Source organism: Erinaceus europaeus, chromosome 13 (genome assembly GCF_950295315.1).
Source record: "Erinaceus europaeus chromosome 13, mEriEur2.1, whole genome shotgun sequence".
Lineage (NCBI taxonomy): Eukaryota > Metazoa > Chordata > Mammalia > Eulipotyphla > Erinaceidae > Erinaceus > Erinaceus europaeus.
Window position 1 is genome coordinate 66,229,600 of NC_080174.1, and position 113,690 is coordinate 66,343,289.

General features: G+C 44.3%; 2 protein-coding genes, 2 non-coding genes and 1 pseudogene across 6 annotated transcripts; 3 read left to right on the forward strand and 2 right to left on the reverse strand.

The window, feature by feature from the left end:
- Positions 1-2,555: 2,555 nt before the first annotated feature.
- LOC132542380 (putative PRAME family member 26) lies at positions 2,556-3,407 on the reverse strand. Its single transcript, XM_060204954.1, has one exon. It carries the CDS (start codon positions 3,405-3,407, stop codon positions 2,556-2,558), a length of 852 nt encoding a protein of 283 aa, XP_060060937.1.
- Positions 3,408-4,444: 1,037 nt separating this feature from the next.
- On the forward strand, positions 4,445-4,946 carry LOC107523330 (NADH dehydrogenase [ubiquinone] iron-sulfur protein 5-like; annotated as a pseudogene).
- A 7,829-nt stretch (positions 4,947-12,775) lies between these two features.
- On the forward strand, positions 12,776-76,964 carry RIMS3 (regulating synaptic membrane exocytosis 3). 3 transcript variants are annotated; one of them, XM_060206141.1, is made up of 9 exons: positions 12,776-13,086; positions 33,288-33,345; positions 34,577-34,736; positions 40,011-40,258; positions 55,613-55,754; positions 65,178-65,290; positions 67,796-67,897; positions 68,473-68,612; positions 71,153-76,964. In XM_060206141.1, the coding sequence occupies exons 4-9, from the start codon at positions 40,042-40,044 to the stop codon at positions 71,363-71,365; spliced, it is 927 nt and encodes a 308-aa protein (XP_060062124.1). In that variant the 5' UTR covers positions 12,776-13,086; positions 33,288-33,345; positions 34,577-34,736; positions 40,011-40,041; the 3' UTR covers positions 71,366-76,964. The 3 variants fall into 3 exon arrangements, with proteins under 3 accessions (XP_060062124.1, XP_007536153.1, XP_060062125.1); XM_007536091.3 differs by lacking the exon at positions 33,288-33,345; XM_060206142.1 differs by lacking the exons at positions 33,288-33,345; positions 34,577-34,736.
- LOC132532470 (5S ribosomal RNA) lies at positions 45,966-46,084 on the reverse strand. The gene has a single exon (XR_009544425.1). It is a non-coding gene; the product is annotated as a 5S ribosomal RNA (ribosomal RNA).
- A 23,139-nt stretch (positions 76,965-100,103) lies between the features above and the next one.
- Positions 100,104-100,205, forward strand: LOC132532513 (U6 spliceosomal RNA). The gene has a single exon (XR_009544467.1). It is a non-coding gene; the product is annotated as a U6 spliceosomal RNA (small nuclear RNA).
- The last annotated feature ends 13,485 nt before the right edge of the window (positions 100,206-113,690 follow it).

The following is a 113,690-nucleotide window of genomic DNA, read 5'->3' on the forward strand; positions in this document are numbered from 1 at the left end:
CTTCTTCCCACTTGTCCCTGTCCCAAGTAGCTTGTGGTCTAGCTAAGATAAAGATAGAAGAAAAGAATAGAATGTATGAGTGCTTTAAAAGTCTAAACAAAGGAGCTGGGCGGTGGTGCAGTGCGTTAAGCACACATGGCGGAAAGCACATGGACCAGCATCAGGATCCCGGTTTGAGCTCCCAGCTTCCTACCTGCAGGGGATTCACTTCACAGGCGGTAAAGCAGGTCTGCAGGTGCCTGTCTTTCTCCCCCCTCTCTGTCTACCCCTCCTCTCTCCATCTCTCTCTGTCCTATCCAACAACAACAACAGCAGTAACAAAAATAAACAACAAGGGCAACAAAAGGGAAAATTTTTAAAAGAATTTATTTATTTATTTATGAGAAAGGTAGGAGGAGAGAAAGAACCAGCCATCACTCTGGTACATGTGCTGCTGGGGACTGAACTCAGGACCTCATGCTTGAGAGTCTATGTCTTAGCCACTGTGCCACCTCCTGGACCACAACAAAAGGGAAATTAATTTTTTTTTAAATCTAAACAAAGTAATAGCAACCAGCATTGATTGGGTGCTCTGCAGTCAAATGCTCTACCACTGAGCTATCCCCCTGACTGGATATTCTGTACCAGTCACTGTTGACCATTTCCTATAGATTTTCCTTTTCTTTCTTTCTTTTTTTTTTTTGCCTCCAAGTTTTTTTGCTGGGGCTTGATGCCAGCACTAAGAATCCACCACTCCTGGTGGCCATTCTTTTTCTATTTTTATTTTTTTTACTAGATATGACAGAGAGAAACTGAGAGAGCAGGGGAGATAGAGAGAGGTAGAGAAAGAGACATACCTGCAAACCTGCTTTACCACTTGTGGGTGGGGAGTGGGGGCTTGAACCCAGGTCCTTGTGCTTGGTAGTATGTGTGCTTAATTGGGTGTGCCACCACCTAACCCCTACCATACATTTTCCCATTTGACCTTTACAGCTTCCCCTGTGAACGTAACACTGAAGCTGACATATGTGGAAATAGGCTCAGAGACTGGCTCACAGTTAGTCAGCAGCACAGCTGTCTGATCTGGCTAACCACTGTGCTTTACTGTGCTGTTACAACACAAACCACCTTGGCCTGGGGAGGAGGCAGGGGTAGCTGGGAGAGTGGTAGACTTCCAAGAGGAGATGACAGTTATGCTGAGTCTTAGGGTAGGTGGGCTTTTACCAATGTGTGTGTACACGGCCAATGGAAGGATTAATTTCCTTTTTTTAATATATATTTTTTCCTTTTTAAAGATTTTATTTATTTTATTAATGAGAAAGATAGGAGAGAGAGAAAGGGCCAGACATCACTCTGGTACATGTGCTGCCAGGGATTGAACTCAGGCCCTCATGCTTGAGAGTCTAGTTCCTTGGAGCCAGAGACGACCCGAACTGCCCCTGCGGCTCCAGACAGACTATGACCCACATAGTCAACGACTGCCACCTCTCCAGATTCAAAGGAGGTCTCGAAACTTTACATCAGGCTCAACCTGACGCTGTTGACTGGCTACGGAAGAAGGGCAAACGCTAGAAGAAGAAGACCACTGAGCCACCTCCCGGACCAGCCCTCTTTTTTTTTTTTTTTTTTTATCAGATTTTGTTTTCTTTTTTAAAAATTTTTTTAAATTTTTAATTTTTTTTTTTTTGCATTAAGATCCATTTTATTTTTCAACATTTCAAAAAGGAAACATTCACAAAGGAAAATCTCCCACAAGGACTGCAACACAAACTACAGCTCCAAATTCTGATTGAGTTACTTACAAAATTCATAATTCTCTTTAGACTAGAAAAATTCCTCTAGAAATGGACCTACCCTATGACCCTGCAATTCCTCTCCTGGGGATATATCCCAAGGAACCCAACACATCCATCTAAAAAGATCTGCGTACACATATGTTCCTGGCAGCACAACTTGAGATCGCCAAAACCTGGAAGCAACCCAGGTGTCCAACAACAGATGAGTGGCTGAGCAAGCCGTGGTCTATATACACAATGGAATACTACAAGCTATTAAAAATAGTAACTTCACCGTTTTCAGCCGATTTTGGATGGACCTTGAAAAATTCATGTTAAGTGAAATAAGTCAGAAACAGAAGGATAAATATGGGCTGATCTCACTCTCAGGCAGAAGTTTAAAAACAAAATCAGAAAAGAAAACACAAGTAGAACCTGAAATGGAATTGGCATATCACTCCAATGTAAAAGACTCTGGGTTGGGTGGGTGGGGAGAATACAGGTCCATGAAGGATGATAGAGGACCTAGTGGGGGTTGCATTATTACATGGGAAACTGGGGAATGTTATGCATGTACAAACTATTGTTTACTGTTGAATGTAAAACATTAATTCCCCAATAAAGAAATAAAAATAAAAAAAGAAAAATTCCCTAAAGACCCTTTCAAATTCCAAAGTGAAATCCATTTACTACAGTCTAGCACTGATGCTGGGTCTGTTTGTTTCCCGTCACATGGACCTGGTGTCAGAAGCAGGGTTGAGTGCACAGTGAGAAACAAAATTGATAAGATGTCAGTTCTTGTCAGTCTATTGACAGCTTCTTAAATTTCCTGACACAAGACTTACAGGGTAGAATGATGGGCTCCCCATTTCTGAACATCTTCTCAGCACATGAAGAACATTGACCAGTGCTCACCACAATGGACCTGGAGTGTCTAAGGTCCTTGAGAATCTTTATGATATGAGTACAATGCAACCTAAATGTTGCAGGCTGCAAAACTCCCTGTGGGCTGAAACTCTCCAGAGGGGCTGGATAGAGCTCTAGTTTTAACCTGCTGAGGCCCGAGGTACAGCTCAGCAGCTTCTCCAGGGTGGCCATGGACAGGCGGTTCCCATGCAGGCTGAAGGATCTGAGCTGGGAGCAGCTGCTCAGGGCAGGGAGCAGGACCTCAAGCTGGGGGTCCTGGAGGCCACACAGACCCAGGTCCAGGTGCTGGAGGGTGGATGCATTTACCTCCAGCAGAGATCGCAGGCACTTACTGACAGAGGTTAAGGGGACTCCCTTCAGACACAGGTCCTTCAGTTGACTGATACATGGGCTTTGGAACACGTGAGTCAATATTTTTTTTCTAAATCTGCAGTTAGTGAGTGAGAAGACCTCCAAGGAGGTATTAAAACACCTGAACAGACAGTGCAGATGATCCTTGAGGAAGGAGGGAGATTCCAGGTACAGCTCTTGAAGATGAAGTAGCTGGGAGCATTCAGATGTGAAATTGTTGATAGACAGCAACCTCCATTCTGCCTTTTCTGGGGTGGTTGCAGTAGGAATCTTGATGCAGACCACCAGTCTCTTGAGGTTACTCAGCATGCCCAGCAGGTTAGCAAGCATGCGCAGGGTGGAGAATGGCAAGGTACAATGGATTCCCAGCTCCATGATGTCACAGCATGACACGGCATACAGAAACCTGAAATACTTTCTGGTCAGGTAATGTATCCTTACTGTCTTATAGGAAAGGTGCACTCCCTTTCTTTTTTTTGGTCCAGTTCAGCAAGTAGGTGGAAAACCTATCAACTTGTTCTTCACCAAGGTAGAGGTCTACACACACCTCCAAGTAGGGTGTGGCCTTCTCTTTCTTTGAAGTTCCCTCAGGCATCAGTTCTCTCTTTTGTGAGTATGCTTGGAGGTGGGATCCAGTCCATGTGTTCCAGAACTTTTGCCCAGTGAACTGTAAGTCCAGCACCTGTAATCTGCACCTGCTGGGGGAAACTTTCTGCTTGATCAGGACATCAATTCCATCCATCACAGCTTTGAAACTTGGATTCTCAGGAGCCCTGTCATGAACCAGGGATCCCAGAGGGAGTCTTTCAAAGGGCCAGGACAGCACTATGGCCTTCAGGGTCTTGTAGCATCCTTGAATATGTGCTTTCAGAAACAGACTGGGTAAGAGTGCATCAGGTATGTCCTTCAGGGAAGAGATAGCCAAGTTGTCATCCTTCATCAGGCTCTGAATGGTCAGTTGTATGAGACTGGATGGATTGTCGTAGTTCATATTTGGTTTCCACAGTTAGTTACGAGAGTTCACAGTCAGAGATCAGTTCAAGGAACCAAAGAGTCACCAACCAGCGGTGATGAACTTGGTCATATGCTCAGAACTCAGGTCTCTGGAGAACCAACACAAAGACTGTCTAATTTTTAATTTTTTTTTTAATTGGGGAATTAATGTTTTACATTCAACAGTAAGTACAATAGTTTGTACATACACAACATTCCCCAGTTTCCCATATAACAATACAATCCCCACTAGGTCCTATGAATCCTTCCTGGACCTGTATTCTCCCCACAGATTTTGTTTTCTTTTAAAAATATTTTATTGGGGGGACTGACGGCAACAGGAAGGAAGCTGCCGGGTGTCGTGCCACAAGTGTCGTGCTTCGGGCGTCCTTTGCGGCAGGCCTGCACGTCGTTCGCACATAGTCCAGTTCCGGCGCATCCAGCAAGCAGACAAGGGCACATCTCTGTACGGTGGATCGCCATGCCTTTCTTAGATATACAGAAAAGGCTGGGCATTAACCTCCACACTGGGTTGACAATCCAAAGTGCTGAACAGCCTTTCAAGATCCCAGCTCGATGCCATGCTTTTGAGAAAGAGTGGATAGAATGTGCACATGGAATCGGTCGTACTCAAGCAAAGAAGGAGTGCAAGTTAGAACTGGAAGATCTCTCAGAATGTTTGTGTCGGACAAAAAACGATTCATCGTCTGAATGCCATTAGGAAACAACGGAATAAGCTGATGAAGGAAGGGAAGTACACACCTCCACCTCACCACCTGGGCCAGGAAGAACCTCGGCCTTGAGCAGAGTAGCTGCAGATGCCTGGAGGCTGATTTTCACGTTCTCTTCTTCACTGGAAAGTTTATTTACTGAAAACCTATTTGTGAAAGTGTCTAAAAATAAAGGGTTCCTCTATCCTAATATATATATATTTATTTTATTGAAATAAAGGTGGAGATAGAAAGTTCGAACAAAAATTACTAAAGTCCTGAACTCCAAGGAAATACTCAAAATAGAAGTCTAGCTTCTTTCCACGCTAGTGTCCCTGCGCTCATTGGCTCTGTTCCTACTCCTTGGTCCCTGTTTATTACACATTTTCCCCTGTTTTATATCTTACTGCCTTTCATCCACCAAGTTCCAGATGTTACTACAATCCCATCCTGACCTCCCTGGCCAGACGACCTTGTCTGGTGGCTGAAAAAGAGTTAACATATAAAGCCATACGAATTGTTGATTAATCATGAATCTAAAGGCTGGAATATTGCAGATGAAGATTTAGGGTCTCTGTTTTGGAAATAGCTAGTAGGTCTATTTTAGGTATATTCAAAAGGATCCATGACTTTATTAGTTTTTTTTTTTTCTTTAAGATTTTATTTACTTATTAATGAGGAAGATAAAAGGAGAGAGAAAGAACTAGACATCACTGGCACATGTGCTGCGGGAGATCAAACTCAGGACCTCACGCTTGAGAGTCCAAAGCTTTATCACTGCGCCACCTCTGGGATCATGACTTTATTAGTTTTTTCCTGATCCTGACATCGGATATGCAGGTAGACCCAGGTTATTGTCTGGAGAGATGATGTCATGGCTGGATAAAGGGCTAGAAAGCTGGGTCATGGAAGAGAGTAGCTCCCAAATATGGGAAAAGTGTGTAAATATTGTTGACTATAAACCCCATCGATTTGATCTGGGGCCCATATTTAACATAGGAGCCTATGTGACCTCTACATCCCTGTAGGTCCAAACTTGCACTCTGTGGTCATCAGTAAGAACATTCCGAGTTGCACCAATTTCAGGACCCATCTTCTTCAGGTGGTAGATAGAGTATGTTATCCAACCACCCTTCGGAGGATGGAACATTCTCTACCGTTGTTGATCAGGACCCAGAACTTTTATGGAAGCTTTGTTTTTACACCATCACTGAGAGGGAAGAGATTCTGGAGTACACCTGAGGAAGTCAGGTACTGTTTCTCTTACCTCAGAGGGAAAATGGAGAAGGAAGGACAACTATGGGATTATTTCACTCACAAATGGAATATATAGAATTGAAACGTAAGAGTTTGAAAAAGAAAAAAAATATATAGTCAACCCATAACTATGATCTTAGGAGAACTATGACGATTACTGTTGGGGGGATAGTGGTGTGGAATTACATCCCTATTATAACCTTGTAAATAAGCATTAAATCACTATATAGAACAGAGGACCTAGTGGGGGTTGTATTGTCATATGGAAAACTGGGAAATGCTATGCATGTACAAACTATTGTATTTATTGTTGAATGAAAACATTAATTCCCAATAAAGAAATTAAAAAAAAATCACCATTTAGATGAGAGACTAGAGTACTGCTCAGCTCTGGTTTATGGTGGTGCTGGGAAGTGAACCAACAGACCTCAGAGCCTCAGGCATGAAAGTCTTTTACAGAACCATTATGCTGTCTCCACAGCCCAACCAATTTTCTTTTCTTTTTCTTATTTATTTATTTATTTATTTACTTACTTACTTATGAGAAAGACAGGCAGAGAGAGAGAGAGAGAAAGAACCAGATATCATTCTTGTACATGTGCTGCCAGGGATTGAACTCAGGACCTCATGATTGAGAATCCAATGCTTTACCCACTGCACCACCTCCGGGACCACTTTATTTTCTTTATTTCATGAGACTGATATAAGGAGAGGCCAGGGTAGCACTCTGGCATATGCAGTGCCAGGGACTGAACCTGGGACCTCAGACTTGGAAGTCCGTATTTCTACAACTTTGTTACCTCCTAGGCTGCCCTGCCCTTTGACTGGTTTCTGTCACTCTGATGGGCATTATGTTGCCTTTCACCCATTATTGTGTTCCCAGTACTGGGCATATGCCTATACTTGTTCTATATTTGTTGCTGGATCTTTGTTGAGTAAATCAACAAGAAAGATTTTCAGTAGGAAAGGGAAATGTGACCAATTTTACTTCAGAAGGATTTCTTTTGTGTGAAAAGTATGGAGGTGGTGAGAACAACTCACAGATGCTTTCAGGAGTGAGAGGAAGGCAGTCTGGACAAGGGCAGTGGCTGTGGGTGAGGAGAGCAATGTGTGAACCAAGAATTACTTAGGAGGTAGACTGAGTAGGACCTGATAATTAACGAGGTGGAGATGAGGATGAGGGAGAAATCAAAAATGACTCCCAGACTTGAGTAATGGTACCCTGAACTCAGGTTCAAAGCATCTGAGCGGAGAGCATGGTTGGCAGAGTTGGTGACTGCTAGGCCAAGTCAAGTGAAATGTAGAAAAGTTTTCAAAGACTTGCTGTGTCCAGACTCCTTGGTCCTGGTGTGCCATTCAGCCTTCTCTGCATTGCTCACGAAGGCCCATGCTTCCTCCCCCAAAGCCTCTAGCTGCTGCCCCCCTCTTGTCCCTCACCCTCCTCTGGGCCCCTTTTCACCTTCACCTCCTTTCTGTGGCCAACTCACCGTCAGCTGGCTTCGTGGCTCACTTTATCAGCAATGTTTTTCTCTAGCCCAAACAGCTATTTTTCTCAATTCTGAAACCTAGTACTAGGACAAGACCTGGATTAAGGTTCACTTTTACAACTTTTTGTTTATTTAACTTCTTCAATGACTTGGATTAATTTTTCACTTTTTCTTTCTAATTTTTTAAAAGATTTTATTTATTTATTAGTGAAAAACATAGGAGGAGAGAGAAAGAATCAGACATCACTCTGATACATGTGCTGCAGGGGACTGGACTCAGGACTTCATGCTTGAGAGTCTGATGATTTATCCACTGTGCCACATCCTGGACCACCTTCTTTCTAAATTTTAATGGTTTATTTACTTACTTATTTTAAAGAAAAAAAAAAAGATCAGTGCACTGCTCAGCTCTGGCATATGGACGTGCAAGGGAGGGGGTTGAACCTGGAACCAAGCTCTGAAGCCTCTAGCACTAGTTTGGCTTTATTTTTAATTTTTTCATTGTTTTTTATTTATTCCCTTTTGTTGCCCTTGTTGTTTTATTGTTGTAGTTATTATTGTTATTGATGTCATTGTTGTTGGATAGGACAGAGAGAAATAGAGTGAGGAGGGGAAGACAGAGAGGGGGGAGAAAGACAGACACCTGAAGACCTGCTTCACCGCTTGTGAAGTGACTCCCCTGCAGGTGGGGAGCCAGGGGCTCGAACCAGGATCCTTATGCCAGTCCTTGCTTCACACCATGTGCGCTTAACCTGCTGTTAGTTTGGCTTTCTTATAATTAAGAGAGGAGTTGCAAGGTGGACACTAAAGTTAGATGCTAGTGCTAAGAGACTGGAGAAGTCACTTTTCCCAAAGCCTCCATTTTCTCCTCTGTCAAATAGAGATAACAATATAGTGGGACTACTTAGAAGAACAGTTCTGGGGATCAAATTAAAATCCTATGCTTAGTATTTCAGTACACTATTTGAAACATGGTGTTTGCTTTCTCAAAAGTTTAGTTGTCACCTTTTTGAATTTTTTTATATTCATTTATTGATTAGATAGAGACAGAGAAATTTCGAGGGGAGGGGGCGATAGAGACGAGACAGAGAGACACCTGCAGCCCTGCTTTACCACTTGTGAAGCTTCCCCTGCAGGTGGGGACCAGGGGCTTGAACACAGGTCCTTACACAGTGTAATGTGTATGCTTAACCAGGTGCTCCCCACCTGGCCCCTGCTTTTTTTTAATTTATTATTGGATAGAGACAGAGAGAAATTGAGAGTGAAGGGAGAGATAGAGAGTGAGAGAGACAAAGAGACACCTGCAGCATTGCTTCACCACCCATGAAGCTTTCCCTCTGCATGTGGGGACCAGGGGCTTGAACCTACGTCCTTTCGCATTGTAATGTGTGCGCTTAACCAAGTGCGCCACCGCCTGGCCCCTAGTTGTTACTTTTCTTAAGGAGAAAAAAAAAAGTGCCCTAATCGCTGCATGAATTGGAAACGAAGAGTGTAGTTCTCAGAATGACCACCCGAGGGAAGTGGCGAGCAGGCTCTGGGAGGATTCTGGCGTGGTGGTGATAAGGCACCTGCTGTGGACCCAGATGGCAGGGCTGGGATTTCCGTGGTTTTCCTGCCGCAGACCAGGTGGGCGCTGACCAGGACGTCTTGGAAAGAGCTTCAGCGATGTACCTGGTCTTGATTCTCACAGCCGCAACTTCATCGCCTCCTCGACTTGGGGAAGGGCTGGGAATGAGGGGGGGGGAGAGTCGGGGATGGTCTGAAGGAGCTAGAGTGGAGCATAACTGAGACTTACCCCATCTATTTTGTCACTTGTCTTTTGGAATCTTTCGGAACTGAGAGTATGATCGCTCATCAGTAGAAGTTTCTTTCTTTCTTTCTTAAGATTTTATTTATTTTATTAATGAGAAAGATAGGATGAGAGAGAGAAAGGGCCAGACATCACTCTGGTACATGTGCTGCCGGGATTGAACTCAGGCCCTCATGCTTGAGAGTCTAGTCCCTTAACCACTGCGCCACCTCCCGGACCACAGTAGAAGTTTCTTTCTTTCATTCGTTCTTATTTATTTATTTATTTCCAACGTTGTCGCTGGGGCTCAGTGCCTTTACTACGAATCCACTGCTCCTGAAGGCCATTCCCCCCCCCCCCCCGTTTTATTGGATATGACAGAGAGAAATTGAGAGAGGAGGGGTAGATAGGGAAAGCAACCTGCTTTGCCGCTTTCTAATGGAGCCCCCCCTGCAGGTGGGGAGCTGGGGACTCGAACCCAGATCCTTGTGTGGGTCCTTGCACTTCCTACTATGTGTGCTTAGCCTGATGCTCTTACCATCCTGCCCCTTTGATAATTTTTTTTAATGTTTTCCCTTCGACTTTTAGATTTCATTATGCTTAGAAAGCCTTTTTTGTTTCCAAGATAATTAAACATTCATTCATCATTTTATCTGGTACATTGTAGTGTTATTTAAATATGTGTTCCAACTGACATTTGTTTTGGTATTAAGTTAAGGACATAATTTTCTTCTGTTTTCGTAAATGACCCTCCAATTGTATTACCCATTTGTTGAAAAAATCTGTATCTCTGGGGGCTGGGCGATAGCGCAACGGGTTAAGCACAAAGACTGGCATAAGGATATGGGTTCGAGCCCCTGGCTCCCCACCTGCAGGAGGGTGTTGCTTCACAAATGGTGAAGCATGTCTGCAAGTGTCTGTCTTTCTCTCCCCTTCTCTGTCTTTCCCTCTTCTCTTAATTTATCTGTGTACTATCCAACAACAAGGGCAACAAAAATGGGAAAAATGACCTCCAGAAGCAGTGGATTCATAGTGCAGGCACCGAGCCCCAGTGATAACCTTGGAGGGAAAAAAATCTGTATCTCATCTGTATCTCCCTCACTACCATCAACATTCATTAGTGAGAATGAGAGAGAGTGAATAAGGAAGAGAAGGCTAGTGTACCTGTTACATGCAGTGCGGGGCACTGAACTCAGCACCTCATGCTTGAAAGTGCAATGTTTTATACACTGTGCCACCTCCCACAGCATATGATGCTATCTTTATTATACACTGAATTCCTTGCATGGCCAGATCCTTTTCTGCACTCCACTTTATATCATTTATTCATCGAACTTTGTTTTATTACTATACTGTTTCAAATACATTGACATCATGCTTTCATATGAAATAAGGCAATCCTCCCCCTCCCAGCTCCTGCCTGCTAGTTGTTTCAGGCTCCTCCTCCCACCCCCCAAGATAATTTTACTTTTGAATATTTATTATTATTGTTATTATTATTATTTTGCCTCCAGGGTTATCTCTGGGGCTTGGTCTGATATTACAAATCCACTATGACTGACAGCCATTCCCCCCCTTTTTTCTTTTCTTTTTTTTAAATTCATTCAATAGGACAGAGAGAAATTGAGAAAGGAGGGGAGACCGAGAGGGAGAAAGACAGACACCTGCAAACTTGCTTTAACACTCATGAAGTGTTCCCCCTCAGGTGGGGAGCCGGGACTTGAACCTGGGTTCTTGTGCACACCCTTTGCATAGCACTAGGTGCACTTAACTAGGTATGCCACCACCTGCACCCTGAATATTTATTCTTCAGTGTGCACTGAGAAATAAACTCCCACCTCACCCATATCCAATTCTTCTGAAAGCCACTGTGGAGCTTTGGAATCCCTGAAATTATAAACAAAGTACATATTTGTAAATTTTTCCAGGAGAGGTCCCAAATTTACATCAGCTATGTGAAGGAATCATAATTCCAAAGGGACTTCTGGTTTCCATGTCTCTGTGATGGGTTACATGTGATGTGCACAAGGGAATTTTGATTCTTCTTTTTCCCATTTCATCTTCATAGAGGCTCTGCTCTTCCCATCCACTGTTAGTCCAGTAACATCCCTGGTTTCATCTTTTGTCCCCTAGTCTAATTCTATCTGCTGTTCTAGTACAACTGTTTTACAATACAGGTCCTACATTCTAGACCTGATGGAAAATAGATAATAATAAAAGTTGAATATGTGAATGATATTATGAGTCCCAGTCCTCTTTGGCCAACTGTGAGATTCAATTTCAGGCTTTCCAAATTGCTGGGTCTCGGTTTACCCTTTCACAATGTAGGAGTCCCTAAGTGTCCCTAAAATGGACACTGAATCACAATAATGTCCTTTTCCATTCACAAGTTTTTAATGCAGTGCCTTCCACTGAGCAGCTCCCTAGTTTAATTTTCTTTTTTAAAAAAAATTTTTATATTTCCTTTTGTTGCCCTTGTTGGGTCGCTGTTGGATAGGACAGAGAGAAATGGAGAGAGGAGGGGAAGACAAGAGAGGGGAAGAGAAAAACAGACACCTGCAGACCAGCTTCACTGTTCGTGAAGTGATGCCCCTACAGGTGGGGAGCCAGGGGCACGAACTGGGATCCTTACGTGGGTCCTTGCGCTTTGTGCCACATGCGCTACCGCCCAACTCCCCCTAGTTTAATTTTTTTAGAAAGAGAGGGTGAAAGAGATACAGAGAAAGAGGAGACATCAAAGCATCACACCACCATCTATGGAGCGCTCCCCAGTGCAATACACAGTGCTCCTGTGTGGTACTGGGGCTTGAACCCAGAGCCTCATGCACAGTAGGGTGTGTGCTATGGGGCGAGTTATCTCCTGCCCTCCTCCATTTATAGTTAATCCATACCCTCGTCAGTGAGACTACTTATTTTACCAGCCGTTAACAAACAATGTGGAAGACAAAGGACAGAATTACCTCAATTTGAAAACCAGAACTCGAGAAAGGAAAGGGCAAGGCGGGGATATGCAGATAAATTTCCGGGAAGGACACTCTATTGGTTTACTTTGCGTCATTAAGTCTTTTACTTCAGTAGTCAATATTTGACCAAGTCTAGCAAATCTTTTCTCCTCTCAGGACTTCAGTTTTTCCATCTGTAAATTGAATTCGATTTTCTTTTTTTAAAGTCATCTTCCTCTTCTCTTACTAGTTGAGGTACTTGGATCAGGTCTAACCATACTGTGGTGCCATTGAGGTCCTGAGAGGTGGTCCAAAGAGAAGGGTGAGAAACAGATAAAGGTGAAGGTGCAGAGGGGGCAGAGCTCCAGACAAGAGCTTTTTCCAGGCACCTGGAGAGACGCGGGGCATCCTTTAAACTCAGCCGCCCCTTCGAAGATTTATTAGCATAGGCGCCCCCCAAGGTAAGCCTAGACTCACCCTATCCTCTAGGCCACGCCCACAACGGGAGGTGCTGCCTCATTGGACCCTCCCCTCTAGCGGCCCCGCCTCCTTCTTCGCCTCCCGCCAGCCAGGGCTTGGGCTTTGCACCCGGCGGCGGCTGAGAACGGTGGCTGCTGCGGAGACGGCAGCAGCGCAGGCGGGCAGAGCGGAGCTGCCCAGCCCGGTGGCGGGCGATGCCCCCATGAGCCTCTCTCGCCGCCCCTCCCCGCCCCGCGCCCCTACCCCTGGGAGTCCATCGCCACCGGCTTAGGACCGGGCCGCGCCTACCGCGGGTCCGCGGGGCGGGGTCCCGGGGCTGCACCTGCCCCGCCTTGCCGAGTCGCCTCGCTCAGGGGCACCCCTCCCTGTCTGGACCCCAGCCCCATCCCCGGGAAGGTAGGCCTTGCTCGCCTGGGAGTGGACGTGGGCAAGGGGCTGCAGAGGTCTGGGGGGGCAGGGAGGGAGGGGGCTCCAAGCCGGAAGGCGTCATGTAGGAATCTGAATATGCAGGGAGGGTCTGGAGAGGGGTTGGGGTGGGGGGGCGTCAGGAGATGAACCCAGGGTGTGGGATGGCTCTGGGTGGGAGCTAAGGTGTGAGAGGGAGACTTGGCATGTTTGAGGGAAGCCTAGAAAATGGGGTTGGGGGCTCCAGTGTCTTGAGTTCTTTGCTGATGCTCAGAGCACCTGGGGCCCTGGGCTTCAACAGATTTGTCTTGCATGGCATTTTTGGAAAGTGCTTAAAATCCCTCCTGGAAAGGGAGCTGGAAAGCAGCCCGCTTTCCTCCCGCTGCCTGTGCCCTGGTTGAGAAGCAGCCACTCTTTTCTCCCAACGTGACACCATTGTGGTGCCCAGAGGACCCCCGCCCCATGATGAAAAAGAGGCGGTGCTCACTCCAGCCCTCTGGGCAAAGAGAGGGCTTTTAGGGAAAGGTAGCCGGGCAGTCCACGGGGAGGAAGGAATTGAGGGTTCCGGAAGGCTTGACAAGACCCTCAGTGGGCACCTTTTCATTCAGGCAGAGGGCGTCTTCCCTGGCTGATCTCATACTGCCTGAAGCCATGCCCCCATCACTTTCTCTGAACACCAGCCCTAAGAGGTGGGCATCATCACCTCAGTCTCCTGTGCCTGGGGACTGAGGGAAGGCCCCTAGCTCCTGTGGTCCTTCATGGAGGTCTGCTATGCTATACTCAAGGCCCAAGAACAAGGAGTGCTAGCTGGTACGGCCACTCAGGGACTGTTCCCATGTGACCCTTTGGGACTATGGAACTGCCCCTTTGACCCTGTCCTTTCACTGTGATGACTTAATTTTTTAATTATATATTTATTTATGAGAAGGAAGAGAAAGAGAGAGAGGACAACAGAGCATCACTTTTATCACTCTGTCACATGCGAGGCTGGGGCCTGGGGATTGAACTCAGACTCTCATGCTTGAGAGTCTAACACTTTATACTTTAACCACTGTGCCACCTCTAGAGCTGGTTTCCTTTTTTTTTTTTTTTTTTCCCCCCACCAGAGCACTGGTTAGCTCTGGCTATTGGTGGTTGGGACCTTTCTCATACAAATCCTCTATACAGCTTCTTCTTCTTCTAGCGTTTGCCCTCTATACAGCTGATAGGCTCTTGCTTGTGGTGACTTCCTAAGTCTAGGATATTTGGATTTGGGGCCTAAGGTGGTATGAGAGGATAATTCTAGGCTCAACCTGACCACCAAGGGGTTAATAGCCAGCCCCACAGTTGCTGACAGCCACCAATTAGTCTGTAATCTGGCAGCTGTCAACTATCCCTGGGGACATTCTCTGAGGAGGGGGGCTTTGGGGAAGAGGTCCTTGAAACTTATGCTTGAACTGAGCACTGTGCCTTTCAGAACCTGCCTGGCTTAGGAACCTCTAGCCTGAGGTTCCACAGTGACCTAAGCATCTGCAAGGTATGAAGCTCAGAGTCCAGCCAAGTTGGCTTCCCACCTATGTCCTTACACTTTCTGATTGTGTGGTATTGTAGAAGTAACTTTGCCTCTCAAAGCCGACTTGAATAAAATAGACCCACCTGCCAGGTCTGCTGGGAGGAGTAAATGAAATGGTGGATTTGAGCTGCTTAGCACAGGGCCTGGCACTCAGGGGAACTGAGTAGATAACTGCTGAACACATGAGCAACCTCTGTGCCAAGGACTTGATGAGCCAGGCGGGCAGGAGTCAGGCTGAGGACCCAGCAGGGACCAAGGTCCCTTCCCTCGGGGCATGTGGTCTCTGTGGGTCAGGCAGGCACTGTCTGCCTTAGATATTGTATCTTCTTCCCTCCTTGTTCACAGACACTTCTGGTCTCTGGACAGTAATTGGATTTTACTCTATGGAACCCAGGGCTGAGTTATGACCCTCTGGACTCCCTACATACGTAATCAGATACTAACCTCTATGGGGTCTGTCAGGGGTCTGGCTGCTGTTTGTCACTGCAACAACAGCTGGCCCTTTAAAGAGGGAAGAAAACAATTATCTGGCCTGGGCATTGCATCAGCTGGAGCCTGGAGGGTCCCTGGGGGGGGGGGGGATGTGCAGGCTGGTGGTTGATTTCATTAGTGCCATGTGAGAACTCTGACCCAAGTCTGCCCCACTCTCCAGCCGCAGTCTTCCCTCCCAGGCAGCACCAGCAACCTTAGTACTCCCTTGCCCCACCCGCCCCACCCTGGGAGCCCCACCTTGGAAGACTGTGCATCCTAGTCCATGTCATAGTCCTGACAGAGGGGGTGATAAGGAAATGTCCCTTACACTGGCCTTTTGCTGAGTTGAGATATGGGGTGTACCTCCTATTCTTCCACATTAGTGTTCGGTTGACCAGGGGGAGAACTTATGCTCCCCACCCTGGGGTTTTGTTGGGGGGGGGGCTGGGCGGAAGGAGTAACTCCTACATTGACCTTTTGCTGACAGTGGAGCTGTTTCCTACACTGCTGTTTTGCTGACCTGACAAGGGAGCTATCTGCCTGAGGTGTGTGTAAATGGGGGCACGGATTAGAAACCAGTGAGCTATCTGGGAACAGTGAGTCACAAGGGCAGAGAGGACACCAGGTACTTGGGCATCAGCTCTTGCCTCTTCCACTTCTAGACCGCTACTACTTCAGGCTGGTGACTTCAACTCCCTTTCCTTAAACTGCTCGGGAAGACAGAGATGCTATATGTTCTGACTACTGCACTCCCTTTTGGAAGATACTTGTAGGGGGTTAAATGTAGCAACTAGAGGTACAGTACCCAGCCTGGGGCTTGCAGGTAGAGGGCACATCCTGTGTGATGATTCCATTTTCCTCCAGGGCTGCTCCTACCTGGGGTTCAAAATACCTGGATAAGAATAGGAAGGTTGAACAGGAGTGGAGAGGAGGAGGTGGAGGACAAGTGTAGGGCCCTTGTTTTGTAGTAGGAGACACATTCAGTTTTCTGGTCTACCAAGCTCTGTGAACCAGGCATCTACTACCCTTATGGAGCCTACTCTCTAGCAGAGAGAAGAGTCAAAGCAAGTACGTACATTGTATAGGATGGAGGGATCCAGCAATTGCAGGGTGACAAAGAATTGGTGGAGCAAAGAAAAAGGAAAGAGTGTGTCCTAAAGCTTTGGTGATGGCAAGTACAGACCAGTGTGGGATGGACAGGTGGTAGGTAACCTCTTCTGCCTTCCTGGTCTAGCAGGATACTAAACTTTTGGGAGTTATTCTGAGGCCAATGGCAGCCCCTAGAGGATTTTAAACAGAGGAGGCAGGGTCAGATTTCCAGAAACTGTCAAGTAGGGTCTATGGGTCTCATGTAAAATCTCCTCAGGAGAGAGTCGGGCGGTAGCGCAGCGGGTTAAGCACAGGTGGCACAAAACGCAAGGACTGGCATAAGGAACCTGGTTCGAGTCCCCGGATCCCCACCTGCAGGGGAATTCTGAAGCAGATCTGCAGGTGTCTGTCTTTCTCTCCCCCTCTCTGTCTTCCCCTCCTCTCTCCATTTCTCTCTGTCCTATCCAACAACGACGACATCAATAACAACAACAGTAATAACTGTAACAATAAAACAACAAGGGCAACAAAAGGGATAAATAAATATAAAAATATAAAAAAATTAAAAAAACCTGATCTCCTCAGGAGTGACCTTTTGTCCTCTTGTACCCCCTTCCCTGTGCAGCAGCCCTGATGCCCTGGGAATGCTTGTTTATGTGGCTTGCCCCAGTGGGAGGGGCCAGTCCCAGTCACTGCTGCTCCCTCTCCCTGGACTGTGCCTTGTTGATGAAGCTTGTCACTTGGGACCAAGTTCTCCCAGCCTCCCTAGGGAGCCAGAGGGCAAGAGGCAGAGCTTTGGCACCAGGTTGGCCTGAATTCACATCCCAGCTCTGCAGTTCCTGCGCTGGGTGACTCTGGCATGCCACACCCTGTCTCTGCACCTCTGTGTCCTCTTCTAGAAAATAAGGTTGATATTATCACCCTGTGGAAAGGCTACAATGAAGTTCCAGGTGGGAATCACAAATCTCAGTGTGAGTTGACATCTCTGTCTTGTGTAAACTGACACTTATAAGGATCTCACCCTTGTTTGAATGTCCTGCCATCACCCTCTGGGATTTTTTTTTCTTTTAAAAGATTTATTTATTAACATGAGAAAGAGAAAGGGGCAGGGGGCAGGGATAACCTGAACATTCTGTTGGCACTTGTGATGGTAGGGATTGAACTTGGGACTTCACACTTTTAAGATTTATATATTGCAGGAGAGAGAGAGAGAGAGAGAGAGATGGAGAGAGGGAGAGAGAGAGAGAGATATGTATGGGTCCAAAGCATTACTCTGGCACAGGCAATGCTGGGGATCAAACCTGGGATCTCTTGCTTGACAGCCCAGTAATTTATCTAGTGTGTCACCTCCTAGACCCAAGGTCTTAAAAGCCATTAGGCTTTTAAGCCTAATGGTCTAGCCACTATACCACCTCCATGATCACATCATCTAGAATTCTTAATGATTTTGAGCAGGAGGTCCTGTGTTTTCCTGTAGTACTGACCTTCCATGCTATATAGTCTCACAAATTGGGCCAGGGTAGAAAGAGACAGGAAAGACACAGACCTGCAAATAGTTCCCAAGAGGAGGAGGTACAAGGTGTAGGGCATGACTAACTGTCTTAAGGTGGGTGGGGTGTTAATAATAGTGACCATTATTTGATACTTACGGTGTGCTACCACTTTCCATACTCATATTTTCTTTTTTTCTTTTTTAAATTTAATTTATTTATTAATGATAAAGATAGGAGAAGAGAAAGAAAGAACCAGATATCACTCGGGTACATGTGCTGCTGGGGATTGAACTCAGGACCTCATGCTTGAGAATCCAGTGCTTTATTCAGTGCACCACCTTCCAGTCCACTGTACTCATCTTCAGATAGCCCTATGAGTCAGGCACTAGTATTCTTTCCATTGTGTAGGTGAAGAAACTGTGGTTACATTGCTTCGCCAAAGTCATATGACTGTTGAGAGGCAGAGCTGGGTTTGACACCCAGTTGCTGAACTGCAGAGAACATGCCCTCCCACACTAGAGAGGTCTCTGCTAGACCCCTGAGTTAGCCTGAAGGTGAACTTGGAGTTTGTGAGGAGGAAGAAGGCATTGTGGAGTATGGAAGGCCCTCTCAGGTAGAGAGTGCTGTGCAGTCGTGCTTGGTTTTGGGAGGCACAGCCAAAGCCAGACGCTTCCTATCCTATGAGCAGTAACCTCTGGATTTCAAAGTTCTGCTTTTCAAGCTCATTCCCTACCCCTACCTATTCTACTCCCAGGCCTTGCTGCCACCAGGTTCCTCCGTGCTAAACAGCTCCTCTGTCCCATTCCCAAGCAATCTCAGTTACTCTCTGGACTTTATGATTTCTAGGTTCAAGGCTGCAAGTCACAGTGCGTTCTGGGCCACATTTATTTTGTTTTGTTTTTCTGAGCCAGGGCCTTAAAGATGCATGATTTCACCCTTCCCAGGCCGCTTGTTCATTCAGATGGAGAGAGGGAGAGGTGCCACAGCACTCCCATACTCCCACGTGGTTTCAGGCCTTGAACCGGGGCTGTGTGCATGGCAAGGCATGAGCCCTACGAGGTGTGTTATCTCTCCGGCTCTGGGCTACATTTAGATGTCTCATATCAGTCTTGGGTCAGATCCGCAGCTCTGCCTGCCTGCACCTGCCTCCAGTGTCCCCGGCTCATCTCTACCACCAGCCACCCACTTGCTCCAGCTGGAAAGCTGGAAGTTCTCCTGGACACCTCCCACTCCCTCACCCCCACACCCCACACCCTACAGCCAGTCCTCAGCAGGTCCTGTGGGCGCTCATGAATCTCTTTCCCTGCCCACTGCCCCACCCCAGGCCACCATCCCCTCTCTTCAGACCCACCACCACTGCCTCCTCATCTTGTCTCCTTCACATGTCTGTTCTTGCCCCCACTTCATGTCGTGTTTCACACTGTCGCCAGAGTGAGCTTATAAAGATAGAAGTGGGATTGTGTCATTTCCCTACATAAGAGCCTTTCACAGACTTGAGATAAAATCTGGACACTGGTGCAGTCTGCAAGGCCCTGCATGGTCTGGTCCTTCCCTTCCTTTCTCTGTCTCTCAGCTCATGCCAGTCGCCCTTTACCTCCACTGCAGGACATTCACACATCTGTTCCTTCATCGTGCAGTGCACTCCTTCTCCAGATGCTCTCTTAACTCCTACTGATTCTCCACGTAGATTCCAGCTCAAGCATCATTTCAGCAGCCCTGAGCAGCAGAAACTAGATGCTGTGCCCCTCTCTGGAACCCTCTGCTTAAGGATGTGTGATATACCTGCATTGTTTTTCTCCTTCATCTTTCTTTTTCTTTTTTTTTTTTAATTTATTTCTTTATTGGGGAATTAATGTTTTACATTCTCCTTCATCTTTCTTGCTCAATGGTAAACTCTGTGGGTTTTGCTCAACCCTGCACATAGTAGGGGCATAGTGAGCTGTCTGGTGAATGAAAGTACTGGAGAGACGTGTAATGGTTTATGCAAAAGGCTTTCATGCCTGGGGTTCCAAAGTCCCAGGTTCAATCCCCAGCACCATCATAGGCCAGAGCAGAGCAGTGCTCTGGTAGCTCTCTGTGTATGTATCTTTCTGTGTCTCTCTTTCATTAAAAATAAGTAAATAAGATATTTAAAGAAAAATAAAAGTACTAGGCAGACCATTGCTTCAGTGTCCATAAGGGTTTCTCTCCATGCCTCCTGGTCTGTTCTCTCCAGTCCTTTCTCTGTTTAGTGATCTTTCTAAAAGACAGAACTGACCCTGTCACCCCCTGCTACTTAAAATACTTCAATAGCTTCCCATTGCTGACAGGAAAAGGCCGTAGCTTCTTAGCATGATTTTCAAAGCCCTTTATGATCTGTGCCTGACTGCCTCTCAAGCCCCATCTCCCCACTATCCCCACCCTCTTCCCCCAACACTTTGAACTCATGGCAGTTCCTCTGACACATCAGGCTGTTTTATGCCTTTGTGCCTCTGCACTTGCTGTTCCCTCTGCCTGCATTGTCTCCCCACCCCTGCTTTTTCTTCCGGGAGAATGTCCTTCATTCTTCAAGCCCAGCTCAGTAGCCACCTTTGCTGTGCACAACCCACCTGGCCCTCCCTGTACAGAGTTAGTCGTGTGCCGCCCCCCCCCCCCCAACCCCTCGGCCACATCTGTACAGAGTCCTCCTCTTCCTCTTTGCCTCCCATTAAACTGAGTTACTCCAGGGCAGGTACAGCAGATATTTCTTGAGGCTTGTGCATCTTTGCGTTTCTAGCACCCATCATCTCCCCTTTCTAAATTAGGTCTTCACTTGTATACAGAAATCCACTCAAGACAGCTTAAGTAATAAAGAAGGGCTTATTATAGGGATGCAGGAGATTCCTAAAAAAACTGAGAGGGAGAAAAGCCATTCAATTCTAGAGGTGGGACCTGGAAGGCCAGGAGAAATAGAAGGAGTGGTTCCCTGTGTCTTTTGATATCTTCAGGCTGGGTTTTTCCTCCGCATTTCCAGGCACCGAGTCTCTTGTTGCTCGACATTGTGTTCCAGCCACATTCAGAGACAGAACACAGGGCATGGCAGAGCTGAGGCTAAAGTCCCAGGAGAGGCTCTGATTGGCTCTGAGTGGGTCAGGTGCCCACCCTGGTGCAGTCAAGTGCAATGTGCCGGGAGGATCACAGAGGCAGCTGTGCAGACGTGGCTCTTTGGCTCTTGACTCCTTCAGAGAAAGGATGTCTTTGGTCTCTGGACAGTTGCTACAAAAGGCATCTATTAGAATCCCTAGAGTGCTGGGTGGGGGTAGACAGCATAATAGTTATGCAAAGAGCCTCTCATATTTGAGGCTCCACAGTCCCAGGTTCAGTCCCCTGCACCATCATAAGCCAGAGCTGAGCAGTGTTCCAGTGGGGGGGGGAAATCCCTAGAGTGCTAGGGGGAGGGGGAGGGATAAGGAGGTTGGCCCCCAACCTTTTGTTTGGACAGCACCTGGAGGAAATGCACCTGGCACTGTGACTTCCAGTGCCCAAAGCAGGTTCTGGAGAACCTGTCAAATGTCAGTTAGAGGCTCAGGCAACAATATAGAGATGAAGCCCCAAATTGCCTTACCTCTCTTACCTCTCAGAGGAGTGCCAAAGAGAAGCTAAGAGTGTGAGCAGCCAAGCCAAAAGGCAAGTCTTATTCACTCTTTAAGATTTAACTAATTTTGTGGTCTGGGAGGTAGCGCAGTGGTAGAGCTTTGGGCTCTCAAGCATGAGGTCCCAAGTTCGATCCCCAGCGCACATGTGCCAGAGTGATGTATGTCTGGTTCTTTCTCTCTCCTATCTTTCTTGTAAATAAATAAAATATTTAAAAAAAAAAAGCAATCTTCACTTAAAAAAAAAAAAGACTTAACTAGTTTATCTTCCTCAGTGAAGAACCATACCATGCTTTCCCTCCATTCCATCTGTCTCTGAGAAAATTATTATTTTTATTTATTGAATAAAGACAGTGAGAGATCAAAAGAACAGGGGGAGATAGGGAGAGAGAAAGAGAGAGACACCTGCAGCACTGCTTCACCATTCTCAAAGCTTTCCCCTGCAGATGGGGACTAAGGGCTTGAACTCAAGTTCTCGTGCATTGTAACATGTGCTTTCAGCTAGGTGTGCCCCATCACCTGACCCCTGTCATTTTTTTTTCTAAATTGATTCTGTTCTTTGTACTTCCATAGTAGTAAGCATTTTTGAGCATTTATTCTGTCAGACACATGCATTTTTCAATTTAATGTATACACCTCATATTTTATAGACAAGGAAACTGAGGTTCAGGGGGGTGCCACTTATAGACTAGGGATGCACAACAGTGTGGTGCTAGAGTAAAAGGTGTTAGCTTCCTTCTGCCTATTTACTTCTGGGATTGAGAAGGTCTCATGGGCAGATGTTAGGTTACCACTGTCCAGAGCAAGGGCTCCTAATTATGGGATGAGTAATTAAGGTAGAGTAGAAAGGTATGTAAATGGGGATTGAAGGTCTCTTGCTCATGAACCAACCTTATATATTTGTGTGACTCTGGACTAGACTCTTAACCTTTCAGAGAATCTATTTCCTCACTCAGAAATGGGAATGATAATTTTTTTTTTCTGTGAGATTTGCATTTGATGGTAGGTTTAAGGACAAGATATAAATTGTAAAGAACAGAACTTTCTAAGGATTGTTATTACCGGAATGGACTATGGTCATAGGGTGCCAGCTGGCCACTGTGTCCAAGCTCCTGTAGGAGACAGGCAAGCGTGGAACATCCCAGTATTTGGAATGGGATCAAGATGACTTTTAGTGGCTTGTGGACCTTCCATTTCTATTTCTGTATTTATTTTGGTTAGAGACAGAGAAATTGAGAGGGTAGGTGAGACAGAGGGGGAGACAGAAAGAGAGACACCTACAGCATTACTTCACTGTTTGTGAAACTTTCCCCCCTGCATGTGGGGAATAGGGGCTTCAGTCCAGGTCCTTGGTATTGTAACATTTATGTTCTACTAGCTACACCATGGCCCTGCTCCTGAACCTGTCTTTTCATAGTGTTGGCTCACCTGGCAAGAAAGTGGGTTCTTTTTCCACTTTATTGAGTCCAGGTTTGGCTCAGAGAAAAAGCATCAATATGGTGATAGTGCCTTTAACAACTTTTCCAACATGTGCAATACTTCCCCATTTATTTATTTAAGTTATTAGTCTAGGAAATGAACTCCTAGGTTTTCTTGCATATGTGTGATACTGGTGAGCAGTTTCCCTTGTCCAATTTTTATTCTATATTTTTAGTGTGAAAGAGGCAGAAAGATAGCAAAGTGCTACTCTGCCATCTATGGAAATACCTTTGATGTTGTCCATGGAGTTCCCTTGTGGTGCTGGGGATTGAACCCAGGGACTAATGTATGGTAAGTTATGTCTTTTACCCACTGAGCTATGAACTCTCAGACCCTCCTCCCCCCCTTTAAAAAATTATTTTATATTTATTTTACTTTTTGTTGCCCTTTTTTTTTTATTGTTGTAGTTATTGTTGGTGTTACTGATGTCATCGTTGTTAGATAGGACAGAGAGAAATGGGGAATCAGGGGCCTGAACCGGGATCCTTATGCTGGTTCTTGCCCTTTGCGCCACATGCGCTTAACCCGCTGCGCTACCGCTTGACTCCCCCTCCTCCCCTTTTTAAGAAAGATATTTGGCTGGAAGCTTCATGTAGCTAAAATGTAATAATGCAGGCATACTTCAGAGATATTGTAGATTCAGATCCAGGCATCTGCAATGAAAGAAATATAGCAATAGAGTGAGTCACATGGTTTCCCAGTTGCACGCAAATGATGTTCATACTAAAGTGTAGTCTGTTCAGTGTGAGATAGCACTATGTCTACAGAAAGAATGTACATGCCTTAATTAAGATACTTTATTGCTAAAAAAACCACTAATCAATCATCTGAGTTTTAACTGACTCCATTTTTTCCTACAATTAAATTTTATTTAATTTTCAAAGCCCAGTAAAGCAAAATATGATAAGGTATATGTGCACATCTTTTTTTTTAAATAAAGATTTATTTGTGGGTGTGTGTGTGAGAGAGAGAGGGAGAGAGAGAGACAGACAGACAGACGTCAGAGTACTGCTCAGCTCAGGTATATGGAGGTGCTAGGGACTGGACTTGGGACCTCTGGATCGAAAGCATGTTAAATCTTGTGCTTTAACATGGGATTATCCCTCTGGCCCGATGCAGTTTTGCTTTTACTTATCTATTACTTATTGAAAGTGGTCTTTCCTTTTTGCGTACAGTGGTAACGGAGTTTTTGTTTAAAATAAATGCATTTAAATTAAACATGTCCATTTAAACAAAATAAATGATGAGCAGTTCAGGAGTGTGGATAATGCAAAACTGGAAAGTGGTCTGGAGACATCAGAAATGTGAGCTACTGGCCTAGGTAACCGTGAAGGTGCTTTCTGCCTACTTGGAAAATTAACGTCTCTCTCTGATGTGCTGGTCTGCCCTCCCCCCACCTTGTACTCTAATGGGGGTTCTTTCAGAGAATCTTGCCATGATTGTCCTGCAGAAAAGATAATCTGTATCCCTATTCCTCCCACTTGCTTGAGGGACTTGGATTGAGGTATCTATATGGAGGCAAGATGCCTCCTCATCTCTGAGGCTGGGCTTGGGAACCTTTAGGGAAAGTCGAAGCCACAGGCTGCATTGCTTTCTAGGTTCCTGTGCACAGCATGGACTAGCCTCAGAGAGAGCTCCTATGGGAGCCCCAGGTGAGGGTAAAACTGTCTCCAGAGCCTCATGCCCCAGAGCTCAGGGCTCAGGAAGGATGAAGCCAGGAGGTTCTTAAGGACCCCTTTTCTTCTGCCTTCCCCACTCCCATCTCTCTGTGCTGCTGACTGTCTGCCCCTGAGATCTGGCAGCAAACCTAGGAGACTTAAGAGAACACATTGATATATCCACAGGGTTCAAGCCTAGGATCAGGAGGGAGGAAAAGTCCTGTCAGCCTCCTCCCCAGTTCCTCATCTCTACTAGGGGAGGTCATGTCTGGGGACAGGAAGGGCGGGGGACCTGGGTGTGTGCCTGTATATCCTGGGTGACTGTCTGAGGGTATCTGTGGAGACATATTGTCTGTGAGCAGAAAGATGTATGCGTGCATGCAGGGTGTGTGTGTGTGTGTGTGTTGCAATAAATGTAATTCTTACAGGTCTGAGGATGTGTGTGAGCATATTGTACGTATGATGAAGAGATCCTCATGTCATATCCCTCTGGTTCTCTGTGAGGGAGTTTCTGTGCAGCCTGTGAGTTTATGTGCATGTGACAGAGTGTCTTGTGTGTCTTTGTGTGATGTGCTTGTGGGTCTTTGGTGACCACATCGCCTTGGAACACGCATCTGGGAAGCACTTGGTATGTGCTGTGTGTATGTGTGGTGTGTCTAAGTAGCTTGCCTGGGTGTGGTTTGTATGGTGCTTTGTGTATGTAGTTGTCTTTGTACAAGGCGTATCTGTCAGTGTGAGGTGAACGTGATAACCACTACACTATGGAAACCTGGCGTATCTGTCAGTGTGGTGTGTTTGAGTAGCCATGTGAAGACATGCAGTATGCACTGGGGTCTTTGTGACCTGGAAAGATTGGGGTGGGGGAGCAATGAGCGGAGGGGTGAGGGGTGTGCTGGGAGTGTGGTGTGCCTGAGGGCAGTGTGTCTGGGCTGGGGTCGCTGGTATGCTGTGTTTCCGATGAGAGGGGGAGGGGAGCTGCGGGCCCTGGCGGCGCCTACTGACTTGGCGCGGGCCTAGTAACTGGAGCCCCTTCCCCCATCAATTATTGATCCAGTCCCATGGGCTGGAGCTAGCGCCAAGTGCTGTCTGTGGTGCTGCAGGCAAGGGCATGGGCGCTCTTGTTGGCGTGGGGCTGAGAGGTGGGGAAATGTCCCTACCCACCAACACTCTTAGTGGGATCCCTACCTGTCCCTATTTCCCATCTGCCATCCATATAGAAAGGGGGTAGTGGTGGAGACAGAGGCCAAGTGAGTATTTTATTGGCACCAAGTATACACCAGGGCTAAGGTTACCACAGGGCTGGGACCGTCCTAATTTACACCTGTGCTCCTGGTGTGATTGCTGGTAACATCCCTGCTCATTCTCAAAAGGGGTCCTGTTAGATGATAACTTGTCTGCTCAGCAGCAATTCAACTTTCATTCAAAAGCCTCTTCTCTTACCTCTTCACTTCCCCTCTAATACGCCCCCCCATCCTGCCTACAGATTCTGTAGAGTGTGCAAGTGCCAGATGTTTGTCTGTGTGTGTGTGGTGGGGGTGGGGTGGGGTGGGGTGGGGTGGTGTTGGTGTGTGAGCTGTCCTTCCTGTATCATGACTGAACTGCAATAAGTGCTTGGAAGCCCTGGGATCCTGCATCCCAGCCCACCACCAAGGGATTCAGTCCTTTTCTCCATAACTCCAAATTCTTCTCTCCAAACTGTGCTTTTTCAAGCCTGAATGTTACTTTTTTTTTTTTTTTTTTCCTGCTCCAGGGTTATTGCTGGGCTCGGTGCCTGCACCATGAATCCACCGCTCCTGGAGGCCATTTTTTTTTTTCTTCCCCCTTTTGTTGCCCTTGTTGTAGCTTCGTTGTGGTTATTATTATTGCCCTTGTTGACACAATTCGTTGTTGGATAGGACAGAGAGAAATGGAGAGAGGAGGGGAAGACAGAGAAGGGGAGAGAAAGATAGACACCTGCAGACCTGCTTCACCGCCTGTGAAGCGACTCCCCTGCAGGTGGGGAGCCGGGGCCTTGAACCGGGATCCTTACGCCGGTCCCTGCGCTTTGCGCCACATGCGCTTAACCTACTGCGCCACCGCCCGACCCCCCTGAATGTTACTTTTGCCCTTGGAGGGAGTCAGAGTGCCCCCCACAAACCCCATGCCCTCAGGTGGGCAAGTCTTCCTGGTCTCCCTGTCAAGGTGGGGTAAAGACTCCAGGCTGGTCATCTGCATACTTATATCCTCTCTGATTTCTGCTTTTGATCCTCCTTCTTTAAATGGATTCCATTCCCTCCTACCCCTAGCCTGGGGTATTATCTCTCAATTTTTTTTTATTACCCTTTCCCCACTCTGTCCTTATCTCTGGGTTTTCTCTTTGCTTTCTATACCCCACTTTTCTCTCTGGGGAATATACCCGGATCTTGGTCACTCATAGTGCTCTGCTTACCTGACCAATGTCTCTAAGTTGAAATTGTAGTGTTAAATTCAAGTTGTTATGCCTACAATAGGGATTCAATTTTCCCTCAGTTTTTCTTCTGAGACTTCAGGCTTGGATAATGGCACCTCTCTGTCCACACTCTTCCATTAAATAATCTTGGATTCTTCTCTCTCTCTCTCTCCCTCTCTCTCTCTCCTCTTTCCTTCTTTTCTTACTTTCTTCCCTCCAACTTTGTCCTATCACCAACCTTAAGCAAACCCCATTGCATTCCCTCAAGCCCTCCCATACTGCTGGCCTCCCCTCTCCTCTTCACATCTGCACTGTCTGAAGCAGTGTCTGGCCCCTAACTGCCCTTCCTGCTGTCAAGCTTTCTTCTGATTCTGCAGTCACTGTCAGACTGGTCTCTGTAAAGTGTTACAGATTTCACTTCCTACAGGATTAAATTCAAGCATTTTAGCCTTGCATTCAGAGCCTTTCAATCGTTATTCCCAGACTACCTCTATAGCTTTCTCTTCCTCACTTCTTTTTTTTTTTTTTAACTTTATTTTATTTGATAGAGACAGAGAGAAATTGAGAAGGAAAGGAGAGGTTGAGAGGGAGAGAGAGACAGAGAGACACCTGCAGCCCTGCTTCACCACTTATGAAGCTTCTCCCTGCAGGAAAGCCCTGTGGACCAAGGGCTTGAACCTGGGCCCTTATGCATTGTAATGTGCACACTTAACCAGGTGTGCCACCACCCGGCCCCTTTTAAAAATTTCTTTATTGGGGGATTAATGGTTTATAATTGACAGTAAATACAATAGTTTGCACATGCATAGCATTTCCCAGTTTTCCACTTAACAGTTCAACCCCCACTAGGTCCTCCTCTGCCATCATGTTCCAGGACCTGAGCCTTCTGCACAGAATCTTTTTTTTTTTTTTTTGGAAAGTCTCCCCCCCCCCCCCTTATTGGAGGATTACTGTTTTACATTCGACAGTAAATACAATAGTTTGTACATGCATAACATTTCTCAGTTTTCCACATAACAATACACCCCCCCACTAGGTCCCCTGTCATCCTTTTCCAGGACCTGTACTCCCCCACCCACCCCAGAGTCTTTTACTTTGATGCAATAAACCAACTCCAGTCCAAGTTCTGCTTTGTGTTTTCCCTTGTTGTTTTTCATTGTTGTTCTAGTTATTATTGTTGTTACTGATGTCATATTTGTTAGATAGGACAGAGAGAAATGGAGAGAAGAGGGGAAGACAGAGAGGGGGAAAGAAAGATAGACACTTGCAGACTTGCTTCACCACCTGTGAAGTGACTCCCCTGCAGGTGAGGAGCTGGGGCTCAAACCGGTATCCTTAAGCCGGCCCTCGTGCTTTGCGCCACGTGCGCTTAACCCGCTGCGCTACCACCTGATTCCCTGTTGTTTTTTGTTTGTTTGTTTGTTTTGTTTTGGTCTTCTTTGTAATTGGATTTATATCATTGAAGATGCCTTTAAAATTTAGACAGAAAAGAGTTCTGCCAGTATTTTCCTCTAAGTATTTGATAGTTTCTGGTCTAACATCCAAGTCCTTGATCCATTTGAAATTTACTTTTGTGTTTGGTGAAATACAGTTGTTCAATTTCATTCTTCTGCATGTTTCAACCCAAAATTTCCAACACCGTTTGTTGAAGAGACTCTGCTTTCCCCATTTAATAGTCTGGGCACCTTTGTCAAAGATTAGATGTCTATAGGTGTGGGGGCCTCACTTGTTCTTAACCTCCTGCTCCAGCTGCACTGCTCCATTTACCATCTGCTGAACATCACATTTTCTTTCCAAACCTTCTCAAGTAGTTCCCTCTTTTCATGCCCCTGCAACCTCACTCCTCTCTCTCTCTCTCTCTCAGTACTCTGCAGTGTACTTCTCCGTGATGCCTTCTCTGGTCTCCCCATCTTGAAGAGCTTATTCCTTCTGCAGAATAACCAGAGTACTTTATTTTACTTTAAAAAGCAAAGCAACACCTAGACTTGCATACATGAGGTCCAGAGGTCTTCCTGTACCCCTCCTTCCTTGAATGTATGTCCACAAAGGTCTCCAGAGCTCAAGCTCTATAAATCTAACTCCGGAAAGCACTCTAGCCATGTAAGGCAGAATCAATTAATCAATAAAAAAGCAGTTATGAACATATAGGAGAACTTTTCCATCCTCTCAAAACACACATTAGTGGAAACATCTGGTATTTTAATGTGCATTTGGATAGTAAAAAAAAAAGTCTTTTCTATCATAACATTAATGTAGTCTCTAAAGTGGTGACTTTAGAAAACACAGCGTGTCACACAAAGAAAATAAAAAATGACTCACAGTTCTAGTACCCAGTTATAAATAGTAGAACTGAATTTTTTTTTTTAGATCTTTGTTCATTCATCTTTATTCACCCACAGATATCTACAGAGCCCTACTTCATGCCAGATGCCATGGACATGAGGTGAAGAAGCTGGCATGGTTCCTTCTTTATTATCAGCTCACAGTGGGGCTGAAGTGTAGGAACAGCAATGCATTCCTTTTCTAACTCAGCTGTAGCAAAGTGTCACAAGCTGGGTGGACCAAGACAGCAGAAATTAATTTTCACAAGGTTCTGGAAGCAAAAAATCTCAAGTCATTGTGTCAGTAGGGTTGGCTCTTCCAGAGGAACAGCACAACCTTCAGACAGTCTTTTGAGGGGACATTCTCACAAGTTATGTTCTGTGAGTTTCTCCTGGTGCCTGATAACTGCTGGCACTCCTTGGCTTGTTGCTGCATCACCCAACTTCTGCCCTATCATCACAGGATCTTCTCCCCATCTCACGTTCTCTCTGTCTCTCTCTTGCTTTTTGTCATTACTGGGATTCACTGCTCTGAGCCAACTTCTTCAGCTAGAGGTAGATAGAGTTAGAGATAGAGAGAGAGAGGGAAATAGAGAGAGAGAGAAAAAAAAAAAAGAGAGGCAAGGAGAGAGACCACAGCACCGAAGTTTCCCCTAGTACATTCCCACGTAATGTACTGTGGGTTCAGACCTGGATTGCAAGTGTGGTAAAGCTGACTCCTTCAGGTGAGCTATCTTGCCTGTCTCTCTTTCTGCACAAGATTTTTTTTTTTTTTAAATAATGGCACCAACCATTGCTTTAGGGACTTATCCCAAACCAGTATAAACTCAACTAATCACATCCACAATGATGCTATGGCCACACGAGGTTGTATTATAAGGTACCAGAGGGGTTAGGATCTCAATGTATCTTTAAGGGAAGGGGGAATAATCCAACCTGTAACTGGCAGCATATACAGTAGAATCTAGGGGAGCACACTGCAGGGGGTGGGGGGGGGGAAACTAAACACATCTGGGGAGATGCTCCTAGGAAGTAACATTCAAGTTATGACTAAGCACTGGCCAGCAATTCTCCAGGCAAAAGTGCCTCTGAATATGAAGGTGAATGGGCTGGACTGGGCTGGAGGAAATTATGCCAGGCAGACAGCAGACATAGTGGACTTTTGAGGAACACAGAGATGGCAAGTGCGCTGGAATACAGAGGAGGGGTGAGAGCGTGGGAAACATTGGGTTACTTGGCTTTAGGCCTTAGCGAGGGGTTTTTACTTTCTTCTGAAGGAAATAGGGAGACATGGTAGACTGTCACACAGAAGTGATTCATTCTGCTTTGTGAGCTGTCTCCTCACAAGACTATCTTAGGGCTGTGTTGTTCCTCTGTGTCCCTAGTTCTGGGGGAAGATGCATGGCCATGTCCCCAGGAGGCCCCTAGCTGAGAAGAGACCCATAGCAGAACGTCCAAGGAAGCAAGGCATGGCCATGCTCCTAGACCAAGTGGGAGCACCAGCCCTGCCCTCAGCAGCCTTGCTCTGCATATAAGAGAGTGGCTCATACAGCACTGGGTGAGTCTCTCCTCTCCCACCTCCCCTTTGTTCTTACCAGAGCACTGCTCAGCTCTGGCTTATGGTGGTGCTGGGGATAGAACCTGGAATCTTTGGTGCCTCAGGCATGAAATACTTTTTGTATAACCATTATGCTGTCTCTCCAGCCTAGGTCCCTCCTCTCTTTCTTAGTTTCTTAATATTTCATTTATTGGATAGACACAGAGAGAAATTGAGAAAGAAGGAGAGAGAAATCTGCATCTGTGCTTTCCCACTTGTGAAGCTTGTCTCCCCACCCTTCAGTCTCTGCAAGTAGGGATGATCAAGGGCTTGAACCTGGGGTCCTTGAGCATGGTAACATGTGTGCTTACCTGGTGTGCCACTGCCTAATCCTAAATTGTATTTATTTTACTAGAACACTGCTGAACTCTGGTTTATGGTAATTCTGGGGATTGAATTTAGAAGCTCAGAGCTTCAGATATGAAATTCCTTTGCATAACCATTATGCTGTCTCCCAGCCCTTATATTCACATTCTTAGAAGTGCAGTAGGATTGTAATAGCCCATGGATTTTTTTTTTTTTTCCCAAGAGCACTGCTCAGCTGTAGTTTATGGTGATTCTGGGGATTGAATTTGGGAGTTCAGAGTTTCAGGCATGAAAATCCTTTGCATAACCATTATGCTCTCTCCCAGACCTACACACATTCTTAGAAGTGCAATAGGATTGTAATAGCCCATGGGCATATTTTTTCCTAGAGCACTGCTCAGCTCTGGTTTAAGGTGGTGTAGGGGGTTAAAGCTGGGACTTCAGAGCCTTAGGCAGGAGAGTCTTTTTGCATAACAATTTTGCTATCTCCCCACCAAGAGAGAAACAAGAGCATCACTCTGGCACATGGGATGCCTCGAATCAATCTTGGGACCTCATGCCTGCAAGTCCAGTGCCGTAGCCATTGCATAACCTCCCAGGCCATATTTGAGTGTTCTGGTTCCTGAGGAACACAGACTTGGACCTGGTCACCTTTACTCTCTTCCTAATGTGAGAACTGTGTCCAGGGAAAGTGTGTTACCCATCTGAGTCTCAGAGACCCTAGTACTGGGAAGATCAAGTCTGACAGGGGCCATGTCCTCAGCTTCCAGTTTCCTTCAAGTAATGCTTAGATGTCACCTTCCTTTGCAGCCAATCTGGTGCTGAGCTCACACTGACCACACTCTCACAGGGTCACTTCTTTAGACCCTGTATGGTGGGAGAGGGTCTTCCATGCCCAGAGCTATCTGCCCCCTTTGCCTGGTTTGGGTGGCCCATGCTCGGTGGAGAAATGGGTCAGCTTGGTAGCCATGGTGACAGCAGCTGCTCCCTGCCAGTCCTCTCATCTCCCCACAAACCTCACCGATGAGATCCTTTGTCCTTTGCAGGGATGGGGACCAGGAAGGGGGGGAGACTGGAGACTGGGGCGTGCATGAGTATGAGTGTGTGTGTGTTCAAGCTCACACAAGCACCTCTTCAGAGCTGGTATACTTGGGAACCCACAGATCTGGTAAGACCTTCCACTTCCCTGCCTGCTAGAGGGATGGAGCTCCTGCTTCTCCTGTCTGAGCAGGGGCCACAGCAGAGAAGGTTTTATGAGTGTGTACACACATGTGATTCTGTTCTAGTCAGTGGGGCTGTTTCTCTGTGTCTTTATGTAGATGGGTATTGGGTTTGTGTGTGTGTGTGTGCGTGTGAGTGTGTCCTGAAGTATTTATCATTTGTGCAGGCCTACATCGTGTGCGATCACACACTGGAAATTCCATCCCTTGTGTCTCTCCCTATGTGGGGTGGAGGGGTGTGCTTGCAAGCCTGTTTTGGGGGAGACAGAGTTCAAATGACCAGGAGAGGATCGGTACAGTTCTCCCCACCTGGGCTGGGTGTGCTCCTTCAGCCCCTCAGAATCATATGAGTCCTATTTCCCACCCACCACCTCTCCCTTAGTGGGAAAGGAAGAGCTGGCACTGAGGGAGATTTTTTCTCCTTCTGCTGTGGACAGCCCTGGTATGAACAGGGTTTAGGGGAGGGCGTCTCAAGTCCCAGACCCAGAAGCTGAGGTGCTAGCAGGGAAAAGCAAGCACAACCTCAGTGAGGTTCAGAGATCCAGATCTCACGTGGAACCTGGGGTCTGGGTGTCACTAGCCCAAAGTGAGGGAGTGGGAGAAAATGCTGCTTGCCTTAGCCTCCCCCTGAAGTGGTCACATGATGTGTACTCCAGACCCCCAGGCACAAGCATCTGGACAGCTCTGGACTGTTTACAAGGGCATCCTTCTGAGTAGGAGCCACGTAATTGACTCACTGAGCATTTAGCACACACTAACTAGTCCTTATCTTGTAACATTTCATCTGAAAATCCTGAGGCAGATGTTTTTATCCCCACTTTAGAGATGAGGGGCTGCAGGCTCAGGGGGTTCGTTAAGGAAATTGCCCTGCGTCATAGGGCTTAGAAGTGCCGGATCCAGGCATTTGAGCAAAGTCTGTCTGCCTCCAAAGACTGTGCTGTTAAACATTGCTTTCCTGCCCCCTCAGGATCCCATCTGATGCCAGTGTAGTCTGGAGAGCCAGGCTGGGCCCAGTTGATGAGCAGGTACATTTTACGGAAAGGGGGGCTGAAATAACCAGCTGAGGATCACATGCTGGGTATGGAGCTACAAGTGTCTCCCCCTCCACACCCCTGACCACTTGGTACATCACAGATATAGTGCTAGTGGGGTGGGGGGCATGGGCCCTTTTAGTCAAAGGGTGGACAATGAAAGGAAGAATCAGGTCAAGAGCCCCTTAGCAGTCAAACTGACCTGAGCTCATCCTGCCTGACAAGTCTTGAAGATGTGGATGGGAAGGGACATTTGCCTTAGCAGTTTGACAGTAAAGATGAATTATGGGAACAAAGAGCTTGGACAGTTTTACAGAGAAAACAGAAACTTAGAGGATTTAGATGATTTGCTCAAGGTCACACAGCTGTCAGTAATTTTTTTTTTTCTAGTATGGTAGAAGGGAATGAACACAGGGCCACCTTCCTGGCCCATTCTTTGTTTATTTTTTTTATGGGTTGGGCAAAGATATCAAAACACTGTTCCACTGTGGAGTTTCTTTTCTTTTCTTTTCTTTTCTTTCTTTCTTTTTTTTTTTTTTTTTGCCTCCAAGGTTGTCGCTGGGGCTCTGTGCCGGAACTATGAATCCACTGCTCTTGGTGGCCATTTTTTCCTTTTTATTTGATATTACAGAGATAAATTGAGAGGGAAGGGGGAGAGAAAGATAGCCACCTGCAGACCTGCTTTGCTGCTTGTGAAGCTTCCCCCCTATAGGTGGAGAACCAGGGGCTCAAAGCCGGATCTTTTCACAGATCCTTGCGCTTATTACTATGTGTACCACTGCCTGCCCCCCCCCCCCAGTTGCATCTGTCTCTGCCCTGATACTCCCATGTGAGACCAGTAATTGAACCCAGGGCCTCATATATGAAAGGCATGTGCTATATCCAGAGTCACCTCCCTAGCCCCCTCCCCCCAATTTGTTGTTTTTAATCTATTTTTCTTTTGTCTTTATTTGATGGGAGAGAGAGAAATTGAGAGGGGAGAAGAGAGGGAGAGAGACACCTGCAGCATCACTTCACTGCTCGTGAAGCTTTCCCCCTGCAGGTGAGGGCTAGGGGCTTGAACCTGGGTCCTCTTGCATTGTGATGTGTGTGTGTGCTTATGTGCTTAGCTAGGTGCATCACTGCCTTGCCCTTGTCTTTTTTTGTTTTCTCTCCATAAACTACTGGAAACTCAGGTGGAAGAGTCTTTTCTGGTCCTTCTTTTAAGCTCTCTTTTTCCTTCCAGATTCTTTGCCACATCACCTCCTGGGAGCTACCCTGATTGCCTTTGCCTCCTTTCTTGAGCAGAAGTCAACTGAAGCCTTGAGTCAGTTCCATAGGGGTGTGCTGTAGAGAGGGGCAAGCCCCTTGTGATGCGGAACACCACGCTCAGACTCATCAGTTTGGTGAGTTTGGGTTTTCTTTGAGGTGAAAGACCTAAAGGGAGCAACTGACAGGTAGTGTGGAATCTAAAAGTTAGAGGCTTGGGTGGAAACTATGGTTTTGTCACCAGACTGTCTGACCCTGGGTCTTTCCCATCCTGGGCATTCATTTTTCTACTCTGAAAAGTGTAAGGTCTGGGCTAGAGAAGAGATGGCAAATTGATTTTAACTCATGAGCTGGTTCTCCTCAGTTGTTTCTGGGGGCTCTATGTTGAAAAGGATTCTGAAGTCATATCTAAGCTCAGTGCTAGAGAAAGATGGATTAGTGATGTCTGCTGTGGATAGAGCCTAGGGAGAAGTTGTAAGAGCTTCAGGTACTTGTCATTTCTTCTAGCCTAGTGGTCTGTCACCCTGTAATAGATTCCTTGTTCCTTCCTTTTGCAAAGATGAGTACTAGGTTCATGTTGACCTTTTGAATGATCTCACTGAACCCAAAAGGGCACACTATCTAGTTAGACACATGGCCAATGAGGCTGAGGCATGTGGAGTAGTTTGGCAAAGCTGAGAGTCTGTTGTTTCAAGGATTCAGGAGAGAATTTGGGCAACCCTTAAGTACTGGGCATTGTGGCCACAAGTTAGAGGCCCAACATGGAGAACTAGGAAGAAAAAGAAAGCTCCCCTTATTTCCTGGTGAGCTTGATGCAGCTCTGGGATTGGTGAGGCACTCCCCCTCTTCCCTGGTAGAAAATCTGAGCTGTAGTTGCAGATGGCAGTCAGCAAGGAGGACCCTGGAGCCAGCTCTCTTGTGGCCCAGTGACACCATAGCCGGGCTCCCTCTTCCTGGGGTACTGTGAACTGACCTGAGAAAGGGACAGTCCTGCTCAGAGGCAAGGAGCTGTGATTTTCATGTGTTTTATGGAAACAACGTAGTTTGTTTTGTGATATTTTATAACCACCAGGATGTGAGCGACAATGTTTTATGTCCTGCTGTCCCCTCAACCCTCTATCCCACTGCTGCCCACTACCTCTCTCCATATCCCTGTGGTCTGATGACGTGTTTACTGTGCAATAGGATTCCTCTTCTCTTAGGGAACAGGTGGCTGACTCATGTCTCTCTGTCTTGCCCTTCCTGAACTAGAGTGGCCACCAGAGAAGCAGCTAGATCCCCAATTCCAAGCCTTACTCTCCAAGTCAAATTAGGTGATTCTAGCACTCTGCATTTTGCCCAGACATGAGGAAGTTAAGGCCCCGAGGATCCCCATTCTGAATTCTCTCTAGCTGCCTTCCCTGGGACTCTTGTGTCCTCAGGACAGGCCCTAAGGCCTGGGGTCTGGTGCTTCTGATCTGGCTCTTCCTGTCTCCAGGGGAGTGGTCTGTCTGGCCAGGCCCAGGTGGCTGGAGATGAGACAGTGGCTGTGTATGATGCCACTGTCAAGTCAGGTTCTCTTCATTATTCATAAGGAAATATGAGTCCCTGGACTGGCAGGGCTAGGAATTCTGTCCCTTACACTGTTGTCAGTCTGTCAGGAATGGCGTTCTTAAGCTTCCTGTAGGTTATACTAGGGAAGTGGGGAAAGGCTGGCTTTTCCAGCTGTGGACAGGGGGTGGGGAGTGGGGAGGAGGCTCAGCTGCACCTCAGATTCTCATGCTGGTGGTGGGCAGCTGGGCCAGGTCGGGGTTTCTCATTGTAGGAACTACCCTTTGGAAGATTTTCTCAGAAAGCCCCCAGGGACAAACTAGCTCACCTGAGCATGTTCTTTTGTCCTGAACATGACCCAGGTTCAAGGTAGGTCCACACCATCTTGGGGAATTTTTTAGTGCTGTGATAGTGCTTCCCCCAATCTCTGTCTCTCCGTTCCTATCTGAAAAGATCTGCTTGAAATGGTGTAGCCCCAGTGACTAAAAATTAAAAATAAGGAAAGAAAAGAAAGGAGAAGAAAAGAAAATAAGAAAAGAGTCCTGAGACTCAGTGCAAAGTCTAAAGAGGAGGGATGGGCCCACACCCTTGCAGGTGGGGGGCTCTAGGTTGAAGGGGTAGGGGCTGCTGAGGGTGTCTGTTGCTGTGGACGCAGGCAGGAGATCAGGGCTGGAGTTCAGGCCTGGCCACTTGTTCTTATCCCAGTCTGATGGTCAAGGCCTTAACTTCTTTTGAGACTTATTTTGTCATCAGTGACACACAGACACTACGTATTCAACAGGAATACTTAAAAGAGTAAGTTGGGCTCATCTAATAGCTGACTCAACTATCAGATAAAGCCTCTCCCATCATCCACCAAGTGGCCATGCCAATATACCTACCCCCCACCCTCACCCCCCCACTCAAAGCAACAACAACAACTAAACTCACACACAAACTGGCACTAGAATTGGAAACTGAAGAGAAGAGATCGTCGCAGGCTCAAGTCCAGGGGGACTTTCCATTAAGCTGCAAGGTGGATGGGGGATGGATGGAGAAATACAATCCGGGGCCATGCATACGTCCCAGGGTGAGCAAGAGCAATCCAGGCAGCCACTGAGAAAGCAGAACACAGCTTTGACTCATCCCCACTGTCAGCCCTTATTATCCAGACCAGCGGAAGCTGTGCTGACCCAGCGACCAGGCGGTCATCCTCAGTTGTCTGGGGACAGTCTTCTTCATCAGCTGGAGAGGGTACCTTTCCTTTCCCACTCTTGGTTCACTCCCCCTTTCACTGTTATCTTGAAAAGTCAGGTTTCCTGAGGATGAGAAACAGTCCAGCCCCTTAGGATGGGAAAAGCACTGTGGGCCTGGTCAGAGCCAGACAGGGCTGGGCACAGAGCCTGTAGTGGAATGACCATCTCTCCTATATTTTATGTTCAGCCTTAGCAGAGACAAACTGTAACATTGGTTCATCCCCATGATTTAGCAGGAGAACACTTCTGTACAAAACAGTCATCAATGCTCACTGTCTCACTCCCTGAGAGTGACTCCCAACACCCTGTCTTCTTCCCTAGACTCACTGGAACCGTCATTAAATATTAATTGCACAATTAGTTATTTACTGTCTGTCTCTCCTCCTGAACTGGAGGCTCTGGGAGGGCAGAACCATGGTAGCCTGGCTCACTGCTGTATCCTGTATTCTCAATATGGGCCTTGGAATTTTTTTTTCTTTCTTTCTTTCTCTCTCTCTCTGCTTTTGTTTTCCTTTTTCTTTTTTGGCCATTGATGGAGCTTTACTACCCTATATCAACTTTTTCAGTTAAAAAAAGAAAGAAGACAGAAGATGAGAGGGAACCATCACAGCACTGGAGTTTCTCCCAGTGTGGTAGAGGCTGGGATCAAACCTGAGGCATTCACACAGCAAAAGCAAGCACCCTCCCAGCTGTGTGATCCACTGGCCCAGATCTTAGGGGTGGTCAAATATTTATTGAATATAGCTTTGGAAATAATTTGACAGTTTGTTTCAAGAATTTTAAAAAAAGTATATGCCCTCAGTAACAGGTAGGATGCTTTGGATGTAACAGGACCCTGGCACAAACTGGCTTCAGCAATGGGAAACCCATTATCTCACGTGACTGTAAAGCCAGAGAAAGGCAGGTTCATGATACAGCCGGAGGTTCTTCCTGTCTCTGCCCTCAGCAAACTGGCTTTATCCCCAGATTATTCTTGAGGGAGAAGAGACAGAGGGAGAGAGACACCCAGCTCTCTCCTACACATGGAATCTAAAACTTCCCCTTAAGTTGAAAAGGGCCAACTTAGGCATGAACCTACCCTTAGACCAATACTGTGATTGGCACTCATTGATGAGCTTAAACCACTCAGCATCTACCTCTAAACAAGGTATGGCTAGTACCTGGACAAAACTATCCCTCTGTCAGAATGCGGGGAGGGAGAATGGACACTGGGGGAAACCAACTGAAGTGTCCACGCCACCATCCAGTCTCTCCATTGCTGGGACTTAATTCTAAGAAAATAGCAGATGAAAATCAATGTAGCAAGATGTTGACTTCAGTGTGTTTAAAAAACAGTGGGGAGTGAGAGGAGGGGGAAATGAAACCTGATATTACAGGTAACCGTATTGAAATAGTGAAGTCAGTTATACTAACTCCATACAGTGGAATATGATGGTGGCATTAAAATATTTATACCAGGTATAACATTGGGCAATGTTTGTGATCAATGAAATAAAAGAACACTGGGATATAGAATTGTGTTTGCAGCATGAGTTCAATTGTTATTCCTTTTTTAATTTATAGGAAAGAGGCTGGGAAGAAATGGGTTAATATGGCTGTAGTGGCTGGCTGCCTCTCAGTGATGTAATTAGGGTGATATTTGCCTGCCTCATTGTGCTTTTCTGCACCGTTCCTTCAAGCAGGAGGGCCCCTTCCACAGGCCTCACAGGCTGGAGCCAGTTTTTGTTTTCCCTGTTTTTATTATTGACTGTGAAAAGAACAGTCACACTGACTATTTACTCTGTGCCAGACACTGTTGTAGGTCCTTTCACATGTGCCTTCTGATTTGATCCTTGCAACAATTCCATGAGATGAGGGTTGATTTTTTAAAAAAAAAAACTTATTTATTTATTTATTGTATAGAGACAGAGAGGTAGAGAGGCATAGAGAGAGTGAAGAAGGGTCTGGGAGGTGATGCAACCAGTCCAGCACACATATTACAATGCACAGGGACCTGGTTTGAGTCCCCAGTCCCCACCTGCAGGGGAAAAGCTTCACAAGCAGTGAAGCAGTGCTGCAGGTGTCTTGCTTTCTCTCTATCTGTCTCTCCTTCCCCTATCAAGTTCTCTGTCTCTCTCCAATAAATAAATAAGATATGAGAGAGGGGGCACATCACTGAAGCTCCCTTTAATGCGGTGGGGCCAGGCTTGAACCTGGGTCATGCACATGATAGAGCAACACACTATCCAAGTGAGCTATTTCAAGGAGAGTGGTTTTTATCTCTCGTTTCACTAAAGTGATTACTGCAATCTCAGCGTGTCCAGCCACAAAATGATTGCCAGCTGTGTGTGTGAAGGCCTTTGGGATTTGAGAGTGAGCCAGATGACTCTCCAGCCTCTGACTTATCGCCAAACTATCCATTTGTCTGGCCATCTGCCAATCTGCCATCTTTCAATCACAACTAGCTTTCTGTCTATCACAACAGACCCATGTATTGACACAGGGTCCACACACACCCTTGACAGGTAACTGTTCATTTAATCTTCGCCACTTCAGAGAACATGAGGGACTGTCCAAGATCAAACAGCTGCAAAATGGTTGATATTTGTGAAGTGTACCCTTCCTCCTCTGATATGAGGCCTCTTTCTCTCCTTCCCTTCCATACAGAATTGCCTACAGCCTGACTACCCCACAGACCATGTTTAACGGGGAGCCGGGGCCGGCCTCGGCCGCAGCATCTAGGAACGTGGTCCGGAGCTCCAGCATCAGCGGCGAAATCTGTGGCGCTCAGCAGAGTGGGGGCGGGACTGGAACCACCACCTCCAAGAAGCGACGCAGCAGCCTCGGGGCCAAGATGGTGGCCATCGTGGGCCTGACACACTGGAGCAAGAGCACACTACAGCTCCCACAGCCCGGTGAGGGGGTGCAGGCCATGGGGAGTGGGCGTGGAGGGAGCACCTTGCACTGATAGGTCACTCAGGACAGTTCTTGTGGTACTCCCACAGTCACATTTATGAAGGGGGGCCAGGCATTGACACACTTGGTTAAATGCACACATTACTGTGCACAAGGACCCAGGTTCAAGGCCCTGCCACCCACCTGCAGGGGGAAAGCTTCAGGACTGGTGAAGTAGGGGTGCATGCAGTATCTCTTTGTCTCTTTCCCTCTCTGTCTTCCTATCACTTCTCAATTTCTCTGTCTCTATCCAATAGCAAAGAAATAAATAAATTAAGTAATTAAAAAAAGAAATGAAGTATTTAGCATAGACTGGGCACTGTTCTGAGCTCAGCGCACCTTCTGAGTCACAGAATCCTCATGTAACTCCATGAGGCTGGCCAGCAGCTTAGAGTAAAGGTTAAGGTTCACCTATCTACACAGCTAGGAGTTCGTGGAGCCTGGACTCAAACCCCAGAACTTTTTTAGTTCATGTTCCTAATCTTTACACTCCACTATCTCCTTGCACAAATTTATACAGTCATCAGCAGTTATTTTTTTAACAGCCCACTGTGTTTCTGGCACTATGCTAAGTAACACCACAACTCCACAGGCACATAAGCTCACCTGTAATCCTTGAGTTTCCCAAGAACAAGTAGCTACACAAATGTAATTACTCAATCTCACATGTATCTTACAATCACAAGGGAGATATAGATACACAAAGACATTGGTCTTATGCAATCATGTAAATGGCTTGCTCTGTTTCTTCAGGAAGCCATCCCTACTGCCAGGAAAACAGGATGCAGCCATTCAGTCTGTCCATGGCCACAAAGAGGGTCAGTGGTGCAAACCCCTCAAATCTAGTCCCTCTGTGTCTAGGTACACAGACCAGGCCACAGAAACATGTGCCCATACACACATTGACTCAAGGTCACTGAAATGCATATGTACACACACACCTTGGAAACTGCATTCACAATACTCTTTAACAGTTCCATCCTGGGTTGAGGAGACAGCAGAAAGTTGAGGTTATGCAAAACGTTCTCATGCCTGAGGTTCTGAGGCCCCAGGTTCAATCCCTAACACTACTTATGCCAGAGCTGAGCAGTGCTCTGGCAAAAAACAAACAAACAAACAAACAAGAAGCAAAACAAAAAGATCAGTTACATCCTGATAAATACACTGTACTTTCTCAGACACCTAGTTATGAAATTCCAGTCAGACTGGCAGGTGAACAATCTACTTACACAGTCACACCCAGACCCCACATCACAGAGGAGCCAGCCCTCCCCACCAAAATCTCCTCCCTTTCTGGCATCAGCCCAGACACCAGCTGGTTTTGTTTTAAGATCTCTTCCTGCTTATTTTGCTCAGAGTAACAACTTCCCCAAGAAACCTTCAAATAGGCAGCTGGATGAGGGTGGTGAGGGGGCAGGGGCACCGGAGGATCCAGGAGAATGCTCATCAAGACTCCCAGTTGGGGCTGGGGGTGGGGGACTTTTCCAGGCCTTAAAATAGATCTTTTACAAAGCCCTCCACAGGAACATGTGGGATGGTCTTTTCTAGCAGCCAATCTAGGATGTGGTTCCTGGCTCAGGCAAATGCTGTCTGAGGAGGGGGCTTGAGATGAGCAGTGCCCTCAGGGAGGGCATGGCCTTTGTGATATGTGCAAGGTAGGCCCAGTATGAGGGAGTCAGGGATTTGGACCTCTGGGGATCCCCAGGTCTGCAGGCTGGGACAGGATCAAGGAGGTGAAGCACAGAGGATTAAGATGAGTAGGTTGAGGACCCATGAGTCTGGCTTCAGGAGGCTAAGCAAGGATTTTCTGTTCCCAGTGTGATAGTCTTCCAAGGCCATGGCAGGGGCCCGAGTTACTAGCACACATTGCAGTGATGAGCCCAAAATGATCCACCTACTTAGACTCTGCAGGTAGAGGTTGAGCAGATACTAGGAAGATCTTCCATTCAAAGAGCGAAGAGTGGTGCTGGGCTTCTGGATCCCTCATCCCTGTGCTGTACAAGGGTGCAGCTGAAGGCCTGATGTCTGATCAAGGGCCATTTCCCAGATGCCTTTCTAACTGGAGGTCTCTGAATTGTTGAATTGCCACAGGAAGAACCCCTTGAGGTCATCTGATGGACTCATTTTATTGGTAAGACATCTGGAGCCTAGAGAGGAGAAGACACTTTTCTGGAGAACAACTTCAAGTTCTCCTTGAGCGCTGCACCCTGTTATTTCTCAGCTGAGTGACTTCGAGTCAGTTATTTCACCTCTGAGCTTCTTCCTGGTTTGTACTAACAGCACATACCTTGCAGAGTTGCCCAAGTCCAGGGGAGTAAATGAGATAAGTTATGCACAGACGGGCATCCAGTCTTATAGCTAGCACATGGTAAACACTGAGTGAACTGGTGCTATTATTTGGTGCACAGTAGAGCCAAATAATAGTGAATTCTCTAGCCTTTATAACTCTTTCCTTGCTTTTAGCAGCACCTCCTATCTATAATTCCTTCTCTTCATTTTTTTTGTCCTTGAGAATCTCATTCATGAATAGGAGAGTCTAACCCAGAGGGCACTGGGTTTTGGCCCTGGAAATTTTGTTTTGGAAAAAGACCCTAGCAGAGTGCCCCCTACTATTCCCAGGTGGTGTGCCTTAGTTCCCTGCAAGAATGAGCCCTGTGAAGTGGGGCGGAACTCCTGCTGGATCAGTTCTTCTGTGCTCTGAGTCTACCCTTCCCAAGTGTCCCCTTCCTCCTAATTTATCTGTATTTTGTATTAGCACAAGCCTACCCCTCCTCTCCTTTTTGTTTCAAAGCTACTGTCCTAGTTCAGACCCCATAATACATAGCCTGGACATTGAACCAGCTTCTCTAGGCTGACCTCCTGCCGTATTTTTTTTTTTTAATTCTTTATTGAGGAATTAATGTTTTACATTCAACAGTAAATACAATAGTTTGTACATAACATTCCCCAGTTTCCCATTTAACAATACAACCCCCACTATGTCATTTATCATCCTTCATGGACCTGTATTCTCCCCACCTACCCACCCCAGAGTCTTTTACTTGGGTGCAATATGCCAATTCCATTTCAGGTTCTACTTGTGTTTTCTTTCTGATCTTGTTTTTCAACTTCTGCCTGAGAGTGAGAGAATCCCATATTCATCCTTCTGTTTCTGACTTAGTTCACTCAACATGATTTTTTCAAGGTCCATCCAAGATCGGCTGAAAACAGTGAAGTCACCATTTTTTACAGCTGAGTAGTATTCCATTGTGTATATATACCACAACTTGCTCAGCCACTCATCTGTTGTTGGATACCTGGGTTGCTTCCAGGTTTTGGCTATTACAAATTGTGCTGCCAAGAACATATGTGTACACAGATCTTTTTGGATGGATGTGTTGGGTTCCTTAGGATATATCCCCAGGAGAGGAATTGCAGGGTCATAGGGTAGATCCATTTCTAGCCTTCTGAGAGTTCTCCAGACTGTTCTCCACAGAGGTTGGACCACTTGACATTCCCACCAGCAGTGTAGGAGGGTTCCTTTGACCCCACACCCTCTCCAGCATTTGCTGCTGTTACCTTTTCTGATGTATGACATTCTCACAGGAGTGAAGTGGTATCTCATTGTTATCTTTATTTGCATTTCTCTGACAATCAGAGACTTGGAGCATTTTTTCATGTGTTTCTCGGTCTTTTGGATCTCTTCTGTGGTAAATATTCTGTCCAAGTCCTCCCCCCATTTTTGGATGGGGTTATTTGTTGTCTGACCTCCTGCCTTCTGTCCCCCCTTTGAGTTTATTCTTCACATTTTCCTGGAGCAGCCTTCCAAAACCTCACACTGAAACTTAGAGAACTAGTCCTGGCTCTGTAACTCCCCCTGGACCTTGGCAAAACCACTTTCCTATGACCTCAGTTTCCTTTTCTGTAAAATGGAACCAAAGAGTCTTTTTCCTAGATCTAACATTCTCTAAATTATGAGAAGTGAGGAGAGTAGTATTAGTTTTGGAATTCCAGGGACCAGGTGGATTGGTCCATGCAGAGCCATCCTGTACCAGTCCAGATTCTGCTCAAATAGAGCTTCTCTTTTTCAGTACCAGGGACAGCAGCTTTCCCCTCATGGGCTTTGATTCTGAGTTTGGGTGGGGAAAGACTCAGAATCATTCCAGAAGATGACATGGGAAATACTGGAGACTGTGACTGCCTCTCCCATGTATGTAGTGGGACAGATGAGATATTTTCTGGAGTCTTTCAGTTTCTAGGGACCATAAAGTTATTGTGAACAACTGGGAGTGGTTCTCTAGAGAGAGATTACATAAAGTTACTACCTAGATCAACAGAGTTCAGAGATTGAACAGATACTAAATTAGTAGAGGAATTTTCTCTGAGAGTACAAGACCTCCACTCCCCCCCACCACCACTGAAAAGACATGAAATTTGATCTCCATTGAATGACATTTCAAACCAATGTGGAGTTGAGGGTAAGGAACGAGAAGTAGCATGTTAGTGGACTGGAAATCTGGGTCCTGCACTCTAGCCCTAGTACTATGAGCATCTAGGTCTCAGGTTCCTCATCTGAGAAATGGAAAGAGTTGGGGGTGGGGGTGGATGGGTGGGGAGACTAGAAAAGGTCCTTCTAACATTCTAGGACTCTGTGACTTTCCTACCTAGAGACTCAGTGGAATGGGTAGGTATCATAGAAGGTAAATTTTCTCCCAAATGAGTAAAAGCTTTCAGAAGCTGGGGTGTGTGTGTGTGTGATTTCAACTCAGTGTGTGTTGGGGAAACTTGAGGGGATGGAGGGTAAAGTATAACATCCCCCCCACACACACACGCACAGACACAGACCCATCTGTCTTCTAATTGGGTTAAAATGAATGTGACAATTCGCAGCCAGGGACAGAATGAGTCCCACTAACACCTCCACCATAGTGGCATTGTCCCATTGCTGGCTTTGCATCTATGTGTGTGATTGAGGCAATGGGCTCAATGTCACATGTTATGGTGTGAAGACCACATATACGTGACAGAGCATGTAATGTACATGTATCACTAAGACCTAGTAGGACCATATGTGATTGTCACCATTTGTGTGTGCCTGCTTATGCCTGTCTGTGTGAAATAATATATATGAGAGAAAGCTGACTGTATGTGCCAGTCCCTGTTCGGGTGCCATTTGCCGGGCTGGGCTGGCTTCACGGGCGGTAGAGAGAGACGACCAGGGACTCATGGCTGAGTGGTACGCAGTTCAGTCTTTATTCATGTGGAACGCAGCACAATCTAAGCTATCTCTAATCACAATCCTGTCCTTATATATCCTGAGGCGGAAGTGTCAGGATGTACATAGGATAGGGGGTGGGGAGAAGGAAAAAGTGTGCAAAACAGTGAGGATTAAATCAATGCCCTGGAGGCAGGGCGGTGCTTAGTTAACAGTGGTTATGTAAATAGAATACAGTGTTAAGCAGGGGGGACTAAACCAATGAAACAGGGGTCTTAGAAGCAGAATTTAGAAGCAGACCAACATGTATGTATGAGAAAGAGAGAATGCAGACATATCTATGGTCTCACTGATTCTTAGACAACTAGCTATTTCAGTATCCCAGAAGGTGAGATGGTTTCAAATAAGACATTCCTTCCCACTGACTCCCCATCTCCCTGTCCTGGGCATTGTGCTGCACTGGCAGCATCAGAAGCCTACAGCACCCGGTATTCCCAGGTGGTCTCCCATCCAAATACTAACCAGGTCCAACCCTGCTTAGCTTCCGAGATCAGACGAGATCGGGCGTGTTCAGGGTGGTATGGCCATAGACCCATCTCCCTGTCCTATCCACTAGTGAAGTTAGCCCACTTAGTCTTCCTACTTCTGGTGGGCCTTCCTGAAAAATAATCAGGGTGAAGAAGGAGAGGTAAAGTCCCCCTCTCTCCAGGTTGAGGTCTTAAACATCTTCTCTTGGCTCCACTGTTGGAGGCTGTGTTACATCCTCATCTCTTTTTTTAAATATTTATTTATTTATTCCCTTTTGTTGCCCTTGTTTTATTGTTGTAGTTATTATTATTATTTTAATTATTTCTTTATTGGGGAATTAATGTTTTACATTCAACAGTAAATACAATAGTTTGTACATGCATAACATTCCCAAGTTTCCCATTTAACAATACAACCCCCACTAGGTCCTCTGTCATCCTTCATGGACCTGTATTCTCCCCACCCACGCACCCCAGAGTCTTTTACTTGGGTGCAATATGCCAATTCCATTTCAGGTTCTACTTGTGTTTTCTTTCTGATCTTGTTTTTCAACTTCTGCCTGAGAGTGAGAGAATCCCATATTCATCCTTCTGTTTCTGACTTAGTTCACTCAACACGATTTTTTCAAGGTCCATCCAAGATCGGCTGAAAACGGTGAAGTCACCATTTTTTACAGCTGAGTAGTATTCCATTGTGTATATATACCCCAAATTGCTCAGCCACTCATCTGTTGTTGGACACCTGGGTTGCTTCCAGGTTTTGGCTATTACAAATTGTGCTGCCAAGAACATATGTGTACACAGATCTTTTTGGATGGATGTGTTGGGTTCCTTAGGATATATCCCCAGGAGAGGAATTGCAGGGTCATAGGGTAGATCCATTTCTAGCCTTCTGAGAGTTCTCCAGACTGTTCTCCACAGAGGTTGGACCACTTGACATTCCCACCAGCAGTGTAGGAGGGTTCCTTTGACCCCACAACCTTCCAGCATTTGCTGCTATTACCTTTTCTGATGTATGACATTCTCACAGGAGTAAAGTGGTATCTCATTGTTGCCTTTATTTGCATTTCTCTGACAATCAGAGACTTGGAGCATTTTTTCATGTGTTTCTCGGCCTTTTGGATCTCTTCTGTGGTGAATATTCTGTCCAAGTCCTCCCCCCATTTTTGGATGGGGTTATTTATTGTCTTGTTGAGTCTGGCAAGCTCTTTATATATGTTGGTTATTAAACTCTTATCTGATGTATGGCATGTAAAGATCTTCTCCCATTCTGTGAGGGGTCTCTTGGTTTGGGTAGTGGTTTCTTTTGCTGTGAAGAAGCTTTTTAATTTGATGTAGTCCCATAGGTTTATACTTGCCTTAGTCTTAGTTGAAATTGGATTCGTTTCATTGAAAATGTTTTTAAAATTTATGCGGAAAAGAGTTCTGCCAATATTTTCCTCTAAGTATTTGATAGTTTGTGGTCTAACATCCAAGTCCCTGATCCACTTGGAATTTACTTTTGTATTCGGTGAAATACAGTGATTCAGTTTCATTCTTCTGCATGTTTCAACCCATTGTTTCCAACACCATTTGTTGAAGAGACTCTGCTTTCCCCATTTAATAGTCTGGGCCCCTTTGTCAAAGATTAGATGTCCATAGGTGTGGGGCCTCATTTCTGGGCTCTCAGTTCTATTCCACTGGTCAGTGTGTCTGTTCATGTTCCAGTACCAAGCAGTTTTGATGACAATGGCCCTATAATACAGTTTGAGATCTGGGAGTGTGATGCCTCCAGTTCTGTTCTCTTTTCTCAAGATTGTTTTGGCAATTGTAGGTCTTTTCTGTTTCCAGATAAACATTTGTAGCATTTTTTCTATTCTCCTAAAAAATGTGGTTGGGATCTTGATGGGGATAGCATTAAATTTGTAGATGGCTCTGGGTAATATGTTCATTTTGATGATGTTAATTCTTCCTTTTTTTTTAAATAATTTATTTCTTTATTGGGGAATTAATGCTTTACATTCAACAGTAAATACAATAGTTTGAACATGCATAACATTCCCCAGATTCCCATTTAACAATACAACCCCCACTATTTCATTCATCATTTTTCATAGACCTGTATTCTCCCCATCTACCCACCCACCCCAGAATCTTTTACTTTGGTGTAATACTCCAATTCCATTTCAGGTTTGACTTGTGTTTTCTTTTCTGGTCTTGTTTTTCAACTTCGGCCTGAGAGTGAGATCATCCCATATTCATCCTTCTGTTTCTGACTTATTTCACTCAACATGATTTTTTCAAGGTCCATCCAAGATCGGCTGAAAACGGTGAAGTCACCATTTTTTACAGTTGAGTAGTATTCCATTGTGTATATATACCACAACTTGCTCAGCCACTCATCTGTTGTTGGACACCTGGGTTGCTTCCAGGTTTTGGCTATTACAAATTGTGCCGCCAATAACATATGTGTACACAGATCTTTTTGGATGGATGTGTTGGGTTCCTTAGGATATATCCCCAGGAGGGGTATTGCAGGGTCATAGGGTAGGTCCATTTCTAGCCTTCTGAGAGTTCTCCAGACTGTTCTCCACAGAGGTTGGACCAATTTACATTCCCACCAGCAGTGCAGGAGGGTTCCTTTGACCCCACACCCTCTCCAGCATTTGCTGCTGTTACCTTTTCTGATGTATGACATTCTCACAGGAGTGAAGTGATATCTCATTGTTGTCTTGATTTGCATTTCTCTGACAATCAGAGACCTGGAGCATTTTTTCATGTGTTTCTCTGCCTTTTGGATCTCTTCTGTGGTGAATATTCTGTCCAAGTCCTCTCCCCATTTTTGGATGGGGTTATTTGTTGTCTTGTTGTTGAGTCTGGCAAGTTCTTTATATATATTGATTATTAAACTCTTATCTGATGTATGGCATGTAAAGATCTTCTCCCATTCTGTGAGGGGTCTCTTGGTTTGGGTAGTGGTTTCTTTTGCTGTGAAGAAGCTTTTTAATTTGATGTAGTCCCATAGGTTTATACTTGCCTTAGTCTTCGTTGAAATTGGATTCGTTTCATTGAAAATGTCTTTAAAATTTATGCAGAAAAAAGTTCTGCCAATATTTTCCTCTAAGTATCTGATAGTTTGTGGTCTAACATCCAAGTCCTTGATCCACTTGGAATTTACTTTTGTATTTGGTGAAATACAGTGATTCAGTTTCATTCTTCTGCATGTTTCAACCCATTGTTTCCAACACCATTTGTTGAAGAGACTCTGCTTTCCCCATTTAATAGTCTGGGCCCCTTTGTCAAAGATTAGATGTCCATAGGTGTGGGGCCTCATTTCTGGGCTCTCAATTCTATTCCACTGGTCAGTGTGTCTGTTCATGTTCCAGTACCAAGCAGTTTTGATGACAATGGCCCTATAATACAGTTTGAGATATGGGAGTGTGATGCCTCCGGTTCTGTTCTCTTTTCTCAAGATTGTTTTGGCAATTGTCGGTCTTTTCTGTTTCCAGATAAACATTTGTAGCATTTTTTCTATTCTCCTGAAAAATGTGGTTGGGATCTTGATGGGGATAGCATTAAATTTGTAGATGGCTCTGGGTAATATATTCATTTTGATGATGTTAATTTTTCTAACCCATGAACATGGAATATCTTTCCACTTCTTTGTGTCTTTTTCAATTTCTTTGAGTAGTGACTCATAATTTTCAGTATACAAGTCTTTCACTTCTTTGTTTAGGTTTACTCCTAGATATTTTATTGTTTTTGTTGCTATAGTAAAAGGAACTCATTTCTGGATTTCAATTTCTTCTAACTTAGTGTTTGCATAGAGGAATGCCACTGACTTTTGAATGTTAATTTTTTAGCCTGACACCTTACTGTATTGCCTGATGATTTCCAAAAGCTTCTTGCTGGATTCCTTAGGTTTTTCTATGTATACTATCATGTCATCTGCAAATAAGGAGATTTTGACTTCTTCTCTTCCAATCTGTATGCCTTTAATTCCTTGCTCCTGCCTAATTGCTATGGCAAGAACTTCCAACACTGTGTTGAGTAGTAATGGTGATAGTGGGCAGCCCTGTCTAGTACCTGATCTGAGTGGAAATGCTTCCAGTTTTTCACCATTGAGTATGATGTTGGCTGTAGGTTTGCTATATATAGACCCCACTATATTCAGGAATTTTCCATCTATTCCCATTTTTTTGTAGTGTTTTGATCATAAAGGGATGTTGTATTTTGTCAAAGGCTTTCTTTGCATCTATTGATATGACCATGTGGTTTTTGCTCTTGCTTTTGTTGATGTGGTGGATCACATTGATTGATTTACGTATATTAAACCAACCTTGCATGCCTGGGATAAACCCCACTTGCTCATGATGAAGAATCTTTATGATATACTGCTGTATCCGGTTGGCTAGAATTTTGTTCAATATTTTCGCATCTATGTTCATCAGAGATATTGGTCTGTAGTTTTCTTTTTTGGTTGTGTCCCTGTCTGCTTTTGGTATCAGGGTGATGTTGGCAGGGAGTATTCCAGTGTCTTCAATCTTCTGGAAGACTTTTAAAAGTAGAGGTAATAGTTCTTCTTTGAAGGTTTTGTAGAATTCATTTGTAAAACCATCTGGTCCAGGACTTTTATTTTTGGGAAGATTTTTGATAACTGTTTCAATTTCATTAGCTGTGATGGGCCTGTTCATGTTATCCACTTCCTCTTGACTTAGTTTTGGAAGTTGGTAGGTATCTAGGAAATCATCCATTTCTTCCAGGTTTCTAGCTTGGTGGCATATAGTTGTTCATAGAAGCCTCACATGATATGTTGAATTTCTGTGGTGTCTGTTGTGATATCTCCTCTTTCATTTACTATCCGATTTATTTGGGTCTTCTCCCTTTTTTGTTTTGTGAGTCTGGCTAAAGGCTTGTCGATTTTGTTTACTCTTTCGAAGAACCAACATTTACTTTCGTTGATCTTTTGTATGGTTTTCCTATTCTCAATGTTATTTATTTCTGCCCTAACTTTAGTGATTTCTGTCCTTCTTGTTGCTTTAGGGTTCCTTTGTTGTTCTTCTTCTAGGTCTTTAAGATGTGCAATCAGGCTGTTTATTTGTGCTTTCTCTTGTTTCCTAATGTGTGCTTGTATAGCTATGAACTTCCCTCTTAGGACTGCTTTAGCTGTGTCCCAAATATTTTGATAGCTTGTGTCTTCATTTTCATTGAACTCTCGAAACATTTTGATTTCTTCCTTGATTTCCTCTTTGACCCAGAAGTTGTTAAGAAGTGTACTGTTGAGCTTCCACATTTTGGGACTGTTACTAATCTTTTGTTGATTGTTAAGTGTTAGTTTAATTCCACTGTGGTCTGAGAAGATGCTTGGGATGATTTCAATGCTCTTGAATTGGCTGATGCTGTCTTTGTGGCCTAACATATGGTCTATCCTTGAGAATGACCCATGTGGATTTGAGTAAAATGTGTATTCCAGTTTCTTGGGATGAATGACTCTGAACATGTCCAGTAGTTCTAGTTTATCTATTTCTTCATTTAGCTCCCTTATGTCTTTATTGATTTTCTGCCTGGATGATCTGTCAAGTTGAGAGAGTTGGGTGTTGAAGTACCCTACTTTGATTGTGTTACTGTTAATATATTGCTGTAGCTCTTTCAGTAGAAGTTTGATGTATTTAGATGGCTTCTCATGGGGTGCATAGATGTTAATAATTGTTAAGTCCTCTTGATTGACTGATCCTCTGAGCATTAAGTAGTGTCCATTCCTATCTTTTTTAATCTTATCTATTTTAATGTCTATCATGTCAGATATGAGAATAGCTGCTCCTGCCCTTTTTTGTGGGCCATTGGCTTGTATGATAGTTTTCCATCCTTTCACTTTAAGTCTGTGTTTGTCTTGTTGAGTTAGGTGGGTTTCCTGTAGACAGCATATTGTTGGGTTGTGTTTTCTGATCCAGCTTCCTACTCTGTGTTTTTTAATAGGTGAATTCAGGCCATTGACATTTATTGATATCAAAGATTGAAGATATTTTAATGCCATTCTTGTAGAGTTGTAGAGTGTTTTGATATATGTCCTATTTGTGGTGGTCTGGTTGTTTATAGGAGACCTTTCAGAACTTCTTTCAGGGCAGGCTTGGTGATGGTTGCTTCCCTCAACTGTTGCTTGTCTGAGAAGGTTTTGATGCCTCCATCTAGTCTGAATGACAGTCCAGTAGGATATAGTATTCTTGGTTGAAAGCCTTTCTCATTGAGCACTCGATAGATATCTTGCCATTCTCTTTCTGGCCTGTAGTGTTTGTATGGAGAAGTCTGCTGCTAATCTTATAGGTTTTCCTTTGTAGGTGACTCTTTGTTTTTCTCTTGCAGCCTTGAGGATCCTTTCTTTATCCTTATTCCTTTCCATTCTAAGTATGATATGTCTTGATGTCTTTAGGTCTGGGTTAATTCTGTTTGGGACCCTCTGGACTTCTTGAATCTTTATGTTGTGATGTTGTCTAGACTATAGAAGTTTTCAGCTATTATGGCATGGAAAATTCTTTCTTCCTCTCCTTCTCTTTCTTCCTCTGTTATGCCAATAATGCGTATATTGTTTCTTTTGAAGTCATTCCATAGGACTCTGTTGTTGTTTTCAGCATCTCTTAATCTCTTTTTGAGATCTCTTACTTCTTTTTTGGTTGTCTCTAATTCATCCTCAATCTTGCTTATTCTGTCTTCAGCCTCATAGATTCTATTCTCTCTGCCCTCTACTGTTTTCTGGAGTTCATCTATTTTGTTTCCCTGTTCTGATACTGTTTTAGCTTGTTCAGCTAGTTGCATTCTTAGCTCAGCGATTTCAGCTTTCAGCTCTCTAATAACCATGAGATAATTAGCATTTTTCTTCCATATTCTCATTTGTTGTTCCTGCATTTCTGGTTCAATTTTTTTCAAATTCTTTACTCACTCCTGTTATTATTTCCTTAGCTAATGTTTGGATGTTGAACTCATTTTGTGCTTCACCCTCTGGAGGACTTTTAGCTGGACTCTTGTTCTGGTTCGATTCTCCAATATTTTTTCTTGTTGTCTTAACCATTTTATATATTATGTTCTGAGTTCCCTTTATCAGTACTTTTCAAATTATTGATCACTATTGCCTGAATTGACTTGTGTCTAAGTAAGTTAATTAAAGGGTTCACAGTGGTGGAAGTTAACAGTTGTTTCAATCCCTGAGTTGGAGCTCAGTGGTTTAAAAGCCTCTCTTTTTTTTTTTCCTTCCCTGTAGGCTATGGGAGCCTGAGGGCTTTTAAACTATCAATAGGCTTCTTAGCTTAATCACTGACTCCTGACCAAGAGATAAAGCAGGGTGTGGCAGAGATAATCCAGTGGTTATGCAAAGAGACTTTCACAGCCCCTCAGCTATGCCACCGAGGTATAGGTCTTCTCCTGAGTTTCCTGGTTAGATCTCTGTCCCCTGGTGTCCCTTCCTGTCACTGATCCAGATTCTGAGGGTAGTAGCAATGGAGACTCAGAGTTGCACTTGGTGAGTCTCTGGGGAGTCTTCTCCTCCCTTAAGCTGTCCCCTTGTTGGTGGAACAGACTGGAGGTGGTGTCTCAACTGATAAACTGCTGAACTGTTAGCAGTCACTTAATCTCTTTAGGCCCCTCTCTCCTCTCTGTCACCAGCCACACGTGTTTGTACTCATCGGTGATTTACTGGGTTCCTGTGTTAGATTGTGGTCCTGTATTGTTTTGGTCCCGGGTGGTCTCCTTTGGTATTCCTAGTTGATCCGGGAGAGGAGAGGAGAGGATGTTGTAGTTATTATTGTTGTTATTGATGTTATCATTGTTGCATAGGACAGACAGAAATGGAGACAGGTTAGGAAGACAGAGAGGGGGAGAGATAGACACCTGCAGAACTGCTTCACTGCTTGTGAAGCGACCCCCCTGCAGGTGGGGAGCTGAGGGCTGGAACCGGGATCCTGATGCTGGTCCTTGAGCTTTGTGCCACCTGCACTTAACCCGCTGCACTGCCACCCAACTCTCACATCCCCATCTTCTCCCCATCTCTATAGGCAACTCTTTTCTTACTGTCCCTAAACTACCAACTAGAAACAGCAAATGGCTCCTTTGGTATAGTCCTTATAGGGGCACCATCTTTCCACTCATGAAGCTCCACAGGTGGCCAGGATTCAGCAGGGGACGTTCCAGTCAACCTTCAACCTATATTCATCTCTCCTTCACCCCACCACCAGCCCAGCAGGAGAGGGTGTCTACAGGGACCACAGTGCACTGCTGAGGAGGTTGCCATGGAAACCCAGGCAGGCTAATGCACTGCTAGGAGAGGGAAAAGTGCCCCCATGTTCCCTACAAGACTTGGGAGTATAGGAAGGCTAAAGGGGCCTCTGAACAGGTCAAGAGACTCAAGATGAGTGATCACAGTATGGTTTCCAGGCTTTTTCTGCAGACTTTGCTGTCAAAGCTAAAGTCACTTTAGGTCAGCCTAGCAGTCCTGATCTTGGGCTTGCTTCTCCAGTGGTCTCCCTACACATTTCCCTCCCCATATTCAAACCCACCTTGAGAATGCATGCTAGTTTGAGAGTGACCAGGACTTACTAACTCTTCTTCTTATTTTAAAACAGCACTGGGCGGGGGGAGGTGGGTGGTGGCATACCCTGTTGAGAACACACTTTACCATGCGCAAGGACCAGAGTCAAAGCCCCTACTCCCTATCTGCAGGGGGAAATTTTCATGAACAGTGAAGCAGATCCTCAAGTGTCTACCTTTCTCTCTCCCTCCCTAACTCCTCCTCCTCTCTCAATTTCTCTCTGTACTATCAAATAAAATAGAAAGGGGAAAAAATGGCCACAAAGAATGGTGGATTCATAGTGCCAACACTGAGTCCCAGAAATAACCCTGTTGGCAATTAAAATAAACAAATAAATAAACTAACACAGTATCAGGGATGAAGCAAGGACAATATCACCATGTGGTCTCTCTGCTCCATTATTTAAATTCTATATGGAGAGAGAAAGAGAGAGAAAACAACAAAGCACCACTCCACCATCTATGGGTTCCCTTTGATGGTGTCCATGTTCCTTTATGTGGTGTTGGGGATCAAACCCAGAGCTTCAGGCATGTTAAGGTGTTCACTGGACCTACTGAGCTATCTCTCAGCCTCTGCATGGGGTTTCTCATTAAAAGGTCTCACAGAGACAGGATATGAAGTCTGGGTGTGTTTGTGAGGGTAGCTGAGAGTAAAAGCAAAGTGAGGAATACTCACCAGAAAAGAGGAGGGGACTTACTTAACCCTTTGGGGCCAGGGCTTAAATTAAGAGTGGAGGTGGTCAACAGGGGCCTAGAAGAAGGGTGAGGACCAGGGGGCTATTGTGTTGAAGCTCTGCCTGCGCACTACCCCCTCCATCCCTGCCACCCTGACTGTACCATCAGGCGTCTTCCTAGCCTGCTTTGTCTGCGGGAATCAGAATGTGGACCAGCTCCAGAGGTCATCTCAGCAGTGCCCCTGCCTCTGGTCAGAGCCCTGTTTGTTCAGCTTCCTTCCAGGCATCTGACTCTGGCAGCGTTCTCCAAGCAGCCTCCCTCGGGATCTGACCTTGTACCCTCTCTGTGTTTCTGGTGTGTCACAGAAGGAGCCACCAAGAAGCTGCGCAGCAACATCCGGCGGAGCACGGAGACGGGCATTGCAGTGGAGATGCGGAGTCGGGTCACTCGCCAGGGCAGCCGAGAGTCCACTGATGGGAGCACCAACAGCAACAGCTCCGAGGGCACGTGCGTGCATTCCCACCCTTACCTCTCCATGCTACCAGCTCTTCTCTGGGGTCTTCTAGTCATGGAGCCAGGGGCAGGGTGGGGCAGTCTCCCCACTGATTTCCAGCCCAGATGTCTGGGTTCCTCGGGTCTCTGCTTTCGTATGCTCCCTCCCCTGGACACTGGGAGCCTGGCCTCAACTTCCTGTTGTTCCAGGATGCTGCTTCCCATCTGAATCCCCCCTGTGGTCCAGGAACACTTCATCCCTTTCTGTGGGTGTCCTGCCTGGGGCCTCCCAGCACCTTCACACTGCTGCCCTGGGCTAACACCACAGTGATGGTCCAGATGAATGGAGCTCTCACAAATGGCCTTGCTTGGAGCTTTGGGAAGGAGGTTGGACTAGATTGGTCTCTTTAAAACCATGGATGGTGACTTGTAGGCCAGCAGCAGTTTAAAGTCAGTTTAGTGGGTCAAAACCAATATTAGACAAAGAAATAGAAAATGCACAAGTCTGTCTTCATTTTCATGTGGGTTGCAGCAAAAAGATGTTTTTCTTTCTTCTTTTTTTTTCTAGAGACAAATTGAGAGGAAAGGGGGAAAGAGAGAGGGAGAGAGATGAAACACGGTTTGTGAAGCTTCCTCCCTTAAGGTGGGAGCCAGGGGCTGAGCCTGGATCTTTGCACATGGCATCTTGTGTACTCTACTATGTGTCCTGCTGCCTAGTCCCCTGCAGCCAAAAATGTGAAAGTCACTAGGTTAGATATTCCCTTGGATCTCTTCTCAGTCTATGAAACTATATATGAGTCAGTGTCCTCAAGGATTAATCACTTCAGAATTCTGGCATTTATTTATTGTTTTTTTTATTTGCTCCACACCTTTTCTTTTTTTCTTTTTTTAAAATTTATTTATTTATTTATGTTCCCTTTTGTTGCCCTTGTTGTTTTTTATTGTTGTTGTTGTGGTTGATGTCGTCATTGTTGGATAGGACAGAGAGAAATGGAAACAGGAAGATAAGACAGAGAGGGGGAGAGAAAGACACCTACAAACCTGCTTCACCGCCTGTGAAGGGACCCCCCTGCAAGTGGGGAGCCGGGGGCCTCGAACCGGGATCCTTACACCAGTCCTTGCACTTGGCACGAAGTGCACTTAACCCGCTGCGCTACCGCCCGACTCCTCCACACCTTTTCTTTTCTTTTCTTTTGCCTTCAGTGTTATTGCTGGGGCTTGGTGCCTGCACCACGAATCCACTGCTCCTGGAGGCTTCCCCCATACACTTTTGTTGTCCTTGTTGTTTTATATCGTTGTTGTGATTATTATTGTTGTTGTTGTTATTCATGTCATTGTTGTTAGATAGGACAGAGAGAAATGGAGAAAGGAGGGGAAGACAGAGAGGGGGAGAGATAGATAGACAACTACTGACCTGCTTTGCCGCTTGTGAAGCCACTCCCCTGCATGTGGGGAGCTGAGGGCTTGAACCAGGATCCTTACGCTGGTTCTTGTGCTTGGCGCCATGTGCACTTAACCTGCCGTGCTACCACCCGACCCCCTATACCTTTTCTTTTAATAGAGGATGAAAGGCAGAGAGATGGAGGAGAGAGAGATACAGATAGACACCTGCAGCACTACTTCAGTACTCATGAAGCTTCCCCCCCCCCCCCGCAGGTGGGGACAAGGTGCTTGAACCTGTATCCTCATGCAGAGTAACATGTGAGCTCTACCAGAGGCACCACAGCCCAGCTCACATCTAGTATTTGAATTTATGATTGTGTGTCTCACTACTCTGCAACCTTCCATGAATGTGAATAGTTTCTAGCATTTACTGCGTCTGGATCATCTGCATGGTATCACTGGTGATTCAGATCAGTGTTTCTTAGTCTGTTATGCACCTCAGACCCAAAATATGTCTCACTTAATACTTAACAGCTCAAGGGATTCTACAACTGCCATACTCTCTATTTCATAAGTGAGGAAACTAAGATACTGGGTGTGGGGGGTAGAGTACCTCCCCCAAGATCACAGCTATTAAGTGGTGTTGGAGTCAGGATTTGAAGTAAAGGCATTTGATTGTATAATCTTTGTTCACTGTCTCCATGCTATACCAAGCTCTAAAATTCCATGCCCTCAAAAGTCTGTGTTTCTGTATTTGATTTTTTAAAATATTTTTATTAGTGATTTAATAATGATTTATAAAATTATAAGATGATAGGGGTATAATTTCACTACTTTCCCATCAAAGTTCTGTGTCCCATTCTCTCCACTGGAAACTGCAGTAGTTCTCCCAAGATCACAGATATGGGTTGACTTTTATTTCTATAACAATTTATATTTATATATATTTGCCCCCCCTTTTCCCTATGATTCAGTCTTCTCTTCCTTTCTAAGTCACACCTACTACTTCTTCTGAATGTCCTTCCTTTTTTTTTTTTTTTAATTATTTTTTTCCCTCTTCTGTCTCTGAGTCCTAATGGAATTGAAGTCCAGAGCCCTCTGGTGATCTTTCTCTAACATCTACCCCTCTGGAAGTATGGACAAAATTTTTTTGGGGGTGCGTAAGGTAGAAGTTCTGACTTCTGTAACTGCTTCACTGCTAGACATGGACATTGGCAGGTTGATCCATACCCCCAGCCTATTTCTATCATCTTTCCCTAACAGGGTAGGGCTCTAGAGAGGTGAGGTTCTGAGACATAGTGGTAAGGTCATCCGCCCAGGGAGTTCAGGATGTAGTAGCATCTGCAACTTGGTGGCTGAAATGCAATAAAATATGAGGCAGGACAAAAAATGTTTAATAAACAGAAACTATAAAGTAGGAATAGAGCAGATGGAAATAGGGATTTTAGAGTGGATAGAAGCTAGGAAGTCTATTTCAGGTATGTTCCTAGGGGCCCATGACTGGTAATTTTTGCTGGAGCTTGATAGCTAACCTGCAGATGGACTAAAAATATTGTCTGGTAAGATGGTATTAGAGTTGAGACTAGGACTAGAAAGCTGAATTGGGGCAAAGAGTAACTCCCAAACTTGAAGAAAATATATAAATACAAAGAACTATTTACCATGTCAATCTGACCTGGAGCCCGTATCTATTCATATTTAGCACAGGAGCTTCCTGAATCCCTGTCAGTTTGTGTTCACATTCCAGGGTCACAGCTGGGAACATTCTAGGTTGTACTCATTTTAGGACCAGTTTTCCTGGAGGGGCAGAGTTTGGTGACCCAGCCTCTTTTAGAGAGTGGGATAATACTCACCATTGGTAGTTCATAGTGAGAAGATGCCCACAAGCAGGCTTGTAATGATGTTCCTGATGGAAGTGACCAGTGATGGTGAAGAAAGTGATGTATTAGAGGTCTAGGCCCATTCAATCTATGGGAGAATCCAAGGATTCCCTGACTAGGACCGCTGCAGGTGGTGGGGTGAACTGGCAGTGGCCAAGAAGGCCATCACTAGGTGAGCCAGTCTTACTGCTTTTTCCCAGCTTTTGTTTGTATTTATTTATTTATTTTACCAGACAAGCTTAGGCTTTCTCCTGGTTGTTAAAGCATTGAGTGTTGGGAGTCGGACGGTAGTGCAGCAGGTTAAGTGCAGGTGGTGCAGAGCGCAAGGACCAGCATAAGGATCTGAGTTCGAGCCCCTGGCTCCCCACCTACAGGGGAGTCGCTTCACAGGTGGTGAAGCAGGTCTGCAGGTGTCTATCTTTCTCTCCCTCTCTGTCTTCCCCTCCTCTTTCCATTTCTCTCTGTCCTATCCAACAATGACGACATCAGTAACTACAACAATAAAAAAAAGGGCAACAAAAAGAGAATAAAACACACACACACACACATACACACACACACACACACACACACACACACACACGGCATTGAGTGTCATTTTTTGTATCCAAACGGTGTTAGGTTTATGAGGATCTGGACTCAAGTTAGGCAGGAAATACAGCTAGGATTTTAGTTCGGTCTAAACTAACCTTGAGTTTTACTGCATTTAGTTATTTGGTGAATCTAATAAAGGTTGCCATAGAGACAATCAATGTCTTTTTGTTGATAAATATTTTTACCAGTATATCTCTTGGCCAACTGTATACAGTGTTTCTTCTAAAAATTATCAAGGGTGATAATAATGTTAATGCTGTCAAAAGAGATTTTTAAATGGGGAGCCAGGCGGTGGCGTAGTGGGTTAAGTGCATATGGTGTAAGGATCCCGGTTCGAGCCTCCAGCTCCCCACCTTCAGGGGGTTTGCTTCACAGGCAGTGATGCAGGTCTGTAGGTGTCTATCTTTCACTCTACCTCTCTGTCTTCCCCTCCTCTCTCGATTTCTCTGTTCTATCCAACAACAACAATGGCGATAAACAACAAGGGCAACAAAAGGGTAAAAAGTAAAATTAAAAAAAAGAGATTAAACGATTAAGCAGTGTATCTTTCTTTTGTGTAATTAGCTGAGTAGATAAAGTGATTGAAGGATGTGAGGTAGGGGGTAGGAGAAGAAGGTGTCTAAGCTTAAGTAATAAATATTTGATTAGAAAATTTATGGTGCCTTCTTTAGACCTTTGTACTAGATTGCTGAGCTAAATAGTTCTAAACCTACTCACAGAGGACTATTAAGCACTTTTATTTTGAGGTATATACCCTAACTTATGGGTATGTGTATACATATACCCAATCCTCTAGGTCCTGGCCTATATCTAGGGCCTGTAACTTTGCTAGAGAAAGCACCATCTGAAGTGGAACTAGGTAGTCCCATGTGTTAGGAAAGGTCTCACCAGATTATTGGAGTTGGAAGGTTGACATCTCAGGCTTGGTGCCTCTGGATTACAGTCCAAAACAAAAAGGCAGTGGCAGCATAATATAGCATGGTGGCACTGGTTGCATTGGTTTAAAAGGTAAAAAAGGTGTAAAAGGGAGGGGGTCGGGCGATAGTGCAGTGGGTTAAGCACACATGGTGCAAAGCCCAAGGACCAGCAGTAAAGATCACAGTTTGAGCCCCCGGCTCCCCACCTGTAGGGGAGTCACTTCACAGGCGGAGAAGCAGGCCTGCAGGTGTCTGTCTTTCTCTTCCCCTCTCTGTCTACCCTCCTCTCTCCATTTCTGTCTGTCCTACCCAACAACAAACGACATCAACAACAACAATAATAACCACAGCAAGGCTACAACAACAAAGGCAACAAAAGGGGGAAAAATGTCATGGTGCAGCCATTGAGCCCCAGCAATAACCCTGGAGGCAAAAATAAAATAATATAGAAAAAAATAAAATAAAATAAAATAAAATAGTAAGGGACCAAGAGGCAAGGCATCAAGAAATGCAAGCAGGGAGTCGGGCAGTAGTGCAGTGGGTTAAGTGCACATGGTGCAAAGTGCAAGGACCAGCATAAAGATCCCGGTTCTAGCCCCCCATCCCCCACCTGCAGGGGAGTCGCTTCACAGGTGGTGAAGCAGGTCTGCAGGTGTCTATCTTTCTCTCCCCCTCTCTGTCTCTCCCTCCTCTCTCCATTTCTCTCTGTCCTATCCAACAACAACAACAATAATAACAACAATAACTACAACATAAAACAATAAGAGCAACAAAAGGGAATAAATAAATAAAATAAATTTTTAAAAAGATTCAAAAGAAATATAAGCAAAGTCCCAGAGGTTCAAGGACTGGAAGAAATATGAATTTTAAAGCGAATGGGGAAGGTTCCATGTAGTCTTTGGGTTTAGGAAAGATTACAGATAGTTATCATTGTAACCAAGTTAGTTGAGAGCTTGTTTTTCTTCAAAAATCTGGTGGTTGGTATTTTCCTTACTATACTTGACTTTACCATGCTTTATGCCATTTTTTTCTTTATTGGTGAATTAATGTTTTACATTCCACAGTAAATACAATAGTTTGTACATGCATAACATTTCCCAGTTTTCCATATAACAATACAACCCCCACTAGGTCCTCTGTCATCCTTCTTGGACCTGTATTCTCCTCCCACCCACCCCAGAGTCTTTTACTTTGGTGCGATACGCCAGTTCCATTTCAGGTTCTACTTATGTGCTTTTTTGTTTTTTTTTTTCTTCTGATCTTGTTTTTCAACTTCTGCCTGAGAGTGAGATTATCCCATATTCATCCTTCTGTTTCTGACTTATTTCACTCAACATGAATTTTTCAAGGTCCATCCAAGATCGGCTGAAAACAGTGAAGTCACCATTTTTTACAGCTGAGTAGTATTCCATTGTGTATATAGACCACAACTTGCTCAGCCACTCATCTGTTGTTGGACACCTGGGTTGCTTCCAGGTTTTGGCTATTACAAATTGTGCTGCCAAAAACATATGTGTACACAGATCTTTTTGGATGGGTGTGTTGGGTTCCTTAGGATATATCCCCAGGAGAGGAATTGCAGGATCTAGGGTAGGTCCATTTTTAGCCTTTTGAGAGTTCTCCAGACTGTTCTCCACAGAGGTTGGACCACTTGACATTCCCACCAGCAGTGTAGGAGGGTTCCTTTGACCCCACACCCTCTCCAGCATTTGCTGCTATTACCTTTTCTGATGTATGACATTCTCACAGGAGTGAAATGATATCTCATTGTTGTCTTTATTTGCATTTCTCTGACAATCAGACTTGGAGCATTTTTTCATGTGTTTCTCGGCCTTTTGGATCTCTTCTGTGGTGAATATTCTGTCCAAGTCCTCCCCCCATTTTTGGATGGGGCTATTTGTTGTCTTGTTGTTGAGTTTGACAAGCTCTTTATATATGTTGGTTATTAAACTCTTGTCTGATGTATGGCATGTAAAGATCTTCTCCCATTCTGTGAGGGGTCCCTTGGTTTGGGTAGTGGTTTCTTTTGCTGTGAAGAAGCTTTTTAATTTGATGTAGTCCCATAGGTTTATACTTGCCTTAGTCTTCTTTGTAATTGGATTCATTTCATTGAAGATGTCTTTAAAATTTATGTGGAAAAGAGTTATGCCAATATTTTCCTCTAAGTATCTGATAGTTTTTGGTCTAACATCCAAGTCCTTGATCCACTTGGCATTTACTTTTGTATTCGGTGAAATACAGTGGTTCAGTTTCATTCTTCTGCATGTTTCAACCCATTGTTTCCAACACCATTTGTTGAAGAGACTCTGCTTTCTCCATGTAATAGTCTGGGCCCCTTTGTCAAAGATTAGATGTCCATAGGTGTGGGGCTTTATGCCATTTAATGATAACTACTAACAAAAATTTAATCAGTTTACAGATTTGATATATTAAGCACTTAGATTAAAAACATATGTACTCAGGTTAAAATGTAGGTAGTTATAGGACTTCAAATATTCAATGTATTTCCCCCTGGTTTATTAAATTAATAGTGATATATAAGACTATAAGTTAATAAGAGTACAGTTTCATACCCATTGTCTTAAGAATTCAGTATTAGTCTGATGTTATTGCTGATGGGTAAGAATGGGTGGGCCTTGAAGCCCCTTCCTAAGGAATAGGGGCTCAGTGGCAACCCAGACCCCTTCAAGCTTGTTCAGCTGGCTCTCCTCACCTTCAATGATCAGAGGGGACTCAGAGCCAATTTGTTCAATGGGAATTCATCCTTGAAAAAACTTTGATCTTTCTAGTTTGTGGCCTGGAGTATTCTAGAAGATTTTATGGTAGCCCCTGAGCAGACCAGGCAGCCCTCCCTAATCTGTCCTTTCTCTACTGGCCACACCCAGGACACCTAGGCTTGAGGACACAAAAAGTTTGCACTCTGTCCTTGGTAATGACAGCAGCAACCAACTACTGTTATTGCTCCCTGTTTGTCTGGAAGCCTTTGTGAACTCACTGCCATCCTCTCCACTATGGCCCTGTGAGTTGGGCATCATCTCTGCTTCTTCAAGCCTGTGTTTTCTCATCTGTAAAATTAGATAGTAGCTCCTGCCACACAGAGTGGTTGTAAAGAATGATTAATAATGCACGTGACCCATTTAGTGCCCGGTTGGCATCTGACCATCTTTCTGTCACTGTCAGTTTTTCTTGTTACTATTTCCAGATTCCCAACAGCCATGTACCCCTAACTTGCCATTACTCCCAACCCTATAATTGTGTTAGTTTGTTCTCCATCAATGTTTTGGGCACCACCTTACCTTAAGGAGTTGGTTTCAAACTTATGATCAGTTAACCCTCAGTTCTTGGGGTTCAGTCCATGTATTAAAATTTCTGGTCTGTGTCCTGGCTCTTGGTATTAACATATGAGATCACAGGTGTCCAACTAAGTCCTGCCTCTTACGAGTTACCTTAAAAATTCCTAGGGTAGGACCTGGGAGGTAGTACAGTGGATAAAGTGTTTGGCTCAAGGGGCCAGGTGTAGTGCACCTGGTTGAGTGCATATGTTACAATGCTGAAGGACCCAGGTTCGAGCCCAAGTCTCTACCTGCAGGGGGAAAGCTTTGCCAGTGGTGAAGCAGTATTGCAGATGTCTCTCTGTCCCTCTCCCTTTCTCCCTCTATCACTCCTTCCCTCTTGATTTCTGGATGTCTTTATCCAATAAATAAAGATAATACAAAAATTTTTTTTAGGTGTTGGGTTTGCAAACATGAGGTCCTGAGTTTGATCCCTGGCATTTCCTGTGCCAGGTACTCTGATTCTTGCTTCCTTTCTTCCTCTCTCATTAATACATAATTCTATCTTTAAAAAAGACTTTTGTTTATTTATTAATACAAGACAGAGGGGAAGAGAGATAACTAGAGCATCACATTAGCACTTGGAGTGCTGAGAAGGTAACTTGGACCTCATATTTTTGTGTCCAGTGCCATACTTACTGTGCCATCTCAAAGGCCCTAAATAAATAAATCCTAGTTAAGTGCACACATTACAGTTAAAAGGACCCAGGTCCAAGCCCAAGGTCCCCACCTGCATGGGGAAAGCCTCATGAGTGGTGAAGCAGTGCTGCAGGGGAAAGAGACAGAGAGACACCTGCACTTCTCCCTCCCCTCTCAATTTCTGTCTCCAATACTACATAAAATAAGATTAAAATAAATAAATAAAATTCTTACAAGAATCCTTGGTGCTTGGGCAGACAAGGTAGCTCTAGGTAGGATGCTTGCTTTGCCATGCACAGGACCCAGGTTTGAGCCCAGTCCCTAACTCACTGAGGGAAGCTTCAGTGCTGTGTGCCACTCCCCCTCTCATTCTGTCTTTTTCTTTCTCTTCCTACTTGAAAAAGTCAGCTTAGAAAAATGAGACCCCCGGCAAGAGCAACAACATCATCCCTGGTTATTGAAGTCTGAATGCCATCATTCTGTTAGATCTTTTTTGTTGTTGCTAGTTTGATTTTTTAAGTGACATCAAAGTATTTTTCTGTAGTGTGCAGAGGTAAGCCATTTTGGTTGTCCACATACTGCATTTGTATGGGGCAGGGAGGGGCGTGGGGGTGGTTTTCCAGTGCCCTGGGGCAGAGCCACTGCATGCTACCATTCAGATGCCCTCAAGCACCCCTCTGCTTCCTTCTGCAGGTTCATCTTTCCCACCACCAGACTTGGGGCTGAGAGTCAGTTCAGCGATTTCCTGGATGGGCTGGGTCCAGCCCAGATTGTGGGCCGACAGACACTGGCAACACCACCTATGGGTGAGTCTTCTCCAGGGGAGGGCGAGTGGGATAGTGGTGGTGACTAGATAGCAGAAGGTGAGCTCACTGGGGCCTTTAAAGCAGTAGAAAGGGATGCCTCTCCCTTGCTGACCTTCAGTGTCAGTTAGGAGTCCGAATAGTATTTGTCAATCCCTCCCTCATCAGAGGGATTGACAAACCCAAGCTTTCTACAGCAGCTGTCATAGCACACTTTCCCTCCCTCCCTTCCCCACACCCTCACCCACTGCTTGCTGTGTGTCTGGCCATGCTAACTGCAGTACCTAAAACGGGACCAACAATTGTCACAGCATCAGTTTTCTGATTTTCTGGGAGTCTGTGTTATCACCAGTTCTCTGTGTGTCATGAACAAGTCACTTCCCTTCACTGAACCTCAGTTTCCTTGTCTATAAAGTGGGGATTAACAGTACCTGCCTTGGTTCTACATTTTAACAACAATTTTGTGTTTCTAGCCCATGGCTTTGCATGAAGTATATATATGTCTATTTCAATAGTGCTCTTTTAAGATTTAGTTATAGATTTATTTATTTATTTATTTAGGATAGAGAGGAGCATCACTGTGGCACATGCAATGCCAGGGATCAAACCCAGAACTTCATGGTTGCATGTCCAGTGCTTTATCCACCACACCAGTTTCCTGGGCCACTGCATGGAGTAATAAATGTGCTCCTGAGAAATTGTGTCTTATTTAGCTTGTTATTAACAGTGACTGGCACTTAGAACCATCTTAGTAATTTTCTCATTTCTCTTCCCTCAGTTAGGGAGGTCTTCCTGAGCTTTTTATGAGGTCCTTTATGTGGCTGCCTCCCTCCCTCCCTCTCTCCCATAGATACTGACTGTGTTGGTCTCAAGTAGCAGTTGCCCAGTTCTGGCTTCTCCAGAGATGCCTCCTCATCTCCACCCCTTTCTCTTTCAGTCTGGCCTGAGCACTGTCTGACCCAGACATCTGCACTCAGCCCTCATTTGGACAACATTCAACCTTTGCCCCTTGGCAGATGAGGGAGCTGGGTATGGCCAGTGCCCTGCTTCAGGCTGGACTCTTCCCACTGCACTCCAATGGGTTCACACAGGAGCCTCTGTCTGCTGGGAGAGGGGTCTGTGGGGACCCTCAGAGGATAAGCATTAGCTCTCATCTAGCCCTTGGGCTGGATCTGGCCAATTTCCAGCCATCGCTTTCAGGCTTTTAAGGGCTTGGAATTAGTGAGAGGAGCCAGCCACTTCCACAAGGCAAATGCACCCGCACAGCCTAGAACGCTTTGTGTGTGGTGCCCCCAAGTGTTCACAACTGAAAACGACAGGTTTACTCATCTTGTTTAGGGAGGTTACCTGCCTCTCTCCCTTTCATTCACAAGGCAGGAGTATTTGAAGGGAGGGCATTGAATTCAAGGATATCTCCAGTAACCAATTAATTTCCACTCCCCAAGTATGCAAACATAGGCAACTGTGTGATGGTTCAGTGAACTGGGAGTGGGTGAGTGAACCCGGAATCTGGCCCATTTCAGTTTCACGGAGTTTCTTCTGGTGCAGGTGCTCGCATGTGGTACCTGGGAGACTGAACTCTGGTCCTCTTGAGTGTATGCTGTGCCAGGTGAATTATCTTTCAGACCACAAGTTTTTCATTGTTCTTTAGTTTTTTGTCAAGCTAATTTTTTTTTTTCAGAGAGAAGGAAAGACACCACAGCACCAAAGCTTCCAGTAGGGTGGTGGTGGCTGGGTTTGAACCTGGGTCATGTGCATGACAAAGTAAGCACATTCTCTGGATAGGCTATTTTGCCACCCATGATATTAAATTTTATTTTTATTAATCCATGATATTAAATATTTCTTTTATTTATTTCACAAAAGAGAGAGCCAGAGCATCACTCTGTCATATGCTTTGTCAGGGATTGAACTTGGAACCTCATGTTTATAAGCCTGGAATTCCGGCACTATACCTGAGAGATGGTACAGATCACAATGAATTTATAAACGTGATGTCCCAAGTTTGATTCTTGACATAGCATGTGCCAGAATGATGCTCTGATTTTCTTTCTCTCCTGTTAGTAAATAAATCTGTAAAAACTGTGTTGTACATATGTTTGGGAGAGTGGTTAAAGACTACCATGCAGGGGAAAGTAAAGAAGAGCTGACAGTTGAACCTACAGCTTCCCATCTGTCTTCCTAACTCAGGTAACTCTTTTCCCAAACCTAAAAAAGCAGAACAAAACAAAACACAGTCAACAAGACTTGGCTGGAATCTGGGCAAGCACCTCCCTTGCGGGTTATGCCCCTACCTCACCCATCAGGACCTAGTAAAGCATTTCTCAGCCCATTGGAACTGCTCTCTGAATTACAGGTCCAGTCAAGAAGTTTTCCGTCTTGGGCCCTTCCTAGTGCTTAAGCACCTTCTGCAAACTGAATGTGCCCAGTGGCTGCCTGGCTGCTGCTCCTTGGTCTGGCTGCTGCTCCTTGGTCTGGCCCTACCTAGACTGTCTTTTCTTCCCCCAGGCGATGTGCACATTTCCATCATGGACAGGAGCGGCCAGCTAGAGGTGGAGGTGATTGAGGCTCGGGGCCTGACCCCAAAACCAGGCTCCAAATCCCTCCCAGGTAAGACCAAACCTCTAGAAGAGAGCTTTGGGAGGTGATGATGGGGTGCTGAGAGCAAGGGGGATACAGCACAGTTCTGAGTCTGTCATCTTCAGCTGCTGCTTTATTTATTTATCTTGCCATTGGGGTTCAGTGCCATTATTCCCAGTGGTCTTTTTTTATTTTCCTTTTTTTTTTTTTGATAGAGGGTGGGAAGCATAGAGAAATAGAAAGGGAAGGATAGACAGAGAGGAAGAGACACAAGCAACTGTGTTCTACCACTTGTGAAGCTTATCTTCAACAGTGAAGACTGGGGGCTTAAACACAGATCCTTCCACATGGTAACGTGTGCGCCCTGCCTGGTACATCACCATCAGTGCTGGAGTCACCAGTGTCTGCAAGGTCAATGCGCAGGGGTGGGGAGGACGAAGGAGTCAGTGTTTACATGTGTCCATTTTACTTACTCTCCTGGTCACACTACTCAGGCCTAGGACAAGCTGGCAGTCGGGTGGGAGGCCATAGCAGTCTCCCCATTATGCTTTTTATTTATATTTATGCATTATAGCCTCCCCATTATGCTTTCTCTACTCTGCCAGCCACCTATATCAAAGTTTACTTGCTTGAGAATGGGGCTTGCTTGGCCAAGAAGAAGACAAAGCTGGCCAAGAAGACCTGCGATCCCCTGTACCAGCAGGCTCTGCTCTTTGATGAGGGTCACCCAGGCAAGGTCTTGCAGGTAAGTGTCCCAGGACCAAAGGAGGTAGGGGAGATCTTCAAAGACTTAAAGTTGTAGCTGCATTTTTTAAATTTATGATTTATGTTGTATCCCAGGGGCATTTATGCACAGTTTTTTAAAAAGTTTGAATATCTTTTTTATTTTCATTTTTAACTTTTTTTTTATAAGGCAGAAATAAATTGAGAGAAAAGAGGAAGAGAGAGAGAGAGATGTGCAGCACTGCTTCGGTGTTCAAGAAGCTTCCCTCTGCAGGTGGAAACTGGGGACTTAAACCCTGGTTCTTGTGCATAATAGCATGTGCACTTAACCACAGCCTCCCCATTTATACACATTACCCATTTACTTCCTTTTTATTATTATTTTTTCTTTTTTATTGGATAGAAGAAGAGAAAAAAATGAGAGAAGGGGAGACAGAGAGGGACAGAGAAAGAGTGACACCCACAGTACTGCTTCACTGCATGTGAAGCTTTCATCCTGCAGGTGGGGACTGGGAGCTTGAACCTGAGTCCTTCTGCACAGTCACATGTATGCTTAACTAGGTGCCCCACCACCTAGCTCCTCCTATATTCTTTCTTCCTGTCTCCCTTTCTTTCTTTCTCTCTTTTCCTTCCTTTGTTTTTTTAAGGTTTGTCACATATTACACTTACCTATCATTTTATTGGATGGAGATAAAGGAGAGAGACACCTGTAGCACTGCTTCACCACTCTGGAAGCTTTCCCCCATGCACGTGGGGGCCAGGGGCTTGAACCTGGGTTCTTTTTTTTTTTGTTTTTTTTTTTCCTCCAGGGTTATTGCTGGGCTCGGTGCCTGCACCATGAATCCACCGCTCCTGGAGGCCATTTTTCCCCCTTTTTGTTGCCCTAGTTGTTGCAGCCTCGTTGCGGTTATTATTGCCATTGTTGACGTTGCTTTGTTGTTGGATAGGACAGAGAGAAATGGAGAGAGGAGGGGAAGACAGAGAGAGAGGGGAGAGAAAGATAGACACCTGCAGACCTGCTTCACCACCCGTGAAGCGACTCCCCTGCAGGTGGGGAGCCGGGGGCTCAAACCGGGATCCTTACGGCGGTCCCTGCGCTTTGTGCCACGTGCGCTTAACCCACTGCGCCACCTCCCGACTCCCGAACCTGGGTTCTTATGCATGGGAATGTGTGTGTTCAACCAAGTGTCCCACTGCCCATCCCCTAGCCATTTACCTTCACAGTCCAGTTAAGTGTTACTGTCCACCATCGACACATGAGGAAATCAAGGCTGGGGGCTGGAGCAGCAGTCTAGGTCACACAGCTGGCAGGGGGAAGTGAGACTTGCCAGCCCATTGTCTTCTCCTCCTTGATGTTATGTTGCCTGTGTGTCAGTTCCGTACTGACACACAGGCAACAAGGTTTGACAAGGTTTGATGTTAGGTGCTTTCCAGTCATAGCCTCCTTTCTTCCTCAAAGGGAACTTGTGAAGTGGGGACGTCTGTCCCAGTGTACAAGTGAGAGACTCAGAATAATGCAGTGACTTGGTTGAGGACCTGCGTCACAACTCTGCTCTGCCAGCCTGCCTTGGGGCTTGGGCCCTTGCCCTCAATGTGGCTCAGTATTCCCATCTGGAGAGGCAAAGAGATGAGTCCAGTGGCTCTTAAACTTGTGGATTATCGGTGGATCCTTTTTTTCAAATATGAAAATGTGGGCACCCAATACATGACAATGAAATCTTAATATATTAAAAATATATAGGCACCTGAAATCACCCAGCATACATAGGACACTGAATTCCTGCAGGTACGTTTGCAAATCCAAGGACCCTGGCCAGAGAATACCATAGGGGTCCAGGCAGTAGCACATCTGGTTAAGCACATATATTACTACTCAGAAGGACCAGGGTTCATGCCCCCATTCCCCACCTGCAAGTCAGAAGCTTCAAGAAGTGTGGAATAGTGCCGCAGGTCTCTCTCTTTCTCTCTTCCTCTCTATCTACCCCTCCCCTTTCAATTTCTATCTGTCCTATCAAGTAAAGGGAATGGGAAAGGAGGAGATGCGAGGAGAGGGGAGAGGGGAGAAGGAAGAGGGGAGAGGGGAGAGGGGAGAGGGGAGAGGAGAGGAGAGGAGAGGAGAGGAGAGGAGAGGAGAGGAGAGGAGAGGAGAGGAGAGGAGAGGAGAGGAGAGGAGAGGAAAAATGGCCACCGGGAGCAGTAGATTTGTTATGCAGGCACCAAGTCCCAGTGATAGCCCTCCTAGAAAAAAAAAAAAAAGTCACAGACCAGAGGGTCAACCCTTGGTGAGATGCCAACCAGTGAGTCAAGCTTCTCTGTCACCAACATGGCCTCAGGGAAGACCCAGCTCCCTTAACCACTCATATGTTGTTGTGCTATTGGCTTGTTTATAAATCCTGAGCCTGGAACATCTGAAGTAGCTCAGTACATTGTTTCCTGGAGTCAGTGTGGGTTCTAGCTCACTCTGTCCCATCTGTGCTTTGGAGAGACTTGTAGGTACCAAGGCCACTGCCCAGCCCTGGAGTCAGGGAGGTGACTCAGCTCATCTCTCCTCCCCACCTGCAGGTGATCGTCTGGGGCGACTACGGCCGCATGGACCACAAGTGCTTCATGGGCATGGCCCAGATCATGCTGGACGAGCTGGACCTGAGCGCCGCCGTCTCAGGCTGGTACAAACTCTTCCCCACGTCTTCAGTGGCAGACTCTACACTGGGATCCCTGACCAGGCGCCTGTCCCAGTCCTCCCTGGAGAGTGCCACCAGCCCTTCATGTTCCTAAGGACCTCAAGAAGAGGAGGGATATGGTGTGGGGAGGGGTGCTTCAGGCTGCCCCTCCCCCTGTACATAATCTTCACATTTGGACCCCTTGCCCTGCTGCATGCCTGTTGGCTACTGGCCCCATCCCAGCTGGCAGTGGAGACTGTAGTGTGTGTGTGCGTGTGCGTGTGCGTGTACGTATGTTTGTGTGTCTATGCGTGCCCATGTTATACATCCATCCATCTGTCTGGATATAGTCTGTCTTGGTGACTATATAGCCTGAAATCCATGTCTGTGTCTTGCTGTAAAGAAAACCCAAAGGAGTGGTATGTGGACACACCTCTCTGAGCCTTCCAGCGGTGGGTGTCTGGGACACGACCACTGGCTCATCTTACCTGGTCCTGTCCTGAGGCAGAGCCTCCGTGTCCCCTCTATCCTTCCTCTTGGTATCTCTGCTGATTTTTCTGTCTTGTCCTTTGTTCCACCCTTCACCTCTTTCAGCACTGCTGCTCTTTTTGAGGAATGTAGCATCTCCTTCAGCTGGCCACTTTGAAGGCCCCTCTGGGAACCCGACCCCCCCCTTCCCCAGCCTCCCGTGGTAGCTCTTCCCACTGGACGCCCTGCAGCATGGAACATGTTCCGCCAGTGCCTGGCCAGGCCTGCAACCACCGGCTGCCCAGGGAGTTGAGGGCTTAGAAATGATTTTTCTCCCTGAAACTACAGCCACCTCCTTCCTCTAGGCAAACACTGGAGGCCTCGGTGGCCTGGGCTTGCTGACCAGATAGCTTGGAGGGAAGTGCAGGCTCTTCCCCTCACATTCTTCTCCCAGCTCTCCAGAGTCTCTGAGCCAAAGGAGTGCCCCCCAGTGGGTGCTGTGTGGTCTTGGCATCCAGGAGGCTGGCTCAGAGGGCAAACATTGCCAGAGCAGCCAGTTCCTGGGGGCACCTATGTGCAGCCCAGTCTCTGGTAGGCCAGAGCAGAGGGGAAGTGATGGTGACCCTGTTTGCTGGGGTGGGGATGGCTGGGGCTGGTGGCTTTCTAGCCTTCCTGGATTCTCCTGTCAAGCCTCTGGAGAGTAGCTGCATGATATAGAACATCTGGAGGCTCTTTTTTTTTTTTTTCTCCTTTCCAGACCAGGGTTCTCCTTTCTAGATGGCTTGGGCTCAGCCCCCTGGCTCCCTGGATGTTCTGGCTCTAGACTCTAGACCGCCACCATCACCAGCTCTGTACAAGCAATACTTACCCTCCTGCCTCCCTGCCTCTTGCACTCGCCACTGCCCTCTGGAAAGTGGCCTGCCCTGCTCCAGCCACATCATCTGCCTCTGCGTCTTTCCACTCTTGTCTAGTTGGAGCCTCCCAAAGCCACACAAACCCAGACTTCACTGAGCCATGTTGGTGGGGACCAGTGTCTGCACTAGGCCTGTAAGATGCCTGCTGGGATTCCTAATGGCTGGCTTAGGAAGACCTCGATCTGCCCCTCACCTGCTCCTTACTCAGTTCCAGGGGAGAAGAAAGGGGAGGAGATGCCCAGGAGATGGACATGGAAGCCCTTGTCCAGTAGGGAGGCGAGACATATAGCAGGAGGGGTGAGGGAATAAGAAGATTCTCTCCACATCTTCCTAGGTCTAACCTGTTTATGAGGCAGCAGCAGGACCCAGGGCAGCAGTGGAATAATCTCAGGCCTGAGTGCTTGGACCCCATTCAAAACCAAAGCAGGTTGGACTTGGAGGTGGGTTCAGAGGGAGGGAGAGAAGAGGCTTTGTGAAGATAAAGCCATCTCTGCTCAAAGGGCCTCCTCTGGAGGGGACCTCATTAGGATAAAGCAGATCCCTGTACTGTCCCTTACAAGAAAACCAAATGAAGAAACCAAGACCCTATTTGTACTGTCCCCAGACAGAAAGTCAGCATGAGTAATCAGGAAGTGAGCAACCGAGCTCCTGAACTCCTGAGCTCCTGCCCCAGCCTCCCTTCATACAAAACCTTGTGTGCAGAGACAGAGAGAAGAGACAGCTGGACCATTTTCTTTTTGGCAGAAATTCTCTCCCATAACCAGGACTGAGTAATGCATGCATTTGTTGTGTTCCTAAAAATGAGAAAAGGGCTATGTGCTCTGGCTTTAGGGTGGGCAGAGGGAGAAAACTGACATATTCTCTCTGAGATATTCACCCTCAGAATGGTGTGAAAGTGCGTCTTGGAGTTGTGAGCTTAGTGGTGATAGTGTAGACATTTACTAGCTGACAGCTCTCCTAAGCATGTAGTCACCCCTGGGGAAAGGGATATCATTGTTCCTTTAGGGGCCCAGGAAGACAGAGAGAAGGAAGCTATCAGCAGAGGCTGCTGCTGGGTAACTGCACGTTCTGCTGCCCCCTATCTCTGGGGTGGGTTATTAGCACTGGAGATGTCTAGTTATAAGTGGAGCTATAGGTAACTTGGGGCTGAGCCATTCTCAGTCTGCAGCTGGCTGAGATTTGGGCTACTCCCCTATGTCACCTCTTTACTGGGGAGTCATCCCCACCCCCAAATCGACCTTGGAGAGGGATTCTTTTCAGTCCTTCACACCAAATAGGTTACGAATCCCCACCTGCCCCCACCACTTTAGGTGTAGTTGTGCAATGCTGATGTGGATGCATGAGGCAAGCGGCAGGATTGCAAGGTCCACACCTTAGCATCCTGGATGCTGGGAACCCTGCAGGTTGTCTGGGGGAACTTTCTGCACTTATCTGTCCCAGAAGAGGGAGGAGCATGAGTGTGACTAGGGTTGGGAGCATCTGTCCTTTTGAAGAGGGAACATGGGAAAAGGAACGTGGACACCCCCTCTCCTCCCATTCCCTCCTAACTTGGGGCCAGCTTGCTCTGAGCTGCAGGCACCCCTCACCTCAAGTGAAACCTGGTGTTGATTCCTGGATGGGGCTCTGTCATCCCAGGCCCAGGCAGGATGTGTGCAAGATGTGGTCCTACAGTGACGCTGGGCTGTGAGCAGGGACCGTGACAGATGAGTCGGAACATCCACCTTCATTTCTGCTCTGTGCAGTCTGTCCCACTTCCTTCCTCAAACCCATCCCTATGGGGAAGTCTGTGATAGCCCTATGGTATGAATCAGGCTTCGGTAATTGGGATCAAGTCTTGGTTCGACATAGTGGATTTTTTCCTTTGAGGATGAACCACTGCTAGCACCACTCCCACCCACTCTGTTCCATCACCCTGCTCTCCTAGGGAAGGAAGGCTTAGGAGGCTCTTGGTACCCAGCAAGTCCCAGGCCATGCCATCGTTTCATGGGGCCGAGGCAGAAGGAGCTTCAGAACAAGGGTGCCTGTGTAGCTCATTACATGTGGGGTCACTGCCCAGCAGGGCACTGAGGGCAGGCCAGTTCTGTCAGGGACATGACCTCTGCATGCCTGAGCTCTTCTCTACTGCCAGCCTTGAGGAGAGCACAAGCCCCTCCCCCCCAGCCCTTTTAAAGACAATAGAGACCTCCAAGGGTACTCCTTTGGAAAAGAAATGTAGCACAATCTTAGACTGCATCGCCAGGAGCCCTGACATGGTACCCAGGGTTCCTGCTTGGTGCCCTGCTGTCCAGGAGATGCTGAACTCCGTCCCTGGGGCTCCAGAGCTCCGAATACCTCCGATTCCCCAGTTTCCTCGACCCGGAAAGCAGCAGGGCTTCAGTGAGACTGCTTTTCTGTTTCTCTGATTGCTTCCTGCACTGTGCACACTCCACGCAAGAAATTCTACTGTCTTGACTTGATCCAGCTGGCCGTCGAGCTGTCCTCCGCCTAGCTGGAGAGAGATGGTGCCCTCCTTTGGAGCCAGGAGGCAGGCCAGCAGTATTTTCATGGTGGCTGCAAGGAGATGGAAAGAAGAGGCTACTTCCCTGCCTTTCTCTTCTTCAGCACGGAAAGAGGTTCTTTCTCGTTCGTGCTGCTTCCTGTAATGGATTATCTTTCACTGAGTGATCAGGGAGGAGACTGATCCCCTGCCTACTCACAGGAGAGACTAGGATGAAACAAAACCACCAGGATTGAAGGGCAGGGAACCCCACCCAGTCAGGAGAGGCCTGATAGGGTTATTGTTGTTGTTGTTATTATTATTATTTTGAAAGTGTGCCTGAGCATCTCAGAGCAATGTCAGTGATGCCAAAGAGAGCAACTTGGCCTCCATGGGCACCAACTTTCCTGGAGGAGCCACGGTTAGTTGGCTTGCCTCATGGCGGGACCTTGTTCTCTGACAAAGGGCTTAATCTTTCCATGTAGCAAAGTAACTCCCCTCCCCCTCCCCACCCTGAGCTCCAGCTTTTATGGGCCCAGCATGGCTGTGCCTGTGAGGGAAGCCACACAATAAGAGAAGTGTACAGTCTCTCAGGAGCCTAGCTTAGCTCAAGGCAAGTGATGGTGTGAGTGTTCATGCTTTGGGCGAACCTCCCCACGTCTGGCTGAACATAGGCAAGTAAGGACAGGGGCCTTGGGCCTCCCAGTTGAGTTCACACCAGTAGTGCCCCTGGGACAGGGTTCTAGAGAACTTGACTAACTGAAATAGATTCTAGGAATTCCAGGGGCCACAGAGCATCTGCATAATTGCTCAATGGCCTGGAAAGCTAGCTACAGAGAACCAAAAGCTGTTAAGAATTTTACTAGAAACTGTGACATTGTATAAGACTCCTTCCTTTTCTGGACCTCAGCTTCCTCATTTGCAGAATCAGAGCATACCCTCCAGGTTTTAAGTCTGATCTGGAGCTGATGAGGGTTGTGAGCTTAGTGTTCCTAGTTCCAGTGGGTGGTTTCTTCCAACCCCTGGTGCCTGAGCAGGGCACAGGTCCTTGTCCGGTTCCCTACCCCCTACCACATCCCCCAGATGCTGCTTCTGAACTCTGGGAAACCTAACAGACTCTGCTTTTACCTCCTTATGGTTTGTTTACCCTCTTCTATCCTTGTGTGTCAGTGGGAAACAATTAAGGGTTGTCTGCAGTGGGCAATTTTCAAGGTGCTGAAGTGATGTCACAACCTCAGCTGCATCCTGAGTAAGTCAGTGTCCCCACCAGCAGACGAGGCTTAGCTGCTCCTCGTTTCTGCTTCTAGAATGACATCAGCAGAAATAGTGGAACATTTTTTCGAGGAAATGCTCTCTGGCAAGGAGAGGTGGGGGACTTATTTCCCTTCAAAGTATTTTACTTCTTAAAAACCACTCCTCTCACCAGAATGTCTTAGCAGACATCCTCTCAGAAAACATCGTGGCTGCTTCCCTAGAAAAGTTGGCTGGATTGTTCAACTCCTTTAGAATGTAAATTCAGAGGAGGCAGGAACCGCTTTTTATAGATTCCCCCCCCCCAAAAAAAATGCGTCCTGCAAAGAAAGAGATAGCTGACAGGGACTGACAAGCACACCGTTTAGATAAGAAGCAATTAGCCTTTTCTATCTGTGCTCTATACATTTTCTTTGTGCAGCATCTCTCCAAACTTGTGGCTCCTGGGTGGCAGGTGGGCAGCTGGAAAGGACTGCCAGCTGTTTCGTACGACATTCTTGCCAATTTCCTTGAGGAGAAAATTCTTCACATGGCTTCTGCATGTACAGTATTTGTGCAGCAAAAAAATAAGTAAATAAAATAAAAAATGAAAGTCAGTTTGAAAATGGTTTCATGTGTGGTTTATTTCAATATGGTTTTATTGATTTATTTTTCTTATATTTGATAGAATGAGGGGAAGGGGAAATAGGGAGAAAGAGAGACATTTTGCAGCACTGCTTTACTGCTTATGAGGATTCCTCCCCTGCAGGTGGGGACTGGACCCTTAAATCTGGGTCCCTGCACACTGAATACAGTTCTTAATTATACAGCACTGCTTCACCATCCATGGAGCTTGTCCTGGTGCGTGAAATTTCCATTTGGTGCTGGGATTGAATCTGGGACTTTTATTTATTTATTTTTTTTTGCCTCCATGGTTATTGCCAGAGCTTGGTGCCTGCACCATGAATCCACCGCTCCTGGAGACAAATTTTTCCCCTTTTGTTACCCTTATTGTTTTATCATTGTTGTGGTTATTGTTGTTGTTGTTGTTGCTGCTGTCCTTGGATAGGACAGAGAGAAATTGAGAGAGGGGGAGAGAAAGATAGACACCTGCAGACCTGCTTCACTACCTGGAAGCGGCTCCCCTGCAGGTGGGGAGCCAGGGGCTGGAACCGGGATCCTTAAGCTGGTCCTTGCCCTTGGCGACACATGCGCTTAACCTGCTGCGCTACCGCCAGACTCCCAACTTTTTTTTTTAAGCTTTATTTATTGGATAGAGACAGCCAGAAATCAAGGAAGGGGGTGAGAGAGAGGGAGACATCTGCAACTCTGCTTCACCACTCACAAAGTTTTCCTCCTGGAGGTGGGGGGAAGGGGCTTGAACCCAGGTCCTCGTGCATTGTAACATGTGCACTCAACCAGGTACGCCACAACCCGGTCCCTGGGACTTTAAAAAAAGTTGTCTCCCAGATCCTAACGTTTAATTGCTTTTGGGAAAAGCTGTTGACTACCCAAGGCTGGCTCTAAGGACACCAAAAGTGGATAAAGGAAGTGTCACAGTTGAAGTAGTTACTTGCTGGAGGAAGACTCATTGCTTTGCCTCTGACCCTTGTCTTTGCAGTTCCAGAAGGTACCATCTCTAGGAGAAAGGCTGGTGAGGCAGAAGACAACACTCTGTCTCTCATGTCTACTTCTCTCTTCTTCAGACATCCCATGTAGCCTTAAAGAGTTCAAGAACTTGCATGTTTCTGCTCAGTAACATTATTTTTATTGGGGTGGAGATGTTTCTAGTTATCAAAACCGGGGTCTCATACAAGCAAGCTGGAAAAGGGGCAAGAGACTGGCTCACTTAATGGTGACCTCTTTACTTACTACCAAGCCACCCCATCACCTGGGGTTCAAGTCAGGGAATCCTAGGATTCCCCCATAAATAACAATGGGCCTAGACCTCTAACAAACCAATCTCTCTACCACCAGTGGCCACTTTCACCAGGAATGTCATCATAAGCCCTTTTAAGGACCTCTCCAAGACCTTGCCATCACTATAAAGTAACAATGGTAGGGACTGCCCCACTTTTCAAAGGGATGCTGGGTCATCCTACTCTGCCACTTGAGGAAGACTAGTCCTGAAATGAATGCAGCCTAGAATGTTCCCAGCTGTGATCATGAACTCTGAACTCAGACTGACAGGCACTCAGAGGTTAGATAGGCTCCTGTGCTAAATATGAATAGACAGGGATCCTGGGTCAGATTGATGTGGTAAACAGTTAATTGAATTTATGTATTTTTTTCAAATTTGGGAGCTATTAATTTCTGTATCCAAAATAAATAAGTAAAATTTAATTTTATGTTTATTTTCCGTTTTGTTTCTCTTGTTTTTTATTGTTGTTGTAGTTATTGTCGTTATTGATGTTGTCATTGTCAGATAGGACAGAGAGAAATGAAGAGAGGAGGGGAAGACAGGGAGGGAGAGTGAAAGACACCTGCAGACCTGTTTCACCGCTTGTGAAACAATTCCCCTGCAGGTGGGGAGCCGGGGGCTCGAACCAGGATCCTTACGCCAGTTCTTGTGCTTTGTGCAACCTAATAAATTAATTTTAAAAAGTAGTGGACATTGACATAGACACATTATAGAGATATTCACTTTGTAAAATTTAAAATATAATCATGAACTAAATGTTGGACAATGATAGCACATAAGTGCTCCTTGAACTGTTTTTTGAGAAGACTTAAGACATTAAATGACCTCAAATTTCTTTAAATATCCACTCTAAAGGTAGGGGAGACAGCATAACAGTTATGTAAACAGAATCTGATGCCTGAGGTCACAAAGTCCCAGTTTCAATCCCCTGCACCACTATAAACTAGAGTTGAGCAGTGCTCTGGTAAAAATAATAGTAATAAATAAATATCTACTTTAAAATCTATAATAAGTATCAAGAAAATAAAGTGTGGATCTAGTAGGTACAAAATACCTAAAAAAAATTATAAATTGCAGTGTATTAAAAATAAGGCATCATAATTAAGTGGTGTTTATCCTAGGAATTCAAGGGTAGTTCATTATTATTATTTTCTTTTTTATTTAAGAAAGGATTAATTAACAAAACCATAGAGTAGGAGGGGTACAACTCCACATAATTCCCACCACCCAATCTCCATATCTCACCCCCTCCCCTGATAGCTTTCCCATTCTCTGTCCCTCTGGGAGCATGGACCCAGGGTCATTGTGGGTTGCAGAAGGTAGAAGGTCTGGCTTCTGTATTGCTTCCCCGCTGAACATGGCCATTGACTGGTCGGTCCATACTCCCAGTCTGCCTCTCTCTTTCCCTAGTAGGATGGGTCTCTAGGGAAGCGGAGCTCCAGGACACATTGGTGGGGTCTTCAGTCCAGGGAAGCCTGGCCGGCATCCTGAGACACCTGGAACCTGGTGACTGAAAAGAGAGTTAACATACAAAGCCAAACAAATTGTTGAGCAAAGTTCATTATTTTTTAAATTAATTATTTTCCCTTTTGTTGCCCTTGTTTTTTATTGTTGTAGTTGTTGTTATTGATGTCATTGTTGTTAGATAGGAGAGAGAGAAATGGAGAGAGGAGGGGAGGCCAGAGAGGAAAGACAGACACCTGCAGACCTTCTTCACCACCTGTGAAGTGACTCTCCTGTAGATGGGGAGCCAGGGGCTCGAACTGGGATCCTTACGCCTGTCCTTGCGCTTTGCGCCGCGTGCACTTAACCCACTGTGCTACCTCCTGACGCCCAAGGGTAGTTCACTATTATCAGAAAAGTTATTATGAGAACATTGCATCACTATAATTCAACATATTAACAAAGTAAGAAAATTTATATTGTTATCCTAATGCAGAAAATATTTCATAAGATTTACTCCATTCTTAATAAAAACTCCTTTCAAATAGAAGTCATTTTCTTTTTTTTTAATTTATTTCTTTATTGGGGAATTAATGTTTTACATTCAACAGTAAGTATAATAGTTTGTACATGCATAACATTCCCCAGTTCCCCATTTAACAATACAACCCCCACTATGTCATTTATCATCCTTCATGGACCTGTATTCTCCCCACCCACCCATCCCAGAGTCTTTTACTTGGGTGCAATATGCCAATTCCATTTCAGGTTCTACTTGTGTTTTCTTTTCTGATCTTGTTTTTCAACTTCTGCCTGAGAGTGAGATCATCCCATATTCATCCTTCTGTTTCTGACTTATTTCACTCAACATGATTTTTTCAAGGTCCATCCAAGATCAGCTGAAAACAGTGAAGTCACCATTTTTTACAGCTGAGTAGTATTCCATTGTGTATATATACCACAACTTGCTCAGACACTCATCTGTTGTTGGATACCTGGGTTGCTTCCAGGTTTTGGCTATTACAAATCATGCTGCCAAGAACATATGTGTACACAGATCTTTTTGGATGGATGTGTTGGGTTTCTTAGGATATATTCCCAGGAGAGGAATTGCAGGGTCATAGGGTAGATCCATTTCTAGCCTTCTGAGAGTTCTCCAGACTGTTCTCCACAGAGGTTGGACCAACTGACATTCCCACCAACAGTGCAGGAGGGGTTCCTTTGACCCCACATCCTCTCCAGCATTGCTGCTGTTACCTTTTCTGATGTATGACATTCTCACAGGAGTGAAGTGATATCTCATTGTTGTCTTTATTTGCATTTCTCTGACAATCAGAGACTTGGAGCATTTTTTCATGTGTTTCTCGGCCTTTTGGATCTCTTCTGTGGTGAATATTCTGTCCAAGTCCTCCCCCCATTTTTGGATGGGGCTATTTGTTGTCTTGTTGTTGAGTCTGGCAAGCTCTTTATATATGTTGGCTATTAAACTCTTATCTGATGTATGGTATATAAAGATCTTCTCCCATTCTGTGAAGGGTCTCTTGGTTTGGGTAGTAGTTTCTTTTGCTGTGAAGAAGCTTTTTAATTTGATGTAGTCCCATAGGTTTATACTTGCCTTAGTGTTCTTTGAAATTGGATTCGTTTCATTGAAAATGTCTGTCGTATGCTTTACATTGGTTTGTTCTAGCCCTCCCCCGCCAAGAGAATTGGATGAGTCCTGTTAATTTCGTGGGCCTGCTTGGCCCCGCCCCAAGGAACCCGGAGAGAGGGTTCCTGAGTTCCTGAGTTAGAGAGATTCTGGGTTACAGAGTAAGAGAGAGTTCCAGTGTGCCAGAGTTTCAGAGGGTTCCCCAGTATGAGAGTTCCAGAGTTCCAGAGTTGGAGAGTTCTGGAGTTCGAGAGTTCGAGACCGTTGTCTCCGCGTCTCTGTTACCCGCCCGTGAAGCTAGACCGGCGGCAAGAGCCTCCGAATTTTAACAACAAATGTCTTTAAAATTTATGCGGAAAAGAGTTCTGCCAATATTTTCCTCTAAGTATTTGATAGTTTGTGGTCTAACATCCAAGTCCTTGATCCACTTGGAATTTACTTTTGTATTCGGTGAAATACAGTAATTCAGTTTCATTCTTCTGCATGTTTCAACCCATTGTTTCCAACACCATTTGTTGAAGAGACTCTGCTTTCCCCATTGAATAGTCTGGGCCCCTTTGTCAAAGATTAGATGTCCATATGTGTGGGGCCTCATTTCTGGGCTCTCAATTCTATTCCACTGGTCAGTGTGTCTGTTCATGTTCCAGTACCAAGCAGTTTTGATGACAATGGCCCTATAATACAGTTTGAGATCTGAGAGTGTGATGCCTCCAGTTCTGTTCTCTTTTCTCAAGATTGTTTTGGCAATTCTAGGTCTTTTCTGGTTCCAGATAAACATTTGTAGCATTTTTTCTATTTTCCAAAAAAAAATGTTCTGGGGATCTTGATGGGGATAGCATTAAATTTGTAGATGGCTCTGGGTAATATGTTCATTTTGATGATGTTAATTATTCCAACCCATGAACATGGAATATCTTTCCACTTCTTTGTGTCTTTCTCAATTTCTTTGAGTAGTGACTCATAATTTTCAGTATACAAGTCTGTCACTTCTTTGGTTAGGTTTACTCCTAGATATTTTATTGTTTTTTTTTGCTATAGTAAAAGGAATTGATTTCTGGATTTCAATTTCTTCTAACTTAGTGTTTGCATAGAGGAATGCCACTGACTTTTGAATGTTAATTTTATAGCCTGACACCTTACTGTATTGCCTGATGATTTCCAAAAGCTTCTTGCTGGATTCCTTAGGTTTTTCCATGTATACTACCATGCCATCTGCAAATAAGGAGAGTTTGACTTCTTCTCTTCCAATCTGTATGCCTTTAATTCCTTGCTCCTGCCTGATGGCTATGGCAAGAACTTCAAACACTATGTTGAATAGTAATGGTGATAGTGGGCAGCCCTATCTGAGTAGTACCTGATCTGAGTGCAAATGCTTCCAGTTTTTCACCATTGAGCATGATGTTGGCTGTAGGTTTGCTATATATAGACTCCACTATCTTCAGGAATTTTCCATCTATTCCCATTTTTTGTAGTGTTTTGATCATAAAGGGGTGTTGTATTTTGTCAAAGGCTTTCTCTGCATCTACTGATATGACCATGTGGTTTTTGGTCTTGCTTTTGTTGATGTGGTGGATCACATTGATTGATTTACGTATATTAAACCAACTTTGCATGCCTGGGATAAACCGCACTGGTCATGATGAACAATCTTTTTGATATGCTGATGTATCCAGTTGGCTAGAATTTTGTTCAATATTTTTGCATCTATGTTCATCAGAGATATTGGTCTGTAGTTTTCTTTTTTGGTTGTGTCCCTGTCTGCTTTTGGTATCACGGTGATGTTGGCTTCATAGAAGCTAGCAGGGAGTATTCCAGTGTCTTCAATCTTCTGGAAGATTTTTAAAAGTAGAGGTATTAGTTCTTCTTTGAAGGTTTTTTGAATTCATTTGTAAAACCATCTGGTCCAGGACTTTTATTTTTGGGGATATTTTTGATAACTGTTTCAATTTCATTAGCTGTGATGGGCCTGTTCATGTTATCCACTTCCTCTTGACTTAGTTTTGGAAGTTGGTAGGTATCTAGGAAATTGTTCATTTCTTCCAGTTCTCTAGCTTGGTGGCATATAGTTGTTCATAGAAGCCTCGCATGATATGTTGAATTTCTGCAGTGTCTGTTGTGATATCTCCTCTTTCATTTACTATCCAATTTATTTGGGTCTTCTCCCTTTTTTGTTTTGTGAGTCTGGCTAAATGTTTGTCAATTTTGTTCACTCTTTCGAAGAACCAACATTTACTTTCGTTGATCTTTTGTATGGTTTTCTTATTCTCAATGTTATTTATTTCTGCCCTAACTTTAGTGATTTCTGTCCTTCTGGTTGCTTTAGGGTTTCTTTGTTGTTGTTCTTCTAGGTCTTTAAGATGTTCAATCAGGCTGTTTATTTGTGCTTTCTCTTGTTTCCTAATGTGTGCTTGTATAGCTATGAACTTTCCTCTTAAGACTGCTTTAGCTGTGTCCCAAATATTTTGATAGCTTGTGTCTTCATTTTCATTGAACTCTCGAAACATTTTGATTTCTTCCTTGATTTCCTCTTTGACCCAGAAGTTGTTAAGAAGTGTACTGTTGAGCTTCCACATTTTGGGACTGTTACTAATCTTTTGTTGATTGTTAAGTGTTAGTTTAATTCCACTGTGGTCTGAGAAGATGCTTGGGAAGATTTCAATGCTCTTGAATTGGCTGATGCTGTCTTTGTGGCCTAACATATGGTCTATCCTTGAGAATGACCCATGTGGATTTGAGTAAAATGTGTATTCCAATCTCTTGGGATGAATGACTCTGAAAATGTCCAATAGTTCTAGTTTATCTATCTCTTCATTTAGCTCCCTTATGTCTTTATTGATTTTCTGCCAGGATGATCTGTCAAGTTGAGAGAGTGGGGTGTTGAAGTCCCCTACTATGATTGTGTTACTGTTAATATATTGCTGTAGCTCTTTCAGTAGAAGTTTGATGTATTTAGATGGCTTCTCATGGGGTGCATAGATGTTAATAATTGTTAAGTCCTCTTGATTGACTGATCCTCTGAGCATTAAGTAGTGTCCATTCCTATCTTTTTTAATCTTATCTATTTTAAAGTCTATCATGTCAGATATGAAAATAGCTACTCCTGCCCTTTTTTGTGGGCCATTGGCTTGTATGATAGTTTTCCATCCTTTCACTCTAAGGCTGTGTTTGTCTTGTTCAGTTAGGTGGGTTTCCTGTAGACAGCATATTGTTGGGTTGTGTTTTCTGATCCAGCTTCCTACTCTGTGTCTTTTAATAGGTGAATTCAGGCCATTGACATTTATTGATATCAAAGGTTGAAGATATTTTAACGCCATTCTTGTAGAGTTTTAAGAGTGTTTTGATATATGTCCTATTTGTGGTGGTCTGGTTGTTTATAGGAGACCTTTGAGAACCTCTTTCAGGGCAGGCTTGGTGATGGTTGATTCCTTCAACTGTTGCTTGTCTGAGAAGGTTTTGATGCCTCCATCTAGTCTGAATGACAGTCTAGCAGGATATAGTATTCTTGGTTGAAAGCCTTTCTCATTGAGCACTCGATAGATATCTTGTCATTCTCTTCTGGCCTGTAGTGTTTGTATGGAGAAGTCTGCTGCTAATCTTATGGGTTTTCCTTTGTAGGTGACTCTTTGTTTTTCTCTTGCAGCCTTCAGGATCCTTTCTTTATCCTTATTCCTTTCCATTCTAAGTATGATATGTCTTGGTGTCTTTAGGTCTGGGTTAATTCTGTTTGGGACCTTCTGGGCTTCTTGAATCTTTATGTCTTTGATGTTGTCTAGACTAGAGAAATTTTCAGCTATTATGGCCTGGAAAATTCTTTCTTCCTCTCCTTCTCTTTCTTCCTCTGGTAAGCCAATAATGCATATATTGTTTCTTTTGAAGTCATCCCATAGGACTCTGTTGTTGTTTTCAGCATCTCTTAATCTCTTTTTGAGATCTCTTACTTCTTTTTTGGTTGTCTCTAATTCATCCTCAATCTTGCTAATTCTGTCTTCAGCCTCATTGATTCTATTCTCTTTGCCCTCTACTGTTTTCTGGAGTTCATCTATTTTGTTGCCCTGCTCTGATACTGTTTTAGCTTGTTTAGCTAGTTGCATTCTTAGCTCAGCGATTTCAGCTTTCAGCTCTCTAATAACCATGAGATAATTAGTATTTTCTTCCATATTCTCATTTGTTGTTCCTGCATTTCTGATTACAATTTTTTCAAATTCTTTACTCACTCCTGTTATTATTTCCTTAGCTAATGTTTGGATGTTGAACTCGTTATTTTGTGCTTCACCCTCTGGAGAACTTTTAGCTGGACTCTTGTCCTGGTTCGATTCTCCAATATTTTTTCTTGTTGTTTTAACCATTTTATATATTATGTTATGAGTTCCCTTTATCAGTACTTTTCAAATTATTGATCACTATTGCCTGGATTGACTTGTGTCTAAGTAAGTTAATTAAAGGGTTCACAGTGGTGGAAGTTGACAGTTGTTTCAATAGTATTTTAATCCCTGAGTTGGAGCTCAGTGGTTTAAAAGCCTCTTTTTTTTTTTTCTTCCCTGTAGGCTATGGGAGCCTGAGGGCTTTTAAACTATCAATAGGCTTCTTAGCTTAATCTCTGACTCTTGACCAAGAGATAAAGCAGGGTGTGGCAGAGATAATCCAGTGGTTATGCAAAGAGACTTTCACAGCCCCTCAGCTATGCCACCGAGGTATAGGTCTTCTGAGATTCCTGGTTAGATCTCTGTCCCCTGGTGTCCCTTCCTGTCGCTGCTCCAGATTCTGAGGGTAGTAGCAATGGAGACTCAGAGTTGCACTTGGTGAGTCTTTGGGGAGTCCTCTGCTCCCTTAAGCTGTCCCCTTGTTGGTGGAGCAGACTGGAGGTGGTGTCTCAACTGATAAACTGCTGAACTGTTAGCAGTCACTTAATCTCTTCTTAGGCTCCTCTCTCCTCTCTGTCACCAGCCACACATGTTTGTACTCACCGGTAATTTACTGGGTTCCTGTGGTCATTCTAGTCCTGTCTTGTTTCGGTCCAAGGTGGTCTCCTTTGGTATTCCTAATTGATCTGGGAGAGGAGAGGAGAAGGGAGGAGAGGAGAGGAGAGGAGAGGAGAGGAGAGAAAGCTCTGCCTCCGGAAGTCCAAATTCAGAAGTCATTTTCTTTTACATATATATATATATATATATATATATGTATATATATATTTTTTTTTTAACCAAAGCTCTGCTAAACTCTGGCTGATGATGTGCAGGGGGATTGAACCTGGGACCTCAGAGCCTCAGGCATGAGAATCTGTTTGCATAACCATTATGCTGTCTGTTGCCCCTTCCCAAAATAAAAATTTATTTTGTCTATTTCATATGAGGTAGAGAGAGATTTCACAGAGATAGAGAGAAGCCAGAGTACCAGTCCAGGACATTTGATATCATCAATTTGATAGCATCAAACTGGGAGCCTCGGGCATGCAGGTCCAGTGCTCCCATTTCCTGAGTCTCAAAGACACTATTCTTATTTTTGTTTCTTTTCTTTTCTACCAGAGCACTGCTCAGCTCTGGCTTATGGTAGTGCAGAAGTTTGAACCTGGGACTTTGGAGCTTCAGGCATGAGAGTTTGTTTGCATAACCATTATGCTATCTACCCTCCACCCCATTTTTGTAATTTAATAAAAGTCAGATACCACTACTTCCCAAAAAAGTTAATGAAAGACTTTAAAGATTTGTTTTATTTATTATGAAAGAGAGTGAGGGGAGAGAAAGAAGGAGACAGGAAATGAGTACTGCTCAACACTGACAGAAGGTGGTGCCAGAAATTGAATTTGTGACTTCTGTGGCATCAGATACGCTAGTTGCTACTTTTACAAGCTGACAATCTTTTTCTCCTGGTTCCGGAAATAATTTAGACAAAGTTTCTCTCTCTCTGTTTCTCTCTCTCTTTCTCTTTCTCTCTGTTTCTCTCTCTCTCTTTCTGTTTCTCTCTCCCCTCTTTCTCTTCCTTCTCTTGAAGAGCTGGGATCCTACATATGCAGTCCCAGGCTGGTTTTTTTGTTTTGTTTTGTTGTTGTTGTCTCTCAGGTTATCCTTGGGCTCAGTACCTGCACTATGAATCCACTGCTCCTGGAGGCCTTCCCTTCCCTTTCCTTTCCTTTCCTTTCCTTTCCTTTCCTTTCCTTTCCTTTCCTTTCCTTTCCTTTCCTCTTCTCTTCTCTTCTCTTCTCTTCTCTTTTTTCTTCTCTTTTCTTTCTTAATTTTATTGGAAAGGACAGAGAGAAATTGAGAGGGGAGGGGAAGATAGAGAGAGGCAGAGAAAGATAAACACCTGCAGATGTACTTCACCACTTGTGAGATGTCCCCTCTGCAGATGGGGAGCTCGTGTCTCAAACCGGGAACCTTGCAAGGATCCTTGTGCTTTGTATTACATGCGCTTAAGCCAGTGCGCCACCACTCAACCCCCAGGCTGCTTGTTCATTTGGGTAAACACTAGAGACAAGGAGAGGAGAGACACCACAACTCTGGGGCTTCCACTGCAGCATGGTACTCCCTATGGCACCAAGACTAGAACCATGGGCTGCATACAAGGTAAGGCATGTGCCCCTACCTGGTGAGATATCTCTCCAGCCCTAGACACGTTCTCTTTGAGGTTAAATTCATACAAGGTATCCATTATCAATGCTGGTATTTAGCGTAGTTCTTGGACTCTTGTACAATCGCGCAGGGTGGGGGAGGCAGATAGCATAGCACCAACGCTTCCTCCCTCACCATAGCATCTCCAGTGTGCCTGAACTTGGGTTGTGCACAGGATATTGCAGTCACCCTACCCGATGAGCACTCTCTCCAGCCCTCTGGCTCATATCTAGAAAGAAATACATTCTTACCTACACCAAGATGAAGAAAAAAAAAAGGCCCTAGGTGGTTTAATAGACCCCATATGAAAAGGTAAATTAAATATATATACTAAGAGGAACATTTTTGTGAACTAAGGAAAGGAAGAACTTTTAATATGTCTGTGTGGGTGAGAGAGAGAAAGACAGCATAATAGTTATGCAAAAAGACTTTCATGCCTGAGGTTCTGAGGTCCCAGGTTTAATCCCCTCACCACCCTAGCCAGAGCTGAGCAGTGCTCCAGCAAATAATAATTATAGTAGCAATAATAATAATAAAGGTTGAACAGTGGCACAGCCAACTGAGTATACATGTTATAATGCACAAAGACCCATGTTTAAGCCCCCAAGTCCCCACTTGCAGGGGAGAAGCTCCATAAGCAGGAAGCAGTGTTGCAGGTATCTCTCTGTCTCTCTCCCTGTCTGTCTTCCTTTCCCTCTTAATTTCTCTCTGCCCTATCAATTAAAATAAATAATATTAATAATAATTATATATATATATATATATATATATATATATATTTGGGAACAAATAAGTTTTTATTTTTTACAAATACACCGAAGAATCCTGCAATACTGCCAGCACTGGATGCAATCCTGGGCCATAAGTCTGCACATTCTTTTTTTTTATTTTTTATTATTTATTTATTCCCTTTTGTTGCCCTTGCTGTTTTATTGTTGTAGTCACCATTGATGTCATTGTTGTTGGATAGGACAGAGAGAAATGGAGAGAGGAGGGGAAGACAGAGCGGGAGAGAAAGACAGACACCTGCAGACCTGCTTCACTGCCTGTGAAGCGACTTCCCTGCAGGTGGGGAGCCGGGGGCTCGAACCGGAATCCTTACACCGGTCCTTGCGCTTTGCGCCACATGTGCTTAACCTGCTGTGCTACAGCCCGACTCCCAAGTCTGCACATTCTTTTGCAACTGGTCCTGTGATGGCAGAACCTTTCATTTCCCCTTTGTTGTTTACAATGACCCCCGCATTGTCTTCAAAATATAGAAATACACCATCTTTTCTCCGGTATGACTTTCATTGTCGAATTACCACCGCTGGGTGTACCTTCTTTCTAAGCCCTGGTTTGCCTTTTTTGACTGTGGCCATCACCATGTCACCCACACCAGCAGCAGGAAGCCTGTTCAGTCGTCCCTTTACACCCTTCACAGAGATGATATATAAATTTTTGGCTCCTGTGTTGTCAGCACAGTGGATCATGGCTCCTACCGGAAGCCCCAAGGAGATCCGGTATTTGGCCCCAGGGGACCCACCACATCCTTGCTTCTACATCTTGAACGCCGGAAAGAGACCAAATAAATAGTATTTAAAAACATGTCTGTGTGATTATATGAAAGGTAAAGACTTCTGGGAGCCAGGCAGTAGTGCACCCGGTTAAGTGCACAGATAGTGAAGTATAAGGACTGGCATAAGGATTCTGGTTTGAACCCCAGCTGCAGGGGAGTCACTTCACAAGCAATGAAGCAGGTCTGCAGGTGTCTATCTTTCTCTGTCTCTCTCTATCTTCCCCTCCTCTCTCAATTTCTCTCTGTCCTATCCAATAACAACAACAATAACAGCAACAGCAACAACAGTGGGGAAAAAGATAGCAGCAGGAGCAATGGATTCATAGTGCAGGCACTGAGCCCCAGCAATAACCCTGGAGGCAAAAGAAAAAGTCAAGACTTCTATTAATGAATGACACCATGGACAACAATTCATAAACATATTTCAGGCTGGTCATTTACAATGTCCAAAAATTGCAAGGAATCAATTACTAGAATATGCACTGCAATCCTGCAAACTAATAAGGAAAGGACACCAGTTCAATGGATAAATGGACAAAGGAAATGAACCCCAAAAGCTTATAGACAAATAAAAACAGAGCTGGGGAGACAGCATAATGGTTATGCAAAGAGCCTTCCAGGTCTGAAGCTTTGAGGTCCCAGGTTCAATTCCCAGCATCACCATAAGTCAGAGCTGAGCAGTGCTCAGGGGAAACAACAACAACAACAAACTTATAACCTTGAAATCACTATAACCAGAAATGTAAATCAGAATAATGAGTCACTCGTTACCTATAACAGATGAGCAAAAATAATAAAAGTGAATAGTAATAAATAATAATTGTGACATGGGGGCCAGGTGGTGGTGCACCTGGTTGAGCACACATGTTACAATGCACAGGACCCAGGTTTGAGTAGCAAGTCTCCATATGCAGGGGAAAAGCTTTATGGGTGGTGAAGTAGTGCTGCTGGTCTCTCTGTCTCTCTGTCTCTCTCTCTCTCCCTCTCTATCACCCCCTTCCCTCTCAATTTCTGGTTGTCTCTATCCAATAAACAAAGATAATTTTTTAAAAATTTAAAAGTTAAAAAAAAGAAAGAAAAAAGAACTAAGTTGGAAGACTAAGATTGCCCAGTTACAGGATTTCTTTTTCTTTCTTTCTTTCTTTTGTTTAAGATTTTATTTATTTATTCATGAGAAAGGACAGGAGGAGAAAGAGAGAAAGAACTAGACATCAGTCTGGCACATGTGCTGCTGGGGACTGTACTCGAGACCTCATGCTTGACAATCCAATGCCTTATCCATTGTGCCATCTCCTGGGCCACTACAGGATTTACTTTAAAGTAACCATGGTACTAGCATAAGAGTAGATGTACAGCGTGTTATCACTTAACTTCTTCAATATGTTCTTGGAAACTGTGACTTTAAGTAAAAAGACAGACCATGAAAGCAGGTCCCTGAACAACAGTCACTTTGTTCAGTGCTCGCCGGGATTGTCTTTTTCTCATTGTTGATATAATGAAATACCATTGAATAAAATGAGGGAGTGGGGCATTCTGGGATAGATGCCCAGGAACTGTTATGTAGATCAATAGAACAAAATAGAGTACAGATCTAGACCTACACAAGGACGATTGACTTTTTTGACAAAGGTGCCAAAGTAATTCATGATTTTTTCAATAAGTGATGCTGAATACCTAGGTACTTAAATAGAAAACTATGACTTTTGGCCCTTCACTTTGCACAAAAAATATAGCTCAAAGTGGATTATAGGCCTTAATACAAAAGTTAAACTTATAAAACTTCTATAGTAAAAACTCTTCACGGGGAGTCAGGTGGTAGTGCAGCAGGTTAAGCACAAGTGGCGCAAAGCACAAGGACCGGCATAAGGATCCCAGTTTGAGCCCCTGGCTCCCCACCTGCAGGGGAGTCGCTTCACAGGTGGTGAAGCAGATCTACAGGTGTCTGTCTGTCTTTCTCTCCCCCTCTCTGTCTTTCCCTCCTCTCTCCATTTCTTTCTGTCCTATCTAACAACGACGACATCAATAACTACAATAAAACAACAAGGGCAACAAAAGGGAATAAATATTTTTAAAAACAAAAAACTCTTCACAACTTTATACGTCATGATTTCTTTTTCAAATTTATTTCATTATTAGCATGAGAAAAGAGAGAGAAGGAGAGATACCCACAGCACTACTCCAATGATCATGAAGTTTCCTCTCTTCAGGTGGGAGCTGGGAGTTTGAATTTGGGTCCTTGCAAATGGTAACATGGGTTTTTCGTTTGTTTGTTTGTTTGTTTTATTGTTGTGGTTATTACTGTTGTTGTTATTCACTCTTTGCTGCCTTTGAGAAACACTAGTATTATAATATAATGGAACTTGTTGACATCACCATGCAACCTGTGGTGTACCTGAAGGAAGTGTTAGCTGAAATCGCTGTTTGAAATGTACATGGGTCCCACAAAAACACATGGGAGCTGAAGCCAGAGTACCGGCATTATCCTGCAGCCCCTAAGAGTGAGGGAGACAGTCCTTCATCTTGAAGCAAGAAGCAATATGACAAGACATTCTTCTGATATGAGAACTCGTGTGAAGGGCTGGGAGAGTAACTTAGCACATATTTTGTATATATGAGGCCCAGAGTTCTAGCCCTGGAACTGATAAAAAAAATAATGAATAGCTCAGCCAGGGAGTCGGGTGGTAGCACAGCAGGTTAAGCTCAGGTGGCGCAAAGTGCAAGGACCGGCATAAGGATCCTGGTTCAAGCCCCCAGCTCCCTGCCTGCAGGGCAGTCACTTCACAAGCGGTGAAGCAGGTCTGAAGGTGTCTGTCTTTCTCTCCCTCCTCTGTCTTCCCCACCCTCTCCATTTCTCTCTGTCCTATCCAACAATGATGACATCAATAACAACAACAGCAACAATAATAACTACAACAATAAAACAACAAGGGCAACAAATGGAAATAAATAAATAATTTTTAAAAAAAGAATAGTTGTGGTCCAGGAGATAAAGCTTTGGACTCTCAAGCATGAGGTCCCGAGTTTGATCCCCAGCAGCACATGTGCCAGAGTGATGTCTGGTTCTTTCTCTCTCCTCCTATCTTTCTCATAAATAAATAAACAAAATATTTTTTAAAAAGAATAGCTAAGACTGGTGTGAGACTGGTCTGTTCTTGGTAAGAGGGTGAAGATGAAATAGCTTATGTCATCTCCCCACCCTAAAATATATATATTTTGCCTATAGGGTTATTGCTGGGGCTCAGTGCCTGCATTACAAATCCACTGCTCCAGGAAGCCATCTTTTTCCCATTGTTGTTGTTGTTTCTGTTGTTGTTGGGTAGAACAGAGAGAAATTGAGAGGGGAGGGGTAAATAGAAAGATAAGCAAACACCTGCAGTTGGGATCCTTATGTCTGTCCTAGTGCTTCACGTTATGTGTGCTTAACCTGGTCCGCTACCACCCAGTCTCCAAGGATTTTTTTTTAAAGTTTTTATTTATAAAATGGAACTATTGACAAGACTATAGAATAAGAGGGGTACATTTCCACACAATTACCACAACCAAACTCCATATCTAATCCCTTCCCTTGATAGCTTTCTTATTCTTTATCCTTCTGGGAGTAGGACCCAGAATTATTATGGGGTGCAGAAGGTAGAAGGTCTGGCTTCTTAATTGCTTCCCTGCTGAACATGGGTATTGACAAATGGATACATACTCCCAATCTGTCTCTCTCCCTAGTGGGGCAGGGGTCTGGGGAAGTGGGACTCCAGCAGGGCTCTTAGTGGGGTTGTCTGCCCAGAGAAGTCAGGTATCTAGAAACTATTTAATTAGGTACTTTAAGGTGTCTTTTTAGGTCTTTCTACTTGTTTGCTTCATTTATTGACTCACTGCAGACTACTGTGCACTTTTGCTTTAAGGTATATGTTTTCCCCTAACTTATGGATACATGTCTCATATGTCCCTATCTCATGGGCCGTGGTCTATATCAGGTTTTGAGGTTTGTTAAGAAGTGTACCACCCGAAATGGAATTAAGGAGTCCTATGAGCTAGGAAAGGTCTCAACAGAGAATGAAGCTGAAATGTTGACATTCCATGCCTGATGTCTCTGGACACAGTTCGAAGTGAAACCTGCCAAGGTGGTACTGATTGCATTGCTTAGGTTGGGATCTGAAGAGGCAGTACCAGTTGGTATGAACTGAGAGAAGCATGCAGGAAAGTGAGCCCCATCCTAGAAGTTCCAGGCCGGGGAGAAAGATGGGCTTTATAGAGAAAGTTCCTGCTGTCTAAGGGTTTAAGAAGACAATAGATAGTTATTATTATAACCAAATTATCTGGCAATTGGGTTAACTTTGAAAACCCCATTGTTAGAATTTGCTTTATCATGCAAGACCTCACTATAATTTATGTCCTTTTATGTTATTTACATATAGCTGTATCTTATGAAGTAATGCCACCAGCAGCTTCTGTTCTCCCTGGTCTAAGCTTTTAGGAGATCTAATATTTCAAAGACACATCATTATTAGAAATGTATTAACAATTTGAGCCCACTGTTAAAATTCAATCTGATCACCAATTTGAAGTTTTAAGTGCTTAGATTGAAGGAACATATGCTCAGAGCTATGGTCTATGGATCAACATTTTGAGATGGGCCGGCGATAGCGCAGCTAGTTAAGCTCATATGGCACAAAGTGCAAGTACCAGTATAATGATCCCGGTTTGAGCCCCATGTTGTCCCACCTGCAGGAGAGTCGATTCACAGGCAGTGAAGCAGGTCTACAGGTGTCTTTCTCTCCCCCTCTCTGTCTTCCCCTCCTCTCTCCATTTCTCTCTGCCCTATCCAACAACGATGACTACAAAATATTTATATATATATTTTTTATTTTTGGGGGGAGGAGAGAAAGACACCCTGTCTGTCTTCCCCTCCTCTCTTGATTTCTTTCTGTCCTATCCAACAACAATAATAACAACAACAATGATAAACAACAAGGGCAACAAAAGGGGAAAAATAGCCTCCAGGAACAGTGGATTCGTAGTGCAGGCACTGAGCCCCAGAAATAACCCTGGAGGCAAAAAAAATTTTTTTGAAACGTTCTATCTATTTTTCCCCTCTCATATTAATTAAATAATGATTTATGAGACTGTAAGTTGATAGGAGTGTATATTAACACCATTCACACCACCAAAGGTTAGTGTCCTCCCCCCCTCCCCACACCCCCGTTACCCAGTAAAGCTGAACAGCTACCCTCACCCTCCACCCAGAGATTTTTACTTTGGTGCCATACTCCAAACTCTGTCAGATTCTGCCTGAGTTTCTCTTTCTGTTCTTCTTTTTCAACTTCTGTTTATGAGTGGATATTCCCATACTCTTCTTTGTCTTTCTGACTTATCTCACTTAACATTTCCTTCTAGCTCCATCCAAGATGGGTAGAGAAGGTGGGTTCATTGTTCTTAGTAGCTGCGTAGTATTCCACTTTGTAAATATACCACAGCTTTCTCAGCCATTCATCTGTTGTTGGGCACCTGGTTTGCTTCCAGGTTTTAGCTATTATGAACTGTGTTGCTATGAACATAGGTATACATATAAATCTTTTTAGTTGGCTGTTATAGAGTCCTTGGGGTATATCCCTAGGAGAGGAATTACTGGGTCATATGGAAGGTCCATGTCTAGCCTTGTGAGGATTCTCCAGACTGCTCACCACAGAGGCTGGACCAATTGACATTCCCACCAGCAGTACAGAAGGGTTCCTTTGTCCCCACAACTTCTCCAGCATTTGTTGCTGCTGTCCTTTTTGATGTATGCCATTCTCACAGGGGTGAGGTGGTATCTCAATGTTGTCTTGATTTGCATTTTTCTGACAATCAGTGACCTGGAGCAGTTTTTCATGTTTGTTAGCCTTTTGGATCTCTTCTGTAGTGAATATTCTCTTCATATCCAAGGATATTTTTAAGTATCTCACGCTAACCAATTGCGCTCCTGGAGCTCTGCCAAGGGTATTTTTTTAATGGGCCAAAGAAAGAGGAAGTATAAATCAGGCAAACTGGCAGATGTGATGACAAGAGTAGGATAACAGCTAGCAAAATAGCTTACCTGGGAGAGTGCCTGCTTCATCACACAAGCCACCCAGCTCCAGCCTGGTTCCCACTGCACTGTGGGGAGTTTGGGTACTATTCTGTTTTTCCCTCTCTCCTGTCTCTGTTGCTCTTTCTACCTGAATAAGTTGGCCCAGAATGATGAAGTTCCCATGGTGACAAAAATGAAGCAAAACAAAACAAGCAAAAATGAGAAGAGAGTGACCATTAATTCTCCTTTGTCTTCTTTGTTTTTTCTAGGGAAATAATTCACAGACCTTCCCACACTTGCCCCCCAGCACAAGGCTGATCCAGGTCTCCATCACTCTGTGTATGACTAAAATATTAAAATTCTTACTCTGGCCTGGGAGCTAGCTCACCTGATAAAGTGCACACTTTGTCACAAGAGGACCCACGTCTGAATCCCATCACTATGTGAAAAAACACCGCGCATGGCACTGGGGCAAGCTTCATGCAGTGCAAGAGTAGTGTGTGGTCTCTCTGCCTCTTTGCCTCTGCATGAAACTCAAAAAAAGCCTGCAAAGTAGTACAAGAATAAGTCACTTACTTTGTCATGTGTGCAACCTTGGTTTAAACCTACTACCCAACACAGTGAGTGAGGGAGGCTGAGTGCTGTGATGTCTTAATCTCATTCTCTATCTCTGACTTTAGCTCTCTCTTTTAGATAGAGACAGGAAGACAGAAAGAAGGAGAGCACACTACTAAAGCTTCTCTGAATGCAACAAGGGCTGGGCCTGGCCTCCACACCAAAACAGCATAACATTCAAGTATGTCATTTCACCAGCCCTCACTCTCTATCTGAAAAAACTGCCTGGAGTGGGAAAGCCCCCACAATGACAAAAAAAAAAAAAAGAAAAGAAAAGAAATTACTCAGCATTTACTACTGTCACACACTTTCTAATAATCTTAATGCCTATGCTATTTTTTTTCTGCCAGAAACATTTGATTTTGTTGATTCCATACTTGGCATAAAATCTTAAGTGTTTACTTATTCACTACTTTGTATCACAGGCTGCCACCTAATTTTCCAGTCTATGCATAGTTTATCCTGCTATTACTGGCCACCCTCTATGAAATCTGAGTTCCAATGATTCATAAGAAATGAGTCAAGGGGAAAGGTGAGAGGTGTCACACTGGCTTTTGACTTAGAAGCTGGAGTCCCCAAGTTTGATTCCCAGCTAATTCCTGCTGAGGACAGCTATGTATGGTTCATACATGAGAAGCACAGTGGATTGAGCAGACCAGCCAGTGCACGTCAGATTGTCTGCTACAGGACTGGCACTTCAGAGTGCTTCCAAAATGAGTGAACGGCTTTCAGTGCAAGAACATTTACAAAATATACCACCCAATTAGACTGTCAAAGACAATTCATGGTTGTACTTAAGTCAATTTGAATGGATAAATGAAGTTCTGGAAATTTAAGAAGCAAATGAGTAAAGTGATTCTAAGGCCTCATTGGCTAGAAGGTTAAATTTATTTGGAACAAAATGAGTAACAGATTATACAAATTCATTTTGAGGTTTGCAATTCACTTAGCAAGAATAATATAGCTAAATTAAACAGAGCTGGCATTGTGCCCCAGAAGTACAGAGGTGCTAGATATTCTTTTCAGAACTTTTTTTTTTTTTTAGAAAAAAAGAAGAAAAACAAACTTGAATTGACTAGGAGAGAGCCAGCTCTATGGTATTACTAAAACAGCCTTCTACACACCATTTTCCTCTAGTTAAAGCATTTAAAATGAATACATAGAATAATGGTTATGGAAAAAGACCTTCATGCCTCTCACCAAAGGTCCTAGGTTCAATTTCCAGCACCATCATAAAACAGAGTTTAACAGTCTGTTTTTTTTTTAAAAAAAAAAAGTAAGAAAGGGCTTATTAAATGTTTATTTATGGCCTCCACTGAAAGTCACTGAAGTATACTATAGCTGTTCCCAGTGTTTGAAAGAACTCACCCTCATAATTCTGCATGATGATTAGACTAAACACAAAAAGTTTAGCCAAAATTACCAAGTGTTATTCCTGAGACTACTTAGGAGCAGTGCAGCCCTGGTTTGATCATTTACTAAACATATCCACCCAATAGGCTGTCAAGGACAATTCATGGTTGACTTTAAATCAATCTGAATGGGTACTGATGTTCTGAAAATTTAAAAAGCAAGTGAATTTCCTCATTTCCAATTCTGAGGTTGGAATTAAGGCAAAAGGCATGTGAGAAATAGATTAAAAATAAAGATAACAATCTTAAGTCCTTGAGGGTAATATTCCTAAACTTTGTGGAATAGTGAGAGTGGGAGAGAAATAACTTCTATCAAGTAAAAATCCAGTAGACATCCCAGGAATTAATCTAACAAGATCGAACACAACTGTGTTTGATTTAAGAAAACATAATCTTCTTAAATGGTTACTATTCAAGAGGAAAAGATTGCATATGACATCATGGAATGAACTGATAGTTTCGTGCATGCATGATACCACAGATACCTAGATCCTTTTTCAATCCAGAAAGAGGGAGAGGAAGGGAGGGAAGGAGGGAGGGAGGGAGGGAGGGAGAGAGAGAGAGAGGTAAATAAGAAAGGAGAGGAAGAAAAGGAGAGGAGAGGAGAGGAGAGGAGAGGAGAGGAGAGGAGAGGAGAGGAAAGGAGAGGAGAGGAGAGGAGAGGAGAGGAGAGGAGAGGAGAGGAGGGGAGAGAAAAGCATCAAAGCACCTGTGGAGTCTCCTGGTTCTGTCAATGACGCCATTGTGTAGTGTTGGGGACCAAACCCAAGGCCTTATACATGTCAAGACTTGTACTCTACATGCTGAGCTACCTCCCAGCCTGGAAGTTTTAGCTTAGAAGAAAGCTTTGAGTTACTGAAATTGTTAAGTATGCTTTGGGATCCTAGATGGCACAGGCTAGCACATAAAGTAGAGCAGAGTAAGGTTAGTTTGTCTCATCCGCCATAACTGATCCATGTGGCCAATAGTAGATTATTAGACTAAAGTCTTTATATTTTAGAGTGCAAAGAACCCTCCAGAATTATGATCGTCCCCCTGTTTAAGTCCCCAGTCACCACCTGCAGGGAGGAAACTTCACAAGTGATGAAGCAGTGCTGCAGATATCTCTCTCCCTCTTTCCTCTTCCTTCCCTATTTTTCTGTGTATCTCAAAAAAATAAATAAATAAATAAAAGGAAGGAAGGAAGGAATGGCTATCAGGAGTGGTGGATTCATCATGTAGGTACCAGCCCCAGCGATAACTCTTGTGGCAATAAAATAATTATGATCCTCTCTATTGCCACCTGACCCCACCCCCAATTCCCATTCCAAATTCAGACAAGTATGTCAGCAAAACACTTAATGTGTAGACTTCTCTTGTCCTTGCTTTTCTAACAAAAGGACCATAACCTTAGCTTTTTGCCAGTTTTAGTGACACCCAGATGTTAAATGACAGAAAGTGCCGTCAAAACAGAATGGACACTACAGTAGTCCTGTCTTTGACAACTACTCAGTCTTTTGGTCTCTCCTCAGGCCATCAGAAGGAGACACTTGCTACTTATTGAGTTCCACTGAAATTCTTTGGAAAAGTATCAGCTCCCCACATGAAGGTTTCCATAGAGAAGATGAGAGTAGGTGCTTAGCCCCTTATTGGTTCATTCGTCTCTATGGCACCACGTTAAAAAAACTTAAAAAGAGGGAGATTTATTTATCATAGGACCAACAGCTTTTACTTATAGAACAAAATGTTCCAGTACCAGAAACATTTTTCGGTGAGGAATTGCTGACAAGTACAAAATTATTTTTACAGTTTTTAAACAGTACTTGTGGAACATTTTCACCAGCCCTCAGGCAGGGTGATTAGAGATTGCTTTAACAACTGATCTTACCATTGCATGGCCATTCTCATAAGTACAGCCTCTCTTCTTGTCTAGTTCTTTCCCTTCTGTCATTGCTACTCCTAGGAAAATCTGTAAGCATTAGGACTTTAACAGAATGTTCCAGGTCCCATCTTATTTACATGACGAAGATTCTGAACCAGGCAGTCTCTATGAAGCCTGTGTTCCATTTAGAAGAGAAATAAAAAGTAGAATTTCCAAAACTTGCAATTTGGATGCTGAGTCAAGTGTTCTCATAGAATTGCTGAATCGCACCCTCTGAGGGCTGACCCAAGAGAATATTTTTAACAAGCTGTGGAGTTGATTCCATTTCCCAATCACATTTGGGGACCACTGAAACTGATTCAGATCAAGGTATAAACTGCATTTTTGTGTGATTCCATACTACTATTCTGAGCCAGTAAGTTGATGCCAAAGATGATGACAATTATTTCAGTGACATTGAATTTTCTATTTCTAACTTAATCACTGTACTAAGGATGATTTGACTATATTTCTTCTACAGTATAGGATTTTTAATGTTGTTTACTTTTCATATATTCATAACAGATTCATACCATATTCCTTGATCAAATTGTTTATTCCCATATTAAGCCGCGTTTAATGCTGTCTGAAGTTTTATAGATAACCTAATTTAGAAGTCAAATTGGATGCTCACTTTAGCAGCATGTGGACTGAAATTGGAACAACACAGAGAAGATTAACATGGCCTTGCACCAGGATGACATGCAAATCTGTTGTTTCATACCTTAAAAAAAGTCAAGTTGTGTGGACTGAAAATATAACTCACCAAGTAGGATGGATGCTTCCCATGCACATGCCTGAGTTTGAGCCCTAGTGCCATGTAAGAATATTGGAGATGCTCCAGTATCACAGTGCCTCTCCCTCTCTCTCTGTCTCTCAGAGAAAATAAAACTTAAAACATGTTATGATCTAAAGGATAAAAAAAATAAGAGATTGAATTTCTAAATAATAACAGGAGAAAAGGGGAAAAAAAACTAAAATTCATTTGTAACTCCCAAATAATAAATTAGATGATACAGTCAAAATAAAAAGTATAAAATTGTCTAGAAGTGGTGAAATCACATGATGCCCTGATGCCACACACACAAAAAAAGTTGAATTATGGCTTACTGTTCATTTTCAATCATCACCCATCTCATCAGGGACGGTATTAGAAAGCCATTACTCAGACTTCCTTGAGCCAGCTATTGTGCATTTTTGAAGTCTGGATTGTACTTCCTACTTCAAGACCTTGGCAAAAATCAAAACAAACAAAACCATTCCATGTTCTAGAGAATGAAAGTTATAAACACTGATTAATACTTTGCACTTCTAGGAAAATAAAACTTAAAACATGTTATGATCTAAAGGATAAAAAAAATAAGAGATTGAATTTTTAAATAATAACAGGATAAAAGGGAAAAAAACACTACAATTCATTTGTAACTCCCAAATAATAAATTAGATGATACACAAAATGTCAGGAGTCAGAGCAAATATATCAAACATCACAGCAAATAAGAATGAACTAAATTTCTCTTAGAGTCTTGGAGACTCCAAAATTAGGTTTAAAAGTCCAGTCACATTCATCAGCTTGCAAGAGACAAATCATACCAGGCAAATGCCAACTAAAAGAGAACAGATGAGCAAGATAGCCTGACAAAGCAGAATTCAAGACAAAACACACTAAGACAAAAGGTAGAATGCATAGATAGACTGTAAGAGTCATAAAGTGTGAAATTCAGGAATCACTATATAAATCTTTTAAAAATCTGGGGGCCGGGAGGTGGTGCACCAGGTTAAGCACGCTATATGTATGAAGTGCAAGGACCCACACAAGGATCCTGGCTCCCCACTGCATGGGTGGGTGGAAGGTAGCTTCACAGGCGGTGAAGCAGGTCTATCTTTCTCTCTCCCTCTCTATCTTCACCTCCCCTTTCAATTTCTCTCTGTCCTATCCAAAAAGTTTTAAAAAAAAAATGGCCACAGGAGTGGTGGATTTGTAGTGCAGGCAATGAGTCCCAGCGATATAACCCTAGAGGGGAAATCTTTTTTTTTTTATTTAAAAAATATTTTTCCCTTTTGTTGCCCTTGTTGTTGTTGTTTTGTTGTTGTTGTAGTTATTATTGTTGTTGTCATCGTTGTTGGATATGACAGAGAGAAATAGAAATATATACCACAGAGAAAGCTGTGGTATATATACACAATGGAATACTATGCAGCTATCAAGAACAATGAACCCACCTTCTCTGACCCATCTTGGACACAGCTAGAAGGAATTATGTTAAGTGAACTAAGTCAGAAAGATAAAGATGAGTATGGGATGATCCCACTCATCAACAGAAGCTGACTAAGAAGATCTGAAAGGGAAACTAAAAGCAGAACCTGATCAAATTGTAAGTAGGGCACCAAAGTAAAAACCCAGTGGTGAGGGGTAGACATGTAGCTTCCTGGGCCAGTGGGGGGTGGGAGTGGGCGGGAGGGATGGGTCAAAGCCCTTTGGTGGTGGGAATGGTGTTTATGTACACTCCTAGCAAAATGTAGACATATAAATCAGTAGTTAATTAATATGAGAGGGGGAAATCAATTGTATGTCTCAAAGTTTCTCAAAAGACAAACCGAATCTTTTTAATATATAGGCTGTGTATTTGATATGCGGACTCTCTCAAAAGCCTAGACCAAGTAGATTAGAAGCTTCCAATAGCACAGCTATATACAAGATACTGGGTACTGTACAGCAAACCATAACAAAGGGACTTTTCAAAGTTAACCCAATTAACAAATAATGTGATAATAATATTAACTATTGATTGTCTTTTTGAACCCTAAGACAGCAGGAACCTCACATCTTCACTATAGAGCCCCTACTTCCCCCAGTCCTGGCACCCTTGGATAGGGCCCACTTTCCCGTATGCATCTCCCAATCCAAACCAAATAATATTGCATCCGCCGATCACAACCTAACCAAAGCAACGATTGCCATCTCAACATGCTTCACCTCAGACTGTATCCAGAGACTTCACGTGTGGAATGACAACCCTTCAGCTTCATTACTCGGGTGAGACCTTTCCTTTAATAGTACACTCTAATTTCATCTCAGGTAGTTCACTTTCTAACAAAGTCCCATAACCTAGATATACACCAGTTTCTGTGAGAGAGAGCTTATGTGCACACGTATCCATAAACTACTGCAAAATATATACCTGAAAGCAGAAGTACACTAGAGTTTGCAGTGAGTACCTCCCTAACACTTCCTCTCCACTATTCCAAGCTTGGGATCCATGATTGCTCAACAAATTGTTTGGCTTCATATGTTAACTCTCTTTTCAATCACCAGGTTCCAGATGCCACCAGGATGCTGGCTAGGCTTCCCTGGATTGAAGACCCCACCAATATGTCCTGGAGCTCAGCTTCCCCAGAGACACACCCTACTAGGGAAAGAGAGAGGCAGACTGGGGGTATGGACCGACCAGTCAACGCCCATATTCAGCGGGGAAGCAATTACAGAAGCCAGACCTTCTACCTTCTGCAACCCTCAACGACCCTGGGTCCATGCTCCCAGAGGGATAGAGAATGGGAAAGCTACCATGGGAGGGGGTGGGTTATGGGGATTGGGTGGTGGGAATTGTGTGGAGATGTACCCCTCCTACCTTATGCTTTTGTTCACTAATCCTTTCTTAAATAAAAAATTTAAAAATAAAAAAAAATTTTATCCTTTCTTAAATAAAAAATAAATTAAAAAAAAAGAAAAAAAAATGGCCACAGGAGTGGTGGATTTGTAGTGCAGGCAATGAGTCCCAGCGATATAACCCTAGAGGGGAAATCTTTTTTTTTTTATTTAAAAAATATTTTATTTATTTTTCCCTTTTGTTGCCCTTGTTGTTGTTGTTTTGTTGTTGTTGTAGTTATTATTGTTGTTGTCATCGTTGTTAGATATGACAGAGAGAAATGGAGAGAGGAGGGGAAGACAGAGAGGGGGAGAGAAAGACACCTGCAGACCTGCTTCACCTCCTGTGAAGCGACTCCCCTACAGGTGGGAAGCCGGGTTCGAACTGGAATCCTTATGCCGGTCCCTGCGTTTTGTGACACGTGCGCTGTTAACCCGGTGCGCTACTGCCCGACTCCCGGAAAAAAATCTTTTAAAAACTCTACACAGATATTACATAAGGATGTAATTGTGGTGCCAGGAGATAGCTCACTGGGTAAAGTACATACTGCACTTTGCATGAAGCCCTGAGTTGGAGCCCTGACACCACATGGATAGCACTGGGGGAGATCCATAGATTGTGGTGATGTGTCTCTCTTTCAAAAGAAATCTAGAATAGAAAATTGAACAAGAAGAGCTAGGTAGTAATGAACCTGGTAGAGCACACATTACCATGCATATGGACCCAGGTTCAAGCCCCCAGTCCTCACCTGCAGGGGGCAGCTTCAAGAGTAGTGAAACAGTGCTGTAGGATTCTCTTTCACTCTCCTTCTCAATCTTCTTCTTCCAACTCAGTTTTTCTCTACCTTTATTAAAAAAAAAAAAATTTAAGACCCCCTGGAAGGATGAGTTATGCTGCAGGGAAAGAGAACCCCAGTAGCAAGAAAAAAAATAATTTAATTAAACAGAGCCAGGAATTTTGTTTATTAGTATCACACATACGTTAAGTAGCTGGGTTCATTTCCTGGCATTGCATAGGAAATGTAATTGCAACATGATAGTACTGTGAAACTGGAAATTGCCAAAGTATACACTAAAAATCATCAGTAAAATGAATCGTGGTGCTTCTTTTCTGTTTACTTTTTAAAAAATTTTATTATCTTTATTTATTTATTGGGTAGAGACAGCCAGAAATCGAAATCAAGAGGGAAGGGAGTGACAGAGAGGAAGAGACAGGCTCGAACCCGTGTCTTTGTGCACTGTAACCTGTGTGCTCTACAAAGCGTGCCTCCTCCTGTATATTCTGTACAATGGGATACACTACAGGTATGTGTTTGTTTTCCAGAGCGTTGCTCAGCTCCGGCTTAGGTGATACTAGGCACTGATCCTGGGACCTTGGAGCCTTAAACATGGAAGTCTTTTTCATAACCATTATGCTATCTCTTCAGTCCTACAGTATTTTTTGTTTGTTTGCTTTTTGTTTTAGAATTAAGTTTTAAGGGTGGGGGAGACAGCATAATGGTTATGCAAAAAGACTCTTGCCTGAGGCTCCAAAGTCCCACATTCAATCCCTAGCACCGCCATTAGCCAGAGCTAAGCAATGCTCTGGTAAAAAATAAATAAATAAAATAACCTAGAATTAAGCTTTAAAAATTCTTATTATGGGAGTTGGGCAGTAGCACAGCAGATTAAGCACAGGTGGCATAAAGCGCAAGGACCAGTGTAAGGATCCAGGTGTCTATCTTTCTCTCCTCTTCTCTGTCTTCCCCTCCTCTCTCCATTTTTCCCTGTCCTACCCAAGGACATCAACAACAACAACAATAATAGCTACAATAAAACAAGAGCCACAAAGGGGAATAAAAATATTTTTAAAATTCGTATTATTTATGAGAGATAATCAGAATGCCTCTGGTACATGCAATGCCAGAGACATAACATGGGCCTCATGCCTAAGAGTTTAACGCTATCCACTGAACCATCCCCTGAGCTGTGAAGTGTTGTTGTTGTTGTTTTGTTTTTTTTGTCTCCAGGGTTATGGCTGGGGCTCGGTGCCTGCGCTAGGAATCCACTGCTCCTAGAGGCCATTTTTTTACCATTTTGTTGCCCTTGTTGTTTATCATTGTTGTTGTTATTATTATTGTTGTCATTGTTATAAGGTAGGACAGAGAGAAATCAAGAGAAGAAGGGAAGACAGAGAAGAGGAGAGAAAGAGAGACACCTGCAGACCTGCTTCACTGCCTGTGAAGCGACCCCGGTCCCTGCAGGTGGGGAGCCAGGGGCTCGAACAGGGCCTTACACCATGTGTGATTGATCTACTGCGCTACCTCCTGCCCCCCCCCCCTTTTTTTTAAACAAAAAGGTGATGAGGTAGCTGGATGTGGAGTGCTGTCTGTAACAAAACAATGACTGAAAAATAGTGAAGTTACACAACGGGTAGAAAAATATCTGCACCTCAGCTTCCTTGTCTGTAAAATGGAGATGTTGCTAATATCCATCTATGTCACAGAGACATTGCGCAAATTAAATCAGTGAATCCCAGAAAAGTACTTTATTTTATTTATTTATTTATTTATTTTTAATTTTGACCAGAGTACTGCTCAGCTCTGGCTTATGGTGGTGCGGGGGATTGAACATGGGAATCTGGAGCATCAGTCATGAGAGTCTCTTTGCATAACCATTATGCTATCTATCCCCACCCAGTTGGGGTTACTTATTTAACCAGAACACCCCTCAGCTGTAGCTACTGGTAGTACAAAGATTGCATCTGGGACCTCTCACATATCTAGCAAAACACTTTGAACAATGTTGGAATATAAATATTTCCAATTGCAGGGCATATTTCAAGTCTTTTTTTTTTTTCCCCACCACGTTTATCGCTGGGGCTCAGTGCAGGAACTACAAATTCACCACTCCCAGTGACCATTTTTTTTCCTTTTTCTGTTTTATTCGATAGGACAGAGAGAAACAGAGAGGAGGGGGACCTAGAGAGGGAGGGAGAAAGATAAATACTTGCAGACCTGCTTCACTGCTTGTGAAATGTCCCTCCTGCAGATGGGGAGTGGAGGCTCAAACCCTGGTCCCTAGGCTTATCCGGGTGAGCCTCTACCCAGTTACCGAATGTTTCAAGTCTGAAAATGCACATACACTTTGACATAACTCTACTTCTAGAACATTAACTTAAGGAAATAAATAGACAAATGCAAAATACTGTAGATTTAAAAACTGTTTAATAGCAAAATAAGAGAGAAGGCATACATTCAGCATGCTAGAATCTGAATATTCGTATCCCACTCCCAAATCCGTATGCTGAAAACCCAACCCCCAGGAGATGGCATTAGAAAATAGGACTTTTTCGAGCTTAGGGAGGTAACATAACAGTTATGCAGAAGATTTTCATACTTGAGGCTCTGAGGTTCCAGGTTCAATGCTTAGCAGTGTCATAAGTCAGGGCTGAGCAACTCTCTGTTATGGGGGGGGGGGGTTTATTCTGTGCAGTCCTAGCAGTGCAGTGGGTAGAGTGTTGGACTTTCAGGCATAAGGTCTTACATGCAAGAGATTAGAACAACCACAACAAGTAATGTTTTGGTTAAAAACAGTCATTTAGATATCAAAAGCACAGGTTATAAGTGAATGATTTACGTTCACTTATCATGAAAGTGACAGTAAAAATGAAGCAACTTAGCTAAGTCTTGCAAGTATATCTAAGCTAACACAGAAAACAAAATGGAGTCAGCAATATGAAAAGTTAACACATGCTTATCAGGAGTGGAAATTCATTTGGGTAATGTTAATAGAAGCTGAATTCTAGAGAATCTGAAGTAACATTCATTGGTGTCTCAATCATTTGAAGCATTCGTCTTTTATGGGTTCTGTGGAAAGGGAAAACTTTATTTCTACCAATCTTGGATACACTAATAGCCAAAATCATTGGTGTTAACTCATAATAATACTTAAAGAGAAATTCGTGAGGGGGAAAACAAAAACATACCACCACAATGATCTGGGGTTGCAACAGAGCAAACCTATCATTAGCATTTATTAATTATTATTATTATTGAACCAGTTGTTAAGATTTTATTTATTAATTAATGAGAAATAGAACCAGAGCAGCGCTCTGCCACATGCAATATTAGGAACTGAGCTTGGGGGTCTCCTGCTTGAGAATCCAACATCTTACTTACTATGCCACACCCAGGAGGCTATTATTATTTTTTTATGTATACAGTGCCAGGAAATGACCTCAGGGCCTTAAGCATGTATAATGTTGCTGAGCAGCTTCCCGAGTCAAATGTTTTCATTTTTCATTTATGAAGAGAAACACACATACACAGAGAGGAGAGATGTCATAGCACTGTGCAGTCATCCATGGTGCTACCACGTGATGTCAGGACTGGAGCCCAGGATCACACAGGTAGCAAGGTGAGTGCACCACCAGGGGAGCTGTCTTCCAGTCTCAGTCATGATCCTTTATTATAACATAAAGATAAAAGTGAAAATTAAAGAAAGAAAAGGAGAGGGAGAGAGAGAGAGATCTGGTTGAGGACACATGTCACAGTACACAAGGACCAAGGTTCAAGCCCCCGGTTCCCACCTGCAAGGGGGAAACTTTGTGAGTGGTGAAGCAGTGCTGCAAAAGTCTCTTTCCCTCTCTATCTTCCCCTTCCCTCTCAATTTCTGGCTGTCTTTATCCAATAAATAAATAAAGGTAATACAAAAATTTTTAAAGAGAGAGAGAGTAGATGGAGTGGACCAGGAGGTGGCATCCAACTTGCAAGCATGAGGCCCCACGTTCGTGCCCCAGCATCACACATGCCAAAGTGATGGTCCTGTTCTCTTTCTCCTTCTCTGCAACTCACTAGTACATAAATAAAAAATAAAAGAGGTTAGGTGGGAATGGCAAGCTGTGAGTGCATGGCAAAGATACTCATAATGGTATAAAACAGATTTAGTGTTTAGAGTGATAAAGTTTCTGAGGTCATTACTATGGAGAGAAGTGCAGAAGATGAAGAGAGGGCAAGAAGCAAAAGGTGACTGAGCAATAAGAAAAGTCAAGGACAGATTAGTGAGGAGAGGGACACTTCTCCACACAAAAGCTGAGCAAAGAGAAAGAGCAGATATGTGGCGAGAGTGGAGGGGACGCAGGAGCTAATGATGTTATGTCAGGTGTACCTAATCACTTCTGAAGGTGTGTGGCCTTTAAAAGGTGTTTCCAGGAAATTACTTCAAAGTGAGCCTGTCTGGATGGAACAGTGGCCTTTACCTAGGGATAAGCTAAAAATTTTAAAAGAGCTCATCCGAGAGCAGTTGTCCTTGGGACACATTCGTCATTCTCGAAGCCCATGGAATACTCCTGTCTTTGTGATTAAAAAGCGCTCGGGAAAATGGCACCTCCTTCAAGATCTCTGTGCAGTAAATAAAACCATGCAGGTCTGGGGCTCCCCCCAAAGGGGTTTGCCAATTGCTTCTGCAATTCCCACGGGAATTCCAATCATAGCTATTGATATACAAGATTGTTTTTTCTCTATCCCCTTGCATCTGCGAGATTGTAAACGTTTTGCCTTCTCTGTTCTGTCTATTAATAACGCCAGCCCTGCTGATAGATTTGAATGGGCGGTGCTGCCCCAGGGTATGGCCAATAGTCCTACAATTTGTCAGGAGGCTGTTAAATCTGCCCTTGTCCCATATATTCATAAGGGCCTTAATATTTTTCATTATACAGATGATATTTTAATATGGGGAAAATCAGATACAGATCTCTATGCCTTACGTGATTTTCTCATTCCTGCATTAAAGAAAAGCGGCCTTAATGTAGCCCCTGAGAAGATACAGCTAATCCCTCCAATATCCTTCCTAGGTTCAGAGATTTCTCTAACGCAAATTCGTCCCTTAAAACCTAATGTTACCTTCCCTTCTAACCTTACTCTTGCTTCTTTACAAAGTTTTCTAGGAAATTTAAATTGGCTTAAGCAGTATCTCTATCTGCCCACAAGCTGCCTCCAACCACTGTTTGACCTGTTGAAAGGAAACAAACAGCCCTCTTCAAAACGTAAGTTAACTCCTGAGGCCTCCTTGGCACTGGAAAGGTTTAACCAGGCCCTCCAGGACATGCACCTTGTTCGATTCTCCCCCTCCTCTCCGGTAAACCTTCTAATCTTCAACTCCACCCCCCACAGTAGTAGGGGCACTGTGGCAAGACCATGGGGTTCTCGAATGGCTTCACACGCCAGTAGGAGGAGCTCCAAGACTCCTCACTGAGATAGACACGTTAGCATTCATGGCTCGCCAAGGGAGAAATAGGTCTGTGCAGGTCTTAGGGAAGGAACCGGTTTTAATCATTCTGCCCTTTTCTCTCACAGATACAGAGTGGCTTATACGCCATCATTCCTGCTTTGCCATAAGCTTCGTGGGGTTTCCAGGACAAATAGATAACCATTTTCCTTCTAATAAATCGATAGCTTCTTTACCTCTTCTGCCTCTACTAGCACCTAAACTTTTCTCTCAGGATCCCATTCCCTCTGCTCCTACAATCTTTACTGATGGTGGAAAAAGGGGAGCTGCTGCCCTTATATATTACCCAGACAAACAATCTCCTAAACCTCTCTTTACTGAGCTTCCTGATAATTCCCCTCAGTACAAAGAACTTTATGCTGTTTTTCTTGCACTAAAAGCTGTACCGGAATCCTTCAACCTTTTTTCTGACAGTGTGTATGTATACTGTTAACTTACTTCCATGGCTTGCTCGTTCTTATGTGAAAATTGATGACAACCCACTTTCCCCTCTCTTGATTCAAATCGCCTCTATGCTCTGTTCTCGAACCCAACCACTGTATATTCAACACCTTCGTTCCCACAGCCCTCTTCCTGGTTCCCTGTCCAAAGGGAATGCCGCAGTTGACTGCCTTGCCTCCACAGGAACTTTCCCAGTCTCTGTCTCTGATCCTGCTAATTTTCATTCTCTAACCCATGTTAATCTTAAAGGCCTTCGAGCTCGATTCCCTGATGTTCCTGTACCACAGTTAAAACATATCCTCACTACATGCTCTTCTTGTGCAAGTCTCATAAAGACACCTGCTATCCAGACCCTTGGGGTTAACCCCTGAGGTTTAAAAGCTAATGCTATTTGGCAAATTGATGTCACCCACATACCAAACTTTAGCAAACAAAAATATGTGTTTGTCTCAATTGATACCTTTTCTAAATTTATGTGGGCTACAGCTCAGACAGGAGAAAGTGCTAAAAAGCTTGTAAGCCATATGCTCTCTTGTTTTGCCGTTATGGGGGTCCCATTATTTTTGAAAACAGACAATGTACCTATGTTTACAAGTAAACAATTTAAAGATTTTTGTTCCCTCTGGAATATTACTCATACCACGGGCATTCCCTACAATCCACAGGGACAAGGCATTGTCGAGAGGGCCCATCAAACTCTGAAGGCTCAACTAAATAAAGATAAAGGAGGAACATATCCCCCCAATATCCAGCTAGCAAAAGCCTTAACTACGTTAAATCTCTTTAATATTTACAATAACTCGGCCTTACCCCCTATTATTCTTCACTGGCAAACACCATCTACCCTCCCATCTATTAAGGTCAAATGGAGAGACCCACTCGATAAAATTTGGAAAGGGCCTGACCCATTATTGACCATGGGAAGGGGTTTCACATGCATTTTCCCTCAAAATTTCTCTAAACCTGTCTGGGTTCCTGCCCGCCATGTCCGACAATACCCGCAGGATGGTGCTGTTATTCCTGAAGAACAAGAAATACTACAAGAGGACCAGATGCAGGATACATCCCAGGACCCGTAATACGACATGGCAGAACCTGACATAAGACATACAGGGAAAGGGTAGGAGAGAGGTCTCTGTGAGCCAGATTTTTCAGGTTCTGCCATGTCGTATTACGGGTCCTGGGATGTATCCTGCACAACCATGAGGTCCTGAGTTCATTCCCTGGCAGCACATGCACCAGAGTGATGTTTGGCTCCTTCTCTCTCCTGTCTTTCTCATGAATAAATAAAGAAAGAAAGAAAGTGAGAGAGTACTTTTGGTTACTAGCACAGCAACAAAACTCTTTGCTTAAAACATATGTATTAATCTTCAATTCTTTGCTGAAGTGACTGTGGTTCTTCACTCAGGGGCACCCAGAAACATTTTTGCCAACAAAGATACTCAGATGGCCAATAGGCACATGAGAAAATGTAAGATCACCAATTATCAGAGAAATGCAAAATCAAGACAGCAATGAGGTATCACCTCAGAGCTGTGAGACTTTCATATACCAAAAAAGGGAAGAAGTGGGGGCCAGCAAGTGGCTCAGCCAGTAAGGTGCACAAGTTACCCTGTGTAAAGAGTTGGGTTCAGGTCCCAGTCCACCACATGGAAGGAAAGGGATAGCTTCATGAACTGTGTAATGATACTGTAGTGTTTTTTCTCCCCCTACCCCTCTCTGTCTCTCACCAAGGTTGCCATGAACAGGAGTCCTGAAGGCACCAACCCCCCCAGCAATAATCTTAGAGATAAAATAGTGAAACAAGGGCAACAAAATGGGAAAAATAGCCCCCAGGAGCAGTGCATTTGTAGTGCAGGCACCAAGTCCCAGTGACAACTGTGGAGGCAAAATAAAATAAAATAATAATTTAGACAGATATTACTTCAAAGACATTTATGGCTCATAAATACACACATACAAAGAGAAAAAAATGCCACCATCATTAATCATTTGTAAATCCAAAACACAATGAGCTATCACCACACACACATACACACACACACACACACACACACACACACACACAAACACACACACAAACACACACACACACACACACACACGGATGGTTAAAATCAAGGACAGATGGGGCTGGCGGTGGTGCACCAGGTTAAGTGCCCATGTACAAATTGCAAGGATCCCAGTTTGAGCACTCGGCTCCCCACCTGCAGGGGGTTGCTTCATGGTGATGCAGGTCTGAAGATATCTATCTTTCTCTCTCCTTCTCTATTTTCCACTTCCCTCTCAATTTCCCTGTCCTATCCAAATAAATCAAAAAGATGGCCACAGACGCAGCGAATTCCTAGTGCAGAAACCGAGCCCCAGCAATAACCCTAGCGGATAAAAAGAAAAAAAAAATGAATAAGAAAATCGAGGACAGCCGGTACTGGGCCTTACTTAGCGCATGGGGTTAAGTGCACATAGTATGAAGAGAAAAGATCCCAGTTTGAGCCCCTGGCTCCCCACCTGCAGGGAGCTCGTTTCACAAGTGGTGAAGCAGGTCTGTAGGTGTCTGTCTTCCCCTCCTCTTTCAGTTTCTCTCTGTCCTATCCAACAACAACAACAAGATGAAGAAAAGAATCATCACTGTGCCTAGAGGCAAAAAAAAAAAAAAAGGAAGGAAGGAAGGAAGGAAGGAAGGAAAGAAACAATGGCAAGTGCTGTCAAAGATGTAGAGAACTAGGAGTCCTTGTACACTGTTAATGGAAATTTAAAATGATGCAACAGCTATGAAAAGCAGCTTGCCAAGTCCTCAAAATTCTTCCTCACTATAGACCTAAGAGGACTGAAAATATATGTGGAAACCTGAATGTAAATGTTCATAGTCAAATCATTCATGATAACAAGATCCAAAACAATATGGACGACCAACAACTGATGAATAAACAAGAAAACCCATAGAAAAAGGACATAAATTAGGGCTGGGGAAAAGAAGGGTTGGGGAATGATGACTAACAGGTATGGAGGTGTAGTGAAAATGTCCTGAAATGAGATAGCAGTAACGATTTTACAACTTTATAAATATGCTAAAGTGTGTACACTTTAAATGAATCAATTTTGTTATCTGTGAATTCTTTCCAATAAGATTCCCTAAAATATTATGCACTCTTCATTCAGTATTAAAATATTTAATAAGGGCCTACTGGACACTACAAAACAGATAAATGTAACAAGATGTTACAGGGACTACAACGTCCATGTGCCAGACTTACATAGGTATAATAAAATAGGAAGATAAGGACCTTTTTATATGCTAAGTATATTCTCTCAACTTAGACTAAAGGCATAGTGCTATCTCTACAACAGTGAGGCAGTTGAAACCATATAGAGTAGTCAGCAAACTAAGACCCAAGGACTGGGTTCCTAGTTTTTGTACAGAAGATATTACTGAACTGTAGTCTCAGCTATTACTTCAGTTAAATCATAAAGTTGAGTAGTTGTCACAGAAGCTGTCTGGTCATCAAACCTAAAATATTTCCTATCTAGTCCTTTAAAAGTTAATAAGATGGGGGTCAGGCAGTAGCACACTGGGTTTAGTGCACATAGGGGGAAGTGCAAGGACAGGCACAGGGATCCGGGTTTGACTCCCCGGCTCCCCACCTGCAGGGGGATTGCTTCGCAAGTGGTCAAGCAGATCTGCAGGTATCTATCTCTCCCTCTCTCTGTCTTCCCCTCCTCTCTCAATTTCTCTCTGTTCTAACAACAATAGCAGCAACAACAGTGGAGGAAAAAAAGATAGCCTCCAGGAGCAGTGGATTTGTAGTGCAGGCACTGAGCCCCAGCGATAACCCTGGAGGCAAAAAAAAAAAAGTGATTT

Excerpts from the sequence above, each read along its gene's own strand:
- LOC132542380 (XM_060204954.1), bottom strand. The coding sequence starts at position 3,407 with ATGGAGCTGGGAATCCATTGTACCTTGCCATTCTCCACCCTGCGCATG.
- RIMS3 (XM_060206141.1), top strand. The coding sequence starts at position 40,042 with ATGTTTAACGGGGAGCCGGGGCCGGCCTCGGCCGCAGCATCTAGGAAC. Across the intron at positions 55,755-65,177 it reads AGCAACAGCTCCGAGGGCAC|GTTCATCTTTCCCACCACCA; the intron begins GTGCGTGCATTC and ends TTCCTTCTGCAG. Across the intron at positions 65,291-67,795 it reads ACTGGCAACACCACCTATGG|GCGATGTGCACATTTCCATC; the intron begins GTGAGTCTTCTC and ends TTCTTCCCCCAG.